Source organism: Patagioenas fasciata, chromosome 2 (assembly GCF_037038585.1).
Source record: "Patagioenas fasciata isolate bPatFas1 chromosome 2, bPatFas1.hap1, whole genome shotgun sequence".
Classification (NCBI taxonomy): domain Eukaryota; kingdom Metazoa; phylum Chordata; class Aves; order Columbiformes; family Columbidae; genus Patagioenas; species Patagioenas fasciata.
In genome coordinates this window covers 43281754-43419557 of record NC_092521.1, presented here as the reverse complement: position 1 = coordinate 43419557, position 137804 = coordinate 43281754, and the positions used below count along the sequence as shown (strand labels likewise).

The following is a 137804-nucleotide window of genomic DNA, read 5'->3' as shown; positions in this document are numbered from 1 at the left end:
AGAAATAACCAACCCATAACCTCTTCCATTCCATATCTGAAACTCATAAAAAAAAATCCCCCAATGCACTGTTATCTAAATAACATACTTAAAACCTGAACTATGAATAGAAATTAAAGTCTATAGAGTATTTTTTCTCGTTTTTGTGAATTATACCAGTTGTCTTTCTACTTTATAGCTGTCTTTTGTCTTCCAGCAGTGACACCCACCATCTGACTTACGATCTCTCCACAGGAAGTCATTGAGTGACACAATAGAGTTAATGAATTGGTCTTTCACCTCCAAAACCCGATCTAAATGCTAGCCTGAGATAATGAGCATGATGGAGTTCAGTAATGTCAGCAGAGTATTAACTTCTGTTTAAAGGAAGAATGAGCACTGGCAGGAAAATGGATTTTAAGAGAGATTTGGAGCAATTGCACCTGCATGCATTATGGCAACTCTAGCCTTCCTTCATTAGAGTCATATTCACATTATCTCTTTGCCATTTGAATAGAATTTGGCAGAGGTTTATAGGCAGAGCATATCGTTTACCAGGGATCTTTCTAGATATTTAAGTTCCCTATCACTGTAATATCTAAGCACCGCACCTTCAGTACCTGGCTGTTCAATGTTGGGATATATCTATCTATATAGAGAATCAGAGAGGAGCACTTAATTGGTCAACAGTAATATTTCTTATCACATAGATACATAAAGGCAATATATTTCATGCAAAACCCCACTATCATCTAGTAAGCACTGGGTTAGCTGCAGAAGTCAGCAGGACTGACAGATTGTTCCTTTCCCAGTGCAGAAAGGACAAATACAGCTTATTTCACTGAGGAATCCTTGCTGAAGGTGGATTATTGGGATGCACTGGAGACCTTTAGCACCTATAAAGATAAGTGTCTTGTTCCTTTAGGAAGGGATTAGTAAGAGGTCAGCAACACCTTGCCAAGCACTTCATCATTCACATACACACTACAGACTGTCAAACCGTCTGGCCAAAAAAACCCAAAAGTCTTCAAGTTTGCTGGCATATTTACACCATCTTTCCAGCTCTTCCTTTTCACCTGCACTCTCACAGGCCGCTTTTCTCAGTCTAGAGTGCAAAGCCTCTCCCATACTTCTCCCAAATTCTTGACAGGTTTGTAGCTGTGCTGATCCAGTGATGTCAATAATCATCTTAAGGCTATATCAAAAAGTACAATATCAGACATAAAATGATCTGTGCACCCATACCAAGTGCCCTCACCCACTTCCAGACTTCCACAAGCTCTGTAAAACAATAAGGCTCGCCTTGTCATCACTTAAGAGAGTATTTCCTCTGAAAATCAGCTACGCAATGATAAACTGCAGTGTCAGTCAGTTATTCTCAACCTGGACTTTTGATTTCACTTGCAGACACACCACTGGAAAGAGCAGCTGGCTGCCAGTGAGCAATGGGGAAGGATGCTGCTCCCTAGCTGGAGCTACATCGGGAAGCCAATCAAAAGAAGAAAATCCCAAGCAGTAAACCCCAGAACTCATCACCACTGTCAAAAATAACTCCAAAACTAGTAAAACCATAACGCAACAACAACAGCAAACCCTTTCCCACTTCTATTCCCACTGAATTTCTTTCCCTGTGAATGTAATGTAATTTTCCTAAGTGCTCCACAGAACTGCACAGGAGAAACAGGTTGTCAGAGCTAACAGGGTAGCTGCACTTTTGCCTGGCTCTGATTTGTTTTCTTTTCACAATGAAATTCAAGCTTTCACCTCAAAAAAATCCCAAACAAAACAAAACCCCACACATGGATCAGGTATTTACAAACTAACCACTGAAACTTTTCAAGGCAATGAAATCCTGAAAACCTTAAGGAAACCAGGACTTGAGTGAAATAGTTGGTACCAGCATGCATACAAAGAAAACACCACCTTCACCTCTTAGCCAAATAAGCTTTATTTTTTTCTGAGTGTCAATAGCATCTGATTAACTTCTTCCCTGAACTGCCATTGGCACTTCACACTCTCCAGCACTGTTGTTTATACATTCGCTGGTTTTGTGTCTCTGACTTTAGCCTTCCAATCCCAGCAAAATATCAGTTACAGCAGACAGACTGTAAATAGTTTATAGGTTAGTATTCTGTTGCCTTAAACATTACCATCTTTTTACTTTCTGCTTTTCTTTGATTGGTTGGTTGGTTTGTTTTTTTCTTTACAGCTCTTGATTCACCCCTAACTACATCCACGAATAAACAACTTTAATACAGCTTTGTCCTTCTCTTGCCCTCTTCTGCCTTCCCCTTCACAACTGCCTGTAATTCCCGCTGAAAAGCTGGTTCAGACCCTCACAGTTCACATGTCCATACCCAAGTTTATTTAAACCCAGTCTATGCCTGTCTCCGATCAAAAGTTAATTTTAAACTAAACCAGATGTTTGTCCCCAGTGTTTACATAGTTGATATATTTAGAAGACAAATGTTCTCTTGGCTTTTGTTATTCTAGATTAAACAAGCCACATTCTCTTTGAGTGTGACTGGTAGAGAGCAGGCGATGGTGTCTGTACTTGGCTGGTGCCAAGGGCCAGCTGAACCCACAGCAGACCTGGACCCAAAACCAGGCAAGGATACGTGTGTGGATACCCGCAAAGTGCTGTACTTGTGGTATTTTGTCCTGCCCCTCAAGGCCAGCTTACATGAGCAAGGATCAGCCCAGGTCCACTTCAGGTCCTGGACAGCTTTGCTTTGCTCATAATACAGGTGGAGAAAATGTACCTGGATGTGTGAAGCAGGACCTCAGTCTCTTCTCAGACATGGTCTCCAATCCAACAGTTTACCAAGGAATTTTTCACAAACATAGCTGTTAAACAGATGAGCTCTCTTCTGTTCATGGAAAATTGTTGTTAGCTCTTAAGACAGACCATGTCCTTGCACCTGGGAAAGCTGATCTGGTTTCCAATAGATCTGAAAATTTTGTTTGCCTTGGGATGAGGCACAGAGCTGTAGCACTCAGTGTAGGAGACTTGCCCCAGTGGTATGACCCAGGACTTGCTCACAGACTGCATTAACAGAGCGCTCAGTTGGGTACTGATATACCAAAATGCTGAGCAGGCCCCACTGAGATGCAGAAGGTAGCACATATCCTCAATGCCCACTGCACCAGGGGCTTGGTATCTTGCTTAGGGCCTTCTGGGACCCAGAAATATGTGAGCTTAAAGACCTGCAGGGCCTGACATGAACACAACCCAAGAAATACTGCTTTAGTAGTATGGGGAAAAAGGAGGAGGGTCACGATGCTTGAGAAGGAGTTCTCTCTTGCTTTTACTGTCTGCCTTACAGTGCTATTCACTCCACTTGTTCCATGCTCCAGGTGAGAAAGAAACTCTTAGATGTACCAGTGTGTAATGGCATATTTGCTCGTCTACATTAAAATTTTGCCATCTCAGATGCCTGTCTTCTTTTTTCTTTTTTTTTTTTTTTTTTTTTTTTTTTAAAAGGCTCATTATTATAAGATTTGGGAAATTTTTAAGGAATATGAGCAATGTGAAGTTTGTCTGTTGTTTTCTTTTCAAAAACATGACTGTACTCCAGGAGGAGAGTGCAGATTCAAACTCTGTAGCTTCATTCTACTCCTTGTTCACTGAACTCAGTTGACTTGAGGAACTGAGCAGACAACTTGAATTGTACTTGACTTCCTCCTTCATCCCAGCTGAGTGTTTTGTGTTCACAATTGGATTTCAAAATGTAGTTATGTGAGGTGTCTCATGTCTAGATATGCTCAGAGCAAAATAAGGAATAGCAGAGCCACATTTTACATGGTGTTGTGGTCAGGTTAATAAACCTTGCAAGCTTTCCAAATAGTATGTTGTTGTGCTTGAGCAGGGCTTGCCACCTCAAGCACAATGTCATCTTATATATTGTTATGTAGCTTCTGCACCTTTGAAAATTTGTGTTCAGTCAGCTGAAAACAGGGGGTGACGAGGCTCATTTTCATCTGCAAAATACCAAGTAACATAGCCTAAAAAACCTTGTATTTGTGCCAAAAACAAATACACAGAAATGTTAGCTATATTTCCAAGCTTTAGGTTTGGTTTTAAGCAAGCTAACAAAAATGGCTTTATTTTAAAATCAGCAACTATGTCTATAAAAAAGTATGATACAACAGAAACACATTAAAATAGCCTTATATGAGTGCACAGCATGCTTCCAATGATGATACTACATGTCTTATGTATATAATCTTATTTGCATGAAGGGCTAGCCAGGTTCTGCTTTTTGTGACCATATACATGGTGGAAAATTGACCAGATTAATGTGCATTTGACAAGCTGAGGTCTCAGGTACACTGATAGCTGTTTTCATGACCAGTGTAAACAATGCCTGTGTTTTTAGCTGCCAGTGGTATGGCTCTGAACCTGTAAAACAGAAATGAAATATAGTCTGTATTTGTAGGATGTTCAGGATAGGAACAAGAGAAAAGCAAACAGTATTTATAAAGCATTGCTAGAATGTTTCCTGTACCCAAAGTCAACCACAAACCCAAGAAAAATGTATTTTTAAACTTTCTTACGCAGTGCAGCATGCCCTGTTTCTTACAGGGAGAAATCTAGCTCAGCAGCTTTGTGCTACGGCAGTTAAGCTGCTGACAGCCAGTAGTTAAAGAGGAGGCTGCAATGCAGGTGTAGACTGCCTGTGCTTCCTGCAGTAAGGAAGCTACCTTTTGTTACTTGAAAGCACTTTTCATGTTTTTCATGTTTTCAGGCGGAAATCTACCCAGAATTATTCTTCCCCAGGAGAAACAGAAACTAGCTGTGAGGAGTCCAGAAATATCAGTTAAACCTCATTCACTGGGAGATTACTTGCAATTCCCGGGAAATGCCGAACTGTTCATTTGCCAGTTTTTGTACCTAACCAAACTGAAGAGGCCTCAAGGAGCTCACCCCAGTCCTAGAATGCAGGGTTTAGCTAATGCTGTCAGTCATGATTTCTGAGCAACCTCTCCTAGCTCAAAGCAGGCATCTCCATGTTTTCAAGATCAGAGAGATGGGTTGCCATCATGAATGAGTAAGAATGGAAATGTTTCCCTGTAAAGAACAGGAAAATCTGCACTGACCCCCAGACTGAAGAATTAGAGAAAAACCTCCTGGACTGCTGGGAGAAGCAAACAGAAACTCTTGCCTCTTCAGTTTACTGTATCTGAGACATAGAGATAGGTGATTTTTGTGATTGCCTAGTATTGATATTGCCAGACTGCAACACGCAAGTACTTCAGGATTTCCAGTATTTTAAGAAGACACTCAGCATCCAAACTCCAAGAAGTCCTGGGCTACAATTTAAAAGGAAGAAAACCCATCAGCCTGGGCAATGTTAAATCTCTTTCTGTTGCATACAAAAATGAAAAGTCAGGGAAATGATGTTTTATACAGTATATTTCTTTTTCCTGAACAGAAATTCATTTTCGGATGATAAAGACCTTGAGAAGGTGAACAAAAAAATAAAGAGTTTTGATTTTTCTAGATGTTCTGTTGGCAGTACTGATTTAAATGGAGAAGAAGGAAGTTTTCAATTCTTTCTAAATTTGGGAAGACAATAGATCTGAAAGAAACGCTGTGAGTAATTCTGTGGTCTACATTTTGACTTTTACAGTCATACAATTTACTATTTTAAATTTACATTCAAGTCATTTGGATTCCATTTTGAGACTAGAAAACAGATCAGAAACACGTGTGGTTTCAAAAACTTCTTTGAAGTGAAATTTGACTCATGGAGTTATTGCTACTGGTTTTGTTGCTTGAACTGTCTGAAGAGTTTCCTAACTAGATTTACTGAAGGTAATTTCTTAGAAGCCAGTCCTTCCTAGGATATTTATAGAAACAAACCAGAGGAAATAAATATGAAGAGGAAAAAGTAAAACTAAAGAATCTGATTACACTTAATAAGACAGAGAACTGTAGAAACCATCTTAATGATATATTTTCCAGTTATTCAGAAATGACAGTTCATTGTAACCCAAGTAACTCCTGTTACTACTTCAGGATTTATGGCTACTGTTAAGGGGGAAAAAAAAAAGGAAGTTTTAAGAACTTGGAGGAAAAAAATATAGCCTATTCTGGAAAAAGAATCAAAGTGGCTGTCTGCATTGTATGTGGTAGAACAATAGCATGCTGCAGGACATTTAACAAAAGAAAACGACATAACGTGATGCTTGTATATCATGCTGATTCTGCTCCCTTGTCTGAAAGCTCATGGCCCAGCGGTACCTCAACCTGGGCAGGGACAGTACTATTCATTGCAAAACAAATGAAAATGGTAAAATTCTATTTGGTGACGTGGTTAAATTCTGACTCTGATACGTAAAAGGGAAACACGTAAATATACATTTTAACTTGATTATTCCACTTCTTTCTCACTTACTTTACATGGAAAAACATGTTACTACACTGTCCCATGAATCAATTCTGTCACCACATTTTTTTCATTACTGGAAAAAGGGAATCAAAATCCCTATCTAAATTTTAAACTTCCTTGCCTTCACTGCAGGCTTCTCAATATAAAGAAAATCTTAGCTCCATGTATGTTTACCCACAACAAGTAAATGTTTTAATCTGAGTTTAGGAACCATGTTCGGATAGTTTCCTGCTTTACAGCAATTGGTAAACATAAAGGCTGAGCTAAGCCTGAAGAGCTTGTGTGGCTTTTGCAAACTACAAAGACAGCTTGCTTCTCCACATTACACAGAGAGGAAGCATAACCATTTATGTGACGGGGAGAAAAAAATAGTCAGGAAATAGCAGATGGACCCAAATGAGAAAACAGGGACACTAGAAAGTCCTATAGGTTTCAGGGTGCCCTCTGTCCTGCATGTGCCACCTGAACTGACTTTTCCTGGAAGAGCTGGCACAGCCTGCCCTGTCCCTGTCACCTGCGAGTGGAGTTTCAGAGCCTCAGGAGTTGAGTTGAGGAGCAGCTCTAGCCAGAGTGCCCAGCAGTACTGCTCTTATGCTGCAAAGCAGCCCTGTTGAGGTTGTCCCCTGACTTTTTCCACCAGATGCTGTTGAGGGACTGCAGTCCTCACCTGAGAAGGTACATCATCTTCTCCTCTGGGCTGGAGGGTGAAGGTGCCACATCTCCCCGTGGAGACCTCTGGGCAATGCCAATCGATAGGGGGAGGCCCATTTGGAGCTCTGCGTTGTTGTGCTTAGGAATGGTCTTTGACATTGAGAACTTAAAAGTGAGAATTTCAGAAAGACGACTTTCTGCATGGAGGTGAAGCATATGTTTCTTTCTCTGCATATTTCCTACCATCAGACTATCTCAAAGTACTTGTCAAGTACCTGGCTGTGTTGAGGAATTAAATAAAATGGCTGAGTGAGTGACCTCAAATGCCTGTCACACATCAGAAGAGGTGAGAGAGCAGGGGATAATTAAGAGCAAGCTCAGGAAAAGTGGTTTGTCCCTGTGCCATTTTATAGGTGTGGCAAATTGCTCAATTATATAGCCCAGAGGCAAGAAGGGAAAATACCCCAGCTGGCAGGGGCTGTTCCTTCCTGGGTAGAACTAACAACTAGCAGGATTGTGGTGATCAAATACCTAGGAAAACGCCTGAAAATGAAGGTGAATATTTGTATAGATCCATACACACATTTACTTTTTTTAAAAAAATATATTTTTTTAAGTGCATGCCATATGGACATTTGAGTGCTTCCTTCTAACGGTATATATATGCAGCCTGGAATAGGAAAATTGGAACTTAGAAAGGATTTTGTTAATAAGCCTTTTCGAAATGACACTTTTACAGTCCATCTCTCAAAGGAGTACAGTGCCAACTTTGTTGTGAGGCAGATGGTAGTGAAAAAGGTGGATGTGACTCTGATCGTTTAGCAGGGAAATTAATTTATGTGATACTAACCAGCCTCCAAATTGTGTTTATTGGCTCATTACAATTTCTCCAAAATGCCAAACCTTTATGTTTTAAAGAAGCTGAAGGTTATTTTCAGGATATTTGAGAGAGAGAGAGGAGAAAATTGATGGAATGACTGGGGATCTGTATTAAAGGTAAGATGACAACTTTTATGTAACTTTGGACAAAGGACTTTGCAGATAAGACAAGAAATGTTGAGGAAAATGTCCTGTCTGGTGGTAAAATGCATCCTTAACCATCCTTGGTTTCTCTAGTATGGATGTTCTTAGCTTATTATCATTGTGCTTCTGACATGGATGCACGTTTCATTGAACAAAATAAATTAAATACTCCATGGCCTAGCATTACAGCATATAGATTTTTCAGTTTCTTTTTATAAACAAAAGCCTTTGATCCCCTTGTAGCAGAATAACTCCGTGCCTATTTAGTTTACTAAAGAGAGGAAATTCAGGATAGAAGTTGGACAGCAAAATGAAGATCTTTCTTTACATTTCAGTGTTTTATGTCAGATAATTTCAGTGTTTTATGTCAGATAATCCTTATACACACTTAAAAAGTTCATTCCTGGCTGTGGAGAACATTACAAAGAACGCGGAATGTAACTAATGGGCCTCATTTATAGCTTTAATTTTACTAATTTCTGTTTGCGAGTAATAAATGTCTATCGTATTTCTCGTCCATTTCTCATCTCATTCATTGGTATGTTAACTTTTTTTTCCAAGTCTATGTTACAGATCATGAATACAAGATCGAATATTTTGTCACTACTTTTTGCAGTCTATGGTACACTGTGGTCCTAAGGATTATTAGAAGCAATTAGTACCAGCCTGCCTGAGGAGACAATTAATAGTGTTCCTAGATCTCGTGCTTTAAACTTCATTGCCTAATTTTCTTCAAAGTAGGTATTTGTGCTTGTAAATTATCTAAGCTGAAGAAGATTTTATGTAATGCATTACAATATGCAATCTGATGAGATCTGTAAAGATTCTTTTAAATTTAGTCCTGAAGTTTTATTAGGCTGCTGTAGTCAACTGTTATCTTTAATAATTTTTTTATATTTCATGTAATATGCACACTGCAACTACAAGGCTAATAAAACACTACTCTGTAATTTGGTTTTAGATCTCTTTCCTTGGTTTGTATTTACTTTAGTATAAATTACTTTAGTCATATAAAATTAATTTCCAATAGGTTTTTTCAAGAATAAGTGATATTTTAGGGTTTCTATTTTCATCATAATGATTTTTCCTAACTTCATGGAATGGAGACTTCAGAAACGTTAGCAGTTTGGATCCAGGCACACCTGCACAGAAGTATCAGTCGTGATGTGGGTAATACTCCTAGATTAGGCTAATTCCATCATATCCGTTGGATGTGCTTTTTATAGCTGCAACCTGAAATTTGCAGGATGCACATGATTGCTGTAGCCACTTGAGACGGGGGCACTCTCATGGTTACCTTGTTTTCATTTGGTGAGCTGATATTTATCAGCAGAAAAAGAATCATATAAAATTCCCGAAAAGGACAAGATGCCGAGAGCCAGAAACCAGTTGTTCGTAGCTTATGAATGTTTGGGGAAGGGCTGGTTGTATTATCAGGTAACTTCGGGTTCCTTTTAAAATAACAATCAAAAATTTCTGATGTTTTTTGGAACTGGGAATATTTCACAGACACTCAGATGTGTCTCCTATTACATTTCAGTCCTGTACTAATACCCATTTTCTCCAGGACAGATTGTCTGTAATTAGTTGAAATAAATACCTGCTATGGAGTTTAGGAAACCCTCCAGAAGGACTTGGCTAGGATGAAGGATACCCAAATCCCAAATTGAGACCTTAAGTATCTAATCCTGGAAACATTTATGTTTGATAGCTGCAAACCTGTTTGACTTGAAAGTTTTCAAAGCAACTAGAGCTCTGCTTCTGGTCCTCAGAAATGCTTTCAGTTGTGCAATGCAGCACATCATCTGCCTAGACTATTGTTAGGATCCAAAAACTAAGTCTGACAGCACTTCAGCCTGATTGTACCAATGTGACTGGGGTTTTTGGAAAGTCTTGCATGCGGGATGTCCTCACAAAACCAGCTCTGATCACTTTATATAGCGAATGGGAGGAAGTGGTAAAAACTGTGCCAAAACTCAGAGGTCAGAGCATCTCTGTAGGTGACAGCCACACACCTTCTTTACAGGGAACCATTGCCTCCCCTGGTGTTACAAGGATAAAAGCTTTCTCCTCCAGTCCTGAAACAGGTTGCAGGTGGTCAAGATACATTGGGTTAATAAGAACAAGAATTTCCTCCCTATTGGTTAGGCTTTCATTTCAATTACAGCCTAATTCTTCCACAATTTATGCTGGAGACTCTACTTGTTGCAGTTGTCCTGCTTCTTCCAAAAATCAATATAGTTATAAAGTTTTAAAGGGCAATTAGAGACAAAAGAATTACATATGAAGCCTGGTGAAATGAAATGGAGCAAGGGCATAGAAAAGCTACTTATCAAGCTGTTTCCAACAGCACTACTGGATTGTGGAGTAGTTCCCTATGAAAAGCTGTAGTAGTCCAGTAATCTGGATAAAATACAGTTGTGGTGAGCAAGGGCTGCATGAGCACATCTTGCAGCATTAGTTAATCCTAGCAATGAGAATTATTAGGACTTGAAAAAAACTAATGCCTCCTGCTTGCCACAAGACATACCAGAAGTGGGAAGTGGAAACATTTTTGGTTTATGGCTCCCACGAAGCATTGATCCAAATCTTTACAAATATGAGGTACTCATGAGTGTGAGTTTATGATTATCTAAAATTAATGTAAAAATTTTATTAGGGAAAAAAGAAGTGTTTCAATAACCTAGGTTTGTAGTCCCCAAGTGTTTTCCTTTTGCAATCCTCTTTTGATTGCCGGTTCTGATTGCTATCAAACTAGCACAGTTGTCTGAGAAGTAAGTGCTGCAGCTTTTTAGAGGACTGAGAAGAACATGTGCCGCAATCCATAGCACAGGCTTCTGTGGAAATACTTCTATTGTATTAAAGATTATCTATTTTTTCATCATTCCATCTTAGTAGTACTTTGAAGGAAAATGGGAAGGGAGGACAATACTTGTTTTTTCACGATAGCGACCTTGTGAGCCAACTGTTCAGTGCCATCAGCAGAAAAAATGTCACAGGATTAACCAAAAAGCACAATTTCCTGCCACACCAGCTCATGGCATAGCAACTTCATTGGTCTTTCCCCCTGTCAGAATGTTATCATCTTGACTTCATCAAAAAACAAGCAGTATGAGGCTTGAAAAAGTCACTTCTTGCTCTAAAATAAAAAATGACTGAAAAGTAGAAAACAGGTAATTTTCAGTGCAGATCAGATGGCTTGTCTCCTCCTTGCTTGTGAGGTAATTAACGGCTAACTTTGAATGGTAAGATCTGAGTCCCTCCAGATTATGAGGTGGAATCTTGAGGAATCCAGTGACCCACACCCAAACCACAGCAGATAATAGCTTACAATTTAGGGTGGAAAAATATAAGTGAAAGGGCCTGTTACATTAAATGCTGCAGGCTTTCTTCTCCCTCTAAATCTATGGCAGTTGCAAGTGTTCACTGACTAGAAAAGCGAGCAGACCTATGATATCATACTCTCAGATCCCATGGGAACATATAGTGTAATTGATTTGGTATTGAGTGTAAACCCTCTGGACCTAAATGCCTAAACACCCCTTCTAAATATCATCCCTTTCCTATTAAACATGAATCTCCACTTGCAATAGCAGATTCGCATTCGATAAAAAAAATATAAAATACTTTAAAATGGTTTTGAAGAATCCCATACATCATATTCTTTATGATCATCATTTTAATAGGCTATTTGTTAGTTAAAAGGACTGTGACATTTCATTAAGCCCAAACCAGACTTTGCCGAGTCATCGAGTAGTCATTGCCACCCTAGGGTTTAGGTGACTATTTGAGGCATGTCAAAGGCAGACTTTCAGAAAATAACAAACTTTTTTTCTAAGAAGTCAGATCTGTTTAAAATTACTTACTTTAGTTACCCCAGAACATTGGCAGTGAGGTTCCTGAAATACTCCTACGATAAGCAGAACGGTGACAAGATGTACTCACCATTTCATATGGCATCATTTAGGCACGTGGTTCAGCAAGGTTTACTCAGTGGCAGCAGTAGACCCATGCTGATAACTCACAGAATTATTATTTTCTCCTCCTGCTTTATAACACTGAAGATCTGGAGTGTGAACATCCAAGGAAGACATGCAGAACAAGGTCAGCTCCTTGCTAGTCCTGTAGGAAGCCATGTGTGAGCACATCAGAGCAGCTCTCTTTAGAGCTGACCTGTGTCTGTCTTCACTGGTGATGTTGCCAGAGCTAGTAGGATGAGGCACACCAAAATACCTAATTCCCACTGGATCATGGCCAGTTCCTGAAGAGCCTTTGGTTTGCCTTAGCACTACAATCCATCACGACACATGCTCTGGGAGGATTATTCGCTTACAGGCAGTGCGTGATTTGGACTTGTTCCTCATGCAGGTACCGTGTTTCAACAGTGCCCGTCAATCTACCCCTGAAAATAAAGTGTCAGCTGCTACAGGAGCCATGTGCGGAAGTGACTCTGCAGTACCCCACTGGTGTCCCAACGCGCTGGCAATGAGCCAGCACTACAGAGCCCAGATGGCACCACGCCACTATTTTTTTTTTCCCCCGTAAATTCTTGGGCATCTCTACTCTTCCTGGTATTCTGCTGTAGTCTGTGAGCCTTTGTGCTTTGTGAAAAACCCATATTAACTCTTCCCCCATCCTATTATTGCTTGTGCCCTAATCCAAAATCACAGCACTGGCTATAGTAGCTCTGAAGTTAATTTTTTTTCTTTAACCCCAAGAAAGAATATTAACCACATTTTTTTCATTGTCAGGGACATCTATTATAAAAGTCCTTAAACCTGAGTATTTATTTACCTTGGTATATAAGGTTGGCTGTTTGCTGACGTTAGGAAGGATGTGGGAGTCTATTTGTTAGTGATTTTTTTTTTATATGTGTCCTGGCTTCATTAAATGGGCTAAAGCAAACTAAATTCTTGACTGTCAGTCACCCATTGTCTTGGTTCATTACACAACCCATTTCTTAAGGCTCACCACAGCAGGAATTGTTTTCATTTTTGTTCTGCTAATGGAACCTGATTTAAAAAAACTCAATGGAAGTCTTTCAAGGAGCCTTAGCTTCAAATGAAAAATATGAAACAATTTACTTCCCAGTGGGAAAAAAGATGGGTTGGAGAAAGAAAAAGGCAGTGAAATAAAGAAATGCAGATAGATATAGAATCACAACTCAATCCAGAGTGTGGGAGCCCAAAACACTGCAGGAGTAATCCATATAATGAACTAACAGACTGAGAAACCCACAGGGAGTTTCCAAAACATTTTCCCTTTAGAGAAGATAAAAATAATTTCCATAAGAATTATAGTCAGGGGCTTATAACCAACACAAAGATACTGTGCTATGTTTTTAGCCAACTGTTTCTCCTCTGTGGCTGAATAAAAGTTGGTAAAGCCCTGCTCCTGCTCTCAGATAATGGACTTTGTTCTGCAGCTCACACAGCAGAAATATCCTCATTTCAAGTCCCTAAAAAGGGTTGCTATCTGTCTATCTGCATATCTTGACACACACGTATTATCTAGGTAACGTAATTCCAGTACACTGTTGGTTTTTGTTCTGAATTGAGCTTGACAAATCATTCATGGCACTTTTAAAAATTTTTAATTCATCCTTTTCTCTCTTAATACATTTCCTACAACAATTTTGTGGGGTTTTTGCATATTCATTTAAAAATAATTCCTTAGCACATAGCTTGCAGCAGAAGCAGGACATTCACTATTTGCAATTCACTTTCACTAGCTCTATAACTCAACACAGTACTATCAAAACAACTTGTGTCAACAAATTTTTGCTTTCAAGGATTGACTCTCAGAAAAAAGTCATGAAAACATCACAGTTCTAAGGATTATAAAATTATGGTTAAGCAAGTGCTTTATTACCAGTGAAAACAAAGTATAGCATTGAGTGTAACTAGGTTGTAAAGAGTTTCATCCATATTTCTTATGATTTCTCTGGGTGACTATGGTTTTTTTTAAAAACAATGGTAGCACTGGAAATAGCATGTAACATAGCCAGAACTTAAAAACTAAATAGGTGGGTCAGTCTAAGTCTTAAAAGAAAAACAGTGAGCACTGAAATATTTGAATCCTTCTCTAAAAGGTGGTGGTTTGAAACCATGAGGAAAAGAGTTTAAGAAAAAAAACCAAACCAGATTCTCTGCATTGTTTTCTGATCAAGCTATTGAAGACCAAGCAGAAATTCTCCATGTCCAGCTCCACCATTGGACCGACACACCTGACATGGAACTTCTGCTCCCTTGGTGATGTCCCTCTTGCAGCTCCTCACACTGAGCAAGGTCCTTCGATATGTCTTTGGACCATGACACCATCACTAAACACCCAACCATCATGCTTCTGCATTCAGCAAAATCCAGATGGATTCATGAATCGAGGATACAAAACAATTAACCTTGAAATCTGTTTCTGTCCTCTTACTTTGAAGTCCCTTAGTCCCAGCTGTCAGAAAGTGCAAGTAGAAATACTGCTGAAAACACAAGCAAATTCTTTCTGAGCGTAATGCAGAAAGGGGTCATTCACCCTAGAGTACCTGCAGTAGCTGTGGAAGGATATGTTGCCTAAAGGTCTGAACTGAAGGAGAAAGAGTCTGCAAAACTCAGTTATATTGGTATTAATAGAATACAGCCAGATGGTGCAGTCATCAATAATCTAAAAATATCCCTGGTGCACAGTCAAAAGCAAAGTAGCATGAAAATTAAAGTAAAAAAATTGCACTCATCAATGATGTCCTAAAAAACCTTTAATGGCAACTCACCCTATGTTTGCTGAAAGGTCAATGAGTAGATACAGTGAAAGCTTTTTGCAAGCGAATTTATTCAGAAACGCAGCTTTTTGATATGAGAAGTCATTGAAAGAGGATCTTACTGTTACCTGATTGATTTTAATGTCATGCTCTTATGCAACTGAGTTAGAATAAATATACAGTGGCTTTAAAAGACACCAATTTTTTATCAGAAAAATGCACTTGTCTTCCTGTACACCTGGCCCACTAATGAGTCAATATTCCTCTGACAAGCCTGATTCATCATTCTTGTGTGGATTTTCGTATTTTTTATACATCATTGTGCAGAATGGGCAAGAATTTACCATTCTGTTCTGGTCCTATTTGTGCAGCTATTGACAACTGTCTAAGACACAGTGGTAATCACAATCATTTTCATCAAAATAAAAATATATTTATTGATATTTATATATAAAGCTATGAAACTACTGTAACTAATATATATGTGGTAGTTGCTCAATGAATATAAGCATACATATTCATACATACATATATTAGTAAGCCGTGATCCATGCTGCCAACTGCATAGAAATACAGGGTGTTTCAAAAAGATGGACACAGTTTCAAAGCAGTGTGATTTTCAGTTGGTCCGTCTTTTTGAAATAACCTGTAGTGCTAGTCCTCAGGTGCTACATTTTTGCATTACTTTGAACCTCTCCATCTAAGACTGTGGTCAGTAGCTGAATGAAAGAGGGTAAAATAAGCACCATAACAAACATTTATTTTAATGTTTATTAAAATGATAATAGGATTTTAGTTTTTTTATAGACATTTATGAGCAAGTAGTTAACGTGAGCCTTAAATTTAGCAATATTAACTAGAAAAAAAAAATTACACATTTACACATATTTTAAAACCCTTACCTGATGTAATCTGGAGTTTCGATTTTCTATGGGCTCAGGGGTGTAAACACCACCAAAGATAAATCAATTTTCTCTTGCTAATCCCCAAACAAAAAACCTGATACAGCATATTTTTATTTTGTGTGCATAAGCTATTTCTCACTAAATCGGTCTTTTTATAGTACATGTCAAAAGGCAAGTCAGATTTTTTTTTCCCCCCACAGGTATTCCTGAATAATAAATTTGGGAGCCTTTGTTCAATGGAAAGTCAAAGATGTACTGTATGCCTTCAGAGATCTACACACACAGGCTCTGTAAAAGAAAGACTACACAGAATTTCTCAGAGCGTGCCAGCTTATATGGGAACAAGCATCTCTTCAGTAACAAGAGAAGCAAATGGAACAAGTTGTGGGAGGAGATTGTACCTGTCAAATGGAGGAAATAGCACAACTGGGTACCACAAAGCCACCTCAGCCCCATGACTGCCTATATGGCTCAAAGAGACAACAGCTTAGACCAGTAGTGCTTAAAGCAGTGATATACAGGAAAGACTCAATAAATCTTCAGAGCAGGATAAAATTTAAGTTTGGGGTTTTTTTGGCTCATTTCCCCCCCCTGCTCTGTCCTACCAACCTTCTCACAGATTCTCCTTCTCAGAGGCAGCTCTGGTTTGGGTTGGCACATGAGCTGCAGGAGAGAACAGAGCACATCGCTTTGGCAGTGCTGGCTCTCCTAAAGAGTCAAAAATGATATTTTTAAGGGGAATAGACACCATGGAAGTGGGATGTGAGGTGGAGGATGGGTTGTAGAGTTTGGGGCGTGCTAGAGATGACAATACATGTAGGATATTCATATACATGACCACAGAAGGGGCTCAAATTATTAATGAGTAGATGTGCACAAGCTGCTTTTGCTCAAGAGAGCAGGCAACTAAGCAATATTAAGACAAGCCTTCTGCTCAGCATCTTATCACACCGCACATGCATCTTATGGAAATGCAGTAACATCAGGAGCATATACAAAGATGAAAGTTGCACTGATTTTTCAATGGTTGCAACACCTGAATCTAGTCCAAATTTATCCAGTTCTGTCAGTGACCTTCAACAGCTGCTTCTGAGGACGAAACTGTTCACTCCTTGAATCATTTCAGGGTAGGAAGGAATACATTGTTGAAGACAAAAGACTAACACCACCTGAAATTGAGGTAAAATGTATCATTTTTATAGACATGTATTATATTTTCATACAGAAATTAGACTTGGGCTGTAGGAAATGTTCTTACAGTAAAATACTTCAGAAGTTATGAAACACCTGAGACTTCTTTTTGGCATCACCGAAGAAAACAACTTAAATGGCCAAGATATTCTCATTACCAGTATCCTTTAAGCAAATGATCAAACCACCCACCAGAGATACTTAGAAAACATATCAGTTTTATATGTAAAAAAAAATTTGAAGGGACACACTGTGTTTTTTTCTAAAGCAAATTAAAACCTAAATATTTTAGAATGATTCATTGGAAAAGCCCAAACAACAATATGGTTTTGGGCCTGTTTTATGATTCCTTTTTATTTAGACAGATGGTGATACTCTTATTTCTATTAATAATTTTTATTCATGCACACTCCAGGAATAATTTCACAAAGTTAACAGTGGTACTTGGGAAGGAAATAACTTCTCAGCATCTCCATTTTAAGGGTAAATTTTTCAAAGGCATAAGTGCCTTAGGATCCTACAACATTTTCAAAAGTGATTTAAGCCCCTCTAGCATAGTTTCCTCACAACCAGCAAGATTTAGGATTTGAAGGGATTTATTTAGACGGTTTTCAGCGTTGTTTGGCAGAGGAGCACAACACAACTCCTTGTCTGCTTGCAGCTTGGAATTTCAGCACCAACTTGAGTGCTTGTTTGGAGCTTGGGATGCCTACACGGGAATTGTTAAGCTTGTAAGAAAGGGATTTTCAGCTTTTTCAGGCAAACAGCTGAGCAGGGAGCTGCCTAAATTAGCCAATAGTGCAAGGCTGAAGAAGGGGGCTTATGTGTCTCAGCAACTGATGTGATGCCAGTTTAGAGGTGGCTCTTCTTGCTCAGGATCCTTGGCTGCGAGCTCTCTGCCGGACGTGGGCAATGCAGCCAAGTCAACTACTTAAGCAGCCTGTGCCCTAGTTGTCAAAACCTCTGCCTGTCTTGAAAGCCATCTATGATGAGCTTATTCTGTTATTCTCATTATCCCTCAGCTGTCACACAGGCTGGAGTTGGGCTTTCCTTCCATCTAGAGATGGCCTGTACTTATTCCTCTGTCAGTGGTCCCAGGAGACAGCATGCCTCAGGGATGCTGAGGACACTGCTGAATGGGTAAGACACTGATGAAAGGATTGTTTTGGTACCCAAAGCTAAAAGCCCAGTGTCAGGGCTTGCAGGACCTCTGTCTGAGGCAGGGCTTAGTGCAAGTCATCGCTGTGTTGCTGGAGTTCTGATTAGGCTGATTGAAATGTGTTGATCAACAGCAAGTGGGAAGGTATTATAACTGATTTACACTGATGGTTTCACTGTGATGTGGTTTTAAAACTCTCAGTGAAGCCTCTTTAGGTTCCTAACTTGATCCTATGATCTGACTCAAAGGAAACAAATTGCTTTTGAAAATGGAATTTATTATCATAGCCTCTTTATGCTGAGGTCCTTAAAGGTGATCAGTATCATGTCTGCATAAGTATACTTAAGTATTTCTGTGAATCTGAATCTTACATGCTTTAAAAATCAAGAGTGCCTATCAGCATCCTCTAATACCTAAATGCCCTTGCAAACTTACCCCATAGCTCCCCTGAAACCTTGTTTTTTTGAATTGGGAGTTTTTGTGAGCATCTGAACTGCAGTTCACAGATTCCACTTTGAGTGATTATAAACATATTTTAAAAAACTCTAAAAAGTACTTCTGAGTTAACTATTAAGCTACTAACTATTGACACAGCTGCACGTTCTATTTTACGCTTTGTTATAATGAAACACTTTATTATTTCACAGTTTGCTTTGAAGTCCTGCCACCTATTGGTTTACCAGAGCAATGATCAGATCAGCGGGATTTCTCCCTGTGAAACCACAAAGGATAATGTATCTTACATCAAACCCCTAAGCAGTAAGAAATCTAATCTACTCCTTTGCAGTTACCAGGTGATTTTCTAGTGCTACATTAGCATCCCATCCGGACAAGGCAATTGATAAACTTGAGTTTCTGTCCTTCTGAATTTGGAAAAAAAAACCAATCCTCTTCTAAGCTTGAAACACTGAAGCCATGGAATCTTATTTGAAAGATTTGCAGACTTCTCTAAAAAAAGTGTACATATGTTTATTGATGCAAAATAGATTTAAATATACAGATATGCATGCACTACATTGACTTGTTTTGAGCCAAGTTGCACATAAATAACTCATTTTGTTACTGCAAACATATCAATCACTCTATCTTTATTTGCAAATGCATTCTTCTCTACCACCAACATGCTGCACTGCGAAAATATTTTAGAATTCTCTTTTAGCTTATGTTATCCTAGTGCCACATTACTTTCAGGGTCCTTACTACGCACTCAAAACCAGACAGAAGCCAAGAGTTACATGAACAATGTGCAACAGAAGTCTAAGGAGTAAGGAGTAAGCAACAACTGTACGAAAGCAGACGTGAAAACTGGGTGAAAAACTGTTTCTTTCTAGACCTTCTGGTACTGAGATTTTTGAAATCTTCTTAAGAAAGTGAGAAGTTTTCAAGACACAGATGAACCTCCTTCTAACCGTAACTTTTCTTAAGGGCCTGCTTTGTTTAGGAGATGCTTCACTCTTGGGCAGTCACCTCTGTTGCCCCCAATACCTCATTTTTTCCTGGTGTCCTCCAGGACAGAATAAAACAAGTAACTACCTGAGGAGAACAGCTTTGCATCTAATGGGGGCTGGCCAGCCAACCCACCTTCTGCTTTCCCTGCTAATAACAAAGCAGTGTAGGCAAAGAGGACTGTGCAGAGGAAGCAATGATCAACTTGTCACAGCTGCAACATAAGCTGTATAAAATAAGGTGTCATTGTCAATATTGCTTGCCCTGACAACTCAAGCAAGTTGTGTTGTGATTATTCATGCAAAAGGGTCTGGATGGAGAAGACAAAATATTTTAAGAAAAGGACTTGAAAAATATACCGCCAACAAGAAACTTCCAATCTGTTAACGGCTTTTTAAATATTGGGGACAAGAAACTGCTTAATTCACAAGCCTTGCTGTCTTCTGTTCATTATTTTGTGTACCCAAAAGAATTCTCTAAAGTGCACTCCACATGATGACAGTGTGACAAGGGCCAATTTGTGAATAACTTGTCAACAGCTTGAATGAAACTCTAGAAATCCATAACAGGTGCTCGATAGCTATAATCGAGTGACAGATGGATTAGATACATGAAACCACAACAAACTGACTGAATGGGAGAGGGAGAGAGAGTGAGGGTGAGAGTGGGGGAGGTTCATTAACTATAGAAGAGAGCAAAAATACATGAATTATTAAAGAACTGGCATGAGCCAATTTGTGTGGATGCTTCCTGCTCATCTTCAGCAGGCCTGGGAAGAGGAGCTGCAATGCCAGCTACTACACACAGGAGCAATGGTCTAATATCTTGACTCTAGGCAGGGGTGTACCAGAGCTTGGCACTGGCCTTGATTGCAGAAATCACTGTTATGTTTTAGAATCTGCATAAGAGCTGATTCAGCAATGTACTTCAGCACATGCCTGGCTGCAGGCATGTGAATAGTGCCATTAAGGTCAACAGAACAACTGTGTGCAACTCCCACTAACATGTTTAAGCATATTTCTGAATTTTTGTTCTCTGTGTGTTTTGGGTTTTTTGTTGTTGTTTTTATGGGGTTTTTTTGTTGTTTTTGTTTGTTTGTTTTAAATCTCTGTGGGATTTTAAAAAGAAGGGGGTGAATCCCAGCTACACCTACTGTACAGGGTGTTTCAAAAAGATGGACCCAATTTGAACACTACACCTTGCAACTTTTTCAGGTGAAGGTACATCAAAGTGGTTTTGTGCCACCATTAGTGACTAATCTGGATGACTTCAAAAAGAGAATCATGGCAGCAGTGACCTCAGTGGAAGAAGACACTTCTAGAGACATTTGGGGATGAATTTGGGTCTGTCTTTTTGAAACACTCTGTAAATTGCTGCAAGCCCCTTTGGGAACTGCTGCCATGAGTCTTGAGTGACACTGAGAGACTGATCTGTGTGCACAGTCAATGACAGACCAAAGCTTCTCTGTAGGCTGTAGGCAAGGAGGTTGCCATCTGGATCAAACCTGGGCACCACAGATCTGTCCCTGTGCCAGCAAACCCAGTCTGTCTCTCCTGGGAGCTGGAGGCCGCATGAACACACCCCACAGGCTTTCTCCAGCAGGGAGCCTGCAACATTGTTGATGCTGGATATCCTGTGCTATAAACACCCAGCATCATCTGTAGGTGCCTGCTGCCTACAGAGCTTCCTGCCAGGTATGTTAAAAATTATATTTAGTCTCAGTGGTGACCAGTTCTCCTTAGCCCATGAACAGCCTTCATCTTCCACCTGGCTCTGACTGCAGGCAGAAGCAGGGCTCCCATTACCGCTCTTCAGCTCTCTCTCTCTCCCTCTCCAATGGGTTTTCCTTTAAATTAATTCTTTCCTTTAAATTAAACCTCCCATTTCCTTATTTTCCTCCTGTGCACATCATGTGATGCCACAGTCCCAGATTTACAATCATTCTATCCAAACAGTGCTTTTCCACAGCTTCCTGTGAAGGGAATGAGCAAAACCTTGACAGCTGGTTTGCTTTTATAGGGACTTATCAGGGTTTTTTCCTCACAAGTCTTGCTGTGCCTAATATCTTCCCTCAGAGAAAAATTTGTGAAATTTTGGAACTTGTTTAGATGAGTAAAATACAGTTGCTGAATACTTCAGATGCAAAACCAGGACTTGCTGTTCAGAAAGAAACACTAGTAATTTGACTTCTCTTCATCACACTCCTCATGTAAACACATGAACCAAACTACTGCTTAAGAAAGGAATTTGCTGTGTAGTCACTACTGTAGCAGAAAACCATGTGATAATAAAATGCAGCCATTTTACACTAACATGCAGGATTTGAACTCCTGACATAGTTTAATCTCCTTATACTTTGACATAATTTTTACCGTTTGTGATATATAAACTCGTGCCATAGTCTAGGTTGCTCTCTTTACCTGGGTGAGACTGTGCTTTCTGTCTGTGTGAACAGTGATCCCCAAAATGTCACACTAGCACACTCATATTCGTATGTTTACCTTGAAGAAACAAATTCAAAGTGTCAGAATTAACCCAAGGAAGGCACAGTTTCATACCTGAATGCTTTTCAGCTCATATCAATGAAAAAGAAAGTTGAGCTCATCGATCAAGAATGTAGGGAAAAAGCAGTCCTGTACAAGCAAGCATGGCTTATGCATTAATTAAACCCCATTTTATCTCATTTAAGCTCTAATTTATAGGTTTGCTGCTTGTCTTGGGTGAAAGATTTCAATCTAAGATTTTTTTTTTTCCTGTCTGCAATAGTGTTCATACAAAGATGTGACCAAGAGACTGAAAGAAAATAAGAGATTAAAAGACCATGAGCTCTGATAAGGATGTTCAGCTGTCACCACTAAACTGGTGGTAAGTAATAATACAATGGGTAATGCCACTGCCTAAGATACAGCAGGCAGGTATGTGTAGTGAGCAATAAAAGCATATTAAAGCAAATTGCAAATCTATAGAGAATCAATCATATTTCAGTCTCTAGAAGAGTTTGGCTGCCTGGGGTGGTTTTAAACCATTGCTCCTATGGAAGCAAAACTGAGACTGGAAAAATTTACCTTAGCAAAAGTTTCCTGCTCAATGAGTGAATTTTCTAATCTTGTTCAGATCTGACTAAATGTTAATCTATTTTGGCTGATAAACCTATTTTATGTATATTAGCCTTGGATCTAGCAGGGTTGCCCTGTTCCAAAGTTAAAAAACCCTGAACTGATTGCATGCTCTTCTGACTATGCCTCGTTTGTAATGCACACTGTAATTATCACCATGTAGAGAATTTTGCCTGTCTACTCCACAGCTGCTTGTGGGTGAAACAGAAACTCTACGTGAGCGAGTACACAGATGTTCAGCTATTGAAACACATCTTTGCAATCCAGGCCTGACAATAATTTGGATGTCAGTGATCTTCAAGCATCTGATGCAGTGTTTGCTTTCTTATTTTGAGAAATCAAATCAAAGTTTGGCCTTGCGGATTTTAAAGAGCTGTAGCAAAAAGGTGAACCTCCATGGCAATTGTGTAGACTGGGAGAGATTGACAGTTGCTTGAAGGAGACTTATTTTGGATCCCTCTGCTTTGCCTTACCTTTTTCAGGAACATCGGTAACACAAAGTAGGCATTGGAACACTTTCACTGGAATGAACATTTCTTGAACAAGCACTGGACACTGGTTGTTGTTGTTGGTTGGTTGGTTGGTTGTAGTTTTTTGTTTGGTTTGCCCTTGTTTTTGTTATTTTAGTTTTTGTTTGCTTTTTGTTCTGTTGCTGGTAAGCCAGGTACAAAAGCTTTGTCTTAACTCCTCAAGACATTGTGAATGTCTGTTTCACTGATTTACACTTAGGATCTCATTGAGATCATCCTAGAGTCCACTGCAGACCTTGCTGAAGTCTACTGCTAATAGCAAGATGAAAGGAACATTATTAGTCTCCCCATTTCACAGATGAAAGGTGAGACAGAAGAAGCACCAGCTTCTTCACAGTTGCAGATTCGTACACTTGTGTAAACAAATGACAGACAAATGCTTGCATAAATCTTTCGTGTCTCTGTTAATAGAAGTGAGAATCTGCACATGCACCATTTGCACATAGTAAATTGTTTGAAGTGGAAATGGTGTTTAAACCATGCAGATTTGTTTTTCACACTCATCCTGTTAAGAGACTTCCCCAAGATCTGTAGGTTATAAGTGTTAGAGTCAGGAACAGCTGCAAGGAGAGTACCTTTCCCCTGGCATTGTGAGAGCAGCTGTTGAAAGAGATGATGGTTTCTTGATTGGGTAATAGAAAAAGAAACTAGAGACAATCTGAAATGCTTCACATTCCAACTTCTGCAAAATCCACTCACAAAGATGATTAACCTTGTAGTAGCCCATATGAACAACTGAAGGACTTTAGAAAGCCATTACTTTAGCTTAAATAACTTTTTACTTTAGCAGATCTGACCTGAGGACATCAATTTCTCCACAGTTTGGTTTGCATTAGTGCTTTCAGCTTGAGCCAGAAGAGAAAAAGAAATGAAATGTCACACAAAAAGTTCCCTGCCTAATTCACCGTCTTCCCAGCCAACTCATGTATACAATCTCTATGTCAAAATAAAGGAAGCATGAGAGCACAATTTTCACCCAAAAACATTCCCTATGGAGGTTGTGTCTTCTGGGCAGAAAAAATCAAAAGCATTATAAATCCTTCCATTAAATCACTCATTCCTTATTGCTAGCATGTGTAATTGATGTAGCGATTCACCCTAAGTAAGGACTAGGTCCAGGTTCTGAAATTACAAAAGTTGTTTTTAAAAGACCATGAAGCTTACCATAATAATCATGACCAGATCTGATTATATTTAAACCTGAATTTGAAAGTTGTCCTTAAGCAAAAATCCACATATAGATTGTAATTTCTAGGTCAGTTCGAGACCTGGAATAGCAACACTTTGCTGGATCCTGCATTTCAGTGTTAGAGCTGTTCCTGTGTTACTGGGGTGCATACAAAGAAGTGCATGAGGGTAAGGTGATACACAAACTTCATGCTAATTTTCAGGTGTTCTCTATCTCTCTGGGTACCTTAACTTACTGATATTATTTGATATTACACTTTACTCTAAGGTGGACAAGAAATAAAAAGGATGAAAGACCTGAATTAGATTCCAAAGATATGTGTTCATTCCATAGAGAAAAGAGGGAGATAGTATTAAAATTTTGGAGGCTGAATGCTTGTGCCCCCCAGGCAACACTGTACGTTCAGCAGCAGGCTGTCACACCCTAATTGCTAGTACCCCTTTGTGAATCAACATCTCTGAGAAGCCAATTCTTCATGATGCTTCTTTAATGTACATGTTCTCATTTGCCCTACGTATATTTCAGTTTGCCATCTGATAATTGGAATTGTGTGGGTAGCAGCCGGTACCATCTGGCTTGTTAATAAGTAGAGGATAAAAATGTCTAATGCCTTGCTCTACATAAATACAAGAATTACCCTACAAATAAACAGCTCCCTAAAACCTCAACCGATGAGAACAAAAGAAAATAGTGTGGTCTTAGCTCATTATAAAACACTGAAGAGAGAATGAGAGAGCAGTGGGAAAGCCTCATCACTTCCCATCTGAAGTTTTAGTGTAACTAAAACATATGGGGAAAATAATACAAAATTAAACGTGAAATGCACTTTTCACACCAAAACATATTGGGCCACTATACAAATGATGCAATTAAAACTGCTGCCTTCAGGAGCCAAAACCTAAGCTGAATAAGTACGGTACAATTAAAGTTTTTGATTTAAAACCAGTGAAAGATTTATCATAATGAACCTCAGAATCGAGATAATATGACTTGGGGGCATCAAAGCTAAGCTATAGAAAGCCACATGTCCTACAATGTGGGGTTAGAATTGGAAGACTGACATCAGCAGATTTTAGGGCACAGAAAGGCTTACAAGTTCATTTGCATGTGAATGGCCAAGACCATGCAAAATCTTGCATGTAAACAGTGTGGTATTGTAATCAATACTTTAATTAACAGGAAGGCAGTGCAAAGCTGTCTGCATTGGGGAAATAAACTCTGATCCTGTAGGCTGGATGCGAAAGCTGCGCTGTTGTATTTGGAACCTGCTGGAACTTGTACAGCGCCTTATCTGAAAGGCCTCATACACATCGCGACAATGTCCTCTAATCTGGTAATAAAAAGGGCATCATGAACAGCGGCAGCCAGGCCCAGCCAGTGATGGCTGCAGTCACACTATGCTCCCAAGATGGTGAAAGCAGATTTAAGCCTCTTGCAGAAAAATAGGAGGTGTTGCCTTCAGTTCGGCCTGGACAGGGAGAAGAGGGAGAAGGGAGAAGTGCAGCTGGGAGGCCACTACCTGGCTGGGGACTGCAGCGGCTGGGAAGCTGCCAACAGGCAGAGGAGAAAAGGTGTGCAGCAAGCACCTTGGTTCCTTCCCCATGAAATCCCAGCCTGAGAAAGCAGGCACACTAGTAGTTGGAGTTTTACACCCCTGAGAGCTTCTGCAGCAAAGGCTTTGCCTGCCCAGCAGGTGCTGTGAGAAATATTCACCATTGTTCTTCCAGATATAAACCCAGCTCGGGGTGAGTCAGAGATCGGAGGTAGCGTGAGTTTCCCCAAAGGCAGGGGATCTACTCATGATGATACCATAGCAAGCTGGAGAGGGCATTTAGTTTGTCAGAATGGGAAAAGACTCACATTTGGAAAGCGAACTAGTTCTGCGCTGGTGGAGGTGACGAAGCCTGGCATCTGATGGACTCCTGTGGACTTCTGCCCTCTGCCTTGACGCCATCACTGTCACTATAAACACAGGAGCTATATTCACTGCTTACCTACCTGCTTTCTTGCTCTAATATTTATACTCATGCATCAGGCTTGTACTGTTTATATCATTTGACACAAGAGTGCAGTTCTCTGGCCAACCATGCACTAACTCTTGCTGCTAGTCTGGGCTGTACATCACGTTGATCAGGAGCTGACCCTTGCCAAACAGAATCTGTAACAGCTGAGCCTCCCTCCTCTTCCCTCTTACAGTGAATCATAAATTTGGTCTCATAGCAATCAGCTGATTTTTCACAAAATCTGTAGGAGCTCCATTATCTCAATAAAAATGCTTCTGCTTTGATAATCCTTGTGTCTGTTGTTTTGAAATGTAGGTTCTACATATTGAAAATTAAGTTTCACACTGGCTAGCAGCACTAACTGGAAGATATCTTCAAGGAAAACAATGTAAGAAGCATAGAGAAAAAAAAAGGAGGACTGTAATAATGCCTTAGGAGGGGGAAAAAAGAGCTAAACCTACATGATGGGCTGTGCATAAGAGCTGATAGTTTTGAAATAGGAAATGTGGGTATTTGTAGCAAACCTGTGGCACACAGAACAGAGCCAGGTCTGGCAGGAGGAGGAACTAAACCAGAGGCAGCAGACCTGAATGCCTTTGCTGGTACCATGCACCACCTCTAAAATGCAGGGGATAGAGTGATTGCCTCAGAGTTATAATGACTGGCATTTAATATGTAGTACGGTATTGCAGATATCTCTCATCAAACACAGCAATTACTATTGTGAAATTGATAATATACTGCCAGTCACATAATAATAGCTATTATATTCTCTTACACGTGTGCTGTGGCTCTTTCGCTGTATATGCATGCATGTACTGGCATTGCTCATTCCTAATACACTTGAGTCTCTTTGTTTCACAGATGTAAAAGCAGAGCTAGAATCAAGTGTCTTACCCAGAGTTACCCCGAAGGCTGAGTAGGGCCTAGAGCTGGGCTTTCTGAGATGCCATTTTGTCTCCTGCCAGCTGGGAAGTACAAGACTTCAGCACTGATGCTCTGCGTGCAGTACTTCTGCCACATGCGTCTGCGTAAAGAGCTCAGCTCTTCAGTCTATGAAGGTGGCACTGTATTGTTCTCTGAAGGAATTCCATTGGCACACATTTGCCCCATAGGTTTTTATGAGCTTTTCAAAACCTTCATTCCTTCCCTAGAATCTTTTCGACCAGACATCATGATTAAAGAAACTGACTGTCTCCCAGTTTTAGGCAATTCCCTTCCAAGGGAAAAAGCTCATCCTGCTTCTAAAGGATCAAATTAATTTCATCCCAATAAATTTGAAATCAGCACAGAACCTGTCTCCTAATCCAGATTTTGCTTATTGTGTCAGAAGTAAGCAGGGGGTGCACATGAAATGCTACATATGACTGTAATTAAAGAAGATTGCAGGCCAGATACTTTAAGCCCCAGCTCTGTCTTAAGCAGCAGTGGCAGGGAACTGTTTGGACAGATGATATTGTCAGTTACATAAAGAATTAGGTTTGGTCCTTTGTTTTTTCTTCTTGTTTTATTTTCCATCAGAACCTTAAAAAAGGTGTGCACAGACAGTAAAACAGGAGTTTGGTAAGGGTCAGTATTAAACCTGGGGTAGCATCAACGATGCTATATTTTTCAATAGCTGTGTTGGGTACAAGTACCCACCTGGAATTTTATGGTGCACTGTACATGCAAATAGGTGTCAACAAGATATATATAACAATTCTATGAAACAATAATATAAAAACTTAGTAGCTAGTAATTTGGATTGGCCAGAGAAGAGAATTTTGAAAAGGCCTTTCTTCACAAACATAGCTGTGCATTTAGCTTCTAAAAAAATGAGGGCCCTTTGAGGAATGTGAAGCTGGGCTCCAAAATCTGCTGCTGGGGACCAAAAGCTGGTTTGGAAAAAATTTCATGTGGTAACAGTTTTAGGAACGTATAGCAGCAACCTAAATAGTCCTGAGGTTTACTTGAACAATGTCTCTGGGAACATTAGTTAAGAATAAAATGCAGTTGAAGTAATTTGTACCATGAAGTCAGACAGGAAATCAGACTAATCCTTGATGAAATTATGTGTAAGCTTGACTGTCTTAAGACTCACTAGAGCAAAAGAGACAGAAGAAAACGAAGCCAGAATGATATATTGAAAGGTACTGAAACTAGGTCACTGTCCTACATTACACAAAAGCTAAATGGAGCTCTCTCATTCCACAGTATCGTGAGAGAGATAATCAAAGGACTTTGTCTGGTGCAAATCTCCTAGCAGCGTCCAAGTTACGCAGCTGCATAAATCATAAAAAACTTTCAGCATAGCAGAAATGCCAAGACAGGTAGAATGTATAGCACTGAAGGAACATGGGAGGAAAGGTGTTTAATTAGTAAATAGAAATAAGATTGTAGTAGAAAACAGAATCTGTTTTCTAGACCATATACTCAAAAACATTAGTCATGATTAGTTAAGAGACGGAATAGACTTCCTGAGCTGATAGGATAGCAAATGTTGACTGTTCTTCTCTTTGATATTTAAACCTTCAAGTCCATCCAAGTTGGTTCAATCGATGGATTTTATATATTTTTACTGCGTATAGCATTTTTCCAATTTCTATAGGTATAGATATAGAACATTTATTGAAAATGGAAACTTCGCAAGACAGAAATAATTTGAAAGATTATTTTAAACATGAATGTGTTTTTTGTTTCTTTCTTTGTTTTCCCCCATGGTTTATGTTAGTTTAGTAATGAATGTTTATATTATTATTTTTTAATGGAGAACAACCATCATTTCAACACTGAGATAAACATTATCAGAGCAAGTTATTTAAAGATAAATGCAGGAGCAGTCTTTCAATAATAACAATAATTTAATCAATTAAGTCAAAATTAGTATAGATCTTTAAAAAACGACCTGTGGGGAGCTGTCTGTCTGACAATAAGGCCTTCTAAACTGTAATTTGAATTTAGGCAGTCAGACAAAATGAAAACGTTGGCTGCAGTCTTTATCTGCTTAGCATTAAGGCACATTGCTACAGGAGGCCTGTTTCTGCTTCATCTGTGATGTGTGAGAAGAGACTATCCCATTAGTGTCTGCTGACCTGAAAGTCTACAGCAATAGCTAAACATTAATTTTAAAGGACTCTGAAAAAAAAATATATTAATTAAGAAATATTACTTAAGTAACAATTTCTTAGGAACTAGTTCATGCTGTCCTGGGATAAGTGTCCTATAGCAAAGAAAGCTCTGAACCCTGCTGGAGCAGAGCTTCCCAGGACAGGTCTGTGTTCATCCCAGCCCTTTGCTGACTTTATAGCTCCAAACTTAGCAAGATTTATGAGCATCCAGAATTCATGTCATGTTCTAAACTGTGAACCTCTGCTCTGTTTAAATGCAGGACATGTCAGTTTTTCTAGATTCTATTTTGGTTTATATAACTATAGCTATTCAAATAAATAATTACGAGCTACTTTATGGGCTTTAAATTTACCTTATTTTCTAAATAAAAATTATTTGTCTTCTATCCATGGGAAGTTGGAATCTGAGGCATTAAATGCTCCTGAAGCAATTAGCATGCATCCTAAATAGAACTGGCCTGTTTTCACTGCAATGAGCAGTGAAAAAATAAAGTCCATTAGATACTGGAAATATTGTCTTTCTAAAACCAGCAGAATTTTATTTGTGCAACATCTAAGCACTGCAAATCTCAGCAGAAAATCACACTGGAACAGTAGGTGGTACCGAATTGCTGGAAACTTTACAATAGCTTTTATGTTTAAACATCGTTTAGCAGCTGTTAAAGGTCAGCACAAATCCTGTACTTTATCAGTATAAATGAAGTCTACAACTCCCAAGAAAAGAATGCATTAAATAATGTAGTGATTATTGCACTGATTTTTTTTTCCCCTTCAGAAATGAAAAGGGACTCTTAAGCAGTTCCATTTTCATCCTCCTTACTTCAAACTGACAAAGTAAAACACTAATTAAATTATTTATACCAGAAATTTAGTTACCGGGATGACACGTTTTGTACACAAAGCAAGTAAAACATCTGACACATTGTATAGTGCCAGGTGCAGTTGAGAAAGTGCAATACAAGTCAGCATATAGAGGCTAAAAAACCCAACAAACTTGCTGCAATGTTTCATTATCAATTTTATTTCCTACCATACACCAAATGTACAGCACAGAACACAATTTTGTTGTTTTGATGTAAGAAATATTAATCGTATGAAGAAACAGTATACAAACTACTCCAAATTAAAAAAATGCATACGTCATTGCTCTTTACAAAAGGTCTAATTTACAGTATAGCTCATCAATGCATTAAAACACAAAAAAAAAAGAAAAACAAAAAGAAAAAAAATCAGTGCACATTACAAAACACATCAAGTACAAAGGAGGCAAATAAATACAAACATACTTCACAGAACATCCTGAGCAAACAGCCAAACACAGATAAATTAACCTGAAGCCATAGTAAATCATAACAATAAATACATAGGTCAGTAAGAGATTTTTTTTTACTTAAATAAAATATATAACAAATTTGTTAAAATATTTAGTAAATTAAATTTTAGTCTTTGTAATGAGTGTACTCATTTTGTATGCATTTAACAAGTATAACAAATGTTTGTGGTTTTTTTTTTTAGCAAGAACAATAACTTTAATAGCAAATTTTTGTTTGGTGCCCTTCTATTTATATTAGACAGCACATATGGTAGCTTTTGAAAAATTGATTGAAAAATAAACACAGCTCCTAAGAACATACATTTTCCCCTGTCTAAACTAAGATTGGAGAGTTGAATCGACTCTCAAACAAAAAGCAAGCCCCACCTAATGCAGAACAGTGACCACAGTGCATGAGAGTTGAATCACTTTTGAATAGTACTTTTGTGCAGGAACAGTAATAATATAATTGTATATGTCAAGCCTATGAATGCCATCATATTCAATCTAAATATAAATGAGGCTAATAAAAATAAACACTTTCATTATAGCACAGAAAAATTAAACACACGCTAGATCCATGTATACATTTACACTGAGGCACATATGCACATGAGGTGTGTGTGCATACAAAAAAGGCAGTTTAGCTGGTTGTTTATACCTTTTTCTTAAAAAAAATAAATATAAAAAAAACTTTTGAAACAATGCTTAATTACTTACAATCCCTGAAATAGACATTGCCTCTGTTATAGCAACCGCTAATTTCTGACGGATTCAGAAGTTCCGCAGCCAGGCTAACCAGATACTGAGGCACACGCCAGCGCCTCCGCACAAGTGCTTGTCTGTCTGCACCTCCGTCTGTCTATATGCTCTGTAGCACTTGGTACCCTACTGAAAGACCGGTAACAAATTCAGTATCAGCCTAGTCTTAGTAAAGAAAGATGGAAGAAACCACTCATGGTGTTGCTACGGTTCGTTCAAAGAGAAAAGCAACCACCATTGGGCCGGAGGAGTGTTATTCCTCTCCAGACCGCTGCCTTCTCAGCTGCTGTTAAGTTCAAACCAGTATTAAATGCCATTTCAGGGGAGATGTGTTTGATCCACTTATGAACAAAGCCTTCAGCTTGGGATGTGTTTGCATTTTTCAAATCCAAATCCACAACAATACTGGTCACTTGGTTAAAACCTCAATGTCTTGTACTAAAAAAGTACCACTCTTATCAAATGATTATTCTTGTTTAGAGATAATTATCCTTTCCCTCCATGAGCTAACTCTGAAAAAAAACTGCAGTGGTAAAATAAATCTGAAGTTCTCTTGAAACATTTTAAATGATCATTCACATAGGCTAAATCACACAGCCAAGTCAAGTGCTTTGCTGATTGCTATATTTCATTATTGCTAACATATTCTTTAACACACTGTTTTCCAGCATACTGTGCTTTTAAGAGCCCAAATTCCCCACTAGTGGGCACCATTTATCTTCTCATTCCATGCATCTTCACATCTCATGTTGCTGCAAACCCACTTCTGATACAAAACCATTATAAAAAAGCAGGATGTGAAGAAAATAAAACTAGAACCACGGTTCAGTCATTTGTTACTTTCATAGTTTTTTTTTTTCTTCCTGTACAAACCCAGCAAGTTATTTAATTTACAGTATAGCTTTCAGTCTATTGAAAATCCCATTGGAAAATAAATTAATAAACACATTTGTAAAAATATGGCAGGCCGCAAAAATGCTGTTAAAAGATAAAAAAACCAACTCTTTGATTAGAAATAAATAAAAAATATAAAAAATAGTTGCACACACTTTTTACATTCACTTTACAAAAACTGAGTGCAAACGAAGAAAAAAAAAAGGAATTGTACTGAAATAAATACAATATACTAACAGAGTGCATTGCTGTTAATACAAATAGTCTGTTGTGTTTTTATTATTACATTTTTTTTTATGTCAGCTGGGAAAAAATTAGTGCAATGTTGCAATTGTAAATGCAGCATGGCAACCTACACCCCTTAGCAGTACATGAACCCCTAACAGATCCATCTGGAGTTTACTGCTGTTAAGTAATTTCTGTTGCCCAGCAGCTTTCACATCCTACACATGGATGCCCTTCACTGCCTGTTTGATACTTTCCAGCAGAGCTTTGCATTCAGGGGAATAGTCCCGTTCCAGATTGCTGTACATGTCTGTGAGTGTATTTACATATGCTTCGAAATTCTGCTCACTGATTGGCCCCTAAATGAAGACAAAACAGATTATAATTGTAGGAGAGAAAATTAAAGCCCAAAAAAACCTACAAACACTGAACCCTAAAGCATGGAAAAGCAGCAATATGGCAACTGGGGAGAAGTCGTAAACAGGGCAGCCATCCAAATTAACGAAGAGGTTGTAGAAATGAAGGGAGTTGCATGTGCTGGGGGAACCACACAATCTCCAAACAAGAAAAGGGGTTGGGGATATTATCATCATTTGGACTCTTTTGCTCTGGGATTGTGGCCGATGTCCCCATAAATGTCCTCACCTAGTCTCCTTGCGACACTCTTGAGATTGGGGACGGGGACTGTAACTCTGGAGATCCAAGTACCTTCATGCATGTGGCCTGTGTTTGTAAGTAAGACATCAAGGATATGGAGCTTTTGCGAAGGTAGAGCTTTCTTGGCTCCAGAAAACCTCCTGTATGAAACAGGTTAAAGTTTCGATACAAGGGAAAAATAAATAAGGATTCCGAGGGTAAAGATTTTCCTCCCTGTTCAGGGTGAACATTCAGCTAGGGAGGGATGAAGGAAAAGCCTGTCCTGCACAGTGCAGCACAGGGCAGAGGTATCAGGGCTGGCTCAGTCCTGGAAGCAGCTGCACCTGCTTTCACACAGATTTCATTATCCAGCATCTGTGCAAAATAAATCAGGCTAAAAGAGCTTTTGGCTAATGCAGCTCCAGTGCTCTTGCTGGTCCCTGAGATTGCTCATCTGCTTCAAGTGCTAGCAAAAAGTCTCAAAGAAGGTACGAAGCTGCTGGCTGTGGTCTTACCATTTGTGGAAGCTGAATGTCAGCAAGACTGGAGATGAGGGCTTGGCTTAAGCCAGCTAACTCCTTCAACAGGCTCTCATTGTTCTGCTCTATGAGTTTGTTCTCTTCTTCTATTGTTTTCAAATTGCTCTCCATAGATGTGATCTAGAAGACAGAGGCAGGTACAAACACATAAACAGGCAGACCCTGATCAGCATTGTAACTACGGTTTGAACCCAAACCAGCAGTCATGTGACTATGAGAGGGGCCACAATAGATCTGAAACTCATGTATGGTCTTTTTTTAAAGATGGACAAAACTTCTCCACAGAATATTCAGAGCAAGGAAGAGGTTGCATTTTCTCTGAATTGATGGACTTTGCTGCTGGTTCATGGAGAAATCTCATGACTGCAAGGCACCAGAGGGTGCCCTGCACTGGGAGGAGGGAACTGAGCTCAGGGGTGAAGTCAGTGTGGGGCTGGGATGGAGACTGTGGCCGCAGGGGTAATGGAGGGAAGGAGAAAGGAGGCTGATGTTTGCATTGCTGTCCTGCTCTTACAGCATCCCTGCTGATAGACCACAATAGCAAGGGCAGGACTATTAGCTATTGTGCTACTTTCCTGTCCTGTTCTTGGGTGGAGCATAGAGCTGTGGGCTGCCTGGGATTAGTGACAGGGCTGACACTGCAAACAATAACAGAAAAATAAAGTGGAAAGGAAACTGAGAGGTTGAGCACACAATGATCATCACAAAGATGATCTCTGACCAACAGAATGGAAGCGAGGGTTTCGGGAAGAGCAGGAAAAACCACCCGAGGTAGCAAAATGGTGTATTTTTAGTATGAGAGTACTGGTAATATACTCATCTCTGAAGGGTTATATGTCAAAAGCAGTGCTGAAAAACTGAAGGCAGCAACAACAGGGCCTTGTTCCCCACTGCCCAGCTCCTTACCCACAGTGGGCAGTGGGACAGCAGGCAGGGCAGAACCAAGGGCTGCCACCCCTGTGCCTGGCCACAGCTCCATGAGGCACAGAGCAATGGAGTCACATCCATGGCTGTTATGCCCACCCTCTCCTCATTAGGATGCACATCTCTGCACTATTTAAATGTCTCTTGCTGTGGCCACTTCCTCACACACCATCATGCATCAAAATTGTCCCCAGTGGGATGAACCGCTTTTGTGCCTGCCTGCGATCCACTGCAGCCTCTCCTCTGGAGGTGCAAAAAGCACCCTAAAACCTGGCTGGGCTAGATTAAAAGGAGATAGAGCAAGCCATGCAGGGGACATGTTACTTCAGCAGTATTTCAGTTCAGGCTTTGCTGGTCAGACTGCCCTCACCAGGGAGCAAGTCTGGGGAGAAAAAATCTAACTGCATAAATTGGGCCATCTCTGTGCAAACAGCACAGTGATCACCAGAGAGAACTGAAAAAAGTGTCCTGAGACACTGAACACCGCCACCATCTCCTTCCTCGCTTCCTCGCTTCCTCCTGCAATTTGGGATGTATATCCCCAGAACATTTGCAGTGTGGAGCCAGATCGTTTAGATACAGCAGAGGTGGCATAAACTTCACCCTTATTTAGGCCATACATGTGGTGGTTATTGCAAAAGCATCATGAATCAACACTCTGCATTCCCATGTGTACAAATACAGAGGGGTATGGTTACACTCAGTTTGTTTTAAATCAGTTTAGACTTATATTCAGTTCCTAGATCTCATTTAGGAACTTTTTTCTTAAACTCTTATTCCTAAAATATTCAGCACGCTTCTGCTCTTGCTTTTACTCTGTCTGCCCAGGTGAACTCCCAGGTGCACGGAAGAGTCTTTGTAGGGATGAATGTATTCAGCTCACTCTATAGAACCACTATCAGCATCTTAAAACCAATTAATCTCTCCAGTATACAAAAGAATAAAAGTGGAAGAAACTCTTTTCCATAGCTCCCATCAAACTTGTCTGTTACACAAATCAACAAGAAGCATTCATTCTTTACCAGGTGTTGCCTGGAGGCAAAATTCAAACTATCTGAATAACTGACAGTGAGTGAACTGTACTAGGGAGATTTTCTTAGGTATGCATAAGAACAAAGACAACTCACATTAAAAGTCAGAGTATGTTGGTAAGAGGTAATAGCCTCCCTAAAAACTGCAGTCATGGGATTCTGCACAGTTTGGTCAACAAAGGAAAATTAATGCTTTGTTTGGTAAATAAGATTTTTCTACTTGCCAAGATTATCTTCAAACTGCCCTGAATTTTGCATTCACTAGATATTTAAGACAATACCCAGGCGTCTACTATTTATTTACAGAAAACAAACAAACTTGACAAAAAAGCATGTAGGATTTTGGTACTTTTAAGTGCCACAGAGTGATGGGAAAGAAAGTGTACAGGAGACTAACTGTGTTTAAGCATAGCATTTACATAGCATTTATTTATCATGCTTAAACATACCATAAGTAAATGTGAAACTTTCATGGGAATGTGATACCTGGGTTTGAAGTTTCATCATGTCAGCTTCAATTTTAAGATTGGATTCATTCAGTTCTTTTATTTCCTCATCCAAGTGTCTGATTTCTTCATCACTCTCAATACCTGCATGTAGTTGAAAATACCAATATCAGATTTAAAGTGTCCACATGTAAATGGATGCATAAGTAACAAGCTGTGTTACCTGTTACTGAACAAGAGGAAAATAACAAGCTTTTGATCAAATGATTGATTCATAAATTGCCTCTTACTTTGCTTTTATTGTCAGAATTGTTTCCTAGTTGTAAAACATCTATACAAGCTGAGACATAGAAGGGGCTTTCTGAATCTTAGTGTTTCGCAATTCTTTTTTTCCAGTGCAACATGTAACTACAATCTGGAGAGTACAGAAGAGAAAAATTGCCCAGAAAGAGGAAAGTTTATTGAAAACCATAAGGAGGTATCTACAATTGTGTGTGTGTGTGTGTTTGTAGTGTTTTTTTGTTTGTTGATTTGGTTTTTGGTTTGGTTTCTTTGTTTGTTTTCATTTTAAAAACCAAAAAACATCAACTCTTCTTTTTCAGGGAACACCCCAGGGTAACATCTCCACTAGTGTAATTGCTGACTTTAGTAAGTTGGTCTGCACCTACTTCTGATCTTGCAAGTTGTTCTGTGGGGGCAAATCTCTCTGCAGGATAACTTCAAGCAGCAAAGCCTTACTTACAAGTGATAAATAGTGAAATTTCAACAACAGCAAAAGGGAAATTGTCAGGAAGCTAACAAACATTACAGAAAGCCTTGTCCTGAAAAATAAGGAGGAGCTACAGCTGCTGGCAATACACGTCCTTCTTCTGCTTAGTATCACTCTGAGACCAACTGCCTAGAAATTTGTGCCACTGTTGTTTCTACTTTAAAACCCAGAGCCTTGAACCGAGTCTATGTAGAAGCCAGCTTGGGAAATCTGTAAGCAGCAGTCCCTGCCTCTGTGAAAACATGGACACATGGAAGCACACTCGTTTGCCCAACGTAACACAACCGTTTTGCTCAGCAGTTGGAGGCATAAAGAGCAAGTTCCCTGAATCCTGGCTCAATGCCCAGCTTTCTAAAGCAGGCTGTATAAGAAACGAGACTCCTACATATTTTCCCCTATAACTATTTGGTAATTGTTCCTTTACACTTGGATTAGCAAAGTTGTCCAAGTATGCACAGATACTAAACCACATAGTATTCAAGTCAGGGAGAGAAGTCAATTTCTGCACACAATATTTATTTATTTTTACCTTGTTCATCAGATAACTAAGTCCTCCTGATGCATAGCTAATAATTTATTAGTAATAACAATACTGAAAGCATCTCCAAATCAAAAAATGATGCTCTGAGACAAGATGAGAGCATACCCTCAATTCTGAGTTATCAGGATGTAAATGAGAATAATTTTATAATCTCACGCAAAGGTTTTTGTTTTTCAAGATTTGTTATTGCTAGAGACAACTGAAAGGAGTGAGAATTAATGCCAGAATTACATTAAGGGGCATAAGTATAAATGGGAGTCAGGGCTCTTGTATCTAAATAAATGTCATAATATTTTACAAATCTCCTTACCACCACTTGCTTTAAGCTTGATAGTCATTAATTCTTCCGAAATTTTGCCCTTTTTTATGGCTTGTGCATTCAGAGGACAACCAGACAGGCTGAAACAGATAGGAAAAAAAACAACATTAGCACCCACTTGGAAATGGCAACAATCCTTTCAGGCAATATTATCATGCACTTGGACAGACCTCTGTACCTAAGGTCACATCAGTATCTCCATTATAGCATAGCTTTGGGGAATGACATAACTCATAAAGAGCCATTTAACTGTATATTCCAGCTTGAAAATTGGTGCAGAAATCTCAACCTGTAAGTAAACAACTCTTAAGCATATTTCTGAATAATCAAAATAGCAGTGGCAACTGCTGTTAAGTGAAGATGCATTTACAGAATTCTTGAAGTTCCAACACTTATAAATAAAAATTCTCTGTTGTTTTTACTCAGAACCTGTGCTCCAGATGAGAGGGACAGTATGGTCCTTCAAAACGGCAAGCTTACTATGCTAAAAAAAATTAATTAATGGTATGATTTCCGCGGTGCATAACTATTGTATCATTTTGTTGATACATAATAATGATCAATACAATAATAACTCTGGATATACCCTACAGACCATAATAGCTTTTTTGAATGGTTCTATTATATAGTCAGTTTGCTTTTTAACCACTGTTCACATTAAATTACATTTTGCTATTTCAAAGCTTACAATTTCATCAGCTGGTAATTATCTGAGGCAATTTTTATAGCGCACTAAAGGGCTAAGATGAATTGCACTGTCTTAATACTATCTTTATAAATAACAAAGAAGAAATGCCCATATGCTGAAGAACTGGCAGAAGGATTTGTATTCAGATGTAACCAAGTAAGGAGTAAAGGAAAATTTTGTTCTGCAGAATTTGTGTGTGTAAAATTAAAACCAAAAATCCTAAATTGACATTAAAAAAAAAAAAAAAGCTTTATGGGTTAAAGTTAGCTTCAAACTGGCTAGCTAAAAGATATACAGGGAAAGATAATAGTTCTTCAGTTTTAAAATGCTGCTTAGTACCTCTGCCCAGAGCAAAAAAAACAACTGGAAGAATGTCTCAAAGCCATGCGTTACTTGTTAGGTTTCAAATGTCCTAGGAAAGATTTCATATCACATCACAAAACTATATTTACTACCTCATTTTAACTAATATGATCCTGAGTGTGATCCAGCGTTACGTAGGACAGAAATCGTCTGTAGTATGAGTCGCAACCAGCTAACATACTATTTATGTTATTAGCGTAATGGTCCGGGTTTACAGTAGTGTCCTAATGTAAAGAGTTTAACATGAGACGTAGGTCATAAAGTTAGGATAAAACTGTCTCTGACTGAACTTGTTCAAGTGACCTTGAACATTCTTGAATTGGAGAATTTGGTTCAGAGAGTTAGAAAGAAAGCAAAAAAACCCCAGAATATAGACTGAATTCCTATTACAGACAGAAGACCAAACTTTTCCAAATATTAATTCAGATTCAATAGCTGGATTCTTTGAGTAATATTGATTAAACACAGTCAAATGATACTGGTGTTTTCACAGTGATACATAAAATCATAGTGTTTATTGTTACTGGTTATATATGTGATTTCTGCTTTGTAAACCTAGTTTTCTTTGTAAAATTGTTATAACTTCAGACCTGTGTAATCCAGATTAGTCCTACCTGTTTACCTTTTTGTATGTGTGTTATTTTAGCTACTTAAATACAAAGTTTATAAAATCAACTTTTCCACTAGTAAAAAGATGAAATGAATGCAGCCATGCCTCTTGCTGAATCTTTTCTGGTGACATTTCAATGATATTTGCTTTTTTTCCATTAAAGATACAGCTCCATATTTGCCTACGGAAGAACTATATTAAATTTTAAACCATATAGAAACTATGCTAATTTGAAGAAAAGACCTTGGAAAGTCACACTGCAATGGGAATATAAAAAAGAATAAAAAGTTGATCCCAACTCTCTGAAAGTTATTCTTATCCAGAATATAATAATAGTCAAGTAATATTTCAGCTGCAATGTAAACTATCTCATTACTTAAAAGACTTCAGCACAATTTATTCAGACTGTAATCTCGCATGTTGCCAATTCAACAGTGGAATGTTAAGGAAAAATAAAAAGAGAAAACACAAAGTTATACCTTCTGTGGGTGACAAAAACATTATTAACATGACCCAGCCCGTTGCAGCCTGGCAAAGGACAGTGTGGCAGCTCTTGTTTGTTCAGTTTCCAGGATAGTGAAGACCCATTGACAGGACTCTCCTTCTGTCTCTTGGCAGCCAAAGGACAACCAGAAGCAGTGCGATGAGAAGTGTATTTACCTGATATGTGACCTTGGCCATCACAGCCTATCACTGGACATCTACAGAAACACAGCAAAAGAACCCCCATTTTCACTGGAGAGAGCAGGCAAAGACAGTCTCAAGAAAGTCTGAGAAAATAATTCCAGCTGCCTGTGCCACTTTGTATTAATGGATTAAGACTTGGTCCCCAGAGGCACACTGTACCTGAGCATCCAATTCATGTCAAGCTGAGTTATGAGGGTTGAGCTGATCTTAAGATTAGGCAATTTAAAATACAGTCATACAGTCTAAGAAACTAAAACATCCATTTAGATAGTATTTTAGCAGAAAAGAAAATAGAAATTCTATCATAGGCAATAAATCACACTTCTACAAGTGTATGAAAAGTCAGTGTTCTCCACTCTCCATCTATGTTTCTGGCATGAGGCAGACGGTGGGTTCCTGTACCTGGAAAATTTGTGTCATCTTATGCAAATACAGGTTTTTTGTTTTTTGTTTTTTTTCTCTGCTTTTCAGTGTTATGTAGCATCCCATATATCATTAGCAAGTATTAAGAACAACATTATGTGCAATTAAATCTTCATATCTATATTCTGGCAGTTATAATTTACTGATTTTAATGAAGTATGAGTTCAAGCCAGGAATGTAATGAATCTCTACTGAGTTTCCTGTTTTCACTTTAAGTGAACTTTTAATTTATTTATAGAGAAAAGACATGAGACATATATTTAAATTCTCTGGGACATATTTTTAAGATGTCACTCTGATTTAATTAGCTGACATGTTAAGATTTCACTACAGGCAGAAATAATTTGTTTTCCTTCATTTTGCCAATTTTTTCAACCAAGTGGCACTTTTGTAGCACTGTTTAAAATAATTGTAGTGATGCAAGCAGATATAGCAATCCTTCCTCACTGCTCAAGCTCCAAGGTGATGGACTCCAGCAGCTTTGCTAGAAGAAGAAACACTTGGTTGGGTTCCAGCTCTAGGCCATATCCTCACGTAGCTCGTATTAACTGGGGCATCTCCTATGATCCCTCAATTCCTGAGCTCTTATGGGCCTTTTTCCCCTTCACGGGTAGTAGACCTGTGCTTTTGTACTCACTTAAGTTCAGGGTCTTCTTTTTCTTCCTTGGTAGGAGTCACTTTGAGACCTCCTTTCCTGGCACGAGGACAACCAGATAAGCTGAAAGAAGCACACAGAATTAAAGCCACCTCTTTCTGCCTCTGCTTGCCAAGAACACTGAGTGCTGCAGGATTGTGTGCTGGGGAAGTTTTTACCTTCTGTGGGATGCATAGTTCCCTGTCACGTGGCCAGAGCCATCACAGCCAGGTGTTGGGCACCTGTGGAATAATACAAGGAGCTTACAAAATACAGCTTCAAAGGTACACAATAAATAATATGTAATGGATGAAAGAAAGAACAGCAGAGCTTTTGTTGAATAATTAAAACTAGTTCTTGCTGATTTTTTTTTTTTGATGAACAGACTCCTTTCATTTTTTTTCTTTTATAACAGAGTTTTAGTAAGAAGTGTGAAATATATTACATATCATGTGTAGATTTAATTAGTTTCTAACACTGTTTACACCAAACATTTTTCCTTGTACTGGATCAACATTCAAAAAAAAGCTGCTTTATTTAGACCTCTTTGTAAATTTACTCTTATGTGTTTGTTTGTTATTCTTCTGATGTTTTCAGGTACAGATATAAATAAACACTTTGCCAGTATTTACAGAAGGGAAAACAGAAGCAGAGAAGCAGTTTTACTTTTCGGCATCAATAGATGATATCCAGAATTTGCATTTAATAATTTGTATATTCTAGCACTGGAAGCATACAACAGGAGCATATCTTTCTAGCACTAGATTCAATTGAGTATTCAGCTTGGCAATTTGGTTATGCACATCTCATAGTTAAGGGGTTTCTGTGTGTGTGTGCAGCAAACAAGCCTTTTTAAGTATGAATGTTTAACATCCATTCAATAAGAAGAAACAAACCTGCTTGTTACTGTTTTTTCCCAGTGGTCTGGGAAGGTAGGCTTCTTGCTTGCTTGTTGTACATGAAGAATATGCTCCAAGAGCCTACTGGAGTCAGTAGGTCTTTTCACTTATTTCTTTGGGGTTTGAAGCAGGACCTTCCTGCTAGCATCTTCCACCTCAGAAGTTAAGATTTTTATTTTTATTTTTAATTTAAGGGTATTTTATTATTTGTATAGGTGGTTTTTTGTTGTTCTTGTTTGTTGGGGTTTTGTTGTTGTTTTGTTTTAAGAGAAGAGAAACACACTTCAGCACACAAAGCAGCACAATCAAAATATTTACCTTTAGAATTTGTATCAGCCATTTCTACATTTCTGTATTATGCAACACAAAGTTATTATGCTAAACATCCCTAAGGACCTTTTGAATGTTATGAATTTACAGAGTTTTAGAATTATAGAAACAGTTGTGCCAAATAATCTTGTACTGAACCATGAAGGAAACTTGCATTATTCGATATTCTCTTAAGGGTCTCATTTGTTAATGAATCTTTACTAAGGTGAGGAAAACACCTTGGAAAACACCTACAAATATAATTGTAATATCACATCTGAGTGTGCAGGTGTATCTCTTCACAGAATATTTTAATCTATTTTTCTGTGAACAATTAATTTGTCAAAAATGTGATTTCAGTTGGATATGACCAAATTTATTCACCAATTCAAGTAGAATTCAGTACATAATTTAAAGAGAAGAAAAGGAACATTTTTTAAAATATAATGTCAAAACATTTCATGATGACATTTTATGAACAAAATATTTTGAGAGAATGACATGCCTCACACTGACAGTGAAGGCAGAGGTGTGGGTTAGAGAGTGCCAGATAAACTTGACTATGTAGAGTGAAATGTTGACCTGTCTGAGTGTGGGACAAGGACTGGGCACAATGTCATGTGAAGGAGGCAGCCAGGGCAGATGTCTGGAGAGTGTGAATGCTCACAAGTAAATCCAGAACACCTGCCAAATACTATGGGTATTAATTTTGGCTACTTGTTTTATCAGATGATCGCAGATGGAAGAGCTGTCTGCATAGACTGGACATGGATTTTAATTCAGCAAGAGCTCTTTGTGGGACACATTCAGATCATGAACCTGAGAGTTATGGACTTAAAAAAGACACTGAACTAAATTTAAATCTCCCCATCTGCATTTACCACTTCTAGCAGTGGTTAGATTTCACAACCAGATTAGAGTCCAAGGTAATTCCTGAAGTCACTTAAGGTTTTAGGCTGAGATATTATCAACACTCATGAAACTATAACATATTTCAGGTGGACTACTGACGAACTAGTAAGAAGCTTTACTAGCAAGACTCCTAAGCTTGACCACTGGGTTGGGTTTTCCAAATATTGGCTATATCTTTCTATGGATGATGAAATTCCACAATACAAGACACACCAACAATGTATTCATTGCCTTACAGTCAGTAATACTGTGGATCTTCATCAGCTTTTAACTGGCTGATGAGTTTGGATTGGTGCCCCAGCTTAGGGAGTCATCCTCTGGCTTTGATTCCTGTGCAGAGCCAAGAAAATCAGATTTACATGGGATGGCCAAAGGCCTTAGGAGCTCTAGCTAAAAGAGTTCAACTCTCAAGTGGGTGTAGGTTACAGATTCTTTTATAATTCATCAAGTTTGTTTTCCAAGAACCAATATCTTGGTGATTTCACACAGAAATTCTTATAACTGTGCATTGAGTACCTGTTATTTTGTTCCTTTCTCCAAGAGGGTTGCTCTATCTTTAGGTGAATGAACTACAAGTTCATGTAAAGTTGATACCCTGAGCTGCAGGTCTAGGAGCATTTCTGGTACTTTTACTCCCTGGAAAGCTCACAGAGATGATTGGATATGAACTTTAGTCAAGGCAAACCCACAGGGGTCAGCTGAGGAAACTACTGACTGAAATACGTCATGCTGCCTACGAAATATGGATCAGTATCAACACGTTGTGCGAAACCTATCTAGAAGAAATGCTAGAATTTCTCCTAAATTTGACATACGATCATGGAAACAACTTGTCTAAGGACAGGACTATCTATTCCTTAAAGCTTCTGAATTGCAAGTAAATACCTTTCTAAAGTACACTTTTAAAATACTTTAAGGCTCTATAAGCAGCTCATTGGTGAAAGAGGATAATCAGTCATAATTACTCCTTATAGCTTTTAAATAAGTCATCATCAACTTCAGTATGTTTTAATTTGACCACCTTAGATTGCTCTGTACGAGCAAGAATCCTCAGATAAAAATTTATTGAATCTGACTCAAAGGCACTTTCTGAACAGATCTTCCTTATTTCCAAACGGTAGATCACGTGGAAGCTTTGTATCTTTGCTGGCTTAGAATGTCATAATTAAAGCCAAAATCATATCTCTATTCTGGCAAATGAAACATGAATAACATTTGGAAAAAATACACAGCTTTTTCATATTCATGCCTAACTACATGCGGGTACTTTTGTGGCCTGATTCTATGAGTATCTATGCCCTTTGCTCACATAGCAATAGTAAAATTAACTATTGATATCACTGTTCTATAGCAGTGCAGGCATGATCGCAGTGTTTGGCATAGAATTTCATTTAGCCAACACTTATCAAAAGCAGAGGTTTGTTTAAAATTGCACCTGAATGGTGTTTGCAGGAAGATAAAATAAGGTGTTGCATTTGTATAAAATATTTTTATTTAGCCCTTTTTCCTTTTTCAAGTTCTGTGAACAGATTTTGATTTTTGCTCTTTTTCTAGTTAATTGAAATTAAATGCTAAGCGTGTTATGCAACATATTTCTGTCTGTGAAATGTTCATGAACTTTGACTTCATCTTTCACAACTCACTTATTATACATGGCGTACAGTGTGCAGTTTGTCATTTAAGTCATATGCTGTTGCTCCTCTTTCCTTATGGCATGACCAAAACTCTAGAAGCTTTAGTGAAAAATAACCATATTGGTATGCAAATTTCCTTATTCACACATGAATATGGGGGGGAGAAGCTGCATGAAGAGCAACTATTCAAAATATTTGTGTGAGTGTCTATGTATGGCAGAAAGCCAACAAAAGCAGGGACAAATATATGTGACTCAGCAAATGATTTCAAATTTGTCAGCATTTTCGCAAGTCAGTTCCTTGCTTCTTGTGCTACTCTTTTTAATACAAACTAAACCTAAATTTTATACCTTTGAGACTCAGTGATGGAAAAACAGAAGCATTGAGTCAGTGTGTCAGTCCACCTACTGGCTTTGGGAACTGGTTTGAACAGTTGCCCATATAAATGGCCTTTCTTTGCCATTTTGCGTCATCTCCAGCAGGTTCATCTCCATAGCTACCATTGATTCAGAATTTTGTTTATAATTCAAGCTGTTGGACTAGAAGATGAGATCAGTAACATTTGATCTGAAGAAGCTAACTTGTGACTAAACATTGAGTCAAGCCTAAATGTAGTCACTCCTACTATTAATACTATGAAAACAGCGTAATTATGCCATGATCAGGCTTTATTTTCTTCTATCTGGACTAGGGATGAACCTAAAGGACAGAAAGGACAGCCACAGGATTCTCCCCTTTTTGCACACATTCATGAGTTTTTTCAAGCCATCTATTATGGGATCCAATTTACAAGTTGCAGAGGGAAAGCTATGAAAGAACTCTAATTATCCTTTCCTCTTCCTCACATCCTTATTGACAAAGCCAATTTAATAACTAGATGACTGGTTGCCAGTGCCTCTCTTGACTACAGATTTTTGAAATATTCATATGTCCCTATACATCTGTCTATATAGCACAGCCTGCACAGTCCTTTTGTAAGTGACATTTCATGGTGAGAATTATGCCAGCACAAAATCATATGACTTTATGTCTGCTTCAGTGACATTAAACTCATAGTATATGGTAGTGAATGATAAAAAATGTTTTTCAGGAGTTCTAGTCTCATTTTAAAATTTATTTCTAACTACATTTATTTCCAACTAAATAATTCTAATTTATTCTAACTGCATCAGACTGAGTTATTTGCCAGATCTGTCTTACGTGTTAGATATTTTCTATTTGTCTCTGATTCAGAAATACTGTGAGAGCAGCATCTCTCCTAGTGTTTATAATTTTTTCCCCCTAGGTTCTGTTTAATTCATGAAAATGGAGTGGTAAAAAAATGAAGAAAGACAAATGGAGAAAAGTAACCTCTATTTCATTGAAAAGCTTTCAAACCAATTCACTTGAAATTTTGGACAAAGGTTTGACATAACTCAAAGAAATTCAAATGAACAACTGCATTAATGTAGGAAACATGCTGATCGAAGATAAATGACAATAATATTTGTGCTATTATCAATACTTACTTAAGCTCCTGAGAGTTAGCAGCCATAAGGGATTTTAATGTCTTGTCAGCTAATGGGCACCCAGAAACACTGAAAAAAAGAATGATGTGTTTTACTAAAACAGATTTTTTTTTTTTCTTCTTAAAACACCAACCTCCGGTTAACCTATGACTTAGAATGGGAAACAAGAGATGCTGAAATATTTCCTCCTACCAGTGGAGGAGCAGCCAATATCAGGCTATAGTTCTTAAATTACTGGAAAGATATACAGTCAGGACCAAAGGTTTCTAAGCCCCTGTAAAGCTTTGCATGGGGAGGCAGTAGTACACAGAGTCCTTCATTTATATTCCCTATGTGAAGGGCAGGTAGAGCATCTGGTCCACATGCCTGGGAAAAGGCAGAAACTGCTTCCATCCTGCTCCCAACAGGAAAGTCAGGAAATTATTGTTTCAAACCCTAGGTTGACAGTAGGCTATTATGAGGACAATATTTAGCATCCTCAAGTTATGTTAGCCAATCTATGAATTTCAAAGTAATTCATAGACATATCTGGAGAAATCACAATACAATTTCATGAATGAGAATCTGTCCAGACAGTGCTTGTCCACTCAGGGAAACAGAAACTTTACCAAATGGCTTATCTACAGGTCTCTTCTAAGAGATGAAGCTACAGTAATAAGCATTTGCTCTTTAACTCCATCAGTCTATTGAGCCCAGATGTCTACAAAACCAGGAAAACCAGCTACATTTCTGTATTGATTTTTTTCTCCAAATTACTTTTGAACACTTATCAAGGATAAGTATAAAAAATGTTGAGAGATTACAATAGCTAAAAGTAGCTCTATTTCCTGCTTCAGGCTTCCTGTTGTTTCTTACCTGCGGTGTGAGGCATAGTTTCCTGTTACATGACCGCTACCGTCACATCCTGGAGTTGGGCAGCTATGCAAAAAAGATGCAATGAGAAATTAGAGTGTGTATAACACACCGCATAGCTCACCCTACCCTGCTGTGAAGTACGTAATAATCTTTAGGGCAATCACAGTCTTCATTATGCATCTCAACACTATCATGACACTACAGAAAACTAGCAAAAATTCTATGACATCTCTAGTTTTAGTTGAAACAGGTGGAAAAAAGTTTTCCTCTTTCCACCAAATCTTATTTTTAATCTAATAAGGTCAAAACATTTTTTTTTTTTTTTTTTTTTTAGTCTATATAATGTGACATCACCATGTTTTGTGTAGACTTTTTGGTTATGACTTGGGTTCTTAAAGGACAGTTCCATTACTGATAACAAAAATTCTTAAATTTTAGGGATGAAGTTTCTGATCTGACCTACTGTTTAACACTGTCCAGAGAACAGTTATGACCAAAATAATTCCCTTGACTTCTGACTAAAATAAGGCACCTTCTTCAGAAACACATAAAATCTTTATTTGCTGAGATAAGTGAGAAGTGAGGTACTACAGCTGCTTGCAGAACAGAAAGTATGTCAAGGTAACACAGCTGAAGTTCAGAATGAGCACGAAAGTTTTCCAAGGTGTTTCTCAGCAGAACTGAGAGGTGATACAGAGGTGATATACATTTAACACAACAAATATGTCCCTGGAGAAGATGTTATAGCTTCTGTTTTTCCTCAGCCTCTTTTCAGTTCTGGCACTGAACTAATTTATCAAATTGGGATACAGTCCTCTGCAAAAGGGCGAAGATATCAAGAAATGTAATTGGGGGATGGAGGATGGAGGGAGAAGGGGCAGGTGAATTAAGTATACCTTTCTACAGCATTTTACAACACTAACATCAAAACTTCAGAGTCACCTTATGAAGGGTTGTGTCTTCTTTCACTGGGCTTATGGATAAGAGAGGAAAGCAGAAACTGTACAAAGACTTTTAGCTGACACTCCATAGTAATGAATAGGGATACCTGAGATCCTCACCTGGCTATGTTCTCTGAGCTGGCAGAGACAGTGCTAGAAAGTTTTTCAAATCTCTAAAGAAACCTTAGGAAGACGTTAGCCTCATTTTCACAGCCCATTTCAACCTGGGCAATGCAGTTATGGGCAAGAGAATCAACATGGAAAAATAGAAAGCATATGCTAGGATGTGGCATTTATAAATTAGTTCACTGCAATATGTTGGGAAATTTTTCTCTGCAAGTGCTTATGTCATTTTAAAAACTTCCTCATGATGGAGCCACCTGTATTGAATTGTTCTGTATAAGTCCTGAGTTCAATTGGATCACAGAAATGCAGTCTGATCCCTATATTACCTGTAGATTTTTCTAATAAATTAAAACTATTACGTATTCAGTTTTCTGGACAGCTGCATTTTAGACACTTGTTTCTACTCATTGTTTAAAAATAATACAATAAAACCACTATACACTGTTCATTGTCCTAGTAAATACTCTGGGTATTATTACTTATTTTTTTCAGGCATCTCAAAACAGGTCAATATCACAATGGAATAAATATTACAAAAGGAAAGCCACTAGTCTTCAGCAAATAAACTCTTGGTGATTTTTTATGCATTTGTTTTAGAAGGGACAAAACAAATCTGACCTGTAGCAATTTAGGTCATGAACTGCAACTGCAGATAAATTGTGGAGAGTAGACAACATGCAGACTGCATGGTACAAGCAGAAAGCGTCACACTTTGCAGCAGCTTGCCTCAGGGAAATGTAATTTCTAGAAACAGAAGTGGATCTAATTGATTCAGTGCCTCTGAGTTTGCATAGCAGGACACAAGGTGACAGGATGCAGCTCACGTTTATAGGTGAGCCTACAGTGACACATTAGGGACTGTCATCACTAAGCAATACAGAGCACACTTTATACAAGACCTACTCTGGTCTGGGACAGGAAGAAAAGTACACTAAATGATTGCAAACTCCTAGTTGACTACTGCAGTGGAAACATTTTATGGATATAAAAAGGTGTTGATGTGAATCCGAAAGGTTTTGAAAAGAGCCTAGATGGGATTTTGAAAAGTGACCTGTGTTATGAGCTGACTGGGACAATTTTAGTGAAAGAATTCTAAACTGAAACATGCTGTTGCATGCAGAAAGTTTGAACAGAATTTTCCTGTTTTCTTTGCAGTTTTAGATAGTAAGGTTTCCAAGCTTAAGATGGAGCAAATGAATCTCTCTACTTGGGAAAAGAGTATTAGCCTGTCCTCCCAGAGTGTGTATTTGTGCATCCATTGGATTTTCAGCAGGACAGAATAACTCTGCTTTGAAGGAAGCAGATGAAGGACTTGAATATGGATTTCATACAGGTTGGAAACCCTGGAGCAGCTCCTGTCTTGTGATTTATCTTTTTACGAACTTTGTACATTTCCCTTCTGAGAAATCCTCAGCACTTTCTCAGTAAACTCTCAACAGTGAATCTATAATGACGATTAGTTTATTTAGTTATCTAAGCATTAGAACAGCCTATCTGTAGCACACTACAAAACTACGTGTTTTGTAGAAGGAGCTGTTGCCCATTTGTTACCTGTCTATCTGAGGAATAAAGAGTCATACCTGGTGTGACATTAGTCACGAATCTGTCCAAATCCCCAGGCCTACCTTGGCTAATTTCAGCTCCAGACCTCATGTCTACTCCATTGCATAGACATAACAAGGAGCTAACTGCCTGTAGTGAAGTGTCATGCAAGTCTCGCTGCTCAGCTGCTGCAAATCTACTCCAAATCAGCACTCAGAGCAATGGTATAGCCAGTCTTTAGCAGGGCAGAGGAAAATATGGCATTTTTTGTGACTCACGTGATGAGTTCCTTTTTGAGATCTCTTGAATGGAGCTTGGGTTTAGGACTTGGTATGGAGACTTCTCCTGGATACTTCTTTTCCTCCATGTTTTCTGGAGAACTTACTGGATCTTTCTGAAATATGAGATGAGAATGTGACAAAAGGTTTCACTCTTCGTGACCCCCCTATATATTCAACAATTTGCTGTGGCAAGAAGGGAACCTCTTGGAAAACATTTTTTAAAAGGTCTTAAGAAACAATAGAGAGAGATTAAGAAAGTTTAGTGTATCACAGTTTCGGGTTCTCATAGGTAGACTTTTAAAAACATTGTGGAAGTATTTCTGAAGGCAGATGCTGGCTTAAGCCATACATAGGGAAAAATGGAGTTTGATATATAAAATGGTGATAAAGGCCAAAGAAAAATACATGGAGAAAATAAAGGTAGTTGTTGAATCGAGCAAGACTTCAGCCATTATTTTTTTTGTTTGTTTGTTTGTTTTGTGCCATTACATCACCGAGTTTTGTATACAGTTGAAGTGAGTACCGTTGCACTGTGAATTACAGAATTTAAAAAAAACCCAAACCTATTTACATAAACATATGTAAATGCAAAGCTTTTTAGGTCTGTAGAATGGAATGACTTCTTATTCAAAAGTAGATTCTTGTTAAAGTAAAAAACATAAAAACAAAACCACATTGAAATTTTCTTAGTGACAGATTGCTAAGAGTAATTCTTGATTTCTACTGTTTGTAGATTAAAATCATCACTGCTACAGTGCTGTTTGGTGGATGATGTGGGCCATAAGCATTCACTCCCTTGGGAAGGTATTTTTGAAATTTGGAGTCCTGAAAGGAAAATGTTTTTGTTTTCTGAAAAGTCTTCTTTGATCACTTCAAAATAGCTTGGTTTATACTGTTTTGAGAATTAATGCCTTCAATTTTTATTATTTTTATGAAAGATAAGTACTTCTATTCTGGAAGGATGCTCTGTGGATATTATATCATTCAAGAATTCTCCAAAGCCCATAGCATCAATTATCAAATTTCTATTAATCCCTTCTGGGGCTTCATGTTGGTTTTGTGACTCTGTTCCAGCGCTCAGGTATCACCCAGAGATTACCCTCTGCAGGAGCAGATACTGCTACCTATGTTTGAGAGGAGAATCTCCCAGCTCCTGCTAAACTTATGGGGCTGGTGCCATAGAAACTCTGGGCTTGTACAGCTGACGAACATGCCAGGACAGAGAGGTAAGGATGTCTGCAGAGCTGTTAACACAGAGCGGAGGGCTGAGAAGAATCTGGACTGAAAATGGAGATTCTGCCTAACGGGACTTGTAAGCTCCGCGGGGGTGTTTCTTCTGATAAAGCTTCCATATGGTCTTCAATTCTGGCAGCTCATCTTTGCCTGTTTGGAGACTGGATCCTCAATATGACTTCCTTCTGCTTTCTGCTGCTGGCTACCTACTACCTACTGAAACTCACACTACACATACGTATAGAACCCATGCCATATTATTGCTATATCAATTACTACTGATTTTTGAAACCACATTTGTGGCGTTAGTTTGTTTGGGAATAATCTAATCTGCTATAAATATAGAAAGCAAAAATATGTATATTCAGCTTTTCTAAGTACTCTTTCATAGTAATTATTAAATAATTATTTTAAATCAAAAACCAAAAACCCAAACCAACGACAATGAAACCTCAAATGAACAAAAAAAAAATCCAAAACGAAACCAAAAATCAACCCTGATATATTTCAGGCTTTTAGAATTTCATTTCTAGTGCAAAACTTCAGATAAGGAGTAAGAGATAAAATTAAAAATAATGAAAGGTATTGTTAAAGTGCTAGAACAAAAATCATAAGTAGTTGAAAGTCCTCCAAACATGGAAACTAAAATGCTAAAAAACAAAAGTGAGAAAACTGATGTCAGCTTTGTTCAAGATTGAAGAAACCTCAAAAACTGTTTTCTAACATTGAGTTAAATCCTGGTTCCAGTGACATAGGAGGGTGTTTTGCCACTGCAATCGCAGAATGGGGATTTGAGTTCCTGACTCTGTCTACAAGTCTTTCTCATATACATGTAAATGCAGGCTCATACAGGGATCATCACCACTGTAAGTCACTGTAAAATCAAAAGCTCTCAAAAGAAGCAACAAAGTAGCGACCATCTGTTACCAGCTGGAGGGGTTCAGATGCCAAAATAACTTCAAAAACCACAGGTACAATGTTTTCCACTTCATGTAATAGAGGTTGAAAAAGGCTGGCTTATCAGCTTCCTCTCTGACAACTAACTCCGACAGGCTACATCTGTATCACCGAACTGATGACCAGTGTTGTGTTTCTAAAAATTTAGTGCATGCCTTAGCTGGGTCCTAACTATGTATCAAGACCAGGCACACATCAGCCTCTTCCACTTCTTGTCAAAGGTACAACTGAGAGGAGCCTGGACCAGAGGGTGGTGGAAAGACCACTCTGGCACTCTACTGGAATCCTGAGCTGTGTGATGTACATCAGGATGCACCTATGGCAAACAAGAATAGACATAACTGTTTGTGCTGCAGGGCATATTAATATTTTTCTATATATAGCTTGTGTTCTTTATCTCAACTGAAAGATATCTCTTGATCTTTTAATAGTGATGGACCAGAGACTTGTGTGTGTGACTATTCATCATGTCACTGTCTGAAACCTGCTGCACAGAGAAGACTGATTGAGAATTATACATATAAAGGCTCGACAAAATTCCAGACATTGCACTTCACAGCTTCATTTAATGATGTTTTACTGAATCATTTAACAAAAACAAGACCGCAAGATGAAGGCTTACATGAGTAAATCTACAGACATAACTATAACTGACACTAGAGGGTTTAGAATGGAAATGTTTTCATTTTCTATCTTGGAAATAATATTTTTTTTTCAAATTCTAACTGTAAATTTCCTGAAATTACTTACTAGGATTTGTAATGTTTTTAAACCAACAGCTATACACACACATACACAAACTTCTACAATTTCATAATAACTGCTCCTCTGAAAAAGAAAAATCTAATAAGGATTAAAGTGCGTATGCAGTTCATTTCCTGTGTAACATCCTTTAGTATATTTCCCAGGAATGAGGGAGACATACAGACATTTAAACAGGTGATTTCTTCAGCATTGTCTTAGCACCTTGTGGAACAGTTGGTATTATTCAAGCAGCGTGAAATCTTCAGATGTGCAGAAGCTGCAAAAGGAAGATAGTTCAAAGGGAATGTAGGAAAAGAAATACCAAAATTCTGCCTTTCTAAGACCTTACATCAGTGCATGTGGTACAAAAGGGGCTGTGTCTGTCTGAAATGAGTAGATCAGACCTAAAGACCAAACGTTTTTTCATCCTCCATGCTTACGACTGAGCGTACAGCATTGTGCCTTGGCTTATGTTCTTCTCCAGTGATTTAGCTTTAGAGGGAGAGCTAAGCACCCTTAGCACTTCCCACTTTTGGTGATGATCATTACAGCTAGTCCAAACCTATGTATAATTTTTCCTTTTCTATTTGAATGGATTTATAACCTAGTGCTATTAAAATTATGAAGAATTCCAGACTAAAAGAAAAATCAGAACCAGCCCAATGGGTCCAAACACTACTTTTTTCTGCAAAGAGCATGTGTGCATTCATGCATGCACACTACAGAAAGCAAGCAAGCAATGAAACTCCATTAATGTACAGATGGAAGTTTATATTGATTTCAGCAAAGACCAGAACATAATGGTAACATGAATAACAGATGATAGCATCTGGCACTTTTAACATTTTTAAGCCCTGAAATCTTTGGAGAACTGACAGCTGAACTGACAGCTCTAGTTATTTCTCGGCGTTTTCCTTTTGGATTCAGGTTTTTTGGTTGTTTGGTTTTTGGTTTTCTTTTCCTTTTTTTTTTTTTTTTTTTTTTTTTTTAAAGGGGCATCTGGACAGGCTATTTTGCTAAGAGAGAGAGACACAATATTTTCTGGAAATTACCACAAAAATTAAGCAACTGTTGTGCATATGAACCAGTTAACAATGAATTAGAAATAGATATAATCAGTAATTTTCTTTGCATGAGGATAACTGCCAGTCTTCGATTTGCAAAACTGAGCCTCTGGCCCTGAGAGCACTGGACATGTCAATGCTCCCTGGGATGGCAAAAGCTCACAACAGAGATATGGGGCCAGATCCTCAGTTAGGGACAAACTGCACAGTGTCAAAGCACCAAGTGCAAGAGGTAAGAGTGCCTGGATGTGGATCTTTATGTCCTGTAGGTAGTCTGCTGGTGCCTCCAGCTTCCTGTGCCAGTAAGGGACAGGGAAAGAGCCAGCCACCCATCACAGCCTTGGATGTGGAGGTGCTCCTGCCATGGCTCTTTTGCTGAGCTGAGGTAGCAGGAGGGAAGAGGAGTGACAGGACAGGCCCCCTGCCAAGTTTGTGACACTGATTGATCTCCTGCAGCAAGGTGGGTCTCTCAAACCTGGGTGTACTTGCTCGTCATGCCACATGAACAGGGAAAAGCCTGAGCCCTCAGCCTACTGCCTTGTGTCAAAGCATCACTAAAACCTTGATAAAGGGGACGTGCTCTCATTGCTGAGGTAATGAGCATCATCAGCCCCACAGAGGGCTCTTCAAGACAACCCAGCTGCAAAGAAATGATCTTCTGTGGTACAAGCTGTTTCAGTGGTCACATTATGATAGACAGCCCAGTACTGACAGATTTTTTTTTCTTCATACAACTAAATTATCTTTTCGTTTGCAGGTATTTTTGGAACTGGAGGCCTGGATCTCCTAACCTCAGCCCTAAATAGATTTAACACTGTCTATGTCTTCTTGAAGTTACAATTTTGATATTTGAACAAAAGACAATTTTGTAATAAATATAATGTTCAAATGTTGTTATTTGATATATAAAACGAAATAGGGAGAAAAGGTATTAGAAGCCACGTGAAAACCCCAAATTGGGACATCTCTTAGTCTGCTTCAAAAAGCTATCACTTGTGTATGTTAATAACAAGATTCTGCCTAATTAGTCTTTAAAGGTGCTGGTGGTCCCTTCCTGATTTAAGAAAAATACAAGCAATCCGTATTCTGACAGTCAGACTCAAGAGAAACAAAACAAACAACAAACAAAACAAACAACAACAAACTCGGCTGCAAAATAGAATAAGAAAGACAATAGAAGATTGTGCTGCCTTCTTGCAAAGATAAGATAAACAGACATGAAAGAGCAAAATAGAAACAAAACCGAAATCAAGACAATCATCAAGTTCAAAGTGGCAGTCTAGAAGATTAGCCATAAAAGTTGGAAAAAAGTATTTGCTGAAACTTTGCTTGCTCATCTTTGTTCCCGCAACTGCATTTTCAAGTTTAGGTTTTTATATTTCCTCAGACAATGTGAAAAGGGAAGACATGTCTATACTCTGGTTTTTTCTATGCTCTGTCCATATCAGATTAAAAATACCACAATTGGTGGAAATGATGTACGTATCCTCTTGTGTTATTTGTTGTAATCAAAACCTCCAAGAACTTGTAACAATTTTCTATTTCTGAATTTGTACCCTCAGACTGTCTTCTGGACCACTGGACCCACTAGTATGATATAAGACTTACTGACAGAAATCTATTGAAGTATGTTAAATGTAAAATAAAAAGTTTTCCACTTGAAGAATATTACAGGCAATGTTCTAAGCATGCGTTTAAATGCTTAGACAATGACTTATGTAGAATTGTAAAGTGTGGGTGTGGAAAATTATGTTTTGTTTCAACATGAAATAAACTTCCTTGGTTTGTTTTTGTTTTGCTTATTTTGTTTGGTGTGTTGTTTTGTTTGTGGTTGTGGTTATCTTCTCCTCTCCCCTTCCCTTCCCCCCCTGACCCAAGTGATCCCTATGTCATTCGGGTATACGTGCAACAGGACTGAGCCATTAGGAATAAAATTTAGAAAATACTCTCTAATGGCGGATACCTTTGATTTCCTTATCTTAGAGATTTCTAGGCATTCACAAGTAGGCTCCGAGAGCAAGATTTTTTGAAGTGAGTAGAGTTTCTTAAGCCACATCTGAGAGGGCATTAAAGCCAGCTCAATGTTCACAAACCTCTATCTGTGGAAACTGATTCCTGGATTGGTCATCCCAAAGACCATTGTATGACCACTCATCCAAGGGAGTCACTCAGAAACTGAACAAATACCTCTTTTTCTTCTTCTTTTCTGCCATGGGATTTGCTGTAGTTGATGGGTGTATCCCAGCCTTCCTGTTCACAAAGAGCCTGGTAGAAGGCTGCATTTACCAGGATGCTGCTTGTTTTGAAAGGAGAAGAGGAAGGAGTGGGAAGTGCTGTGCTGGAAGAAGTGAGAGGCATAACTTTGTCTTGGCTTCGGTTCTTTTTCATGCTCAAATCCAGAGTGCCATTTTCATCCACTTCTATCTCAGCTCCCTGACATGCAACAGGAAACAGAGACATGTTTAGATATGGACATGGTGAGGCTGCAGCATAACCATGTGGTGCTTTTAAAGGATAAATATAAATGCACGCTTTTATTTAAATTTATCTGAATCTAAAACCAGCTTTTCGATTTATATCAGTTAATGTCCAACTCTTAGGCAGACTTAAGAGTAGCTTCGGTAATGGTATCCCTGCATCTCAGCTTAAACATAGTAAGTAGAATTTAAATAAGATGCCTCTAAATCATAACCTATACACCCTAAATCTAGTTTTATTTAAAAAAAGTTTAGCTTTAAATCTTCTTGATTTTTTTCACTCTTACAGAGAACTATGACCCCAATTCACAGTTAAAAGCATTAATGCATTGTTTAGGTCATCAACAGCATTACTAGCATACATCCTCCCTTCCCCCCACACCCCGGAAATATTACAACATCTGCATCATGTGGGAGAGGAGGAGGGGGGAAGAAATATGCCTAAAAGAATCACAGTAGGATAAATTTTCACTATGGTTTTGTACATCACCTAAGATGGCATATTGCCTTAATCATAGTTTGACTAGGTGAAAAAGGCACAGGTCTACACTGACAGCATTAGGCTGGGAATCACAGGAGGAACTTTAGGAGGTTCTCCCTGATGGAGACCTTCAGTGTGAGTTAAAAAAGCCTTGCTACCTGGGCAAGTATAGCAAAGAGCAGCCTCTGATTGCAAGGGCGTGTGCAGTTTGGGGAGAGACTCAACTTCTCTCTCCACGCTGGAGTTTAAGACTAGCCAACAGTTTCTAGAGTTAAGTAGGGGAAGAGGTGAAACAGGTGGCTTCTGGAGAAGCACTTGATAGTCTAGTTCTGTGTGTTGCCCTGAATAAGACGGAAAACATTCAAAGACTACAGAGCTAAATAACAATGTCATAGATCTACACATGTAGAATGCTGTAATTAACACTGCTCTGTGTCTTCTTATTATTGTCATCACTACTATTTTTTATTTATGCGACCACAAAGCTCAAATGCCACTTGGGAATTTGCGGCTAGATATGTTAGGTGTTATATAACTGTAGGAGACAGTTGTATAAACCCAGATTGAGACTTCCCACCTTGAGCAAAACTAAATCCCTAGTGAAAGCAAATCACCTAGGCCCTCTTTTGCAAATGGAAATGAGACAGGTATGTCCAGGGGGCAATTTTTTCCATCCTCCTTAGACCTCTTGGGAAGAGATGAGTCACTGACAGAAAGAGTCCCATTCTCTTTCTTTCCATTAACTATTGGTCAGTCATTTAATGAATGAATATAGGGCAATGAAACTTCTCCTTGCTTGAGGACCTTAAAAGTAGGTGTGATTAAACAAGACATTCTTCCTTTGTGCTGAAAGTGTGACATGGCCACCATGGTTGAACTGAAGGCACAAAGCTTCCTTCATGCAGCCTTGTCTTATACCACTGCCAGTGATCACTCATTTAAAGGTAAAATGTGCCTGATAAAATATTTTTAATCAGAAGGAAAATGTTGGTAGAAAATGAAGATTTAGGGCTCAATGATCTCACTGAAGTATCCTGATGCCGTTTTGTATCCATGTGCCTAAGACAGATGCCTACCTAGACTGAAGCACAAACAAGCCATCTGCTTGCCCCTGGTTCAGAAACTCAGGCACTTCTTATGTTTGCCTTTCCTGCATAGCAAAGTTCACATTTTCAATCATACAGCTTAAAGAGAGAGATGTTTTATTATATTTATGGGAAGTAAATACACTTCTAATATGTTCATACTAAGACGCTTTGGTTATATCTTTCTACCCCTTTTTAGTAAATAGTTTAATCTCCTGTGATAGTTTTAAGCCCTGAATTTGACAGTGCAGCTTATCCTGGATAATAACTTAGTAACCACAACATCTTATGCCATCTGTATAATATCAAATACATTTTTATACCAGCATTAATAAACCTTAGTTACAAAAATCCAAGATATTAACTATATCAGTGCCAAGCACACACTCCAGGATCTGACAATACAGCTCTGCCATGATCGCCTCAGTGTTTTTTGGCTTCATAGTTGATATGTAACTATAGCAATGAAACAGAGCTACAGTAATCAAGTTTAATGACCAATGTAAAGTAAAATGCTAAATATTGTAGTTGCTGACATTTTTCATAATAAAAAAACTTGGGTTAAGTCTGCGCAACCAACATTCACATAAAATTCCAGACCTCTGTGACAGATGGCTTAGGAAAGGAAGCCATGTGACTGGGCTGCAGTAGTTTTATAGTGCAAAACCCATAAATAGTGCAGATTCTCTGTCACTGACACAATATCAACTACTCAGAAGGCAACAGCAATAACAAAAAGGACCAAAACAAATCAAAGTCCACTCCTCAATGAAACTGGATATGGAAAAATATCAGGAAATTTATTGTCTTTGAGAAACAGATACCATTAGCTGCAACAAGGAGCTCTGGGTGATAAACAGAACATTTACTAACGCGGATATTTAAAGGTTCCTCAGCACTTTCCTGAAATTCACACAGGAGCTGGGTTGTCCAACATGTACCTAATTCTGATCAGGGAAGGCTGGGTTGTGTGCTTGTGAAGTAGTGTACAGATGGGGTTTAAGTGAGCTCGCAGATGCACACAACAATTAAATATAGTCATGGAAAAATAGCCCCTCTTGCCCATCGCAGGATGGATCACACGTTTACAGCATGGCTTTTTATTCAGATGGTATAAAAGAGCTATCACTTTGCTGCCTTCAGAGCAAACTCCAAATGGCAGAGCAAAAAGAGAGGATAGTCAGAGATATTGCTCCAGTTTTCATTCCTACTCTCATCCCACCCTCCTCTCAATATGTCTCCTTTGCTTGTTTTACCATGTTTAATTTTACATTAATTTTAAAATGGAATTAAAAAGACAAAAATGGCAAATGGCAAAAAAATGCTAGAGCAGAGCTATGACATGCTGACAGAAAATGGCACTTACTATGCTTAGCTCAAATATGTAGAGGCTGTGTTCTCAGTGGAGGCAAGATCTTATTACTGCCGACTCTAGTGCATGTGTGAACAGGCCTGTATTTATCCATTTATCATGACATATTTTAAATATAGCTACCAAAAGAATATAAACTGTTCTGATTCTTCCTTGTAAATGTAAGCAAAATAAGTTTGCAAATGTATCTTGTTATTTCCTAACTTACATGAGTTTGCAGCTATGTAAGTCTTTGGATCCTGATTTTAGTCTTATTTACATTTGCATTTACACTGGTGTAAACCGTGAAAAAAATCCACTGAAGCAATGAAGAAAAATCAATGAGGGTGAGAGAATACACATGGTAATGAAATTCAGGTTACTCTTGTCTATTTCCGCATCAGCGACAGTGTATTCATTCCCACAGGTTTTACAAGCAGCTGGAAAAAGAAATCCAGAGTTAAAAAAAAAAAAAAAGAGAGAAAAATGACTGAAGCATATTTTCTTTATTCCAGGATCTATTCAGTGAAAAGCTAAGGTCCAAGTAGTACTCTGCTATGCATATCTACCTAAAATCAAGACTAATATAAATCTGTAAATCAAAAACAGTCTCTATCCTCTTCAAGTGCTTTGCACTTTAAAGTAAAGCTTTTTCAGCCTCCTTTATTTTATGACATAAATATTACAGAATATTTTGTAGTACATTATTAAGTCTTGTCCTTAAAACTGAGTTACATCAGCTAGGACAATAAAGAATGTTGTTTTTTTGTGACAAATTACTCCTGCAATTTTACGTATCCTTTGGACCATATGATCTGTCACAACATTTAATACTCTGCAGTGTGTCTCCAGTCATGATTACAAGTTAAGCTTTATCTCATGGCTGGGTCAGAAAGAGTGAATTATTGTGTCTGTATGAATCTTATTTCAAACATGTGACCTTAGGGAGATTGTATCATTACATATAAGGGGTTTTGTGTATTCTTTGGCTGGCATCAGCCATACAATTTAATACTAAGTCACAAGAAACATTATCAATGATTTTGCATTACCACTACCAGTTCAGTCTAGTTTGGAAAGCTCAAAAGAACTCCTCAGTTCTGGTATTGGGAGTAACTCTGAAACTACTATCTTGCCATGTATAGGAATACTAATCTAAATGCAATTCCATCCAAAAAAGCACAATCTTTTCTCTTCCCAGCCAATAAAAGTACATGCACCTGATCCTCAGTTCTTCAGGCTTAAATTTAAGCAACTGAGTTCTTCTGCAGCAAATTAAAAGATTAATCTGGGTCAAAATAAGAAAACTTGCAACTGCAACATCTGTGACAAAACCGAAGTCACAGTTTCATCCCAGAGCAATTCACAAATTAAAAAAAGCTAGCCAAGAATGTACTCAAGGAGCAATATGCACAGCAGTATAACTGGATGGTACCTAGTGATATTCTTGGCCAATTTTTCATCCTGTATTTCGGTTTTAAGGTATTTGTAGTGAAGGATTGCCTGACAAACGTGCTGAGTTCTAACTACATTGTAAAAATAATTGATATAATTATCAACATCATCAATATTCAAGAATGGAAACATGACGTATTTTTGTTCAAAACCAGAATTTGAACTTTAAACGTTTTTAGCAAATGTCATTTTTTGTTTTCTTTCAAGTCATAGTGCACATATGCCATTTTGTCTAAACAGGTGGGAAAAACACCAAAACAGTCAACAAAATACTTGGCAAGTAGTAGTGATGAAGATACAGATAAACTGTATTGCTTGCAGATACCTCTGTGATATGTGAATGTGGTGAGGGCTGTTAATAGGGAAGATCCCTGGATGTTGTGATGATGTAGACTTTTACACTGTGCTGGAAACTGCAGGCTAAGCCTTTGAGGGGACTCCTGTTGACTTCAATGGGAACTGAAGGAAGCTACATAAACTGCAAATCAAATTCAACCAGGAGACTGATTTGGGGTACTGACCTCACAAGAACTGGCTGATCAGGATTATATTCAGAGGAACAGTTTACTACAGTCCCAGGTGGACTCTGAATGGTTCAGGTAATGTAACATTGATGTGGTATTAATTATTTTGAAAATGGCATCATCAAGGTATCTGATGATCTTAGCACTTAATGTGCAGCTGATAGATAATTCCTAGAGAAAGTTTAGGATCCATTTTACTGCCAATTTCAGAATAAGTTTTTTTTCTTCAAATTACTTAATTTATAAGTCAATCATTTTAATATTGAGGTATTTGGCAGATCACCTTTGTACATTAGATCTCTTTGGAAGTTTTGCTTACGAATGGATTACACACTGATAGTGTATAATCTTATTTTTCTACCTTTACTATTCACTTTCTTTTTTTTTTTTTTTTGACTTATACTCTCCCTTTTTGACTTCTATGCAAAGATTGTGAGATATATTTGAAAACCTATTAAATTAATGAAATTCTGAACTGTGTTGTAAAAATGACTTTTTCATTTAAGCAGTATCTATGTTTACACAAAAATGGTCAACATTCAGAGTAAAATATACAACTCCTACTAAAAAAGAACAACACTCTGGAGGTCAAGATAAAAAATTTGAGATACAGAAAGATAAACAAGATTACTTCAAGAATACACTTGTGCTAAAAAGTGTTTTGGTGTTTTCCCCACCCATTTAAGCCAGGTGACTCATGCCTTGTGTGAACAGAAAAAATGGCACTGGCTTGAAATGTTTGGAGTTCTGCTTGTAAAACTTAGAAGCACAATATTTTTACAGTTCTGAGAATTGTGTAACATTCAGGGATTTCCTGCAAGTCCAGGAAATCTGCTGTAGTCACACATGCCCTTGCTCTGCCACTACACTACCTCCCACCTGCAAAGTGTCATGGGAGGCTGCCTGATGCTCGTCTAAGAGCAAACATCTTTACAAGTCAGGAGCTTCGATCTGCTAAAGTGTGGAGGATGCTAATCAGGTGTTCCTAGGCAAAGGAATGAAGGAAGGTGGCAAGGGACAGGGCTGAGAGTACGATACTATGGGTCTCTGAACACAGACACCCCACACACGTATTTTCAGACCTGATGAATGTGTCTGCCATCAAGAGCAGAAAAAGGAAATAATTAACTTCCTAGTCCTCTGTTGATGCTACGTTATTTGAGTCCAAAGACTGATTAAATCTCAAAAGAAGTTTTTTATCATCTAAAAATTTGTAAAATAATCTAACAGTTCAACATTTACCTTTGTGGCCGATATCAGCCACAAAACAATTCAGAAACATTGATAAATAGTAGTCTTTGAAAATAGCCTTATTTTTAGCTTCATATTTTAAAATAAGAAAACATGTTTATTGAAGTGAGTCTGTTGATTTATTTCCACATTTTTTTGTTTGAATTCTCTATGATAAAAGTAATAAACAGCCCAAACCAAAGGAAAATGGATTTTCTGTGGTTTTGGCCACCAAATCTGTTTGGGGCTTACTTGTCTGTGTTCTGGCCAGAAGCTAATTTTGATTCTTCTGTCAGATGTTTTGTAGCAGTATGCCCTCCAGAAAGTCTGGCAAAAGTGGAGGCAGGCAGATAGCAAGGTATGCAGGTGATTTTCTTTTAGACTGGATTCCTGGCTGTGAAGAAGAAGTCAGCTATGTGCCCCAAGTGTCCCTTCATATCGTTACTATTATGTTCACTTCCATTCAAACCTTCCCTATGATTTGGCAACTGTGAAGCAGGTATGGAGGAGAAAATCTTTGGGTTATGCCTGGTCCCTTTACTGCTCTTCTCTGGCAAGAAAGGTCTATTGCTGAGGTCAGCCAAAGGCTGCAGCAGCAATTAAATCCAGACATTGGAATCAGTTTCCATTTCCCTGTTAGAAGTCTCTGTTGAAGACTGGTGGAAGCAGCTTTTTGCAGCAGATACCAGGCATGGATCTGTCTTCTGGGAAAGGTTCTGTGAATGATATTTGGGACAAATAGCGCCTGAGTTGCAGGAGATGCATGCTCACACACACTCTAAAGAATCTGCCTCGTGGCACCTCCCTACATCGGCTTCAAGATTCAAGATTCCACAAGCAGAAATCAAAGGCAGCAAAGTAGGAGATAGCACTCTGCGAAGGCCCAAACCTTGGAATATGTAATAAAGCACTGATCTGGTGGTAAAATTAGTGATTCCACACAGAGAATAATTGGTAACATTTAGGCCATGGTCAATGAAGGCTCAACCAAATTGTAGACCAACAGCTGTGGAAGCCACCTCTAGCCGGTCTGGTAGAGCAACACACACTTGAAGAGAAATAGGTCATCTGTCTTTTGGAGCATACATCATGACTTAGAGTCTTACAGCAGAAACAGACCTGCTACTTTGTGTTTTGATAAATATACCTCTTTTCACTCCCCAATGATTTCTTCTCAAGTCCTTGTAATGGCATCCTCTCATCTACACAGAGCTTTCAAAAGTTTGATCGCAGTGGAGCATGTGTGACTTTAATACAAATAATAACAGTGCTCCCACAACCATGGTCATTAGAAAAGAATCTTGTCTATTTTCATCAGCAGTATAATTCTATGTAATGGCACAGAAAATAAGGCTCATAGCTCACACAGTTCCATTTGTAAATCATAAAGATCTGTGAGGAAACGCAGAGCAGAAACCAAAACATGAAAGCCACACAAGCATCTACGATATTAGGCAGCTTTCCATTATGACAGACTTGCCCAGATTATGTCTCTCCAAACACTGTGGTCCTGATTCTCCTCTCTTGCCAGCAGAAAGTAGAATTTTACCAAAGTCAGTTGTTTTTTCCCTCCCTGCACATTGTCAAATTGTCATGAGCTCCAAACACAACAGACTCAATAGGTGTAGTTCTGTTCCATTGCTACGAAAATATCACCTTGATTAATCACATGATTTTTTTAATCAGCCTCCAAAATGATCACTTATGGCAGATTTCAGAGAGAAGAAAATTCCCTTTTCAAACAGATCTCACTAATTATCCACCACAGATTTTTGCTCGATTTCAAATATCCTCCTTTTGCCTTCCACAATACTCCCCCCTTGTATTTAGGGCTCAATTATGAAAAGAGTAACAACATAATTCCCACTATTTATTTATTTTTATCAGAACTGGTCACTACATTACTGAATTTTCTCTGTCTCTCTTCAAAAGAGCATGCAAACAGAAGCCTCCTTTTTGGGGATTTAATGCAGTCACTAACATGAAAGACAGTTTATTCGCACAGTTCAGTAGCTAGCACACCCTCCAGGTTCTTGGACTACCCTACCTTGGCAGACAGACTCTGTGGTTTGCTGGAGAGGATCTCTGCTGCTTCCCTGCAGCGGGTGGAAAGGTTCAGGATAGCAGCAGCTGCTGCTATGTGGGTGTCTTCACTACATTGACCGTAGCTATAAGAGTTGGCATGGCAAGGGCTCTGTGTGTGGGCGCTAGCACTAGGCAGTCGATTAGAAAATTTCACTGGATTTGAAAAATGCTTTGCTGTTGAAGAGAGATTTGATTAGCAATGGCACGTACGAGATTTTTTCCCATTAAATAGTTTTCTTTCTCATGCTACATTTTCATACATTAAAATATTCAAAGAATACATTTAAAACAATTCATTTCCTATTGGCAGTAAGGGTGTGCTGTAAAAATGGCTTCAGAAACATGTTAATTTATTTTTTACCTGACAAATACATATCATTCAACAAAGCATCTGAGGCTTTTACTCAGATTTTACTCATTCTTTACTCAGGCATTAAAAGCAATGATGTCCAAGGAAAGACTGAACAAGTGTTAGTGTGTTATTCATCTGGACGTGACAACACTGGTGGGCAAATTTAATTGTAAATGTATCTTTAAAGAGGCTTCCTCTTGGAACTCTGTTGTTTAAAAAAACAACAGCTACTTGTCCAGTCTTAGCTAAAACAACACTGCTTACCCTGTCTAAATGAATAAATCTGTCTTATGTTGGTTATCATTTGGAATAATACACAGGTACAAAGAATTCAGTTGAGAAATAAAAATTAACAGGTGAACAGAAAAGCACTTTCACAGACAAAAGTGGTGTGTATGGTTCTTCATTTTCTGCTCCATCAGCAGCACTTGCTCTAAAACAGTTAGAAAGAAATCTCTCTGCTCTGGGTTTTGGAGCTTGAGATGTTATTAACTGTTGCAGGGAAAACACAACACCATGATTTCAGCTCTTAGGAAGTAATAATCACCTCTTTTGTCCGTAGCTCTCACAGTGTCCTACAAAGATAAACTAAGCAAAATCCAATTTCTCAGCCTACACCCAGATACACCAAGAACATTTCTGCGTATGGCCATCTGCTCACTCCATAAAGATCTGAGCCCCGAGGCTCTGGATCTCTTTGGATGGAGAGCTTTGGCTGAGTGCATTTTGATACTAAGACCTACACAAGACATTGAAGAACTCTTTCCTCATCTTCCTCAAACTTGGGATGCCTGAAGAGCAATGCTTGTTTGTGTGCACTGACTGTAGCTGAATGCCATATTCAGTTTTTCTAAGTACTGAAGGCATCTCAGTAGAACAATACATAAAAACCTCATGATTAATTTCTGCCTTTCTCCAGTGTAAATGAAAAAGGATTTATTTACCCTGCTGTAAAACTGTAGCACAAGCAAGAGGGTCTACAATTTTAGCAGTTACTACAGCTAACTTCAAAGTATATTTAAAGATAAAAAAGGTCATTTTCTCTTATCAACCCTAAAACATTAAAATAAAAAAAAAAAAGGAGACTATGAAGGGTGCGTGTTTTGTTAACAAATCAAGTTTGTAAGTGCAGAATCCACAGAGGGCTAATGATGAGCTTTTGGCAAGCTACATATTTACATAGAATGCTGAACCAATCACTACATCATCAGCTTCTTATTGCCAACTTTTATATATTTGCATAGTTAAAGCACTCACCTGCCTTTTACTTTCACCTTTCCATTAAAATAATAGCTGCATACTGCAACCTTTGCAAGAACAACAAGCTGTAAACTTCAGCCCTGATATACATTATACATAAATTGCATATGTATGGATTTGCATTTGTATAAAAACATTTCAATCATTCTTTCCTTGAAATGAACCTGTGAAATAGACATACATCTGTGCAAAGAGACAGCTAATAGGGAATATTCAATTTTACAAACAAAATTGGAAAATCTGCCACCCAAGAAGCTGGTAATGAACATATTTGCTTTCATTTGAACAAGTCTATTTTCCAGGCCAGATAAATATCTGCTATTCATTTGCAATTTTAAATAGGGTATTTATATATATACACAAACACATAGATACCTGCAAACATAGACATATATGTGTGTGTGTGTGCTCAGACACAGACAAAAACAAATCTCTAAATATATAAATTTTATAAATATATAAAACGTGTATCATATAGTATCAGAAATCTATTATATCACATTTTATTAGTATATATACACATATAACATTTTCTGCTTTTCTCTTCACCTTACTATAAATATTGCCCTTTGTTGGGATAAATATGATGCAATTTATTTTCATTTTGGTTTTCTTTTACTAGTTTTTTTGTCATGAATAAAAGAAAAAATAACTAAATAATCTTTTTTCACATTATTTTTGATCTGTTTTCTTCTAAACCAAATATAGTGTAATGAAAACCTCCTTTCTTTTTTCTTTTTTTTTTTTTTCTGTTTCTAGCAAAATTGTTTGTTTCTATGAACTAAAGGGTATTATTCTCAATAGAACAGCAGAATCCTGCTGGAGTTTCCCATGCAAGTTATGAAGAACATCTGCAGCATTTGCACTGTGGTATCTCATTTGTAAGGAGTAGCACCTCAGCAAATCCACAAGTGATGCAAGCAGAGGAATCTTGATAACAATTTGTTGCTTTGGATATGTCTGCACTACAAATAGATGTAGTACAGAAATACGAGATATTGAAATAAATTCAATTCAGGCCTGGAAGTAAAGCAGCCAACGCATGTGGTCATCTACCTGTACTGATGCATTTAAAGGTATCTGAAATACCTTTTAAAAACCAACTTGGATTTCTCTGTGCTACAATTCATATTTATTACATGTTCTGCAGACACACTCCATGGGACTTCTCATTGCAGCATCTTATCACATAAGGATACCACTGTTTAGCCAAGGATGAAAGTAACAGATAAGACACAAACAATTTCTTTTCACTCCTCTTGTCCCCTGATAGCTGCTTCTTCTTAAAAAACAAAAACAAAAACGAAAAAAACAACCAAACACACAAGTAAACCTTACAGTGATGATATATAACGTTCTAGCACACTACTTTTAGCCAACTAGTGATTATGTTTAGCGTCCTGGTCACAAGTGTTTTTAAATGCTTCCTACAGAGACTTTTTTTTTTTTTTTTTAAATTTTAGAAGCTTGAAAGCAGAACAGAGATAAAGAAAAAAAAAAAGTCATTGACATTTTTCACATTTTCCAAAGCATACTCAAATTTCAAGCTTACATTCAAGGAACTGGGGTGTTTTTCGTCCATGTGCCACAGGTGCTGTTGTGCGTTTGCCAAAGACTTGTGCATCGAAACTGGCATAATCAAATGGTACTTTCCCAAACTTCTCCTGTTCTTTTCCCAGGGTGGCTCTGGAGGAGGTTACTGGCTGTGAAGTTCTGTAATCATACTGAGATACTGCAGACTGCTTTGCTAAATTTGTCCTGAAGAGAGAAGGAAAAGAATGAATGAGAAAGACAATATATTTAAATAACATTTTCTTCAAAACCAGGATACAGTTGCATATCAGTATCAGAAAGTGTGCTGCTATCATATGTAAAACTTAGCAGTAGGTGTATACAATAAATAGATAAGATAAATATGGTGGCTGACTTAATAGTCAAAGAGTACTTTGACTTCACACAAGTTCAAAGCTGAGGACATCGAAAAAGTCTAGTATTCTCTAGTAACAATGTGGGCTATTTACAAGAAAAATACTGATTTACTTCTAGATTACCACTGCAGCATAGTGTTTCCTTTATTTCTAAAAGTTGTCTGGATTTTTGCTTGTCAAAGGATTTGTAGTTTTATGGAACACTATTGTTCTCACTTTACTATGAATGACAATGGTATAAATATAAGATGATCCAAAATAATTGCCTCTGTTATTTGGGAGGAATGAATGATTTATGATGTGTTATTCCATTTAGTTATTGTTCAGTAACTACTTGTCTTTAGTAATTTCCTAAGGACTTTTCATACATAGAGTTAAGGCACGTGCAGTTGGAAGACACATGGACATAATACTCTGTAATGGCTCTGAAGGAACCATTAGAGCTGATCGTGTCAATAATCCACAGACTAAAGTGTCCCCAAATAGACCTGAATATAATAGGTCGTAATGACCACGGTGCCAATGATGTGCAAATTATGCATGTCTGTAGGATCCATATATATCTCAAACAAAATACAAATGCAAATAAAAAAATGTTTCCCCTTTTTGATGCCTTTATATAAATGAGAAATTAAACTAATTAAACCAATAAAATAAAGAAACTCAGAATATGAATTTTTCAATGGTGGGGAAACAGAATGAACAGAGTTCTCAACCCTTTAATATAATATAATATAATACTTGATCACTGGAAGATTCCTCTGAAATGAATCAGAAAATAAAGGAGGGCTGAACTGCTAAAAGTGCAATAAGGTTAAAGAGATCTTGAATCAAGCTTCAGTGGCCAAAATATTGTAACAAAAGAACAGTTTTTGAAAATTGTTTAAAGCATTTTAGCAAGATTGGAGATACAGTTAACAGGAGAAAGACATTTGAGAACCATTGATTAAGCTGTTTGTGTTGAAGTAAGATTTAGTAGAATATATTGGATTGCTTTTCAAAAAATTAGTCTGTTGCCTTTAACATCAGCCATATGCACAGGAACCAGCAGAAAGCTGCTTGTTAATTTTGCAATACAGTCAAGTTATTTAGCTTTGCAGAGGTTTGTCTTGGAAAACTGAGTTACCCCATAGCTAAAATCTGAAATAAAGGAAAGACCTGAGGACTGATCAATATAGTTAGTGCAGAAATACTTTGGAAAGACCAGGTTGTGGGGGCTCCTACCTGTGAGTCTGATCATGGCACTGCCCAGCTTTTGGAGACTCGAGCTGGTTCTTTTCCTGGGACATTGCCAACTTTTCAGCTGCAGCAATTGGACAACCAGAAAGGCTGTTTAAAAACAAGGTGACGAAAAGAAATGAAAAGGAACAAGAAGAAAAAAAAAAAGAAAAAAAAAACATTAAAATGAAATCATAAGCAAGGGCAATGTGTGCTCTGGAACCCAAAGACTTTGAACATCCCTGGGGCCCTGTGCGTCTATGGGAGCTGCTGCTATCATAGCACAGATATAGCTGGTTTTCAACCCACAATGTAAGACTGTGAAATTCATGTATTGGAGGTGATATATCTGGAAACTGAATCATGTAGGAGTTTTCCACAATTCTACTTTGATGTTTTGTGACTGGCAAGACACTAGAAAATTTTTTGACAAATGACATTTACTTTGTCAGCTAAACCATGCATATAAGCCTCGTACTGATTAAAAGGAGAGTGAATTTGGGGAAAAACAGGGCTATTGAAAGACTGCTACCAAAGAACATATTTTGAGATTTTAAGTTGTTTGTTTGTTTGTTTTTCCTGTTTGTTTTATTAGGTTAAAAGATGTTTTCTAATCCTATTCATTGCTCACTTATGTTACAGCTGATGTGCTACAAAGATGACTGGGGATTTAAAACAGGAAACACACTGAAAAAATATTTACCAGTTCTTTATATTTTCTTGTAGATGAGCTTGTGATCTCTCTGGTAAAGACTACAGAGAGCAAAACAGTATGATAATCCTTGATTTTGCTGTCCTCATACAATAACCAATCAACCAATCGATCACCAAAAAAAAAGACAATCCCACCAAAAAAAATCCATTCAGCAAAAAAAGTCAGTTTTGAAAATTTTCTGTCCCAAGCTTGATTGTAAGATTGACATCATTATATTTTTCCAGAAGAACTATAACAGAATAGTTTGGCTTGCTGGCTTCCAGTAGAAAGCAGTCCTGACAAGAGCCGTGCCGACAGCAGCGACTTGCTGGAGATGGAGCGCGTCGGCTCTCTGCCCCACCTGCAGCCCAGCTGCGATTCCCCAGCTGCCTGTCTGGAAGGCTTTTCTCAATTTTACTTTCTCCCTGCAGGCAGTGAGTTAAACAGGCAGGAGTGTTCCAAGCAGGGAGATGACATTCCTGAGGGTAATAAATTGAGTTAGTTTTTACCAGGATTCTAAGGTGTTCCACTTAAAATTTCCTGTTTTGCTAAAAGGGAATGTGCTTTGATGGGAAGCTCCTGCCAAAGACATACGGGGTGCAAAATGAAGAGGCTTTGGTTTCCAGTAGGTTTTCTAGCTGTAGCAATAATAATATATTTACTCATTCCTACCCCTTTTGCATGATAGTGTTTCAATGTGAAGACTGTAATGAAATTGTTGTTTGAAATCTCATATGTGAAAAATACTAGTTGAATTTGCCACCCTCAATGCTGCAGCCATTTTTTATATAATGAAATTAAACACAATTATTTGGTTATAAACAATACAGGCTACCCTTACAGTTTGTAGGAATTCTGCAGCATAGTACATAACATCTAATTTCAAGATGTGCCCATCAATTTACTCCAAAGCACATTTTAGATTTTAAGTGGACAGGAACTTTTCCAGCCTACCTTCTGTGTGTGTTGCGATTGCTGTTGACATGTCCTCTCCCAGTGCATCCTGGGGTCGGGCACTTTAAAACATTTTCGTGCATGGCAAGAACTAAATGGGAATAAGAAAAAAAAAATATATATAATAGCATTCATCAACTAAAAATACATGTATTAAAAAACATGAACATTTTTTTCCTCAAACTGAGATTCTTAATGCTGTCACATTTTGACTACAAACAAAAAGAAGCAGCAAAGGACCTACAGCACAGCAAGGCCAGTTTATCCCTATGTTGTTATAGTGTGGCTTCCCACATGTACATCATTGTTTCTAGAGACTTTAAAAGAAGAAAGGTTAGCAAGGATATTGTATCATGAAGCCCTTTGCCCACTGACCCATACATCACTAACACAGTCAACTAGAAAAGGGAGATCACAGAGGAACTCTGGGCCATGCAGTTATGCTATGTATAGCTGCAGCCCTCAGGTATAGGCTTTTTATGCCTTGCACCTGAGTATGATGATCTGATCTGAGCCCTGATGAATTGATCTTTGAAGTCTGATGCCTCCTGATCATCTGAGCTCTGCCAAAACTACTTTAGACCAATCGGTCATGCTCCCAAGCAGCAACTTACACTCCCAGCAGTGGTTACAACCTCTTACATGTACATTTCTTGTCTTTTGATGCAGATCATCTTTACTAAGACTGAGATGTATGTCTGTATTAAACAGAATATGTCTTTGTATGTCTGTCCTTCACGACTTCAGTGCTGCACTACCCCTCTGGGTGCACAGTGCTTTAAAAAAGCTGACTGTTCAGTTAACTGGTTTATTCTGTCAGGAACCAAATTGCGCACACACATATATATATTTTTTATTTTTGTATTCCCCCAGGACAGAACACATCTGAATGGAAGTGTGCTAATTAACAAGGACCTGTTAGTTTTAAATTTTAGGAAGTTATTGTTGCCAGGGCCTTCCAAATGCAGTGGCCTGCATAACTCAGCAGATGTTTCTATACGTATAGTTTAGTACCAGATTTATAAGAGAGAGAGCTACAGTTAGGAACAGGACATTGGTAAAGTGCAAGCATCCTTTTAATTTGTTGTTACACATGCCGCAAAAAAACCAATCTAACTAGGTTGTTTAAATGACTAGTTTCACATTAGGTTTTGGCTTATTATGGAGCATATAATTGCATCACATTGCAAGATTACACACATACACACACACAAACCAATGTAATCAGATCCGCACAGCTAGAAATAAGCAGAGAAATTCAGGCTAGACTGGGCATAAAAGGGCTAGCATGGTACAGTCATACAAGACGGACATGCTGTGGACCAACACTGGGATATACTGATGGAAATAACCTTTTTGAGCTCAGTGATAAGGGGAACGCTGGAAACATCTCTGAATAAGCATGCCCAGGCCTCTCAGTTATTGGCAATGAAAACCAGCAGCCTCGGCGTGTGATTACGGCAAATCAGGTCACAGATCTGAAACAAGCAGGTGATTTCTGTGCTGCATGCATTAGCCAAAGGCAGGGGAAAGCAAGATCTTGAAGATTCATAAGACTCCAGTGTGCAGGTCTGCTGGCAGGGTGGGGATAGTTTGACTCAGATTTTATTCTTCCCCAACGACCCGAGGAACCTAGTGGTGTTTGTTATGCTACTGCTGAGGAGTACTTGAGCTCCACAAATGTGGGAAGTAGGGCCATGATTAAGAGCTGGAGGGCAAAGAAGGTGCCATGGCCCTTCTCTCAGCCTCATTCTGCACTTTCACCCAGAAAAAGTGAGTTTCTTTTCCAGCTTGAGTACACACTACCCACAATACTGGGCCAAATCCAGTTATTTTTGACTACAAGGTGATGATACTCACTTTCTAGTGGCACTCTAACTTTATGTGGACAGCCCGAGAGACTGCGGTGGTGAGGGTACAGCCCAGTCACGTGCCCTGTGCCATCACATCCTGGGATGGGACATTTGGTCTCTCTCTTTTCAGGCCTGGGTGAATCTGCAGAGAAATCAGATAATGATTTTGTTTGGCTTTAGCCCTTTCTGCACTCAGCTGAGCGAACCTAGGAGCATGATACTTCAGATGTAATTCCTACACAAAGTTTTAGCAGAGATGTATGTGATTTAAGCATCACTTTAGGTTTTCACACTGTGTCCTTTAAACAATGGCTTCCCCCTCCCAATATACCATTTATGTGCTGAACTATATAGCATTAGGATTATGGTGTCATTTATTCCATTCAGAGCCTCAAACAGGACAGAAGCCACAATCCAGTAAGCCAGAAAACTGGCAGCGTCAGCCAACAGCAAGATATATAAAAGAATAAATAAAAAAACAGAAACACTCTTTTACTCTGTTAATGTCAGACTCCAGGAAGCTGGGACAATCAAATAAAAGCTGAGGTGTGAAACAAACAAACAAACAAAAAGCATTTCAACCAGAAGCCTTTCCTTAAATATCGCAGATCTCTAGGCTGTAGGTTCTTTGTTAGGGAACTGAATACATGCCACTTTACATTTGAGAGGCAAGGCAAGCGACTCCCTCTGGTACACATGGCAATGCCGCTTTGTGGAGCAGCCCACAATGACAGTGAAAACATGGAGCAGCCGATACCCTTTCAAAAGTGAGGTCTCAGCCCAGCCCCACAGCTACCACTCTGGAATGACCACAGTGCATTCCCAATTTTTGTTTCGAGCACCTAGAATTGTGCAAGAAGCACTGGTCAGAAAGGCTTTATTTGATTTCCAATGCAGGATCAAATGCCTGGGCGAGAAATGGATGAATTTGAGTCCAGAAATTCTCTTGTGAGAAATCTGGAGGAAGTGGCCGCATAAATTGCTGAGGATGGTTTTAGCTCCATCTGTGATTGGCTGCCAACAACATTCGGTGCTGGGGGAGTAAACAGCTGCAGCCAGCACAGCGAGCAGCCTCCTTCAACCTTGATTTGTTGGACTGCAAGGTAGGATGTGCTTAGGGACACAATCGCCAGAGACAGCTGAGGGTTAAACTTCTTGGCCAGATTTCAGGTAAATAAATAAATAAATAAATAAATAGGGAGGAAAGAAAATAAGACTGAGCATCAACAGGAGACCACATGCCTTTTAGAATCACTGCAAGTGGAATGTGCTGCAATAGTGGACAGAAAACAAAGGGAGCTTGAAATTTGATTTAATTTTTTATTCCACTAATTGGAAAGGTTCATCATTAAAAAAGATGGAAAAATATAAATTAAAGTCATTTTTTTCTGATGCAGAATCCAAGAAAGAAAATTAAGAGCTGATGGATTTCCTGGTAAATTTTTCAAAAATAAAAAATAATATAAAGTGAAAAATTTTTGTGCCTGATGCTACATTGACTAAAATTATATAGTGTTTATATGATCTGAACAAAACCTAGTTTATGCATCCATGAGCATTACCTCTTAACTCACCTACAAACTACAGCTAATAATAATAGGAGGCAGATCAGGAAGGGCGAGATTCTGCTGTGCTTACCATCACTGCTCCTTCCTATGTGTGCTGTGAGAAAATCACATTGACTCCAATGTAAACCTGTTGAACATAGCTAGTCTCAGGATAAGAAAAGCTATCTAAAAAATTCCTGCATATACCATAGTCATCTGAGCAAATAAAGGTTCATGTAGTTTAGCAAGGAGGTAGACTAATACCTTGCATGCACAGCTTGACATGCTAATGAAAAGACTGCTTGAGACAGAAAAACGAGATGCATGCATGGAAATATTCTTTAGTTGCAGCTCCTAAAAAACTTGTCAGTTATCTTATACACTAAATACTTTAGATCACTCAACTAGTATAATATTTGCAATGTACTCAGGAACTACTCTAAAGTAACACTAGGAGTACCAAAGTAATTAAATTATCAAAACCAGAAATTGCAGCAATGCTGTGGTGACCTCAGTATATTTGGAAGCCCAAAAGGAAAACTCAAAGGACAGATGAATTTGTTGTTACTTACTGCAGCAGGGAGTGTGCTCATAAAATGACATCTCTTGATGTTCTGTAATTATCCTCAATTGAGGAGTTTCATACCAGACTGACCAGTTTATAAATCAAACCCAAATCTTTTAAATCTCCACTTCTAGAAACCTGATTAAGTACCGAAAATGGAGCAACGTTCCTACAGCTTTGCAGGAGATTGCACAACCACCAGAAACGATAAAGATTTTGAAACTTACTGGTAATTCTGCTGATGGCGAATGAGGCAGAAAAGCATGGTTTGTGCTTTCCTGGCTCAGAAGTGCTGGCTGTAGTTAAATCTAATGTTGATACATGAAGTAGACTGAACTGAGAAAACACATGGCTTGGGAATTAGGTGGTATATTTGGAAGAGGCCAGTTTTTCACCCTAACCTTTCCTTAGCCACTGTTTTAATGTCTTCTCTTTTGGCTGCTGAAATTTAGGAGGTATATATTAGCGTGCTATGGAGGAGGAGGTAGAGGAGGAGGAAAAGGAGAAGGAGTGTTAGTGCCAGCTACACAGCCCTTTTAGTACCCATTACTGATCATTTCACATAGCGGTTTGGCAGGAAGCCAAGTACCTAGCGTTTAACCTGGTTAGATGCAAGGCACTAGTGTGAAGGTACATAATTAACAAAATTACCAGCTAAATTCCAGATTCTTTACTGTTGCTATAAAACCCAGTTCAGAATGCTCTATCAGTCACAGGATAAATGCGTAAGCGAGTATGAACAGTCAAAAATACTTCCTTACGTTTGTTGCTAAATATCTGTCTCCCACCAATGTCGATAACTTTGGTTTGTCTCCTTTCCCCTGCTAGATGCTCCAGAAGAAATCTATCCAGTTCCTTGTAGGTGCTGTGAAACACATGCCCCTGCTCTGCCTGCAGAGCGATTGCTTGTTCTAGCAAACTCAAGTTCCCTTTTGTTTTGTCCAGCTCAACTGACACTTCTGTGATTTCTGACAGGCACTCATTGTCATCTTCTTCACTTTCAGGGAAGGGATTCTGAATTCTTTTATCAAAAGGATCTGGGTGAGACTCCTGGGGTGCTCTTAGTTCTGTTTCCGAGTCACAAAGTGTTCCACAGGGGCCAAAATCTACCTCTTCCTTAATAATTTCTGGGACTTCCAGTATGCTAGGCTGATTACACTCTACCATGTACTTCGGAGTTACAAGAGGCTTTACACTAGTTTCTTCCGAGAAATTCGAGGAGCTGTCCCACTCATTGTCCATAGTTTCAGAGTTACTTTCATTTTCTTCAGATGAACAGTATTTTGTGTCAGAAATAACAGTCTTTGCCTTTCCTTCAGTTGAGTTAATCATGTAACATTCATCAGTGTCATCACTTTCTGTTTTTAAGGATTGAATGCCACTGTCATTTAGATTTTCAGCCACTGTTTGACTGGGTGCATCTTTTGCTAATTTTCCCTTGTTCATCAGAGATGAGGCCACAGCATCTTGATAGCTGGAGTAGTTATCTTTTCTTTGACTGGAATTTTCATGCCCACCTGGATGAGGGGTTTCCTCAGATGATTTTGGAGTACTTTCCTCTGCACGACAAAAAAGCAAGAGAAAAATATGCAAGAATAATTGGTTTTTGTGTCTAGTAGAAGAGATATGAAGATATTTACTTATCAATTGACATCTCTTTACTCAAAAGCTGTTCTGAGATTATATCTACTTTACATTATAGCTCCAAAACTATATGACAAATAAATACGTTGCCATTTTTCACTGATGCTGAAGACATATATTATTTTAGAACACATGCACATTCATATACATTCATTTAAATATGTGCCATATATAGATAGATACTGTACATATACACACAATCTACATGATATTTGCATAAAATACATACAAGTACACACATAAATTAAAATTGCTCTGATCTATTTTCACTTTTCTTTCACCTAAGATTCCCAAATATTTTCTCAAAATGGACCTTAATTACTTTTCCAGTCACCCCAGATCCTCTGAAAGACCTTGCTGGAAAAAACCTCAATACTTCACAAAAGGCAAGCTTCTGGCCACCACTGAATTGTCACATTAAGTGACAGATCAGGTCATGCACAGGCAAACAGAAATGGTTGTTATGTACAGACTCATAAAGGACTTGTTAAAGACACCACTGAAGTGCATCCTGTCTTTATAAACATCTTTCTTCAGAAGGAAAGCAGCAGCCAGCAGGTAATAGAAGCTGCATGTAGGAGAGGTGGTCGGTGTGGAAGACAATATGCCTTTTGTATCTCATTTAATTTTTTATAAACATTTCCTCTGACAAGGACACTCAAAAATACATCTCCATCATCTTTCTTTCTGGTAATTATCTCTCTAAAATCAACACTGGTTTGCCAGGATCAAGTAAATATTGCCATAGTAACTAAAAGCATTTTTGGATGAAGGGAAGAATTTAGTCACAACACTAGCCCCTTCAATAATGCTGATTATAGGGTACATTCTTTTGTTGGGATCTATTCAACATAAACTGAAAAATTTAACATTTTACTTCCTAGAAAGGAGGATGAATAAACAAGCGCAGACTATTTCGTAAGATATGTCTGTTCTCTCCTGAATCAGTAGTCCAGGTTTAAATAATAAATTAAGCATAGTCTAAAATGCAAATGAAGTTTCTCTCAATAACACAGCGAGCTATTAAGAGAAAGTGTAAAGGGTTATGATAATTTTAAAGTATTATGAACTACAGAAAACAAATAAAAGCATTTTCAGTGAATATGTCCAATTCATTGAACTATTCTCTCAATCCACTTAACTACCCACATGTGTACAATAATGATTTATAGACATTATACCTAATTATGCATATTTGGGCTGTGTTAGAGTGCCTAACAAAAGCTCTAGAAAGCAACAATTACCTCTGTTGCTTAGCTACATAGTTTAAAATATTCCTATTAAGTGCAGATTATTGTGAAGGGGAAAAGGGGGACAAAAATGCACATGTGCACCACAATGCATTTCACTTTACTGCTGCCAAACTGTTAGCATTTTGGGTCATTTCCAGTTTACATAATTGTTTGGTTCAACTGTTTGTTATATGTTAAAAGAAAATATTGATTAATTCTTATTCTTCTTCAGAAAATTGAACTCATGTGGGGAGAGATGGCCTTATGTACTCTGTTCACAAAGTTGTGTTTAAAAAAATCTCCGTAAACCTTAGTGCAACTTTTTAGCAGCTGGTCTAGTACCACACACATTGCAGTATTCTGAATAAAAAAGTCTGTGGTCTTTTCATATCTGAGCAAGTAAGAATGATGATTTGGCTCTATGACCCACTTTGGCCAAATGTTTTTTTTATTATTTGCTTTTCTGCATTTGGAATATAGCAAAATCCCATCAGTGGGTTATTTCCAAAGGAAATAAGTTCTAGTTTTAAAATAAGTCTCCCATCCTTCAAAACAAAAGAAAACAAAACAAACCTTGATGATAGAAACAGGTCTTTTCAGTTATTTTTCTGTATGAAAGATGAAAAATAATATAAATACAAAACAGATTTTTGCCTCTTAAATAATCGGCAATTTTTAAATGCAATGTTTAAAAATTTGTTGTTGAACCAGTCTTAATAGTTCACCTGTCCCAGCTTTGCTTTTCAATTCTACAGGCTGTAAATTTACTTTAAAAATAATCAAAACTCAGCTTTGTTTACAGTTGCATCAAGCCATGAACTGAAGCATTAACTGATCAACCTACAAGAACCATGAGTTCATAATAAAATGAGCAATATTACAAATATTGCCTACATACCCAGACCAGCTGTATGCTTTAGCTGAAATTGGCTTTGTAGCTGGTGAAATTAATGCAAGAGGGATAGGTTGTATTATCATTGACACAAGCAGTTTTCGAGAAATCTCACTTGTATCAAATGCCTATTTTTGAAAGAAGGTGGCTTTTTCCTTTTGAGTGAAGGGCTAGGTGCAAACAGGGTTCCCCTACACTTATATCAATAGACCTGGCCCAACAATTAGCCTTTTTTTTTTTAAAAAAAAAAAAAAAAAAGAACCAGTTGAATAACCTTGGTTCATCTGTATGTGGCACAAATTCTACCTTTACACCCATCATAGTGCTTTCCCTTCAACAAGTTCTTCAAGCTGTGCAGAGGACAGACACAAGGGAAAGAAAAACACATTACTGAGGCAGTCCTGGATGGCCAGGAACCAGGTTGAATCGATACAAGAATAATTAATTAAAATCTATATATCTCAAAAAAAAAAAAAAAAAAAAAAGGCCCAAACAAACAAATATAACACACAAGAACTCTTACTCAAACTGCTCTTTGCCACATAGACATGACAGAAAGACCTCCACTGATTTTGATCTTATAAAACTAGGATTTGACTCCTTAATCAGAAAGACTGCCTCCTTTTTCTATTTGTTTTATAGTATTCATATACATATATTTTGGGGGTTTGGTTTTGTTTTAAAGAAAATCTATTTAGAGTGGATATAGATATAAATTTCTAATCTCAGTTCATCATAGAATCATAAAACAGCCTGAGCTGGAAGGAACTTCAAAAGATTATCTGATACAACCTTTGGAGGAAGAGGGAGCCTAGATGAGGTTATCTAGCACGCTATCCTTCCAAAATATTTGAGAAGATGGTACAAGAAACTGAGTGAAAAATAAATCACCTTTAAACTCCTGTAGCAATCAGCAACTGAGTGGAATAGAAGTTCACTCTGTTTTCATAGCATCTATGATTACTTATTTCTCAAGGCCAGATCACATCACTTTCATCTTGACTTTTGCTATCTAATGTTGACTTCCCTTTAAAACAAATGTGGAAAGTGTTTCACTGATTTCTTCTCACTTGTCTGACTAACAACTTGTGTGGACTTCTGAAACAAATGTGTGACAGCTAGTTTAGTTTAATTTTGTTTTCATCCTCAATATACATAAATATATACTAGGAAGCAAAAAAAACCCAACATACTGCAGCTATAACTTTCTGTCTCCCTGTCCTCTTCCATATTTTGCAGGATACACACTGTAGAAGTTTCTATAAATTTGGCTTAGCAGAGTTAGAATAACAAGTATAAAGTGCTGAGTCTAATAATCACATTATACAGAACACACGTAGCAGTCACATGCATGAAATTGCTTTGCTAAATGTTAAAGTCAACAATGTTTTGCTAAGCTCTTTTTTTTTTTTTTTCCCCTCCTAAGAGCTCTATATATTCCAGTGAAATTATACTCTTCATAAATGTGTTTTTCTCAGTGGTGGGCTTAACCTTGTTCTTTGACAGAGCTAGTGGAGAAGCAGATGCTGCTCCATATCTGACCTGCTGCAGCAGTTGTCTCTCTGTGTGACCTACAAAACGTTTACAAGACCCCAGGAGGAGTTATTGTACAAAATAATTGGAAGTACGATGGTTAAACTTAGACAAAAATGAACCATGCCAACTCTGCTAGAAGTCAAACACATTCTGTATCCTTTTTGAAAACACTGTTTCATATGTCCCCTCTATGGAATTCAGATACAAAGGAAGCTGCACTGCACGACTACCTGAAGTTGAGCTGCTTTCGAGGACACTGATGTCTTCCTGTAAGTCTGTCCTGTCTTCATTTTCTTCTTTGCATTCCAAACTGGGGCTGTAATGGCGGGGCTTCATTAACAGGGACTTCCTTTTGTTGACAGGGACACCTGATATCTGTTCTTCGGCTTTTCTCTTCTTAGCCATGGAGCATTTGTAGGCACTGCAATATCAATTGGCAATGATAGAGAAAAATGGGGGAGAAGTGAGGGGTAAATTGTTTAAAAAATAACATCATCCCCTAGTTTAAATCCAAGTATAGAAGTGAGGACTAACAAAATATTAATTCACTTGCAGTTTGAGCAAATTGTGTTCAGTGGATATTTAATTTTAGCTCATGTACTCGAAGTCCAGGGCCCAGGCAAGTCCCATTTCTTTTCAGTGTTGCCAAAATTTGTCTAGGGGAAGGGTAGTGAGGAGGAAGACCAAACCAAAAAAAGACATAATCCAACATCCTTAATCCTGAACCAGTATATTCCATTCTAAGACCAGCTCTGCAGTAAAATAAACACTCCCAGGAAAAGATGGACTAAATTATAGTCTGAGTTGATAATCCAGAGAAACAGCTAAGGGGAAAAATACACCACTAGTCATACTACCACATCCTGAGCCTTTGGCTCCATTACCTTTACATCAGTATGGATATCCAACTACATACCTTGAGTTCAACAGCATAAAACCTGCATGAATCACACTGTACCTTCAGAAGATGTTACCGTACGGTCCCTCTTTCAATAATCAGTCCCAGCCATTGGTTTCATTTCATTATTTCCAGCCATAAATGCCTAGTTTAAGCTCTTCTCAGGTCTCTATACATGCTTTGGAAAAAGATTCCTCCGCAGGACTATTCATCCCCCCTTCAAAATAGATCTATCTGACAAACAGGGTGAACCATCCTCCTGGAAAGACCTTGCCCCGTCTAGATGTCCAACTTTCAGCTGACCAACATGAGAAGAGAGGGCAATGTTTCAAATGGGGAGATTGTTCCCAGATTTGGTGTACTTCTTTAAGCTCCTTTAAGATCCACATATTGATCTGCATATTAATTTACTTCTACAGATATTTAGATATTTAGCAAAGCCTTAGCTGCCATGCAGCTGATTGGTATGGCATATAGGTGTTACATCATACAACATCTCACTAAGGAGGCTTGAACGTTCAACGCTTTTTTTAAAATAACTTTTTGTGTAAGTGATTTAGCATTATTTCATTGTGCTTTTACACACAGTATTCTAAGAAATTTATGTAGTATGAATAATAGTACTCATATTATATCTGTCAGAGATGAAAAAACTACATATATCATTCTGTGTAATCCACTCCATGGTTTCTCAACCTTAGGCACCCCAAGGGTGCATTACAAATCTACACAATGCCCTTAGGTGTTGGATTTTACATTTGGCTCACTGACTTAACCGCAAGATTTGCAAAAAATCCATGTATGCAGAGAACTCCTATTGCTTACACATATTACAAGCTCACCAGCATAAATTAATCCTTCCAAGGTATCTTACGTGCACTAAATTGGCTCAGATTCTGATTGCTTTGGATGAAAGCATATGACTAACTTGAGCTTTTTGTTAAAAAAATACCCATTTTTGGCTGAGCACCTTTTTGGCAATCCAAAGGACACAGAAATACAAAGATTTGCATTTTAGGGGGAATGTTAAAATTCTACCATGTGCATCTTAAACACGTTAGATATTCTTGATCTTCTGAAAGCTAAAATGCTATGGGCATCAGGAATGCTGGATGCTAAGCACCTGCTGTAGTTGAATACATTATGGCTTCTGTATTACTTCTCTGTTGATGAGTAGAGAATAACATAAATATCATATTAAAGGTCAGAATCACAATGGTATAAGCATCCGCTTGAAAATGATGCCATATAACAGACATCAGGGATGGAGGTAGTGTCCAAAAATACACATAATTTATTTCAAAGAAAATGCTATCAAGAGTTTCTTAATTCATATTTGTGAAAACAATTTATATAATTTATGTTGTTTCATGAAAATTGAATAAATGACAAATGTTTGAAATCCCTTCTCACACGATTTTTTTAACAACCAAAAGCTTCACTAGGTTTGCTTTTAATCTTTCTCATTTATTTGTCAATCTTCAAGTTTACCTCTAGTAGCTGGTGTGAGAGTGTTTAGGACAAAATGAATTTCCAGTGTTTAATTCCCCTTTGACAAAACTGTTTCTTACGCAAGCATAATTAGTAGATTTTTAGAACAGAAGATCCAATTAGATCATCTAGTATGCCGTCTTGTGCAACACAGGTCAAAGATCTTCATCTAGCTCTTCAGCTTTAATCCTGTAAATTGTCTGACAATTGTGTATCTTCCAGTCAAGTTAAGGGAAAACATGGTAAGAAGGTGAGTTGACTGCTGTATCCTTGCTCATTAAGTACAACCTTTTTTCTAGTGACATGATGTTATAAGACCACCACTGTGGGCTGACACAACATCTATTAAACATGTTGTTTTTTTCACCACAACTGTGAAAGACAGCCCAGTTCAGATGCTAGCAGACCACAGTCAGGATCAGTGCGGGGGCACTACTGCCACCTGCCACCTGCAGATCTGCTCTGGGAAATGAGAGCGCAGGAATTCCACATGACTGTAACTACCATAATTTACAGCAGTAAATCAAAAGATGCTGCATCAGTGTCGAGACAGGAGGCCCACAAATCTGCCTGCAAGCACATTGCTCATGTTAGAAATTTTCTCCTCTGTGAAAGACTCCTGTATTCAGAACCCGCCTGGACACATTCCTGTGTAGTCTCATCTAAGTGTTCTGGCTCCAACAGGGGTATTGGACTAGATGATCTTTTGAGGTCCCTTCCAATCCCTAACATTCTGTGATTCTGTGACTGATACCCTAGCTTGTCCTTATGGTATATTTTTCTGTACAGAAGCAACCACTCACCCCAATTTCCTCTATAGTTCCCATCATTTTAAAATAAGTGAATACATGAGATACAGCTTCAAGTAAAATAATTCTTGATGCCTTCCACTCTGCTTGCAGGAAGATGACAAAACACCGTTGTTTTTGCTTAGGAAGTGTAAATTGCTCTCCATAGGACAGGAAGAGATTTTTCAAATCCAGCAGGATATACACTTGCTGGTGACCTCTTAAACAGCTGGGTTTGAGTTACAACTGGAATCTATTAGATTGCAAGAGCCAGTTTAAAGATTCACCACTTACCAGCAATTCCCCTTCTTTTCTACATTACAGTGCTTAAAAGTAAAAATGGAAATAAAACCAGAAGAACAACTTCACAAGTGGTATCATTTTTCAAGTATTTACATGTGATTTGTAAGCTATTTGACAATGGACACTGGAAATTTAATGACTATCAAAAGGATATATTTAAGTCTTTGTAACGTTCATGGTATATCAAATTCACCTTTGTCTTAAAAAGTTTCTATTTCTCTCTTTTGCTTATGTACACGCACACATACACGTACGTTAGCACAGATTTGTCAAGCTGTAGTTTGTCAAATGGTAAACCTATAATTTAGCTTCTCTATTACTCATCTCATAAATTCAACATCTAATAGTTTTGTTGCTATTTATCAATGGCCTGCTTGTTGTCATGGAACACTGATTCAGCTGTCAAGGTTATTTGGTAATCTGAGGCTCATAAACCAGGAGAAGCTTTTTTGTTATGAGCCCAAAGCCAATACATTATTTTTTTTCCCCAATTTAACTGTATTTAAATTTTACGAATAATAAATCATTTTAGTACTACCTATAATTAGCAGATTTTTTTTTTTTTTTTTTTTTTTAAATTTTTTTAGTCAATGACTCAGTTACCAAAAAGAGTCTTGTGTCTGTTATCATAGTGTGAGCCAAGAGGTTAAAATCTGATGTGTAAGACCTGGTTGCATGCGTTGAAAAAAACCTCCATGATTAATCTTTCATACATATTTCACATCTAAATACTTTCTTTGAGAATTTACTGGGACCTTTTTTTCCTTTATTTCTGCTCAGAATACATCTTGAATGATGTGGGCAGACACTGGCATTATAGTATGCAGGCAGAACAGTGCATTGGCTTACTACCACAAAGCAATGCCTCACAAAAAAGAGAGAGGTTTTAAGCAGTCTTTAAGCAGACATGCAGCATTTCCTACTACTAAAAATTGTCATGGTTGTGGGTTTTTTTTTGTAATTGGTTCATCTAAGTGATATGTTTGCAAGTCTTTAACCCAACCTTTAACCACTTAGTAGCTAGCAAGGACCCTTGTTGTTGATCTTTTGGCAAGACTTCCAGATCTCTGGGGACATTTTTCTTGTTCACAGCACCCTGCAGGTTGGTAAAGCATGATACAGAGCAAACAATGGCGATAGTGGCTAAAACTGGTGATACATTCAGCCTGACAACTGCTGTTTACTAATGACTGTAGTGGATGGCGTAAAATATTAAGAAGAGAACACACTGCATCTTATGTACACTCCTTAGATTCAAGAGAGAAAATAAATGTCTTTGAACATCAAGGCACTTTAATATTTATTGTCTAACATTTTTTAAGGAACATTTTACTTTAACGTGAATTGCCTTTTAACTGCCTAACTATACTACAAAACTAAGCATTAGACTATAGAATCAATTAAAGCAGAAATCATCCTCTGATCTTGCAAAACCATTTAACTTCACATCAATAGTTACAAGGAGAACGTTAGCCTAACTACTTCTCAATGATATTGTGATTAAAGATGTTGCCATATACTTTAGGCCTTGATGAGATTTTGTCACCAACCTGCAGATGCCCTGGGACACTGCAGAAGTCAAATACTACGTTTTCCTTATAGGAGAGAAAAGTTGTTTTTTGAAGATTCAGGGACACTTGCCACTGACAAACCAGTAACTTATTATCCTGGTTTTGTTAAAAAACAAGTTTCTCTTTTAGTGAATTTGCCTGTCAGCTAAAGCCTTCATATTAGCTGCATTTTCCTGGAGAACCAGATACATGTTTTGGTAAACCTAGTAATGGAATCCAAACTTATTGATAAGGACAGATTCACATTTCGCGAGAGGGACAACGAGAAACAGGTGACCAAGAAACTGACCAACTGTGTATAACATTTCATTCACGTGAATACTTCATATAAAAGTGGGAGATCACGAGGATCTCATGCCTTTTTCCCTTTCCTTTTCCCTTCTGCTTATGGCCGACATTAGGAGAGGACCTTGCTGGTTGTCCCTGCGAACTGAGGCCTAGTGAGAGACTGAATCCAGCTCCAGGTTGGCTACAGAGTCTAATCCAGGACTTTGGGTGCTGGCTCTGTAGTTGCTGAGACTTTCGAGATTGGTTTTGCATATTTTGTATTATTTTCTCTATTCTTATTCGTAGCATTAATAAAACATCTTTAATTTTTCCAACTCTCTTCTCCCTGTCCTTCTTTCCCTCCAGATCGCCTGTCCTGAGTGGGAAGGAGGGAGAGGGAGGGGCAAGAGGGGGAAGTGGGGGGGAGAGGAGGTTAACAATATATCTACCAGGGTTTTATTGTCACCCCGCAATCTAAACCCTTGACACTTATAAATGTCAGTCATGGCTGAGCTTTCTTCTAAGAATTTTAAGACTGTACTGAATCAGAGGTACCTAAAAGGAACACAAATTCGGAGTATCTGCCTGTAAGCCTGTAAGTCCTTTTCTATGTCAGCTTGTTCTCTAAGAAACAGATAAGCTGGTTTCTGTCTAACTCTCTAGCACAATGACTTCCAAAGGTTTAAGCCATATCTGAAAGTATCTGATCTTCCAAAATCACATAAAAATCCTGAGCTCCTCATAAGATGATGATGGACAGGAGAAATTACTAGCAGTGGGTACAGAAAAGGGATGAACTGTTCCTCGAATGGATCTCATGTCAGTTGAAATGACATTGACGCTATAGTTTATATCAACTGTGAACACCAGAGGTTCATGAGAGGATCTGGAATGTCAGAATCCAAAGAAAGAGAGCATTGATAGTCCGATCATTGCAATTAAAAACCCAAATAAGCGCTGTTAGTTACAGCAACTTCAGATGGACAACAGTGGTTAAAAGAGGAAGGTAGATAGTGACTATGACTCAATTCTTTGCTTTGTCTTCAGGTTAAGACAGTCAGAGTCATGTTCCATTTCCATAACTAACTCTCACTGTTTGCAAACAGTGCCTGTAAATTTTATAGTTCTGTGAAAGTGAGAGTGATAGTGTTCTCAGCTCAGGTTTCTCTAAAAGTGATAACAGACAGAAAGCAGGTATTAATACCCTGTCTCATAGCCAGAAGTTGGAGTGTCCACAGAAAGACTAAAAATCCACATCAGTCAGGTCTGCAAGGACTAGGGTGGTGTTTCCAATGCCACAAAGTTACTTACTGAATATGAAAGAATTCACATATCCTAACTATATACAAATATAAATCCTAGATTCTCAAAATCAGGTAGAAGACATGGATTAGTCACAGATTTTATATATATATAAAGAAGAATGTTTTCTAAAATGAAGAAAGTAAATTGCATCACTTCAGACCATGGATACTGGAATATAGAATCTACAGGGTTTATACCCTGGGAAAAATGACAACTAAAGAGTAATTCCATTTACTGCATTCTCTTCTAAAATCCATATAGGTTCTACATGCAAAACAAAGCAAATTATCTCAAAGGACATAAAGAAAAATACTTGCATTTTAAATAAGGACTTCTTGATCAATGTCTTATTTTCTTTTAAGGAAGATATTTCATGAGGTGCCTTACACTAGTGAGAATGGCAGTTCAAGAGAAGGCCCTAATGATTTCACCCCATCTTTGTACCTTTGAAAGATCTCTAAGTTTTACAATACCTTCTATCTTGTCTTCTGTATGGGCTATGTACATTCTCAGAATTTCTACAACATTGTATTCTGATGTTCCATCCTGAAATATGCTTCCCATGTCCAAACTATTTTTTAACTCAGTAAGATATGAAACTATGCTTACAGATGTTTTGTATGTCCATGAATGCTGAAGCACAGGTTAAAGAAAATGATCATTCTGCCCATCTAAAAAAGTAAAAGTGGAAAGATTTGTGAATTGTCAGCTGTGGGGAAATTTTACATGTCCAGAAGCAACTGCCTGCTTTACAAGTTATAGGTGGCAACACATTGACTAGTTGAAGAACTTCAAGGAGTAAAACCATGCAACTGAGGAAATTGTCATCAAGGGTTGGGTTACAGTTCATTGGCAAACTAAGATTGCGTTAAACAAACAAACAAACAAAAGTTTTATTTCAAATTCTTTTAAATAAAATTTAAATACATTCAAAGATAATGCCAATGAAAACTTATGGCTCAACGTGAAAATATTAAAAAGACCATTTTTTAACAGAACTCTGATGTTAGTTTTTACAGATGAAACTTTGCAGGCTAGTCCTGGAGAGAACCACTGAGTTGTCATCACTGACAAGAAGCAAAACTTGTATTTTCCCTGATTGCTAATCTGCCGTCTGAGTTACTGACATTAATGTTTTCTCATTTTTTGTAAAATAAACCAAACCATAGTAACTTTTAAACAGTCTACAATATTTGGACAGAATGATGGAGTGTGTTGTATTTCACAGATTCAGCCTAGGTTGTGAAAAATAATCTGGAAAATAGCTCCTGTTGGGAATTTCTGAAAAATTGTTTTGGAGAGAATTAGTCAGACAACAGTATTTTCCTTCCGTCAACGTTTTTAACCAATTAAAGTTGAAAGTATTTAAACCAATATTATATATCAAAAAAGATTGCTCATCATTTAGACTTTGGTGAATTGGCTGTAATAGAAGCTCAGAACTAGCACAACTTACTCCAATGAGAATTAAAGAAAATCTGCTTCTCATTTTTTAATATCAGACACAACACAAAAAATGCATTTTACCCCTTTTTGACAAACTCATACACTTGACTTACAGTTGTATCTGTGAAAGGGACAGGGGCTTTTCCTGTGCACTGTAGCACTCATTCCAGGGTTCAAGGGCCTTCTAGAAATATAAAGGTTTACTGCCATACATGGACAATGCTCTTTTTCTAAAACATGAGTTGTGAGAAGTTCAATCCAGGGCTGAAACAAGATGAAAGGAGTGCACATGTGGTATAGATGGGAAGAAAGATAGAAGGGAAATTCATATTTATGAACACTAATATAGAGTAAAATAAGCTCTGTAACTCGGGGGTATTAAAGTGTCTGTCTATATACACAAATGAAAGCTTTAGCTAGGAAAAACGCAACAGAACTGGACACATACTAATGTGTAGAAAATATGGTATCATACCTGAAAGCTGGCTAGAGCATGATATTAAAAGATGTATTTTATTTTAAAAAGACATCTAAGAAAAGCAAAGTAGCTGCCATATCCTTGTTGGTGAGAGAGGATTTATTAGCCCCCATAAGAAGAGGCTGGGGAGAAATGGGTAATGGTGTTGAGTAATTAGGTACTGAGCTTGGAGATGCTTCAGACAGTAAACTAAATGTTATAGGCCACCTGACCAAAAAGAATAACTGGACTGTGAAATGATTGAGCAAATAAAAAGAAGCATGTAAAAAGAGTGGAGCAATGGTAAGTCAGCAATAACATAGGAAAAGGCATGCAGTTATGGCGAAATCTGCCCATGCCTCAAGCTCTCTGCGATGCCTGAGGCTAAAGGACAACAATTTCAGGCTGCAATAGGTTCATTAAATTTGTTGTTGTTGTTGTTTTTTTTTTTTTTGCTGTTTTGTTGTTTTAAACTCTAGTTTACTATTTTAGCAGAGTTCTCCACGAAGGAAAGGCAACTCAGAGAAAGACAGCACAGATTTAAATGATCTTCTCTGGTTTTCTTGTTGTCAGTTTACAAGCTTGTAGGATCAGAAGGATATTCAGATCATTATAACAAAAAAAACCAAAACACAAAAACCCACACATAAACACTTTATTTGAAGCATTATTTTAATGAAATGGATGACTTCTTCATGGTGCCATTCTATAGCTCATAGACCAAGAACTCTATAACTCTGTATGGCTAGAGTTGTATATTTGGATGCTTTTCTAACAGGTAAGTTATGTTTAATAGAAGTTCTTAAACTCAGTAATATGAATGAATGCCCAAGATCTGGGCCAAACCCAACCTCCCTAGCCTCTTTTTCATTTATTCACTCAATCTGTCCAGGTTCAGTAGGTCAATAAATTCCAGTGGGACCCAAGCCAAGAGTTTGGCTTAGAACGGATTAAGTTTCTAGGCAAATCTACAGATCATCCACACAACCTTTGCATTCAGAAAGCCTTGCACATGACTAGTCAGCCTACTACCATCAGTAAATGCACAAATAAAAAGCTTACAGGTAACTACAGTCTGATTAGAGAAGACTTAAAGAAGATAAGCTTTTCTGTATTTTTTGACAACAGTTAATGGGACAATAAGCAATTCATTGTCAGGAGGTAGTACCTCCCTTTAATGTGGCAGGAGGTCCCATGGCTGCTTTCTTTTCCTTTTCTTGATATCTCCAGGCTGTCCACAGTCTGTTTTGGCTTGGTTTTGCTTGGCTGCAACTACCCTTGACACCAGTCAGACAGACCAATTCAGTCAGCCATAATATTTAACTCATGATTGATATATCTGAGACAGAAGTCACTGGCTGCCATTTCAATCTCTATATGGCTTGTGATCATCTACAGAGAAAAGATCTGCCATACGAGGAAACAACCATTTGGGGCTATAATGTTCTGATACATTCTGTCACCCAGCAGAAGGCATCAGGGCACATGCAACTCTAAATTCCTGTGTAGGGTTGGAAGGATAACATTTACTGTGTGCTGGTGAACACAGAAGTTGTGATGAGGAAGATGACTGCTGTAATATATTAAATAACAAACAAGTTTTAGTTCAAGGCAAGGAACCTTCTAAAATGCAATAAGTTCAACAGGTATTAAAAAACCTTCATATAATGATTTGCCAGTCTAGGAGTTAAAATTAAAGGGATGTGCATTTGACATATATTATAAAACTAACTATTACAGAAATATATATATAGAACCTAATTAATAATTTTTGTTTTGTTTTGTTTTGTTTTTTTTAATTAAATGCAGGCTTTGAGCAGAAAAATTCTAAAAGCATGGTCAAATAAAATAAAAAAGAGAAAAGAGACACTGAGACTGCAGATGTTGTCTAGAAATGAACACAGTAGATGTTAAAAGAGCCCTATCACAGAACCACAGAATGTTAAGGGTTGGAAGGGACCTCGAAAGATCATCTAGTCTGATCCCGCCTATCAGAGAAGGAACACCTAGATCAGATTACACAGGAATGTGTCCAGGCGGGTTTTGAATGTCTCCAGAGAAGAAAACTCTAAAAGCTCCCTGGGCAGCCTGTTCCAGTGTTCTGTTCAGTGCCTATAATATGATATAAACTTACCTAATGCATTTGTGATTGAAAAAAGCTACAAAAATCACCTATAAAGCAAAGGCACATAAAATATCAACTAAAGGAAACTAAAATGGAAATCTGAACATCAAATACAAATTTTAAATATTCTAAGTAAATCCAGGAGGAAAAGGAAAAGGTCACAGTGATCAAAAGGTTTTAATATCTACAGGAATTAGGTAAATGATTTATTGTAATTAACAACTCCAAACACAGGAGTCTCAAAAGGACTATGAGATACAGTTTCTATTTCAGCCATCTTAATGGTTATTCAGACCAGTTCACTGAATAGTTAAGTCAAATAACTGTCAACCTCAGGATTATCTGCTAAATGTTTAAGTTATTACTTGTGATCACCCAGAACTGTGTGGTATTATTTCTCTTCACAGAAATACTGACAATGTTTTTAAAAGTGGACATTATTATCTTTAATAATCTCATTCAAAGAATGTCATTTTAATGGAAAGAAAATATTTTATTTTATATTCTCCATTCCTTAACATTATCTATACACCAGTTCCAAACATTTTGTGCAAGCCTTAACCTACTCACATGAATATCTGAAAGTAGAAAACTTGAGGTGGAAAATGTCTGAATTTCTATCTCTGTTTATTTGTTTCTTGTTTACTGTTTCTTTACTGAAACAACAACCTATTTCTTAAGTCTGAAAGCATGTGGTACTACAAAAAAGGCAAAAAGCTTGAGGTGCATCAGTGCATCAGAGCTCTAGGAAAGGAAGAGGAGGAGATGAAGGGAGGGGGAGAAGAATAAGCAGAGCAAAGGGAGAGAAGGAATGCCAACACTGTATATTTCACAGTTTGATGGCTAATTAGAGGGACACTGGAAGATGAAAGAGGAAACAAGGGAGGAACATAGACATGACAGACCTATAAATTTGATTGCCATTACAACTTACATTAATGCTTGTTTTATTAGTTATGATGAGAATGGTTGACATACAGGATATAATAATGATAGGTGAATTCCAGCAGTATTATTTTATTAGTTCTGTGACCAGCATATACTTACCTTTGCTTCACAGTAAAATGCACCATGTTTGATTGTTCAGTCTTTATTTATACTTGACCGCTAGAAGTTTTCTATCAAACATCACTTATAAAATAATTTTTCCTTGGCATAAAACATAGTTTTCTACAGATTCTTTAAGGAAAGTACTGACTAGCATGCTTCCCTGAATTCCTGAAGAACCTAACAGTGTTGTCAGAAAATAATAAGAAATGAATAAGATTTACTGGAAATTTAAGAAAATATAATTGATGACAACATGACAGCCTTGATTATACCAGAAATCATAGAGTAAGAGGCAGAGGTTAATATTTTCAAAGCCCCAGAACCTTTTCAATTACTACAATGGTGAGGGCAGGGAGGAAGTTTATTTTCCAAGCTAGAGAGCAAGCAGTATATACTCTCAACTCATTATTGTGTTACAAGACCTGGGGTATGTGTACTCTTAAGATTAATGCCCATTGTTTAACTGAATATCAGTTATCAATAGAAATGCTGTGACACAGGTCTTTATCTCAGATTAAATGCCTAATCTGGATATATTACAGAGAACAGTTGAATGACAATTTAGCACAACTCTGACCCAGCCAGTAACCATCAAAAGGAACACTGGGGAGGAAAGCTGGGAATGTATGTTGTCAACACCCAATCTTCAATATTGCAGAAAAAAGACTTTTTGTCAAGCTCAGACGTGTCTGCGCAAAAGTGGGATAAATATCCTGGCAGTAGATATAACTATTGACCATCTCAATTTAGCATTTACTACTAAGTCTATCTGGACTCAAGGACACATTTTGTTTCAGCAGAGCACATTAAGGACTGTGAGGGTCTCGTACTCCCAGTGGGAGACAGATGAGTCACCAGGAGATTCAAGGGTCCAGCTCTATTCTATTACAAATGCGCTTACTCAGGATTATGGTAAATGTTCTTTTTCCCACCAGTTTCCAGAAAATCAGAGTCTATGACCAACTCCAGTGGAAACAAAGGGTAAAGCTGACAGTTTTTCCAGATGCAGGGTAGCAACAAACAACTTTCTCAGTCTCACTTTTAAGCGGTGTTATGGGACAGGAGTACTGTGAACGTCATAGCTACATAAAACAATCATAAACTCAGTTCTTACTGGAGAACATCTTTGAGCCTTTTTTTTTTATTTTGTCTGATGTGCCCACTTCTTCCATCATCTAGGTAGCACTTTCACCTCTTTCTCAGATCATCTGCCAGACTACTGCTTTCTTTTCATACAATACTTCTTAAAAACCTACATACCAATGAGACATTCCTTTCTAAATGCAGCTAGGGTGCACAGCCCTTTTATTTCATGCCATGAACTTTTCCTGAGTGGCCAAATCATCTTCTACCTACCAAACTGTCTACCTTCATTCTGTTACTGTCTGAAACTAACATTCAGATATAATTGGGTACATATGATCTACCAGCACTTAGAGGAAATAAGCGAAATATTCAGTATTGTATAATAAGCAATAACTACTTCAGTTAGAAAAATGCTTATTAGTACACTATCAATACTGTTACTTTTATTGGCATACCTCTTAAACATTTTGGATGAAGTTAAGGAATAGATTTTAGTAACATAAACATTCTGAAATAGTTCAGTACCACTGGCTGCAGGGTTGGTTTGCTATTTTCTCATCCTCCTAATCAAGACACAGCAACAAAGGGTGAATTGTCCAGTTGCTCCTACCAAAGAGACATCAAGACGCTCTGTTACGTGTCTCACTGCTAAAGCATCCAAGATACTTGTATCTCTACATATTGACACTGTGCAGTTCAACTTATCTGAATATCTAAAATGTTTCACAACATTTGGAAAAAGAGTTCCAGGTAAAAAGTAACCTTCCTTACTTTTGATGAAATGGAACTTTTGAAGAAGTGATCCAACACTACAGAGAGTAAAGGGAAATGTAACTGTTTGTACCAAAGAGCAGGACTGTTCTCCATGGCTTGAAGCACCAGTGCCTTGTGTAGTCTTCATTAATCATTAGTAACAGAAGCCAAAAAGACTTGGTCTTACCTGTATCTAACCCCGAAAAGTTACCCTTTTTTACAAATATGGACTTCGCCAAACTGATCTATGCTTTTGTAATCCTATGTTCAGATCAACTCAATTTACTCTTTCTTGGTCTGACCCAGATGTCACTCCGTAACCTACAGATGGTTCATCGTACTGTATCCCATCTGTTAAACAGAACACAGTAATGAGAATACATCACACCAATATTCCTCACTTCCCCTTGGTTTTCATTCTAATCCTGAACACAGTTGAAGGTCCTGGTCCTTTCAGCAGTCTATTGCCCACTCATCCAAGAGAAGACTTCTTTCTGCTTCTTGCAGAAGATGGATATAACAAAGTTGTTACGTCCAAAAGGTGTCAGATTCAAACTTGAATGTATGGGATAAATATCTCCTGGCTTTATCACTCACTTCTACCACACATCGTGTTTGCTATGTTTAGGTTGTGATAAAGGACTCATCTCTTTCTGTGGGCAGCACTACATTCCTAAATGAAAAATTAAATAATGTTGTTCATAAGCGAATAATTAAGGCTGGAAGGAGAAACAGATCTATTTTGAAGGACTTATTAAGTTTTGCATATTATGTTTCAACACTGCAGCATATACAGTAGATATAACTAAAAAAAGTCTTATAAATCTGAACTAATACCACAGCAGCATTAATAATATTCACATATAAAGAAAATTAATTATATGACATTGAAATTTGGGATTCCTGAAGTTTTATAATTACATGAAATCTGTTTAAGTTTGACACTTAAATAGGAGTTGTGTAAAGGCAGTCAACATCTGGAAGTTTTCTGTCCTCTGAAAACTCAGTGCAGTGCAAGGGATTTTTTAGTTATTTTACTAAACAGAAAAAAATTAAATCCCAATGTGGCCCTTAAGGTGATGTTTTTTCTGAAAATGTTTTATGTGGAAAGGTGGTCCTGTTTCTCAGGAAGAGATGGATGATAGCAAAATCATTAGCCAGATTTCTGCATGAAATCTTGGCTTTCTTGAACTCCAGTTTTTTTGCCATTGAATTCCATTAAGTAAGAATGCAACCCCTGAAATTTATACAAGAGAAATTTTCATGCATTATTGCATCTAATTGGTAATTGCAACTCTTCGTTTTGCTTTTCATTATTTCATTCTCTATTTTTGTGAACCACAACTTGCAGAATAAGAAAAGGCTAACAAATGCTCTAGAACCAATCAATGCTATGAAACTAATAATAATACAATATGAGCATGTAAGCTTATGTAGTGCCTTTCATGTAGAAGTATCCCAAGGCACTTTGTAACAGAAACTCAATAAGGACTGCAAAAGTGCTTTGTCAGATAGGATAAGCCAGGGGAAAAGGGGAAATTAATTAAGCACGGATTTAAATTTCTCAGCCAACATAGCATTTAGAACCTTGGTCAGAAAAGACAGTGGTTCCAATATCTGCATCCAGGGAACGGAACAGTATATTTTAGTCTTTAATTCTTGGGGAGTGTTTAATAGTTTTTTTCACAATAATACGGGTATTATTAATAGGAATGCAGTTTATCAGCTACATTTCCAAAAGGCAGTCCTTGCCTCTCTTCCTCTAGTTTTTCATAAACAAATAGATTAATAAAAGTTGATCACCTGACTGCAAAGACACCCAATATGGAATTTGGTACTGTAGAAGTTACAAATACCAAGTTAAGGACTGGGCAATGACTTTGTTGGCTGTTTAGTTCACTGTTTTAAATCAAACTATGTTTTTTATGGAAGCAGTCCACACTTCTGACAGAGAGAGTAGTCTGTTATGCAGTAGTTCCTAAGATAGCATGTATTTCACAAGGAAAAGCAAAATTGCTTGAGAAAAGCTATAGTAATTGATTATGCATAAATTACAGATTCCTTGATGTTGCAAAAACTTGTACATTCTCTATTTTTCAAACATTTTTTTTTCTTAAGAACACATGGACCATCCTCATTTTTGGATGACTGCCTCTTTGGATTAACGCATCCTTCTGGTGCATAAATTGGGGATGCACAGAGGAAAAAGAAACAGCACTAAATCTCAGGAAACTCAAGCCATACAGAAAAATGAGGTTCACAGCAGAGTTGAATAAGTGACTTATCATGAACAATTTACCCAAAAAGTTAGCCTCCACTTCCCTTTATGGAATATCAGTAAGAAGCTTATAATTTTTTCAGTTTTATTATGAAACAAAACCTTAAAATATTGTATGTCTTCACTGCAAATAGCTTACCGTAAATATTTCATGTTCTACCTTAAGAAAGAGTGGCATTTTGATTGATCAAATAAATCACATGATGATGTTTCTCTTCCCTAGATAGATTAACCCACTAACACATACTTCAGATGCCTGCTGTGGTTAAGAAAGCAGCTCAGTAGCATGTGATGAAAAGAGAGTGTAGGCAAAACAAATTTATTAAAGAAAATCTCTTTTGCAAAAATATTTTCAGCTTTTTTATTGCAGCTGTAGTCCATTGTATGTTTCATTAAAAACGATAGGAGTTTGGACCTATCTGTAAATGTTTCCCTTGGGGGACATGAAGAGCAAATTTGTCACAGAGACAACTAGAATTTGATGATAAAAATTCTTTTTTTGAAGATTTTCTACTGAATAATATACCAGTCTTTGCAGAGTTTGTTCTAAGATCTTGGACCAGTTATTAGGAGCTGATGCACACATTAGTGAGATTAAAGTAGTAATGTTAAAATATTACTAGATTGTTAATGATCAGAAATATCCTTGCAGAATTTCTGATTTTGAATGGACTGCCATGCTTTATGTAGATTTGAAAAGTACTTAGTGCTACTTCAATAAAATATGCAACCTCAGCAAATACTTGAGGAAGAAGGAACCACTATTGCACTTAAAATTCACAGCAGTATACAGAGACTATGAGTTTTATAAAAAAAAAATCTAAGAAAATCTTATAAAGATTAATATTTCTTAGAATGTTCGGATGTTGAATAATTGCAATACTTATTACAGGAAAAAGAAGGCTGAAGATTGATCAGAAAGTATACTCTTTTGTTGTGTGCCCTGACACAGGCTGAACATAAGGATAGCATACCAGAATCCTGCCCACTTTGCATTACTTTACATTTTGCTTTTATTTTTGGTATATGTAAAAAGCCAATCTGTATCAAGTACTCTTTGTCAGGTCTATGCTAAACCTTTACATAATGTACCATTTACTGGACTCTGTTTTATAGTAATAACAATACCATTGGTATTAATTCATCAATATAATCAGAAATTAAAACTTAAAAAATAAACAATGTCAGTTCTTACCTGAGCTCTTGAGCTATAGAATCCACTTGAACTGTTAATAAAAGCAGGAAAGAATGAATTAGTTTACACTTCCAGACTTGCGCTTTCTGTAACTGTGCACCTGCCTATCTGTGATGACAGAGGAACACCTATCAAAACACAGGTGATTACTTCATGCCAACCACGGGATTGTAGCTATAAGTGGCAAATGTTAACTGAGCAGATAATTCTCACAGTTATTTTAGGATGTATAAAACCTGGAGTACACTGTTCAGTTGAACAATAAGAAAAATAATAATTAAAAAAAAATTTAAAAAAAGGAAGACATTTGTTTTTATTGAAAATAGAGTGACAAATATCTTATTTTTCTTGATTTTAATTCAATTTGTGAATGACAAAGGATCACGTTTAAAAATATCTGCCCACACGAGGAAATACAGTGTATTGAAAAAACCAACAGGTGGTTCTAAGGATTACTCATACTGCACAGGAAACTTTTGTTGTTTCCACTGTTCCTGATCTATTAATTCCTAAAGATGTGTATGCATGTGTGTAAAAAATATTGAGAAAGAAATTCATAAGTTTTAAAAATGTGTTGTTATCTTTTTGAGTAAAAAGGATATGAATGTTTAATTCCCTTTTAAACATTATATAATTAAAGTCTGTTAAGTCAGCCAGACTGTTTTAACTTACAGTCCTGACCAACAGAGAAGACATGCTCTAATGTTGAGGTGTCAATAATTTCCCTATTCCATAACTTTGTTCAAATCCCCTGTTCTGGTGCTTTTGAAGTATATATGAATTTTAGATTAATTTCGGAGAACGTTACTGAGGGATGCATCAGAGGATGGATACAACGATGATTAAGTTCTGTAGAAAGGCTTGTCTTATTTATCCCCTTGCCTGTGGGCAGTTTGTGGCACTCTCACTTCCTCTGTCTTCTCCTAAGTGAAGTCTTGCACTTTTCAACTCTTTGACCATTTAAAACTAGAGAACTGAGGCAAACCACAGTTTCATTTTTCATTTTAACCACAACTTCAAGCTATGATATTAACAATCCAGAACTACTGAATTGTGACAATGAATCAAACTAGTCTTTTTTCACAGTCCTGAGAGTGCACAATTCACACTAAAATCAGAGTGAAGGATGGGTGCTTTGCACCTCTGAAAATAGTCATAAGCAAAAATGCTCACAGGGCAGGCAAAACTTTGTCATTTATTTTTACGTATCTCAATTTTTCACTCATCAAGAGTCACAAAAAGTGTTATCAATTAAAATAAAAAGTTATTTTCCTGTAAGGGCTGTATGGCTAGTCAATCATGTTTTCCAGATGTTGAGATCATTAAGGACCTGTTTATCTCTCAGTAATGCATTTCCATCTGTTCCTTACAAAAAGATAGGAATAGCTGGGAAATACAGCTATGTCGTAACTTTGGAAAATGAAACATGAGCACTAGTACTTTAAAAAAGCACAGGTTTTTCCTCTGCCACATACACTTGCAGCTTTTGACTAAAGAAAATTGACTTCTGGACCATTTACACAGCTAATTTATGAATTATTAATGGCAATAGAAACAAAAAAAGATCAGTTGGCTGAGACAAAGTTTTGTACTTTATTTTGAAAGCATCCATTCAAAATTTTCTAGATTTACTCCCTATGGAAAAATCTTTGTTTAAATAATAAAAAACATAACCTTTGTTCTATTTGAGAAATAGCTCAAAGAAAATGGCGTACAGTAGATTTTTTTTTTGCTTTTCTTTAAATCATATCTAATAACATTGTGCCTCTTAATGCCAGCAGTCTGTGTCCTGCCTTGATTAAAAAAGCAGCCCTAAGGAAGCTACACACTCTCTTACTGCACATTAGGGACTGTGCACAGGAACTATCATATTTCATGGTGTGCTGGGCACAGGGTCGTGGAACGTGCTTGCTAACTCACCCCTGGTTCCTTTTGAACGTGTGCGCAGCTTTTTATTTTCCCCATCTGCATCCATCTGTAATATTAACACAAAGTCTTTAATTCATTCCTTTTGCCATTGAGAAAAAAAGTATCTTTTTTTTTTTCCCCACATTTCCAAAGGCTAGACAGTAATAGAAGGAAGAATAATCATGCCTTATTAATCTTGTCAAAGAGATAAAAAGCCATCTGTGAATATCTAGTAAATACCTAGGAGATACTTTTAATGATGCAGATTTGTTTAATAAAGTGATTGTTATGAGTGACTCTGTAAGGTTTAATGACAAGGTTTACAGGTGTTAGCTGAAGGCATAAGATTAGAAACAGCAATGCTGTATGAGTGTTGCTTTCAGCAATCACCTTCTGGAGTGTCTACAGGCACTTTGCATTATGCTTGTAACAGAAGCATATCTCAATAGCTGTGTTGGAACCTTCATTTCTGACAACTTCATCCTTAAAAAGTGAAACCTGCTTGCTTGAATGTGTGTAACTGCACACATAAAACTTTTAAGTACTTCATCACCCAATCAACTGCTTCTTACAGAAGTTTTGGTCAGGGACATAGTTTCACATTTGTAGGAGTTTTGGGGAGAATGTAGTGTCCAGGTTTTAGTTCCACATTAAAAAAGTTCACACCAAACTACTGAAAATCTGAACCCCCCCCCAAAGTCAGCTGTTGCCATAGATTATTCGCTGAAATGAGAGACCTTTCAAGATCAACCATTCTCATAACATTTTTGGCTACACCCAAACCAGCACTGGAAATATCCACCTTCTGGTCTTGGATCTGGCCCAAAGCCATAATTGTAGGGGCAGGTTTTCAATCCATGGATTTTATTACAAACCCCTGAAATTCAAAGGGATTAAAATTTCATGTTCTGGTGTGGAGAGCTGCAGTGACACATAGCAGACTGTACAACAGTGTAATTTTAACCATGTCCAGGGAAGTAATGTCCTTTCTGAAAGTAATTCTTAATTTTTATGTAAGAAAGACTCTGTCATTATGAATTTTTGTCTAAACAAAGTATCAGGAACTCCAAAATTCTTTTTCAGTCTATGTTAGTATCTTACGTTCTATCTTTGCTTTGAATCTCAGCTTCCCTGTTTAAATAATGTTTACATCATTCCTGCAAATAGGTAATGATCAAACAGACTGTAGATGAAGAAACTCCCATGTGCTTCTGTAGATCAATATACAAGAACAAATGCAGACACCAACATCTGATTTATATAAATGTGTTGGGGAATAGGTAGATGCATTCTGTGGATACCAGAAGTTGCCAATGCCTGCTTGATATTGTTCCCTGCAAAAGGTCACAAGATAAAAAAAACATGTCAACAGAAGGTCTTGTCTATTACTTCACTCTTCCTTTCTGAGGATCAGCAGCACTGATTTGTCCCATAGAGGGAAGATGTACAAATTTCTATTCATGCCTTTTTCCATGTATAGAGATTGAAGATCTGAGGATGCTTTATTTTTAGCTTTATATGACTCAGATAACTGAGATATTTTGAAGGTCTTATCTGAAAGAACATTGCAGAATATGACAAAATTGACCTGAGAAATAAAATGGGTAACGTCAGACTTTCTAGGGGAGAAAAAGCATTTCCCTAATTTCCTAGGTTATATTCTGCTTGTTCTTATATATGGTTACACATTATATACAGCTACTGGAATCAAAATACCTATTTGCAGGACAGAACACAGGCATTTGGAAAGAGTATTAGTGTGCTTGAAGAAGTCTAATTCTAGAACACAGGTTAGCAACATCTGAAATGAACATATGCATTGATTGAAACACATCTCAGAGCCAGACAACTATATCTTTTCTGTGTTTAAATTTTCATCTGATGTTGGTTGTTAGTAGGTAAGGAGCATAACTGGCTTACGTTTATGCAGTGGGGCTGATGGCAGCCTTTACTTGTTACTATCCTTAAAATGTGGAGAACGAGTTTTTGCAATGTGACTGCAATGGTAATGGGAAACATGGCTCTGTTCTCTGATGCTGAGTTGTGATTGAAGGCACTGACCTGCCATAGACTTATAATAGGGGAGCAGGTGTGGCAATGATGGACTTTAATTTCCTTTAATAAACCTTTTATGTGCCACACTTTTACTGCCATTCTATGCTCTCCAAGGTCCTGCACATAATAGGTTCATTACTTTTGATTACTATAGTCTATTGAGACAAACAACTCCAGAACACACTATATATTATGTTCAGTTAAACCAAATTAGACTATTTATCCACTGTGCATTATTTCACCTGGAACTGTACAGACAAAATTAACAACAGCTTCTGTAAGCTAAAACTATTAAAACCACTGGTACTCCTTTGTCATCATTTCATAATAAATACCACACCAATCACAGTGTTGGTCTTTTAATTATGAAACAAAAAGTGTCCACTGCATCTACTGAAGAGCAGCTACTTTGGTCTAAATAGCATGTTGCATTGTGATGAATATTTAAAAGCGGCACAATGAGTGAAAACCAACAATATAATCAATGCAGGTGATTTTTCTATTGATTTTCTTTCCTTTTAATAATTTTAAACTATGAGAGATGTTTAATCAATTCAAAGCTAAAATTTATAGGACTGTTTAGCTTGGTCCATACCACATATTAAAACAATCATCTTGTCTGTTCTTCAGAATAAAACAGCTTAACTTACAAAAATTCCCACGCATTAACTTGAAACTTATGCAAAAGTAAACGAATAAAACTGTGAAATCTTTTGAGTATGTCAGCAAAAAGACCTCTCTTGCTCAAAATTTAAATATAATATCTGTGGGTTTTGATAGTTCTTTCAGAGACAGGTCGATGCTGAAAAAAAGTGAATAAAGTTTCTCACTTCTGACTTTTATCTACATAGTGACTGCTTTATATTAAATTAGAGTCACAGACGGTTAGCAAAAAGTATTCAAACTTTTAAGTCACCCATGGAACAACAAAGAATTAAACTCTAAGTGAGAAATTTCATCCAAAGTTTTTAAAGGTAATTGTTATCAAGGCCTTCAGAGACATATCTTATTACTACTATGCTGTAAAGATTGGATAGATTCTGGAAGGTGCTTCATACTCTCAAAGCTCAGGATAGTCAGCTGTCCCAGTACATACGTAGTCCTGAGACAAGAGGCTGTAAGGTATAAATGGAATGTCCATGTCTGAACAAAACCCTCTAATAGTGTCTTACTAATTTATTTACTTATTTATTTTTAACCATCAGGAGCACTAGGATAATATCTAAATGCTTGCAGGAAAATTTCATTGGGAATTGCAGTCCCATATTTTTCAAGGGCAAGCTTCACAATAATAATGACAAGTGAATAGTGGAATTAATTGCATTCCATCTTTGTGTCTTATACCCAGATTTTCTGATTTGATGGGTTTAAAACCCATCTAAACATTTTCTACTCAAAATTAGTTGAAACTATGGAGTCAGAAGAAATTAGTGGGAGATACACAGTCAGAAACACAGCAATGGAGCGGTAGCAGCTATGCAGTCCCAAACCATTAAGCAATCAGGCTAATAAATAAATGGTCTCCTTAGAATTGCTTCAGTTATGTCATATTTCTGTGGTGGGGAAATTTACTGGGGTTGTTGATGCTGAATTATTTTCTGAAAGAATATCCCAACAAATCTCACGAAGCTCATGAATGCTTTATGTCTGACTTCAAGAATTTCAATATGATCTTCCCTTCACCATTCCTTCAATATTGCTTGAGACTTGAGGGTAAGTTGATGACTAGATCCCAGAAAACTGACTGGAGTCACTGATGATACTACAAATTCTGCTTGGCTGAAACTTGAATAACTTGCTATGTGACTGCTACACGTTATTCATTTTTCTCCAGATGAACTTATTGGCATAATAGCAAAGCACACTTTTTGAGCAAACTGTTTTAGAGTTCCTGGCTGCAGAAACCAAATGCTACTTCTTCTGTTTCTACCATCCCACTGCAGTCAGCAGACTGGAGAGCAGCACCTGGAAATACTTCCCTGAGTGAGAGAATCAGGATTTGGCACTGAGGCTATGTGTGTGTTCCTGGAATCTATCTGTACACATGTGCATGTACTGATATTGTAATGGGATCCAAAAATAGAGGGTGTTTCAAAAAGATGGACCCAATTTGAAGTCACAACACAAGGTGTCTTGGGTCCATCTTTTTGAAACACCCTCTAACAGCTGAAAACAGAGCATATGCAATAAATGATAATAATAACAATAATAATAACTATCTCAGTTTACTTGCACATTTTAAATTCTGAATTTCAGAAATTAAATTGATACTACTATCTTGGTAAGATAGTTTCACACCACATTACTGTGAAGTAAACCATGACTTGGGGAAGCCAGTGTCGCTGACATAGGTAAAAGTGAAATGCACCTCCTGGAAAGAGCTAACGTAAGAGCTGTACACTTTCTAATTTCTATTGTAGTCTTTGTAAAAGCATGACTTGCCCTGAGTGGGTTTCACATTCTGGGAGTGACAGTCTGTTCCATTTTGTGTAACTAGCTAGAGGAAAAGAAATCACCAGTTTATCTAGAAGTAAGCTGTATAAAAGTTGGATTTTTGTGACTAAAAGTTACATCTGATTTCAAAATGAATCCTGGCAAACAACTTCTCTAGTACAAACCTTTACTGAGTTTGAGAGGTCTGAAAATATTTTTTTCTCTACTATTTTTAATTTGTAAACTACTTAAGTTTGTATAGAGGCAACAGCTGCATATGTCACTACTAATGAACTTACCCAGAAAAAAAAAATAAACAAACAAACAAACAAAACCACCAACAAACAGACATCAAACTTGATGATTTTTAAAGGACATCCTCAAGTCTTGAACACAAGCTGCCGACATCTAAGTTGAGCTAAGCACTACTGCTAAGCACTACAAACCTGTCTGTGCTGTACTGTACCCCAAGGTGACACGACACTGTATGTGCTTCACCCTACAATAAATAATACTCTCAGAGCATGATTTTCAGTGCTTTTGGTACTCATATTTTAATGATTGATGTCGATAACTCAGTTAAGATTTTAACACATAAAAAGGAAATATTGTCACAAAGAAAAATATTTTATTAATAAATCTGAAAGTAAGATTTCCTACAGCCGATCTAGAAGTATAGAGTGCTGTTTGCTTGTCTATATATATATATGTGTGTTCAATTCACCCTTCTGTTGCTCTATGATACCTTTTTTAATATGAAGTATTAATGGCAGACTGATGGTGAGAAGCACAGGGCAAGAAGGAAATGCAAAGTACAAATATAGAAACCTCTAGATAAAGTTTATATATTCTCAGCACTGACAGCAAAAAAAAAAAAAAAAACTAAAACCCAAAGAAAAAATTTTCAGGAACACTGGTAGCATCATTCTTAAAGTTTCTAATTTTTTTTTTTTTAACAGTACATTGATGGTCAGAAAGGAGAAGAAAAATTTACGAAGTAGGACTTCTTAGAGACTGTTACTGAAATTGTGCCTTGTTTTGTGATTCTGATTATTCTTAATGAAGGAGTCATTTCATCTTTATTTTTGAAACTTTTGGTTTAGTTTATACAGTGCTATTCTTCATTTCTGTAGCAAAAAGTTGAATAACATGGAAACAGTTTGTTTAGATATATTTGTTTCTCAGGATTTAAAATAAGTATGTCTACTGAATGCAAACTTTAAAGCATGTTTATAACACATATAATTCATCAACGATTTGGTATTTTCTGGTGTACTTGAATGGTATACATACTTTTAAGAAGTTGGTATTTTCTACATTGAAATCACTACTCAAAAATTTGCAGTGACAAAATAAACCTTAAATCAGAGGCAAGCTTGAATAGCTTTGTAATGAGGATGATTTATTTTGATTCTCACTTCTGATTTCTGAGTTGTCACTGCTGTTGTATACTTCATGCATGCAACTTTGCACAACTGGCAGTGCTGAATATAAACCAAAGCCATATGTTTATGTCCTTTTGCCAAACGACTACAGCAAATAGTTCTATTATTCCCTTAGGTAACTGATGTGTGCCAAGTATTTCTATTAGTCTGCTTTACCAAGGCTTTGGAGGGCAGAGTCAGAGCTTTATGAAATTAAGGGGCAACTGCTAGCTTTTTAAATTTAGAGAAAAATTATATGGTCTGCCATGCTGAAATGCAGCTCAACACAAGCTAATGTATGATCCTACTTTCAGGAAGCTTTTTTTCCTGGATTTCTATTTTTGACTTAGTTCAATGTGTTCTCACTATTTCCTGGGCTACTATGTACTTTTTTTTTAGAAGGAAGAAAGTGTAAATATTCAAGCAGGAAAATCAGCTTTGACACCTTGAGATCTTCTACAGATACACCAAAGATTTTATCCCACTCAACTGATACGTAGTTAAAAAGACCTCAATAAACATTATAAAAAAAAATCACAAACTATCCCTCATAGATTAAATGTAAGCAGTGCATTGTGAAATACATTCCCACTCCTGGACTCATATAGATTCAAAGATAGTTAGGTTCTTGTCTGTATGTAATGCGAACAAAGTGTAGTTCTGAAACTTAAAAACTAAAATTTCTAGGTATTTACAAAAATTTAAATATTTTTTTCAATTTTTCGGTAGTGTTACATTTGACTGTTGAAGACTGCTGTTCTTAAAACAGCCAATGTTATGTGAAAAAAATAGTCATAGTGTATGAGACACTACACATGAAACCGCATAGTACTCTAGTGCTAATACAGATACATATTTTGACTCAAATTCATTTTTGTAAATAAATTATCCCACCTTTGAGTGTTTCCAGGTGAAAATATGTGCAGATTCCAAAGGACCAAATCTGTCACTCAGCCCAAGATGCTTTGTCTGATTTAACAGATAGTCCTGTAATTCATCTTCTGAAAAAAAAAAGAAAGACAATAAAAGAAAACCAAAAACCAGCTATACTAAATAAAACAGGATATTCTTTATATCAAAGGCACAAATAATACAGGTGTATTGTTTTGTGCATTTTTTCAAAGATATGGTGTAGAGGCATCACTAATGCTTCTAAAAGGTAAAAAGAATAGTAATTTTTCTTTTGTTACAGTACCTTCTTTATATTGTTAATGCCCTTTCCGATAGCTTATGAAATAGACCTTCTCTAAGAAAAGCTTTTCTTCTTGCACAGACAAAAATCCATGGTTTCCATATGTAGAAATGCTAGTTAAATGTTTTTACTACATGAGAACCCCTTTGACTGAGTAGGACAGTTCGGTACGTGATGTGAAATAAATAAGAAGCATTCTAAAATATTTTAATAGCAGAGAAGCTCTCTTTTTTTTTTTTTCCTGATGTTGAATATCAGAGTTTAGAGTTTGGTGGGCTGATATTGTTCTCACATTAAGCAAACTGAAGGAAACACTTGACATTTCTGCATGCTCAATTTTGATTCCTTTCTATGAGGTAACTCCCACTAAAATCACAGTAATGGCAAGGAAATAAGAGCTGCAGAAGTTTATATCTGAGTGTGCCATACGGACAGCCTTGTATTCAGAAATAATTAATACCTAAAGCCTTTGAACACTTAAAGTTATAGACACTTACAGCCTGAGAAAATCTGTCTGTACACAGTTACTATGGACAGACTTTATTTTAGCATCGCTCCTGCCTGTAGTGGCCAAGATATGAAAATTTCGTTATCACTTGCAACTTCAGATGTCCTTCTCAAGCAGTGCCCAATGTATTTAGTAAAACAGATCTGTTCATTCAACCTATTCCAATTATGACAGTTTGCAAATAAACTTTAGGAACTTCAGGGTGAAACTTCAACTATTGATTTAATGATATCTGATGAAGCTATGCTCATAAAATTAGTGATGTTACATTTCTGAAATTGGAAAGGCTCATTCTAAACAGATTCTCAGGTAAGCTAGAGTTTATTGAGTGACTAATTTCTGCGTTAGTCCCAATAGATAGAATATTATTTGCATTCCATCAATAACTTTTAATTAAAATAAATAAAGTTTTATCAACTAGCAAAGCAGAAAACAAATGCAAGATGATAAAGGGAGAAAACCCAGAACAAAACGACCCAATACCAAAATGATTTTTTAAGCAGTTTTCTAGCTGGAAAAAAGATGATGTTTATCCTCATAGACCTCTTTCCCCACTATTCTGTTTCAACATTCATGGGAGAAAAAAAAAAAAAAAAAAGAAGAGTCTTAAAGCTTTCTACCTGCTTCTCCTTCATGGTTCAAAACACAGTAACCTAAAACAAAAGATCTCTGGGAATGGCTGCAATAGTGAACAAAGCTCTTTCTAAGGCCTAAACTTAGCAGCTTTGTCTAAAATCCTATCATGCTATGTATTTATTAGCAATATATTTTTCATTTATTTTCTCAAAGATTGCCAATAAAGAGCTAAATCACATAAGGGAGTAGCTGTAAACCCTTTGAGTTCCCCAATGTCAAACTCATTAGCATCCGAATAACCACACAGCAGCACATCATCTGCACAATTGCAATTTTTTACTACTTTTAATAGCGTTTCTCAAAGGGCTCATTTTCAACTTTCTTCAGTGGGTAGTTGGTTCTCTGGGGAAAAGGAGCTTCCTGACGCTCACAGCTTCCACTCCACAACCAGGCCGTTTGCTGTCAGAAGCATCAGCCCTCTGCCCTAACCCCATCTGCTGTCTCTCTCATCCTAAGGGACTGAGAGTTAAGACAGCACAGCTGAGATCCACTTGGAAAAGTGCACAAAGGACAGGAAAATGCAAAACTTTTCACATATAACTTTACATAATAAGCTAAAGCATCAGAAATTCTCCTTTTAAGAAAAGCAGTCTGAGTTGGGTCATGGCTTGGGGACAAGTTTCAAAATCATGCTGGAAAACTACATGCAACAGTGCCATTTGCTATTTTACTCCCATCTGCCTTGCATGTGACATCATCAGCTATCTTTGTAAAGCAGAACGTGCTATAGCAGGACAAAAGCAAGACTTTATATAAAGCACAAAACCTGATCCCCTCTTCTATGTTTAATTACAACGGAAGTTATTGGTTAATAAATTAAAATGTGCTATTTTCTATTTCTTCACACAACAGAGTGCTGGCTGCTGTACAGCTGATTCGTCGGTGAGTGCACATTTGAAGATACTGTGTTTCATAAAAAGTCTAATACAATGTCATGCGTCTGTCATGTTATAAGCAGGGTGTGTAGGATTATGTAGTGTCATGGGATGTGACATAACCCTTCTGAAGTATAAATTATGTATCACACTCCAAGAACCAACTCATGTTTCAAATGTAAGTGCTGGGTTCTGATAAATCAGGTAGCAAACAAGAGTGCAAATTCGCAGTAACATCAAGATCTTATACAATAAATTATTGAGAAACACATTAATTAAGTAGGTTTTATGAGTGATTAAATTAATAGTGGGCCAAATTTTAAGGGACAGCAAGAAGCACAGGTAGAAGTTTGCGATACCAACCGGAAAAATCAGAGCCCACAAAGGCCATCTAGCTACGTTATTGCAACTATGATGATAAGATTGTTGTTTATGGAAATCAGATAGAAATAACTCATTTATTTGTTAATCATGGCTCTTTGATAAGATCACTCCCCTTCACTCCAAATATATTTTCATTTGGCCCAATCTATTCATGGTTTGCATTAACTCATTTGTCTGTTTTAGTAAAGAGTTCAAAACTATTTACAGATGGCAAATTATTGCTACACTTCAACGCCCTATATGTCTGAACATAATTTTTTAATCCCAAAGGTGATGTTTGCGTGCCTACAAAGAAAACCTTCACCCTTTTCAACCAGCACCTCAGTTCAATGAGAATAATAAACTTTCTGAACCCAGCAAGATGGAATAAATTAGTTTCTTGATTTGTCAATGTAATGGTTCAGTGAAGTCACCTGGAACCTTTGCAATACATTCTTTGGTTTATAGCCATTTGCAGTGCAACATGATTTTGTACTGACTCTGAAGTGTCCTCCTACTGAGATGCATGAGTCATACCAGGATACTGATGTGAATCACCATTTGGGCCCTGATCCTCAGCATCAAATGTGTGTGACAAATCCCTTGAAGCAACTGTTTTTGTTGACCCATTCTCTATGGGTAAAAGTCCACCCATTCAGTTCAAATTACTAGAGTTCCTGAGGATTTAATGATGAGAAAAAAGAGATATTCTGCAGCCAAAAAATATCTCACCAGAAGTCTAAGGTTGCTTTCTCTGTCAGAATTGCATACACTAATCAGTACTACATCTGTAAAAGACCCAAACAACTTTTTTGAGCATAATGGATAACATTTCCATCAGATGAATTTGATTATCTCTCATTTACCACATCACTAGTTGATATATTGCAAATATGAAAATGAATAATCATAACATTTTGTGATTTGTTAATTCAGAATGCAAGTAATAGCTAAGGAAAGAAAATCTGATGTGCTCACCGTTATCATCCTTGAACAATTTTTGTGTTGCTACATTGACAGTGATTTCTCTTTCTCAAGATAAAATAATGCAACTTATTTAGTATTTCAGAAAAAAATACATGAAACCAAAAGATACCACTACAAATTAGTGAAGATACATTGAGCTCTTGACTGCAGTCAGATCTTCATCCTGCACAGGTTGAAGTATTTAACTTTACATGTTAAGTTCCACACAAATTTATGGGTCACCTCAGTGAGACTCTTAAGCACGTGTTTAATGTTCAGTACATGACTAAACAAATGAATTTCATTTGGCCTTCTGATGTTTCATTTTAACACCCTCACTGCAGCACACACAGGCAGTCTTGGAAATCTGAGGGCTCTATATGGAAACATCAATTTTATATAATTTGAGCTTCAGAAAGGAATTTCCTTGGGGCAGAGTACTCCTCTTTGAATTTTTTTCATTAATTGCAGAGTATACATGAAAAAGAAATGTTGCTGTTTCAACTATTGCATTTTCTTTCCCAACTATAAGGCTAAACTCTATCTTCTTTATTTCTACCTTGAGATGAACAGGATGTCATGTTATCACTGCATGAAAGCCTTGTAACACAGGCAGTTGTCCTTCCAGTACCTGTAAAAACACACTCCTTGCACTCATCCTCTCTTTTAAACATCACAATAATTCCAATGCCATGTGCAAGACCATATTTTGCCTAGAAGAAGGATTTAACTTTTACCTGATTTAAGCAACGAACTATCCTTCAAATATGCCTGAGGCTTTGCTGTAATTAACATAACTGCATTTAGATGCTATTCATGACCGATAATTCCAACACCTTGTGAAAAAAAAAAAAAGGTTGCATGCTGTAAACATTATAAACATATTCAAATAAGCTTAACACAATCTGCCATGCTTATTTCTGCCTAGATCATGGACCAGCGAAATGGTTAATGCAAATGGATTTATAATTTGCTTTGGGGGGCCAGTTTCTTCTCCTTATTTATTAGCCCAGCTGATGGGGCAGATTTGATGAGGCACTTCTGGAATAATTGAGTCATCACACAAAGAAGGCTGCTAGCATTCAGAGTGGTTTTATCAGCAGCAAGCAGGCCTGATTACTGACAATTACACTCTGATCCGGTGATGGAGGAGAAAGAGCCAACGAGTGGGAAATGTCCGTGTTTCTATCCAGGAATAATTTCTACATTCATTTTACATGCTAAGTGTTTCCTATCTCTGCATAATAAACTGTAAACAGGAATAGATGGCACAATGTCCCTTAATATTTCCTGGTAATGAAGACACAAATGTACAGTGAGTGCTGATAAATATAGATGAAACATAAGCTATTCTCTGAGTCTGTATTGTTACCTTTAAAATAAATGCATTTTGGTGGTAAAAGCATAATCATAGCTAATGTAAAAAAATGACAGAAGATTGAAGCTGTCCTTGTAACTACACAGAAACTTTGTGAAAGTCCTGTTAATCACTGCTGCTCTAGAGGCTCACGAGCTGAAGGTGATATGCTGGAAAGAACGTGATTTTGTTTCTCAGTAGTCAACTATGTAGGAACTCCTTTGCTTTGACACAGTAAAGGAGAGCAGCAACAGTGACCTCCATTAACACTTCAGGGATAGAGCACATCTCAATGCTAAACTGAAAAACAATGGAGCTGGTCCTAGAAGACATCTTCACTATCATAAATTCTCATTTCCCTCTCATCAGCCTTCAGATAATGTTTATAATGAATAATACTGCTAGACCATAGATTTTATGCGTTGTCTTTATCTATGTGTTATTGCCTTTAGGACATTATTATTATTATTATTATTATTATTATTATTATTATTATTAAGCAGTAAAAATGCTGTAAAATGTCAGTTATTAACAAAATGCTGAAAGCAGAACTTTGGAAAAATATGTTACTTCTCTGACTCGGGAAAAAAACATGGAAACAGACATACTGGAGAGTTGAAATGTAATTTTGTGTTTGTTGATGGGCGATTACAGATTTCAGCTGGAAAATGTTAATGCCCTAGTCTAGGGAGAGTTTTTCTTCTTTAGAGTTGATCAGGCATGAAACACTGAATAATAAACTTCTGCATGCTTGTTTATTCCTTTTCCTCTTTTTAAACTAATTTATAGCTTCAAAAGAACTAAAAGTTATTCTCTGTTCTCCTGCTGTAACTATGGTAACTATGTTTCAGTAAAGTAGCCACTTAACTTCAAGGCTTGTGTTACAATGATATGCATTATTTTGAGTAAAACCACACCATAACAACCTTATGATTTTACAGCAATTTAAAAAGAAAGTTCAAAGACCATGTGTCATTGACTCTGGAACACAGGATTTGTTTTCTTTTAAAACATGTTTACTCTTTTTCAGCTTGGATGACTTTTCCTGCATGGAGTCATCTCTGCTGTGATGTACTATGTGGGGGGACTGCTACTGACTTCAGCAAAAGATGACCATCATCTTCTGCTCATCAACAGGAGTGCTTAGTAGTTGCAGGATTGAGGCCAGCAGGTTGCTGAGCACACAGATCAATATATCTAAGAGCAGTGAAAGTGTGTTGTTTTAATTACTCTGTTATACCCTACTTCAACATCAGGAAGATTCTGGTCCAGCTCTGGTATTGCTCCATGCCTGGTGTTTAGCCACCACTGTTCCAGTCCTTGAACCCTACATAGTTTCCAGCAAGTTAGTTAGTAATCAATGAGTCTGAAGGGCAATTTTATGGGGGTTCTTTTATGGTTACACTGAACCTCTACAGAAGTGCTGGAGCTGAGTAGGTTCAGTAAAAGGGGTCACTTCTCAAATACTTAAAGGCTTAATGCAGGTTACTAGATTCCTTCCCTGTGATTTCTGACTCTTCCAGCCAAATTTTGAGGGACTGATTTAATAGCCAAAATTAGGACATCACAATTCTTATGCTGGACAAAACCCATGACTAATTAGCTCATTGAACATTCTCCGACCTGGAGTCGAAAGGAACAATGAACCTAAAACTACAAACTTTTTTTAATAAAAAGAAATAGAACTACCATTCTGTTATCCTATGCATTCATCCTCCCCTTTCTGAACAACAATCTGTCTTCATTAAGTATGACAGACATGTCACAAGAAAGGGAAAGTCACACAAAGGGAAGAAGTGTGCCTTCCCTCGACATGCAAATCACATATGTTCATTAACTTCGAGACTGCCATTTGAAGTACAGTCTGCCACCCTCTAAAAGACTTGTAATGACCCTAACTGCTAAAGATAATAGGGCTTACTTGTACTACTGCACTGCCCTGAAGATCCTGTGAACATCCTGAAGAGTACAGGAAAAAAACAAACCAAGAAACAAGCACAGGAAAAAAAAAAAAAAAAAATCATTTTGAAAGTCAAAGTAAGAAAAAATGTGAAAAAAAAAGGCTAATATTTACCAGATACTAAAATATGCATGTAAAATATTCCCTGGGACAGACTTCCCACCTGGAAAGGTTTTGCTCACCAAATGCTTGGGTCATACATGCAGAGCAAGGAAAAGGGAGTTTAGTCCATTCCAATTTATGTTAAGAGGTCAGTGGTACCAGATACAGTGGTTTAAATTATCTTTTTGGAGCCTTTTATGATTCTAGAGTGGGATGAAGCTTATTTCCTAAAATAGCACCTGCCTTCTGTCATAGACATAAACAGAAGACACTGTGATTGAGTAAATAATTGGGAAAAAAAAAAAAGGACTCTGGAACTCCCTGCCTCTGCCACTGATCTATTCTGCGTCCTTCAGCAAGTTTTTCAACCTTTCAGCTAAACGAAAATAATGATGTAGAGTGCTGTGAAGTGCTTTTGTGCATTTCTAACCATTCTTTAAGGTAGTGAATATTATTTTAATACTAATTTGTTCATCAATTTAATAGCCTGCTCATGCTTTTACTTCCTCTGAAACTCAACCTAACACTTCAAGACTATGTTATTACTTAGGATTTTCAAGAAAAAAGTATTTCTTCTTTCTCTTTTTTTTTTTTTTAACAAACATACAAGCAAAAAAAAGGACAATTTTGAAGAAGAATGGGTTTTAAGTAACGCATGATGAACACCATAGTAATTTAAAACACATTTCTCTTCTCTTTTAACATGTTAAGCAATATGGAAGTAACTGTTCTCTTGGAATGTCAAGTATTTACCTTAAAAATCTGTGCAATTTTTTTTTTTTTATTAAGAAAAACTTTCTCCTGGAAAATAGCCTTAACCATTTTGCTTTTAATATTTCTGCTCTCAATGTTAAAAATATCAGTAAGGTGTGTAAATATATTTTGCTATATAGATAAAAATTCATGTGCATATACATATATGTTTACGGTAATGTTAAGTTCAAACATTGTACCCAGCAAACAATGGATTTCATAAAAAGAAAAAAAAATGGAAGAGAAATGTTTCTTTCAATGTGAATATATTGAATATGTAGTAAGAAAATGGCCAGTCGTACCACTAAACAATACTGAGTTAAAAATAACATTACAGAAACACATCTTTGTAATACTACTTTTTATTGGTAAAATAATACTAATCCACTATTCACCCGATTGCAGCAAATTTGACTTGAGCAAGATGAAAAGTATCATCCTATGGAGAGATGCCTTACAAACTTTATCACTTTAAGCAGTCACCCTTCAGACTCCCTAGTGTAAGCCTGGCTCCATTGAAAACAACCAGACAACTCTCGTGGGCCTCAGTAGTCCACATTATTTGTATGTGAAAGCACTCACAGACTCTTGGTACTAATCACATAGGTATACAAAGGTACAGTCGTGGCCAGAAGATCTTGCAAAGTAAGATGATTAAAAACCATTTTGGATATGACAGCTGTAAATAAACAGCAGTTCAGAAATTCCAATAATATATTAATGAAATTTTGCTATTTTAGTTGACAGCTATGTCATTCTTGATAAGTAGGCCTGTATCAGATGTCTGAATATATATGTAATGGGCTGGCTTGTTGTTTGCATGTCACATTAAATCATGGTTTCTGCCTCTTCTGTGGGCACTTCAAATGCCAAGATGTGTGCGGGAAAAGGGGTGGACTTGGGGGTGGCTTTCGTTCTCAGGGTGTAATCCTGTCTTCATATGCTGTGCTCACCCACCCCAGGAGACAGATTTTTGTTTTCTTTTGAAGAGGTCTGCACCACTTTGCATCAGAACTGTGTCCTGATACAAGAAGTAGTAGCTGTGTCTTTTAAATAACCAGTTTTGATAAATAGCAGCATCATTATGGCAAATAACAGTGTTCTACCTTGAATCATTTTGACAATGCATTGTCTGCCTTGCTCATAGACTTGTAGGGTGTCTTCAAAACATTCAAAACGGAAACAATATTCATGGTTAAGAAAGGTCCAGAAGCAGCCAAACAGGTGTGTATTCTCAGAAGAGGCCTTTTTAGATGGAAGACTTTTTGTATACTAGTTCTATCCTAGGCCTCTGTTAGGGGCCACACCTAAGAGAGAAACTGAATTATCAATGACATTTTTTTAAAGAATCAGCGGTTTAACACTAATTTCTAATCAGATCCTACAGAAAGGAACAGCTCGCATGGCAGCTGTACTTTTCCCAGGGTTAATTACCTTTCACTGCTCTCTACTAATGAGTCAGCTGTTCCTGTCATCACACAACTACAGTGTGTTCATCTGTAGCTCTAACTGTGGACAAACACAGTAGCTAGAGCCCTGTTTACATATTGGTGAGGTTTGCTGTGAAAAGAATTTGCAAAGCAGTTTAAAAAAAATACATAAAACTCCTTCCATTCCCATGTCTCTTTTTATGGAAACAATAGTATTTTTTAAGCCAACACGGTGAATTAATCAAAAAGACTAGAAAACTAAGCACATGAAAAATAATTAAAATTCTCATTTTTTAATAGCTTATATAAGGAAGATTAGATCTGTGTACCTATTTAGCTTGTCTTGCCTGAGTGTTGCATGAGAGTGTTTATTTATAGCTTGCTGGTCTGTGAACTAGAAAATTTCTTTATAAAATATTGTTTTAAGCAGTAGAACAGATAATGTAAAAATTAAGTCACTTAAGGAAAAAGTTTATATTATTTTAATGGCAAACTCTAATGAGACACTGATTAAAGGCTTTCAGTAACCTGCTAATGTTTTTATGTAATTCTAGAATGTAATTCAACAGCAAGTAAATAGAACATATCATTTTCTTGCTGGGGTGAACAGGATTTATTCTTTATAGGAGTGTAAGATCAAGAGTGATCCTTGTACATCACTTTTGTATGTCCTCTTTAAGGACTTTATAAAACTTGGGGTGGGGGGGGCGTATTTGGTAACTTTAGTAACAGAGAGAGAACTCAGACTTATCTTCCTTTTATTGTCGAGAAAGTAAGGGTACGTGCTCCTCCGTAACAGCAGTGAGCACCTACAGTTAGTCACTAGTAGTTATTCCAGCTTTCTCACTGGAGGCTATGAAGACTATGGCTAAAGGTGGGCATTGTGACAGAGCTTCCAAAGTTCAAGTACTTTTTGGGTCAACAATAAGAAAATGTTTGCTTTTCTTATGAGTGAGGACAGGATTCTAAGCTAGCACTGTCTTTAAAACATGATTCTATGCTAAAATTCTCTATACAGAGATTGCCCTATCTGAGCAGATTTCCTTGGAGTAAGATGTGTAAGCATTACCAGAGAAAGTAAAATTTCACCATACAACAAAGGGACACCACACAGTACATATTATGTGAGAATGAGCTCAACTACTCAGAGCTGCATCTGCAACAGACCTGTTCATGAAGGTATTATTTGAAGCCGAATTCCTTGCTAGCTGTCACATGAGATAATGGTAATTGACAAATCTAAGGTAGGAATCAGGTCTTCTGAATCTAATGATGGAAGAAGAAACTTAAGCTTTCCAGGTCTAAGTTAACCTTGTAGGACTGGCAGCTCAAAATATGATAAATTTGCTTTTGAATACAACAAGGCAAAAGCACCATGGGATTCCAAAGGATCGCTTAAATAGTCATCTGGAAAATACCTATTTCCTTTGAACATCACTCTAATGAACCACCTCTTTCCCTCAGACATCTTAAGTTGTACAAGCTCAGGTCAGGCCAGGAAAAACTGTTGTTATGTAATGCCCATTTTGTCTCAGATTCTCACTCTACTCAATAGATTATTCCTTCTTTGAACACACTGTATCTCACTCATTCTTAATGTAAAAAAAAAATTCTGAAGGATAGCACAGTCATTCTCCTTCTCCTCAAAGGTCTTTGCATGTTGCTGACTTGTCTTTTCATGAGTTCTCAAGAAAAGCATTATGCCTTCCTCTTCCATGGGCAGGAAAACCAGGAATATGTCCTCTCCATTTGGTGAATAGGAAAACCTAACCCCTTGGACTGAGTCTCACCCTTTCCTGAGATGCAATCTGCTTAACTTGAACTCTATCACTAACAGGGCTTACTAGCTCTCTGCCAGTAGACTTCATGCTGTATAGTGAAGCAGCTGGGCGATAGCTTTTCCGAAGAGCCTATTGAGTTGATGATCATTCTACTGTGGGGATCATTCTTGAAGGTTCAGGAGGGAGAAAACATACCAAGTGGTCTGTTGGAAAATTTTAGGGCCAAAAATAATATCTTCCATACTGTGCCCACTCAAAAACTTGCCTTCTTTACTTTAAAAATTTCATCAAAATAGCCATGCAGTTTCTAAATTTAAAATACAGAGATCATCATGCAATTACAAATAAATACCAAAACCACACAAATAAATAGAGAACAAAGCTGTATGTTGTGAAGGCTATCCAGAATGCTGAACTTCTTTTTTGAAGGCTGACACACCTTGATTGAAAACAACTTGCACTTCTGTAATATCACAGTATTATTCCCTGTGATCACAAAATAGTAGCACATTTTTTACATTAATAACAATAAGAATAAGTGGTATTACTAATGTTGTTGCTATAAATGACATTGGGTCCAAAGCACTTAGGGCTAAAGCTATTTATGTTCCCAGGTTATTCAAAATGAGTTATGGATATTTAAGAAGACACTTTTTAAGGACAGCCACTAAAATGTCCATTGTGGGGAGGACAGTCAGAATATTGTATGCGGGCAGGTTAAGCTTTCCATGATAAATGTTAAATCAGTCTAAAGGGTTGTATTTATTGAACTTGTGTCAATTTATACTATAATGAACTTTGCGTGCCCACAATTTTGGTCATGGATTTCATTGACTTTGAGTTTCATCTGTGGAAGTGCTGTTAGTGACACATCGTCACTAACCCTTTGTAAAACTCATTGTTACAAAATTAGATCAAGCTGAGCATAATCTTACAGCAGAGTTAACTACTGTGGTTATCTTCCCTTCAGGGAAAAAGTATGACAAGGCAAAGGACAGTCAGAGACCTGGCTATGGATCCCTGCTTCCAAGGCCAGTGTGTATCTCACATGGTATACCTTAGGGTACTGTATAGCCACCTGCTCTTCCATAGGGATCATCCACTACGCAAGGGTTAGTGTAGCCTAGTGGTGCTCTATCCAGCTTTCATCCCCGAAGGAACTCTGTATTTGCCACTTAGAAATACAATTTAAGCACTTTGACTTGATCTGAAGAAACTTTGAGAACCTGCCCCTAGAGATTTAAATTGCAAAGATTTGGTTAAAACCCCTCAGGCCTCTGTTTTAAAATTATGGATATGAAATAATTCTCTAAAAATAAAAATTTGTGTCATCAAGTATCTTCAAACACAAAAAAATAATTGAAATCTGTGTGATGTGTGCCCAGCAACTGAAATTTTGAACTGAAAGCTTGCTTCCAGTTTTTATGAGAGCACGAGAAACACTGAATCACCCACAGAAACAGTGCAAAAACATAATCTAATCTGTCATTCTGTAACCTCAAAGCTTGAGAAACAGTCTCTTGAAAGCCTGAGAAAAGAGAGAAATCACAGATATACCTCAAAATTGTGTACAGAGCCCGAGTAATGACCAACGGAAGAAGGAAAATCTGAAGCTGAGTCTGGAAATGCTTCTATCATCAGCGTTTAAACAAATCCAACTGGTTTAACATAGAAATCTCTATTGTATTTTGAAATGAATTGGTATTTTAAAATCTTTACAGCTTTTTTCTTATTTTTTAAGAACTGTTTTTGAGAAAACAAAATCATTTCTGAAAGGGAAATATAATGACTTCAAAGAACAAAACAGGGAAATGCCCCATTCCATTTTATAAATACCACATTTCAGGGGCAAAATTTGGTTCTCTGAGCTGTACAGCAATATTCAGTTTTGTTATTCTGCTTTCCGTTAATATGTGAGCACACACTGAATTTCATAAATACTATGTATATGCAGGAGGAAACTTTTGATCAAAGATATACCATATTATTCATATCACTGTCTTGTATGAAATTGTGAAAAATAGTAAGTTTATGTAGAGATAAGATATAACAAGAGATCAAGTCCAGTTTGTAGGCTGGACAGGAATGAGAGGATTCACCTTCACAACTTTATGTGCTGAAATACAGGTATTTATTTCTGAAGTAGTAACTGCTGGCTTCCCATAGTCTCTGGCTAGCCAGTAGGCAACCTGCAGGTACCTCTGACACTGTGTAGATGTGTGATACATCATACTTACTTAATACAACTATTTCAGTATTAAAAGAATCGCATCCAAGAAATGTGTCTTTCTTTCCACTGACTCCAAAGAGAATCTGTATGACTGGCTCAGGTCTAGACACTTCTGCTGTGCACATGGAGGATTTCACTGGAGGATTCTTAACCACGGAACCCATGGCAATTGCTGAGCAGCATTTTACAGCTGAAAGAACATGTATGCTATGTGGCTGTGAGATATATTTTAAAATAGGGATGAAAAAGCATGAGAAATAAAGTAGATAACCATCTTCCAGGAATGAAGGCAGTGCCAGTCCTTGCAGGAAAGAACTGGCAAACAAAACTAAACTGATGAACAAATAAAAGGGAACACTAGTGGATGATGTAAATTAAAGGAGAGTTAGTCACAGCTTAGATATGAGCAGTGTGACTCCAGAGTGACAGAAGAGTCCAGTGTCAAGAGGCAGAGAAAGGAAAAAGTCAGAATGTTATGGCAAATATTACTTTATCTAGATATAGAAGAATTAAGGCAATCAAGTTCTAAGCACAATAGAAGGAAACTGAACTCTAAAAGTTGGTATGGACTGAAATACCATCTTTTTAGTATTTGGTTTGGATAATATATATGAAAGAATAAGAGCTTTTCTGATAAGTAAAGGTATCACATGGATTGGCATCTGATAAATGGGAAGTGTCTCTCAGCTTGAACTATTATTATCTGATGCTGAATACATTCTTAGGTCTAAGTTTACTATTTAAGCTTAACTGTGTTTTTTCCTTGGTTTATTATGAACTGTTGTATACTTAAGAAACCTGCTATCACTCATGACAGTGGCTCTGCATTTAATTTTTTATTTTTTTAACCATACATAATTCCACATGTCCTGTTCTATTCAGTGCCTTCTGTTTAATGCCTAGTTTTCAACATAAAACAAAAGAAATAAGAGCCAGATTCCTTCTAACAACTTTTTCTGGTCTTTGGGAGCCAACGACAAGAGCCAGGTTTTTTTAAATGAAAATGCTATTGTGCCTACATTCCCTTCCACAAACATGCCCTTTTTTTCAGCATATAAGGTGTTTAAGCAAAGAATTATTAACACAATAGTTTGCTTGATTTGTGAGTGCCAAGCAGGGCTTTTTCACATGCACTTAGTGAAACTTAATTAAAGAAAAAAAATCATTTATGTCTTGTTTTCTATGTTTTGTGTATTTACTCCAAAGGAAAAAAAGTCTTGTGAGTAAAATTCATCATATCCAAACAAAAGGCTGGCAGCTTAAGTAAGTATATGAACAGGAGGAAGGGAGACTTATTTCCTGAGTTTCAACAGATGTCATACTTAATTGGTTGTGAAATAAACCAGAGCTACTCTCGGCCTGTTTCCCTAGATTCAGCTGTGAAGACACTTTCAAACATGTGCATTTCCCTCCTGCTTGTCATAATGAGGGTGTGGGGTGAGAATCAGACCTCCAAAAGGAGTAAAGCAGCATACATGCTGTGTACAGGACTTCAGATACACTAATTAACCAGAAGTGAGAGTTGTGTCTTTTGTTCCTGCGAGGTACACGTCAATAGGGCATTAAGCAAGACAGTTCTGTTGAGGGGTGATTGTCTTTGCCTTCTGGTAATATCAGGAAGTCACTGGACTATCCCTTTCTACACCAAGTTTTTCCACCTTCACGTATTTTCTCTTGAAAACACCCTTTTTCCTGAGTCAGAGTGTTGACAATATCCTACAACTTGGTGAAATGTGTTCATTTTTGTATTACGGCAGAAAGAGCATCTCCTAGGTTTTTTTTCCCCTCATGGATGTTTTCTGCTAGAAGCAGCAGAATGACACCACACGTAACACAACAACAACAGAAAGAACATCAAAGATTAAAGAAAAAAATTATTAGCAAGTATAAAATAGTTTGCCTAAAAACGGTGAAGGACACAAGAAAATGGAAAACAGGATTTCTTATAGGCAAAAATTTGTAAATGTGGCTGACCACCAGCCGATGGTAGGCTAGTATAAAGGCATGCATTTCTAAAGGACTAGGGCAAAGAATGTTAGCCACTCATTTAATGCCTTATTGTATGTAACCCTCTAAATTAAAATGCTCTTTTGACCTTCATGGGAAAAAACTAAATAAGTGATAGATGTCTCTCTATGAAAATCAGTATGACCAACCTCCAAAAAAACCAAACCAAAACAAAAAGGTTAGTAGTGTTTGTTAAAAGACTTGAAATAGAAATGTAATTGCAATTGTGTTACAAGAAAAATTAAGGCCAAGGTCACACATGTGTAATTCACCTGTGACATCCAAACTGAACAATATTTGTTCTTTTAGTTTAGAGTTGGAACCCAGATCCCAGGAGTGCTAGGAGAGAGCTTTAATCCTTAGAAAAAATTCAAATTCCAAAAATGCATGATGGAAACCAATATAATCCTTCCTGAAGTCAGAAATAAAATAGCAAATACTTTCTTCACCATTAAGACAAGAGTAGTCATTACAATCTTTATTTTTTTTAACATTTTACAGGTCTGACTTTCGGCAGATGACCTCTCTTGTTTGTCCCTACATGTTTTCCAAAATATAAAAGTGAAATAGAGTCCCAAGGGCACTGTACTTGAAAGGTTATGAGAGTTAGAGAATTTTAACCATGCCTGCCAAATCAGCAGATGGCTTGTGATTATAATTATATGCATCAATAAAACGAATAATCTTTACAAAATTTGAATTTCTACTAAAGTAAGGGATTTAGTAAGCAGATGCAACAGAATGCATTTTCTTTAACCCTTTTTGTAGACAGTACTATTTCTCACAAAAATAACAGGAAGGCTCTCTGTAAAGTAACTTGACCACACACTTGAGCCTTAAATATATGTTTCTTTTGACCAAGTGTCAATGTTGTTTAGAGTGATTTATGTATACAGTTGCACTTTGTTCGCTAAATGTTGAACACATATATAGGACAATTCCCATTAGATCCATATTTCAAAATGGTGCTTAATTTTATAAAATCTTAGAGATAAAACAAAAATATCATGTGTACACATTCTCTTTATTTGTATCATGGTGGTCGTTCTTTCTGTTCAGGATTTGATGACTTTCCACACCTTGAATGGAGGTTGGTTTTACCATATTGTGGGAAATGTATTAAATGATTTGTGGTTGTTTGTTTTTGGTTTTTTTTTTTGTTTGTTTGTTTTTTTTGGTTTTTTTGTTTGTTGGTTTTTTTTTTTTTTCATCACAAGAATTTGAATTACATAAAAGAAAATAAAGTAATATGAAACCCACAGCTTTGGATTTCTATGACCACAGTCCTTACTTTCAAACTTATATTTGTAACAAGATCTAGACTGTCTGTGTTAGGTTGTGTCAAACTTCTGTCTGAAGTAGGAGAAAAACACACAGTAGAAAAATTAAGCAAAACAAACAAAAGGCCCCCTAGGTCCAATCTATTTCTGGACTGCATCATAAAAGTGCTATTTGAAGACAGGATGGAAATATCCTTTACTCTTCTGATAAAGCAAGGAAGAAAATATTGGAAAACAGTAATAAGTATCTTTTTAAAAAAGTCTCTGTTTGGGATACTGTAGCTGCCTATCTACAGTATTTTAACATTTATTTTATTCAAACATTGAAATGTGAACTTTTATTTAAAGAAGGGATGAGTACTTACTTTTTTGTGCGTTTTCTTTTTTTTTAAGCTACCCAGTATCTCTGATGTGAAGAGTATAAAGCAGTATTTTTATGCTCATTAAAAAGTGGATTTTTACTTCAGAAATGACAGAGCCATTACCCTGTATCATCTAAATCCTTCTTAGCATAAGGATTATTGACCTGATAGTCCATAACAGTGCCTTTGGAGCCATTACTACTTTGTTATGCCAATCTAGCTGCTATACATGTGCTCTAAATTGGGAGGGGAAAAACAAAGGTGTCAGATTTTCTCCTGAGATTTAAGGAATTGACCTAATGACTCTTACTACCACCTGAAGAAACAGTGTTAAGAAGCTCACTTGAAATGACATTTTGGAAAAGTCATGAAGAGTGGGGGGTATGTTGGTGTTTGTGGTGTTTTTGTTTGGTTTTTTGTTTGTTTGTTTGTTTGTTTTTTATGGTTGGTTTGTTTGTTTGTTTATTTGGTTTTGTGTTGTTGGTTTGAGGTTTTTGTGTTGTTTGTTTGTTTGTTTGTTTGTTTTAATCTTATGCCTCATGGAGCAGAGTCCAAATACGTGTCTTTAAATGAAAACAACTTCCTTTTAATGAGGGGTAAAGTTCATATATGAAGCCAAACCTGAAAAATGAGCTTGCAAATGTTACCCAAATATTTTAAGCAATTCACTAAATCCCTCATGTTCGAAACACTTACATACCTGCTTTACTGTATTGAAGTGAGCCATCAACCTCAGGTCAGAGGAAACACTTCTGTAGAAATGCTTTTGTAAGTGTTCACCTACCCAAGCAGATAAGCTTTGTTTTCATGATAAAGTAAATTTTACTGCTAGGTTATCACTGTTTTTTGAACTAGAAATCTGTCATTTAGAAAACCAAGAGTTGCTAGTATTATTAGAAGTCTTCCATGAACATAAATAAGAGCAACTTTCCTCCAAAGAGATTTTATATAAGTACTAAAAAAAAGTTAAGAGGGAGATAATATTTTTATCAATAATTAAAGAGTATCTTTAGTCTAAAGTGATTCAAGATAATTACAACTCAGAAGCACTGATTCTGCTTAAGCAGTTTTTAATAATCCACAACTACGTGCACATAAACTAGAAGTGACCCAGTCCCAGTTATATATGTATGCCTCCAAAATTAATGAGTTAAGTAACATAGATTTCGGTCTAGATGTTCCAAATAGATACGGATGTAGTAGACTATAAAGTTTACTCTGTATATTATTTGCTACATTTTATTTTGGAACAACAGAGCCAGGCCTTTGGCAGGATTGGCTGACCTTGGAGATACTTTCTTATCAGGAATATCAGTCATTTGTGATTACTGGCTTGAATATCTATAAGCGTGAAAAAAAAAAAATTAATTAGAATTGTTCAAATCAACTGTGTAATGCCACAAGCTTTTTCAGATCCACATACACACCTGACACTGATGTTCCCCAGAAGTGAGCACAAAGGTATGTCCAAAGGCCTCATATTTGATTGTAAGGTCCAAAAAGTCTATTGAAAAGTGATTTCTAAAAATCTGGTGTGTTATCTGGTTTATCAGGGAGATCAACATTAATTCTCAGAAATCAAGTTTTCTTTGCCTTTTGTCTTAAGTGTACTAAAGATATGACAGACAAGAGAAGAAATAATGAAGCTCTGAAAAAATACTGAAACTTACTGTGGTTCAACCTGTCGGATTACAGCAGTGCTATGATTTTTGTAGCACTGCTGCATGTGCAGTACCCCTGTGAAATCACTCTCTACTTTTAGTAGGATAAAGGACAGCTGAACTTATTCATTAATGTGGTGAGTGCTGAAATATCAAATATCCCCTACACCCATTCACACAGGTATACAAAAAGCATGATGACTGTGTGATAGGGATGTGCTCATTTTTAAAAGCTGTGGTGATGTACCCAAACATAAAATATTCCCAAATCTTATCTGTTAAAATGAACTGAAAACTTAATATCAGTTAGCAAAGTTCTAAGCAAAACTGTGCCGTAACACCATAGCTTACTAAATCTCTGCTGATCTACAAATTAGATATGAATTATAGGACTTAGCTGAGAAAGCAAGCTTGTTTTCTGATGCCTGCATATATAATATTTTCTGAGATAATATAAGGAAAACATGTTGCTAATATGTACAAATCTTAAAAACATGGAAAATAACATTAAATACAAAATTTTACTTGAGTTTGTTTGCTTCCTCATTACATTTCCTAAGTTTGAAATTTTGGGAAATGCAAAGCCAACCATAACTGTTACTTAGTTTCAATAAGCTGGAATACTATATAGGTGAATATATTTTTTTGCATATGTACACTTTTTACAAAAATATGTACATGCAGATTGTCTATATGCATGCAAACACACACATACCCCTTTGCAAGGATACACCAAGTACCTATGCTAAATTATCACATTTTATCTTAGTTTCTATAAGATGTGACAGTACTTCTATTGTCCATGCAGTAAAAAGGATGTCCCTGGGTAAGCGACATATCATAGTGAACTGACTTCTGGGACTTAAGAAGAGTTTTAAGTGAACGGGTTTTTCTGAGTTGTCTGAATATATATGTACTGACAAGTGTTTTCCCAAATTAAATAACTCTTCTAAAACAAACCAGAAAGCAACAAAAAAACAACTGTAATGCAAGCTGATATCTAAATCCCACTTCTTTAACAGCATTGAGACAGCATTCTTAAAACATCATTTTTATGTGGTTTTCAGGGGGAAAGGGGAGGCAGGCAGAAGAGAAAAGCATTACTTAATTCACGCAGGCATCTTGCAATAATATCATGTCGCTCTGAAACTAACATCCCCTGAGCCTCCAAAGTGCAAAGCAGACAGAAACATTTTAGCAATGCAAACAAGACTTTCTGGCAACTTCCTGTTGCCATTTTTTTCAGCAAAATAAAGGGTCCTGAGATACTAAACTGAAAGACTGTTAGAAAAGATTTTGTCATTGGATACACAGGCAGGCACCTGCTGTTCTAAGATATCAGCTGAATATTTTGCTGCTGTGCAAAGAAAACAGGTAGTGATTGTGTAATTGTTCAACTGAAAAACCTCAACTCTTTAATTTCAGCTCATGTAAAAGACAACACTGAGAGAGACATGACGTAAAACCCTATAATAATAATAATAATAATAATAATAATAATAATAATAATAATAATAATAATAATAATAATAATAATAATAATAATAACTTATAGTAACAACTTCATTTATACTTGCATAGTTGTAAAAACTGTACCAGGTATTTAGGGGTGTAAGTAGCTAGTGGACTGAAATGTGTATTCATACATATAATACATTTTCAGCAGGTTTTTAGAGAGAAGTAAAAAGCTTTCAGAGAAGTAAAAAGAAACTTTCTGTCTGTAAAGTTCATCAGACATTAAGGTGCATCTGAGATAGTGCTTATTTTGTGGCAGTTCTTACAAAGAATATTTCTTTCATTACACTATAACTACAATACGCAGCTCACAAAACACACTGTTTCACATTACTTTTGGAATCCCAGAAACTTTTGTAAGCTGGCACGTCAGACAGAGAGAGAAAAGGAAACAAACAAACAAGAACAAACCCAACCTTGATTCCAGAGACATTTTTCTCCCCTTCGTGAAGTGACAGGGGGGAAAAAAATCCCTTCATTATTGACCTACTTGTCTAGAAACGGACTTTCAACCCCATGGTTAGACTAAGATTTACTCTACTTTCTCCCTAGGGCATAATTGTCAGACTGACTTACCGTGTGCCTTTTAGCCTTTGTTCTGCCTCTCACGCTGACATCAGGGAAGCAGTGATGTAGAATAAAGCAGGGGTGGGCTAGGTTAGTCCACTGTTTGTGTCGTTGTGTGGTGTGCAGGGACACTCTGTGATACTCTAGTGAGCTGCTAAGCTTTTTTTGTAGGCTTTGTGTCATTTACTTAACGACCAATCTCATTAGCTGCCAGGGTACAATGGGCTGATGCATTTTCTATGTACATACTCTACACAGTGACCCTCAAGGTTGCCGAAGGTCTATTTAATCAGTCAAAATGCTGAATATATTTGCAATAAATCACTAAAAAAAAATACGGGACTACAGAGGTATCTCATGATGGTTTACTCTTTCCTGGGAGTTATTTGCAGGTAATAAAGTGATAGGAGATGTAGGCAAAAGCAAGGGCAAAGAACAGAAAAGGGCACTCACTGGGTTTGCACTGGTCACCTTTAATTCAGGAAACCTTGGGGGCCCTGCATATCGCTGTGTCTCTACTTGTTAATTCCTCCATGCAGTTCATGCTTCAGTGTAATCATGTTATCACAATTAAACCCCTTTAAATAAGAAGAGCAGCACTAGCAAAACACACAGCCTTTCACGCATTGGGGAGGGGATATGTGTGTTTGGGGAGGCTGGGGGGGGTGATATTTATTTATTAACTCCCTTACTACAGGCAACCTCAGGGCTGGCATTTTTGCATTTCTAACCTCTCATCAGTTACAAGGTAAAACCCTTTTAACTCTTATGAAAAATGAAATGCTGAAAAGCCCTATGAATCACGACAGCTGTCCATAAGTAACAGGGAGAGTTCTATTGTCCAACTTGTCCCTGGATAAAATGAATACTTTACAGCAGAGGCTGTTCAGCTTGGCTAAAGAGTATGGGGAGAAGGGGAGGAGGTCACTGGAGATTTTGCACACTAATTTAATCTGGGAAAAGGACAGGCACTGCATCTCACTTGAACAGACTGGCGGCAATCTGGGCTCCCACAGAACTATCTCCTTTTGCCTGTGCTCTATTTATTCCTTATCTCTGTTTACCAACCGCTAGGTCCCTTTCATTCACACCACGAGGCCGTTCTCCTACTATCAGTCAGCAGCTGACACTGTGGAAGAGCCTCAAAGGCAAAAAAAAAGGGATCAAAACTAAACCAAAGCTGTATAAACAATGCAACAGTAGAAGTAAATGCATAAATCCTAATTCTTAACCCAACCCACAGGGTGCGAACAGAACCTTTATAGTAAATCCAACAAACCCACCACAGTGAGCTATGGGCTACAGAGGAAACAGGAAAAGCCAAATATCATTCATGAAATCACCATCTGAAGCAAAAACATTGACAATAGGTACTGGCAGATATTTAATTGGTTTTAGGATAACAGGTTCAATAGTCTTATGTATCTCTCAGCAAGTAATTAGGCACACGTTTACCTGTGTACCTGGTATAACGTGAAAAAGAGCCTTTGCCAATTGACCATCTCACGGTTCAAAAGCCTTAGATAACTTTGCATTCATTACTTGTGATTTAAATTAAAAGAAGTAGAGACACCCACTTTAAAAGAAAAAAATCTGTATCTGGAAGGTGTGATAATGTGGATAACTTTATATCTAGAAATTAAAAGCCAATTTATTATTGAAGCATTCGTCCAGTTAATTTTGCCTTTGAAACTCTGGATATTTCAATATTGTTCATTCTTAGCCTTTAACGAATATTTTTTCCTCTTACTCTTGTGGAAGGTTTTAGCGCTTATTCTGAAAAGAAAATGGGTGGAGACAGAAAACATGAAGCTTGTGACTCTAATAGAAAAGTAAAGGAAAGCAATAAAACTTTGCATTTGACATTCTGGCTTTGAATTCTTGTGCTAATTTAACTGTGAATAAGTTTATTTTATAATTTTAATGGTATCTTATTTTGCATTCTTAAATTGACTTAATAGGAAAAAATTTGCAAACATTCATAGAAAGACTATTGTTTCAGTAAAACATGCCAGCTTTTTAAACCTACATAATCCATAACTTCCAAAGTAGGGATGTTCCCTCCAGAAGCAACATTATACTTTCAAAACTGTTCTCAAGTTGTTGAGACATAAAAATAACAGTTAACAGCATATAGTCAATACATTGTCAACTGCCTGATCAAAATCATCATAATAACAACAAAGAAAATGTTTCTCATTACCAAAGATGATCAGCTGGACCTAATTTCAGTTTTGATTTCCACCTATGTGCATTATGAGCAATGAAGTCTTTACTACTTGGATCCTTTTTTCCAAATGAATTAATGAATTAAATTTATCCTTTCACCAGCTGCTAGGCAGCAGATGGAACCATTTCTGAAGCCTTGTTGAATTCAATCCATAAAACTCATTTCCTAGGATTAGCAGTCCAAAGTTTCTTTTAATGTTTATATACCGCTTGGGATTTTGAATTTCATGATGTTAAACTTTCAATTTAACTATTTTTTTCATTTCATATCAAACAAATATGATCGTTTGGATTTCTATAGCTTTGTAACCACACATTTCAGGTCACATAAGGACAAGAATTCATTTCAAAAGCAATCAAGTAATGCAAGATTGGGATCTGTTGTTTTTTTTTTTTTTGGTTGGTTGGTTGTTTTGTTTACATTGCAGCACTGCCATAGAAACCATTTGTATTTTACTCAAGGATTAATTTAAACTGGAAAAGTTTTATTGTCCATAGCTTTTGACAAAAACCTCTGCATAAAAATTTAGTTTTAATAAGCAATTTGTGAAAGTTATTGTGATCTGAGAGTGTACTTGTTATTCACAGAAATATTACATACTCCTGAAATAAGTTTTTCATACACAATTTTTTTTTTAATGGTTAACTTCAATATAAGTTTTATCTAGTTTTGAGGGGAAAAAGAACCCAAACAAACAGGAGCAAATGGTGGCAGTTTTGTAAACACTTCTGTAAACATTTTTTTTTTCTGTACAGTAACAGGAAATATTAATCAGCTGCAGTACCCTGGACAGCTCCTTTTCTTTCATTTTCGGTTTTCTTACCTCTGATACACACCTCTGAAACAATAACCAGAGGCTTAAACCATAATTTCTTTTGCAAAGGTCACTATTTCTAGATCCTTGATTGAACTGAATTATAATTTAACCGTAGTTTCTACTTATTAGAAACTTACAAAAGAAAAGGCAAAACAAAAATACGCCCTCTCCTGCTCAGCTTTCAAGGACATTATATTAAAAGTTGCAAGAATATAACCTCATGATGTCAAAGTCTTCCTGTTATTCAACAAAGTAAATAAAACTAAAACTAAAAAAAAAAAAGGCAATTTGTTGTGTATAACAGTGATTTCCGCTAATTTGGCACAAGAAATCTATATTAATCTAATAATGCAGTAAGCCAAGAAGGCCACATAATAATAATTACCATTGAGTAATTGAATATTTAGAAGGAGGAGGAAAAAAAGGAAGACTGGTAATCTTAGCCTGCAGGCATGAAAGTACTATAATATCCAGATGATATTTACAAGTAAAAATAAAATGCTCCAAACAGGGAAGTTAGAAGGCAAAGCCTATATTTAGAAATTCCTCATCCCAAATCTGGATTATATGAGCCACCTTGTAGCAGAAATATAGTGTTGTCTCAGAGAAAGCTTTCGTCACAAATGTGTAATTTTCCCCAAGAATTACAAAATCATTGCACAGTCAAACCAAAAAAAGACATATCTATGTAATTAACTTAACTAATTTAATTGACAAAAGAGATAATAAATGGTTATTTTGAATCCTAAAAAGATCCTTAACTGACAAAGTTCACCCCATACAGTTTAAGGATAAAATATGGGATTTGTGCTTTTATAATCTACTAAATAAAAAATTCACAGCACCTTGCAGAAGATTGTCTTCCTATTTACATATGAAGGAAGACAAACATCTGAACTAAGTGCTTTGTTAAAGACAAAAGAAAGTCAGAGAGAGAGAGTGCTATTGCTGATCAGAGTGTTATGCAGACTTTCTCTAGCATCAAATGCTATTTCATAAAAATCATCCTCCTGCAAAATGTTGTCCCAGAAGGTCCATTTCATTCTTCAACCTTGCCTGATATTACTGTCATTGAACTTTCTAAAGATTTTCCTGACACAGACATTTATTCTAAAGTACAGTATTCGCTTTTTAATCAGAAGCTCCCAATTCACTCTCTGAATCCCAAATAATTTAAAGGACTGAAATGTCATGCTTTGAAAGACTCTTTTTCACTTAGAGTAATGCCATTAAATATAGTGATCAACAATCTTAATTTTAAAAGCCTTACGCATTATTTTAAAGCATTCTGAAACATCATGAGAAAGCTCTTTGGAGTGTAATACATAATTGCAAGTGAATCTGCATCTATCGAACAGTTTCTACAAATACACTGGTCCCACTCTCCCCCTTTCCTGTCTCTTCTTTTCCCCTCTCTTTTTTTTTTTCAATGGTAGTTTTTAAGTTCAGTAACTTTTCAAAATGAGAGGAAAAGTGTCCTTGTGATCATTTCCTCAAATCAAATAGCCAGAGCTGCAAATTCGCACAGTTCCAAAATGTATATGAACAAAGGCTTTACTGAAGCAGTATAAATGTAATTACACCATGACATTTTATTCAGAAAGCTTTCTCAAAGCAGTTACAAGTAGCTATTTTTTAATCGAGGCCCAAAATAGCATTTAAGATAATGACCAAGCATACATTGTTTAAGAAACAGCATTAGTGTCATTTAAACAAAAAGAAAAGTTTGCAGAGAGCATTTTAAACATGGATTAAAACCCCTCAAACTTATTAATACAAATCTCTCAAGCTTTCAACATCGGTATACGGACAGGATTTTTTGCTTTTTGCAAAATAAAAGCACAAACAACAGAAAAGACAGAAAGTTAGTAATAGCACAAGTTTCTTAAACATCAATGGGTTCAGAATAGTGTTAAAAAGTTGTTAAACTTACTTTATTTTTGTTTCCAAAACTTATATGTTTCTCCTCCCTTGTGTGCTGAACTGTGCACTAAAGCTGTGTCTTTGAAAGGTAGTTCCCATGATATGACATCCAGTGCCTTTGACTGCCTAGAGATAAGCACCTGCGTTTGTGTCCCCTCTTTACGTCACACCTCCCTATTCAAACCTTCTCAATATGATTCACATTTGCACATCAACAGCCTCATGCGCATACACAGATTTTTTTTCGGCTCTGGGCCCAAAACTTTCACTTTAATTTTCATCACATGATTGCTGTGGCATATGTCCTTCCAAACCTCCCATATATCAGTCATCATGCAAATGAGATGGAATATCACTCCTCTGCAGCAGATGGCCAGGGATGATAACAATGGCTCAACAGAGGAGATTCAATGTCCCTGACTTTATCGCCACGGCAACAACAACCTAAAATATATGTAATGGAAGTGGTGCTTATTAATTTTGCAGGCTCGAGTGTTCTGATTTTGTGAGTGAATGGGCTGAGTTAAAAAGGGGGCTGTGTCCTCCTGCCTCTAGAAGACTATCTATAAAAGCCAGGGACCTGGAAATTATTTTCAGTGACTAAGAAGGCAACAGCCTAGCAATTATTTGAGTAATTAGGTGTAATTCCTCCCTGTAGGCCTTGTACCCTCCTGTGCTTGTTTCACAGAAGCTCGTGAATTAGACAGGCACAGATACTGAAAAGAAAAGTGCCTCAAGATATAGCAGGAGAGCTTGCAGGAACTAAGCTTCAGTGATATGACACTTGGCCTCCACCAGGCTTGGTAAACACAAGCCCCAAGCCATAAGTAAATAGAGGCCCCACTCCACAAACAGAGACCAATTAAAATTACAAAGGCAGCCACACTTCTGGGTGGGGCTGGGGGAAGCTTTATTCTGCCATGGTCTCACTGTGAGTTGCACGTATAATGGTTTCTTAGTTTGTAGCACCAAATACTGTATTTCCATTGCTATCTGTCGCTATCAAACCCAAGCACAAGGCTCTTTTCAGGCTGTGAATTTCTCTCCAGGGATTTATCATGTGCTTTTAAGGAAATGTTTCAAACTGCATTTTCTGTGTGTCTTCTGAATGCAAACCAGGGAGAAGAAATAAAGACAGTGATTTGTTATTTATCTTCAACACATTAACAGTGGGGATCACCATTTTACCTCTGAGTAAACAAAATATCCACAGCCTCTCTTAGCTCTGTTCATGCCATAACTTTCACGTTCTCTAATATTCTGAGCATGGGAGTAACCTATTCCTCAGAAATAAAGTTCAGCTATGAACAAAGTTCAACTAAGAAACTGTATGTGTCTTTTGTTCCTTTCCCCAGGGGAGACCTTAGAAAAATGGAGAATCCTTTGTCTCCCTCTGCAGTAGAGGGGAGGATGTTTAAAGAAAATTGATGAAACACTCTGGAAAGTGGTGGCTTCATCTTGTGCTAGAGATTTAGTGCAGTGCTGGACCAAGGAAGCTTCCTACCCTCTCACATGACAAAATTCCTCAAGACTGATGAGATTATAGAAAGCAATTTCTTCTCCTCTCCTTGGAGCCCACACACCCTGACCACAAGTGGCATGTAAATTTGAAGCCAGGGAAAAGACATCAAGTGGCACTACACCCCCAGAGGAAAATCGGGATGGGGAGACAACAGTTGAAACAAGTGACAGGAAACTCCAGAATCAGTACTGGGTCTGTGGATCCTCCTTCTGTTTTGACAGGGCTCAACACCACCTTGGCGTTGCTCATGTTCTCTATTAGCAAATCCAGTAGTCAATTTCTACAAAGGTAAAGTTTCCATAAAAAAAAATGCAGTCACATTTCCATTCCACACCAAGATTCTGAACTTCCAGAACTATTATTTATCTATCATACACTTGTACAACACCCAGCATTCACCTTCTGCCCTAGTAAGAGATGTTACCAGAATATAAATTTTGAGTACTGAATGATCTTTTCCACTACAAAAAAAACTTCTGAATGTGAAGATAATGTGTGGCTCGCTTAACCAAGTGAAAATTAGAAGTATTTCTTTTATGTCTTTAGTATTATTAACTACTTATTAACTACCAACAGAAGTATTTAGAATACAAACAAATGTAAAGTAAAGCTTATTATCCATCTTTACTTCATACTGTGGTGTGGAGTTTGCATCTACATTTTCCAAATATAATGTTACTGATGAGTTTTATTTTCCTGTTTCAGAAAAGTTCAGCCAATATAAAAACTTTTTTTTTCTTTGTTTTGTGTGTACAACAGGATTCTAGAACTATGTCCATGTTCTATATTTCTGCACAATTAATTCTCCACCCTACTTCTTTGGGAATAACCCATGAATGTGGCTGTTATGGTGAGTTGAAGAGGTAAGTGTGATCCAAGATGATGCAGAGCTCTGAAGCTCCTTTCAGAGGATCTGTAGTTGGACAGAAAGCCAATACACAGAGTACTATAGGAATGATGTTTTCCTGACAGCTTGTGTTATTTATGGGACTGGACACTGTCTTCTGAACCAGATGGAGGGTTTTTTTTGGGTGATATGCTGTGCATGGCCTTAATTGATCATGGAGATTATTATTTAGGTAACTGCCTTTATACTTTCCAGTCTTAAGTATAGTCCTGAGTTGTGAATTGTTCAGTTTACCTTAAAGGCACAGCTCATTTAACAAAGCTATTCACACCCTCTCACATCATGGGAAGAACACGGGATTAGGGGACTAGTAAAATTTGTAGATACGGATTATCTTTTACTTTCTGGTTCTTATCTATATGGTTGCAGTGCCATGCATATTAAAAACTACTTGCTGAAAAAAGGGTTTCAAAGTTATTTCTGAAATTCCACTGAGTCATATAAGTCAGTAAATCACTCCTAAATTCAGAATTAACATTACTTTTTCCATAGCTTACAAATGAGTATGTAATGACAAACTGAGAGAGACTGGAATGTTTGTGTTCAGAATTTATTTAAAAACCAAAATATTTACTTAGGCTGTAAGTGCTTCAAAGTTAGCAAAACTTCTAGTTGCAACAGTCTACCTATTTTGACCCTCTAAGCAATAGGAGGTTCAAAGTTAACAAGAATAAGAAGAAAATCATAAAGAAATAGTTAAAATATCCCTCAAACTGCTCACTTAGGAGAAAAATGAAATCTAATAGGAGAGTGATGATTTGTTGCAGAAACACAAACAAAATAAATGTGCATTGAATTATGCAGTAGCTACTCATAGTGGTAAGAAATTACGCAGGTCTAATATAAATGCTCAGGTACTAGTCTTCAGAGTCTTCTAGTGATAAAGAAAATACTCTTCAAAGAGCATTTAAAAATTGTAAATTAATGGTTGTAATACACCAAATAGGTCACATCAAAGACTGACAAAGAAAGCTTCCTCGTAGACTGTACATCAATTATTTGGTTGATATTGAAATCCAGGGGAAATTTCAAAAACAGCACAAAACATTCATTGAGTGGTATGAATATTGTAGTAAATAGTAATAAAACTTGCAATGTTTTCAGCTGAATTTAACTTATCTTCACAGTTAGGAAGAAGAGACTGATACAGTAAAAAACCAAAGTTTTAATTCCTCTGTAGAAATAAATGTACTCTCTGTATTCCTATATCTTGCCAAATTATATTCCAGATCTATTTGAAAAAGACAAATCTTGTTTACAATAAAGCCTTCTGAACAAAATAGAGATGGCTAAGAGACCTCATGAAAGGAAAAATAAACAGTAAAAATAATTATAAAGAAACTTAAATGTAACAGATAGACACTACTTCTATAAACAGCTATTAGCTCTGCAGAATCATAACTGAACATTCTGGAAATGGAGAGGTATCAAACAAATCAAAGAGATTACATGAAAAGTAATATATAACAAGCAGTATGGGAGATGAAGCTTGATTCTTCATGAAGGGATAAAGGAATGAAATCTTCTCTGCTGTTGCCAGCATGTGTTGGCATCATCAAGCACCAAGTGCAGAGTCATTATAAACAATAACATTGCTAAAGTTGCCAAACCCTTATAGCACCTGGTTGAATAAAAATAATAAATCAGCCTGGAGTGAGTTATGTTAGAAGGCTCATCCTGAGGAAAACTGCCAAATATATAGATAGCAGAAAAACTACAAGTCATTAAGCATTCAACTCCGAGATGACATTTTGAAAATATACTAACCATGTTTGTACAACATATTACTTCGAAAGTGTCAATTTAGAGGAATAAAAAGGATGAAGCAGAAAAGATGTCTGACTTAATATTAACGAGTGAGTGATTATCCAAATAAAATCACATATTGGCTCATGAGATTGTTAACGTTTTCAGCATGTTCTCTATGAAATACTCTGTTCACTGAAATAACAGAAAGATTTCATCTTTCCTAAATGTTTACTTAATAGTACCTTAGAGAAAACCAGCAAATTTTGGAGTACTCCATTCCTGTAAATAGACTCTACCACAGCTGATGGGAAACACACATTTCAGGTGAGTTTTCTCAAAGCCTCCTAGTGCAGGAACATACTCAATTCTCTATGCTTTCTATAAAAATACTCAAGGGACTGTGGACAACTCGCCATTTAAACGATGTAAAAAAGTCATGCTTAGTGGGTTTTGTTGTTGGGATTACACCTCACTGAATGGAAGATTATAATATTGCTGGTTTCAGTTACAGTTTTATGAAATGCAGGCTGATCTAAAACTGGGAAATGAAACTATTTTTCTCTTTGCAGTCTTATTTACTATAATATATAACCTTAATAAGTAACTGAAAGCAGTTATTTAATAAACACAGAAAATTAGGTGTAGGTGATGTCAAATATGGATTAAGCCTTTCAAAAAAAACCCATAATAAAGCTAAATATTAAGAGTAACAAATTTTCTCAGCTCTTGCTGCTAATTAAAAAAGCCCTCAAACACATTTTTCTCCTAATCATTGTATTATTAAATGCATAAATAAAACCCACAATAATCATATTGCTGTTGCCGTAACAAACTTCCTATCATGGATACTACTTTCCAACAGAGCAAATGTCCTTGCAGTTCTGAGATGTACAAAACTCGACTCAGTTGTATAAATATCCAGAGCTGTGATACTTATGTCTTTCCCACAGTTCCCGTCATATACTTTCTTACAGCCTTTTCACTAAGCCCACCTGTGGCCTTTGGAGTAGGAGCATTCCAGGTTTTCTTCAGGAAACATCTTGCCTCTGATTTGTACTTTAGTCCAGGCAATGTCCTGCCTTTGCTTCTGTTGTTCACACACTATCGTTTTCAAGATGAGAGAAGTCAACAGGTAAACACTCATCTGCTAAACACCTGCCTTTCAGCGTAAATTGTCCTTGGATCTCCCTAGGCTTCCAACCATGGTTCTGCAGATTTCTTTTTATTCTGATAAACAGATCTTGGGAAAGCATTTAGTCAAACCTCTTCCTCTGATCTCTCAGCAACACACACAAAGCTCCAATAGGTATTCCTAGCAATGTCTAACCTGATCCCTGACAGCTGTTTCCTTCAGGAAAATCCTGCATATCATTTTCTGTTCTTCTCTCTGCTCATGTGCAACACATAATTACCAACTTAATAACATTGTAGAAAGTGATCTTAGTGTTCCTGGGTTTTAAAAAGTCTGAAGAGCAAAGCAAAATTCAAATAGACCTGAATATTAATTATTGCAATGAAAACAGCCAGTGTAAATAAATATATATATATATCTTCTGTGGATATAAAGAGTGAAAATATTGGCATCTTTTCCCTTCTTCCACTCCCAAGTATTTTGGCAAAGGATTAATAAATTTCCTGGTGCTCCTAAATTTTTAGGATTTA

The 137804-nt window shown here is 37.1% G+C and overlaps 1 protein-coding gene across 3 annotated transcripts; it reads right to left on the bottom strand.

Moving 5' to 3' along the window:
• Positions 1–30443: 30443 nt before the first annotated feature.
• On the bottom strand, positions 30444–132256 carry ST18 (ST18 C2H2C-type zinc finger transcription factor). Of its 3 annotated transcripts, none has more exons than XM_071804113.1 (22): positions 131975–132256; positions 106344–106450; positions 99550–99604; positions 97630–97660; positions 80847–81037; positions 76074–76871; positions 73208–73342; positions 71348–71438; positions 69706–69810; positions 68106–68311; positions 64904–65115; positions 56441–56686; positions 50253–50368; positions 47366–47428; positions 46511–46579; positions 41428–41490; positions 41252–41332; positions 39984–40205; positions 37835–37923; positions 36255–36358; positions 33790–33933; positions 30444–32997 (listed from the first exon to the last, which is right to left on the bottom strand). In XM_071804113.1, the coding sequence occupies exons 3-22, from the start codon at positions 99602–99604 to the stop codon at positions 32857–32859; spliced, it is 3162 nt and encodes a 1053-aa protein (XP_071660214.1). In that variant the 5' UTR covers positions 106344–106450; positions 131975–132256; the 3' UTR covers positions 30444–32856. The 3 variants fall into 3 exon arrangements, with proteins under 3 accessions (XP_071660214.1, XP_071660215.1, XP_071660216.1); XM_071804114.1 differs by having other exon boundaries at positions 106344–106447; XM_071804115.1 differs by lacking the exon at positions 99550–99604.
• Positions 132257–137804: the final 5548 nt, after the last annotated feature.

Excerpts from the sequence above, each read along its gene's own strand:
- ST18 (XM_071804113.1), bottom strand. The coding sequence starts at position 99,604 with ATGGATGCAGATGGGGAAAATAAAAAGCTGCGCACACGTTCAAAAGGA. Across the intron at positions 69,811-71,347 it reads AATCGCAACACACACAGAAG|CCTTTCTGGTTGTCCAATTG; the intron begins GTAGGCTGGAAA and ends GTTTTTAAACAG. Across the intron at positions 33,934-36,254 it reads TGATGAAACTTCAAACCCAG|ATCACATCTATGGAGAGCAA; the intron begins GTATCACATTCC and ends TCTGTCTTCTAG.